The following is a 116626-nucleotide window of genomic DNA, read 5'->3' as shown; positions in this document are numbered from 1 at the left end:
TGATTGCATTAACTACTAAAATGTTATTCTGTGTCTCTGTTTTTCTGTCATATGAGAGGAGCAATACGATACGACAGGAGAGAGGAGGGGCTAACATGTGACTGACGTGCGTCACGTGACAAGGTGTGACGCGGCAGAGGATCAGATATCAGGCTAGTTCACAAAATCATCCCTTACAAAATATGTGATGTTATGACGATTTTACATAGGCATGGCAAATGATTCATTAAAAATTTAAGATAATTAGGGGTTATAGAGCAAGGGGTTACAGGCTTTGTTTTTGGGGATTGCTTTGAAGTTGACTAACTTACATTTGCATTTGATGGTTGTGGTAAGATAGCCAACACTAATTGATAAATTGGTGACATAGGATATAGGAATAAAAATTGGAATAAAAAGTTTTTTTTTTTTTTTTTGGGAGTTGTTAGTTTATATTAATAATTACAGGGGGGAAGCCATAGGCTATATAGTCTAAAATAAGATAATTCATAATAAAGGAATATAAAAGAGTAGTTACAATGGGGAGAAAAGGACAGCAAGGCTATATGAAGGTGATTACACCGATTGATATAGGGGAAAAAATAGTAATCCTTTAACTAAAGTAGTGTTAGAAAAACTAATGGCAGAAGTTAGTACACCTTTCTCACATACGGATTCAGCAAAAAGACACCCACCTTATGAGAAGGAAGTACAGCTTAGGGATGTTTATCCTCAGCTTCCGGTGATCATCCAGGAGGGTGATTGTTGCATCAGAGATGAAGACGAATAATAGATAGAGGACAAGCAGAAAGGACTGGCACAGAAGAGAAGTAAGAAGATGATGGAAGATGATATTTTGAGGACAGAACTTAGAATATAAGCTGTTGAAGAATCCTGATATGTCAACAACAAAGAACAGGATGAAGAAACTCTGAGAAAACTAATGGCAGAAGTTAGTACACCTTTCTCACATACGGATTCAGCAAAAAGACACCCACCTTATGAGAAGGAAGTACAGCTTAGGGATGTTTATCCTCAGCTTCCGGTGATCATCCAGGAGGGTGATTGTTGCATCAGAGATGAAGACGAATAATAGATAGAGGACAAGCAGAAAGGACTGGCACAGAAGAGAAGTAAGAAGATGATGGAAGATGATATTTTGAGGACAGAACTTAGAATATAAGCTGTTGAAGAATCCTGATATGTCAACAACAAAGAACAGGATGAAGAAACTCTGAGAAAACTCAATCATACAACTGGTGGAGAAGAGAAGCTTTGGTTATGAAGAATCAGAATGAACCAAATCAACAATCACTGTTACAGCTTCAACTGAACAATATCAAATGCAATTGTACCAGCCAAGGGGGGTATCAGATGTTCCATATCCACAGCCAGTTTCTGGACAGACACAGAATTGGAGAGGAAGAGGACGAGAAGGCTTAGAAGGAGGAGGAAGATTTCAGCTACACTTCCAGCAACTTTCAGAAGACTGTTATAATTGTGGACAGATTGGGTACTTTACCTGTGAGTGCAACAAGTCAGGAGGAAAAACAGAGAACATTTTTAAGGAAGATACAGGGGCAATTCAAGATCACCTGTTCTCCAGGTGAACCCTAAAGATTCTAGAGTGCCTAGAAGATCCAGAAGGGGGGTGTCAGAAGATAGCACCGATTAGAGAAGAAGACAAAATATCCAACAATTGAAGTAAAAACAACCGACCATTAGAAGTAATGGTGAATAGTGGAAAAACTTATCTGTGTTCAGCCTAAAGAGGTTAAACATCTCACTATGTAAAATTAACTAACTAGGATAGGGATTTGAGGTAGTAAAACAGTTAATTACTCTTAGGGAACCAATGGAGCTCTGCTATAAAAATCAAAGAGAAATTAAAATAGACATACTAATATTAGAATATACTGTTATTGCAGTGTTGGGAAGAGATGCATTGTTTGAATTGAATTGTACAATAAGATGTACACTAGACGACTGTCTGGTAGAGGATTTTAAGAATAGGGTTTTTGGGAATCATATTGGCTTAAAAAGATCATAACATAGGAAGGATGATAATCTATTAGACTGCCTATTAGACAATCTGTCTGGAAAAATAAAGTTACAAGGGGTGACTGTTATTCTGGGTTACATTCTTACACCAAGGGATTTCAGGCTAGGCTAAAAGGTGTTTAGTCATTTGCCAAGTCTGTGTGTAAAAAAAGTCAGAAGCAGGTGGGGACTTTCCCAATCACATATTCTAAAAATTTGGTGGTAAAGGGATTTTGTGAATAAATCAGTGGAAAAGGTTTTTAAAGGTTAGGAGGAAAAGATTAGATTAAAATAAGTTAGGAGAACTAGGTTGAAGGAACTCTAAGACAGTAAGCTAAGTTTCAAAGTTAGTAGTAAGAGAGAGAGAACAGTAGTGAAGGACATTTTAGAGTTTAGTGGGAAGATATGGTAGGAGTTTAGATCTGTTAGGAGCAGATGCATTGAGAAAGTATGTGTTGCTGAATGATAAGAGACGATTGAGGGTGATTGAGTATCTATATTTACAGTTCCAGCAGGGAGATCAAGGTAATTATAGGTGTATTTTGTGTAATCAAAAGTTTGAAAGTCAGGGATTAGAGAGAGAGGACTGAGAGTTGGGAAAAAGTGACACTAGTGGTGATAGATGGAAGTACAAGCAAAGACAACTTTTCTTTGGGGAAAAACTAGAAGTAACTAAGGACATTAACACTTCAGTCTATTATAACAACAGTGAGAAGCAAGTTAACTCTTTCAACATTGATAGTTATTAAAGCCATAAATATATTGCATTTGATTATAAGGGAACCAATAGCTCCAGCGCCAATTTTAGGGAAAAATACTTATTGGGGTTAGGATGGGGACGTTCCTCCCACATGGAGAGATAATTATGGAGAAGAAGTATACTTATCTAGTGCAAGCATTAGAATTTGTTCTGGTTAAGAATTATTGGTTAAAAGGCTATGTAGTTCATAAAGTAACGCTTATAATGGAAGAGTTGGGGTCTGTTGTGGCCTCCACAGTCATTGAGGGAGTTCAGGAGGAATAGAGACAATATAGATTCATCTGAAATAGTGAAGGAAACTATCATGGAAGTACAGGATGAGGTCTTTGATTTTAATGACAGACAAGGAGAGGTATCTGATCAGTACCGCTCGTTAGGGAAGAGAGAAACTATATGCATGTAGTTTGATTCTTCTGTTGTGAAAATTAGAGATGGGAAGGTAGGAATCTTTGGTTCCAGCGGTCAGCTCATTCTGTAAGATCAGTGAGGAATCTTGAGGGTCCATGTCTGGTGAGAATTCCACCACCAAACATGTTAGAGACGGTCGCTCGACCTCTGTCAGGTATGTGTCAATCTTGTGCTTTGTCGTGACTGTGGTGGCAACAACAATCAGTAACAGATAAAATAATGTCGTTGTCAAAACATTTGTTTAAGCCTAGGGTTAGGTGTTATTGGGTTAAGTGAATTAACTTGGGTGCATTTGTTAGATGGAAAGTAAAATCAGGTAACAAGCAAACACTGAAGCATTTGAGGTGTAACCATTGAGGGCTAAAAGTTGTTTTTGTTCTAATAAAACATATGATGTAAGGGGTATATTTATGGGAATATCAGATTGTTATGTTATATGATAACTTTGGGTATGTATGACCTTAAGGGTAGTAATGAGAAATATGTAACTTTTTATGTTCCAGGTAGTAGGAACAGCAGGACTTTGATGGTTAAAAGATTAGCTTTTGCCTGACAATGTGACTATGGGGAATTTTAGAGATATTTTGAGGCTTTGTGGTGATAAAGCATATATATATTCTTACCCTATGGATGGAAAGGATGTTGCTATATGTCAACGTTGAAGCTTCCATATGAGGTTTTTACCATTAGACGAGGGGTAGCACCGAACACAGATCAATCTGAAACTACTGTTGAAAGTAGGGTGAAAAGAGACATGGCTAAATTTAATAATCTTGAAGCCTACCATTGGAGAATAAGTCTGGGAGAGAAGTGGGGACTTGGTCTTTTTCCATGGTATGGTGTAACATTTTTAGCAGATCATATTGATAATATTACATATACGTTGCAGGGGTTTGCGAATGAAACAATAAGAGGGTTTCACCTTCTGTCAAATACTCAAAGAAGTCACAGACTGACGCTGTTGAAACATGACATGGCTCTTGATTATATTTTGGCAAAACAAGGTGGCTTATGTTTGGCTATGAATCTGACGGGGGATGATTGTTATACTTTGATCCCAGATAGTTCCGATAATATCACAAGTGTTATAGATGCGTTGAAGAATATAAGGGATGCATTTGGGAGATCTGAGAAAGCTGGATGGTCAGCGAAGTCTTGGTTGCAAGATCAGTTAGGCCCAATAGGAGCGGTGATGGTTCAGATTTTAGGCGCAGCTCTGATAGCGTTGTGTGTCATGTTTTGCTTTTGTACTTTGTTACTGACCTTTGCAAAAGCTATGATATTAAGATGGGTTGGTGTTGTGATGCCTGGAGACAACACTCAGATGCCGTTGTTGATTGTTCCTGATCTGGACGAAGATGGACGAGGGGGTTTGGATGGACTACTGATGGATAAATATCCTTTTTGATTATTTGATCATTTTTCAATTTTTTCAACATTAGTGTGATTCTTAGTATGATTTTATGAATCAAGGGGGGAAGAGGTTAATGTGATTCATATATCATTTTTATATTCTTAGTTGATATTGATGTTTAATTTGAAAATGTTGTTTTGCAAAAGATACTGTTTGGTTTTTTCCTTTTCTTCCAGAAGCATTTGGGGGAACATGGGAAGGGATAATATGACTGGAGGAGATGAAACAAGGAGGGTGTGGCCGATTCCATCATCAACAGTCCATTGGAAGAGGAGACTACAGGGAGATGAAGTGTAGTGGACTACATTCCAGTGTCTGCAATGAAATATAGACATGTGTAATACATAATTGTGTCATATTCTTAGGGATTAATTTTTGTAGAAGGATATTTGATGTTATTGAATACATGTGAGGATCTTAGATGTTTTTGTTTATTTCGTGAATGTTTAGGGACAGGGAATTTAGGCAGGGAGAGTTCCACTTTAGGGTCCAATGGGTTGACCAGCCTTACAGTGGATATTTATTGGATAGGATTTTGTTTGCAGGGGCTTACATGTGTATTTAATTGCATCATAGTTTCAAATGCATTTACATGGTTTATGAGTTTATCTGGAGTACCGAAGGTGGTTGCCTGGGGCAGAGGGACCGTGAGAGAATTTTACTGTCTTGATTGATGGATGGATATCTGAAAAGATGGCTGCCGGACAGTTTTTTTCGCTCTTACACTCCATAAAGATTTGTTCATATTTCATAGTAATGTATTCACACTTCATAAACAGTTGTTCATATTTCATAGAAAGGTATTTACACTCTAGAGAAGAATGTTTTTGGTTTAATGTTAAAGATACTCAATGAGATAAATTGTTACTTGTCATAATCCTATTCTGTTTGTTGTCGAGACTTTTAATTTGTCTCGAAGGGGGGAATATGTAGTGTATTAGGATTATGTCTTTGTTAAATGTTTTTCATGAAGAAATGGAATGTTGTTTATGTTAGGTCAAATGTAGCCGTTTGGAGGGTGACGCCCCAGGGGAGACTGGTGATTGGCCAGAAGAGGGAACATCTTTTTGCATTGTTTATAAATAGGGGCTAGACTACAGAAAGGGCAGAGCAGCCATTCTGAGGCGTCGCTCTCCGGGTGTCATGTCACCTGTCACTTATGCTGAAGCTTGTGATCTGAATAAACCTTATGATCAACGTTCAGTATGAGCAGACTCCTTTGTTCATCAGCAATAATTGCCACCACTCACTCGATACGACAATATCTCCCCTCTGGTAGGCAGCTGAAAGGGTTCCCTTTTTACATGCTTGTTTAGCTCTTTTGGATCCATACACAGTCTGAGCGAGCCGTCTTCCTTCTCAACTATTACTAGTGAGTGGACCCATTCAGTAGGCTCTTCTACTTTGTCTAGGATATCTAAGGACTCTAGCCTCAGCAGCTCTGCTTTTAGCTAGTCTCTTGGTGATAATGGTACCTTTCTAGGTGCATGGATCACTGGTCTATTTGGCTGATCTAACTCCATTTTGTACTGCACCTTGAGTTTTCCTATTCCCTGAAAAACATCAGCATATGCATCCTCAACATTAGTCATTTCACCATATGAACCCATTTCACTAGACCCAGTAAGTTACATGACTTTAACCCAATGATGGGTGTTGTTTCTCCCTTTACTATGACAAACGGAACCTTGTGAGATTCATCATCTACCTCCAGCACCAACCTGCATGTCCCTGAAGACCACTGGTTTTACCTGTAACCGTAACAATTCAGTCTCTGGAATAATGTTGACCTGTGCACCAGTGTCAAGTTTGAACACAATATCAATTCCATTAGTCTTGTAGGTAGCAGTCCAGTCCTCGTCTGGTCCTGCAAGTGCGACTGTTCACACAAAGAGGTCACCAAAAGACCCCTCACTGTACTCGTTGTCACCGCTGTTGTCCTGGTCATCGTTGATACAGTGTACTGTATTTTGTTGTCTCAGCTGCCTGCATTTGAGGGGTTCTTCATGCCACAGTTGTAACACTCTTTTCTATATGCTGGGCACTGGCAAGGTCTGTGCTCTCCTCCTCAGTCGCTACAGGAGCGCTGGTTCCCTGAAGTGCGCTGCTGTCCTTTGAAGTTAGCCGTTTAGCTGTAGCTCTTCCTTCGCTAACGTACTCCACTTTGCATACGGTGTCACTAAGAACACCGCTGTCCATTGGCCGTATGCGACTCTGAGTCACCTCTCTAGCTTGACACATTTGTATCGCTCTTTCTAGTGTCAATTCATTCTCACCAAATAACTTCTCTCAGCCCCTTGTCTCTCACCCCCATGACAATTCTCTCATATCAGAAAGTCTGCAATTTGACTGAAATTACACCACTGACATTTCAGATTCAAGTCCATAATAATTTATTCTGGGAGTTCAAAAAGACAGAAATTTGACTTATACCAGTTCATAATCTGCTTGCTCTTCATCCATTAGCTGAAAGCTGTTGTAGACATCAATGGTGTCCTAGACTGTGAGAAACAGTGTGACCTTCTGTGCGTCGTCTTTTCCAGCCGCTCCTATCGCCGTCAGATAGAGGGTGAAACGCTGCTTGAACCGCTTCCATTGCTCTTCAACGTTGCCGTTCAGTTTCAGTTCTGTTGGAGGCTTTAGCTGCTCCATGTCGTTAGCCAGCTAGCACTGCAAAACGACTAGCTACATGCACTGCACGCTCCGTTAGCTCCGGCGTGGTTATTTTTACCTCAGTCTCGTTAGCCCAGTGGCTAGTTAGCTAATGTTAGTCAAGTTAGCTAGGTAGTTGACGTGAAGCCTCTTGGCGGCGTTCAGCATTTTCGACCAAAACTCGATGATGGATGAGTCAAATCGAGTTATTTCACTCCTGGTACCATGTTGTATCTTCTTGTCTAAGAAATACTAAAGAAAACAACTGTTCTTTAAAACATAAGTACTTCTTTATTCAAGTTAACCGGAGCCGTACAAGTATCGCGCATTAAGCTGAGATCTCCCACTCTTTGTTTGAATGTTCAATGACGAGACAGAGGCATTGATGCGAGTAACCAGTCTTGTTCAGTATATTGCAATACATCCGGGTATCTCAAGTACACCGGTAAAACACTGGAGTTACAGTAATTAACATTTACCAACAGATGGCATCATTGTGCCATCTCCCACCCATAACATCTTCCATTTTATAAAATAGGACAGGAACTGTCAATTCACTAACAAAACAAACCTAGTAGTAATTTCCAACATGAACAGTTTATTTAAATTTTTTTAAATTCAGTTAACCACTTAACACATTTTGATACTCTCTTCACTTTTATCTCTGTCTGTCAACAATCCCTAATGGGAAACCTACAGATTAAGTATTTTTGGTGGCTGGGACAGACGCCCGCAGCGTGAAAAGACAGGGGGCTTGTCTGCGTGGACTGCGGGCTCCCGCACAGGCGTGTCACCTGACTGTCTAAGGGGAGTATTGATGGGCGAGGGAGTGGCCGACCTGTGATCCCCTGGCACTTCGCCTAGTGCCTCAGGCCCCATGTGACTTGCTGGGGTTCTGTTTTTTGTCATGCGACCCCTATGACCATCAGAGTTCTGAGTAGATGCTGGCTCAGCAATCCGAAGGTCAACCCTGTTAAGACGGTACAGTGATCCATTCACTTCGACCAAGTAGGAGCGTAGTGCCACTTTCTGTACACAGGATCCGAGTCTCCAGAGGCCCGTCCGGTCCCCCTGGTAGTGGCTTCATTCGCACCGTTTCACCCACCCTGAGCTCAGGTAAGTCTTTTGCTGATTTGTCGTAGATGAACTTGGAGACCTGTCTTCTGTGACGTAGCTGTCTGTCACCACACATGACTCCAGGAGAGTGCTTGCTACTGGCAGAGCTGCTTTTAAACGCCGTGCCATGAGGCGTTGGGCCGGGCTGCTAATCATGCCTTCTGTCGGGGTATTGCGCCACTGCAGGATTGCTTTCCAGGCAATTTTCGGAACTCACTTCCGGAGAATTGGGGTCCATTATCTGAAATTACCCTATCTGGCTGGCCATAGCGGGCAAACTGAGCCTTGCAGCGTTTGATCATTGTCTCTGCTGAGAGGTCGGGGAGGAGGTCAATCTCCCAGAAGTCTGAGTAATGATCAACTACCAGCAGAAAGTCTTTGCCACTGTGCTGGAAGAGATCTAGACTTACTATCTGCCAGGGGCGCATTGTTGCTCAATGGCATATTCATTGCAGATTGTGCATTTACTGACATAGTCTTTGATTTCACTCTGCATTCCTGGCCAATACAGTGTGTCACGTGCTTGTCTGTAACAGGCCTCACCTCCAATGTGACTTGAGTGCACGCGCGCCAACATCTTAGGGCGTAGAGACCGGGGAATAACGACTCCCTAACCCTTGAATATTACTCAGTTTTGAACACTGAGCTCTTCTTTGACTGGCCAATATTCTCTGGTGGCTAAAGCAGTTTCTTCCTTGCAGTCGTGCCAGCCCATCAGAATCACAGACCTCAATGCCTGGAGTTGCTCGTCCCTGTCTGTGTGCTGTCTGATTTGTATAAGGCGCTGGTCCGTAACATTGAGGTAGTCAGCCTGGTTGATGTGTTCAACATCCACTTGCTCTGTTTGTAAGCTGCACACTGCGTGTTGTTCATGCATGGAGCGTGTGTGAGTGCCTGATGCAGTAGCCCTGCTGAGCGTGTCACTCACATACATCTCTGGCCCTGGCTTATACACCACCTTGAGGTTGTAGTTTTGTAGGGCCAGTAGCATGCTCTGCAGTCGTTTCGGGGCATTCAGGAGAGGCTTGCTGAATATAGCAATAAGGGGCTTGTGATCTGTCTCTGCGGTAATATTGTCACGCCCGTACAGGTAGTGGTGGAAGCGTTGGCATGCAAACACAATGCTGAGGCACTCCTTCTCTATCTGGGCATAGTTCTGCTCTGTTGGAGTGAGTGCCCTAGAGGCGAATGCCACAGGCTGGCCCTCTTGCATGAGGCAACAGCCCAGTCCATACTGGCTTGAGTCGCTCTGAATCGTGACAGGTTTTGACACATCGTAGTATCGCAGTACAGGTGTCTGGGTGACCAGTTGTTTTATTTCCCTCACCGCTGTGTCATGTTTTGGGAGCCAATGCCAGATGGTGTCCTTGTCCATGAGCCTCCTTAGTGGTTCACACACTTCAGAGAGCCGCGGTAGGAACTTGGCCAGGTAGGTGACGAATCCGACGAAGCGCTGCACTGCCTTCACGTCAGATGGGTGGGGCATATCCAAGACAGCCTTCACTTTTTCTGGATCCGCCTTCAATCCGGTGGAGGACAAGATGTGCCCATGAAAGCGAACCTCTGGCACTTTAAACTGAATATTTTTTATGCTTAGCCTTAGCTTGACCTGTCTGCATCTGACCATCAGGGCCAGCAGCTTGGCGTCATGGTCACATTCTGCCTCCTCATCACTGTCCCCACAGCCCACTACGAGGATGTCATCTGCTATGGGTTCCACGCCACTGAGTCCCATCAACAGCTCGTGCTGTTTCCGCTGATACACCTCTGGAGCCACGGAGACACCAAACGGGAGCTTCAACCACCTCTTCCTGCCCCAGGGTGTCCAAAAGGTGGTCATGTAGCTGCTGGGCTCGTCAAGCTTGCACTGCAGGAAGGCATCTCTGGCGTCCACGAGCGTGAAGACTCTGGCCTTTGGGAGCTTGTAAAGAACATCCTCCAATGTGGGCATAATGTAATGTGAACGTCTCAGAGCCCGGTTGAGGTGTTTAGGATCAATGCATATCCGTAGCTTGTCTGGTTTCTTGACGATAACCATATTACTTATCCAGTCTGTAGGCTCGGTGACGGATATGATGTGGCCATCTGCTTCGTATTTGTCAAGCTGAGCCTTCGTAGCTGCTTTCATGGCCACTGGTACATTGCGGGGTGCACACTGGACAGGCTGGATTGCTGCTTCCAACTCAAAGTGGACTTCGCCGGGAACTGACTCGACTGGTGCGTTGAAGACATCATGGTACTTGCTTAAGAGTGTCTCCTTGCTCAGGGGCCCAGCCTGGACTTTGTCTATAATGTTAAGATCAGCTGGGATGGTGAAGTTAATAAGCCCAAGGCGCTCGCATGTAGAACCTGACAGTAATGGCTGTTGACTAGCCTCAACTATTTCAATCTCAAGAGTGTGTTTCTGGCCACGTAAAACACACTCTGTCACAAACAGGCCTAAAGAGGTCATGAACTGGCCTGAATACAGTTTCAGCTTGGTGCTACTCTGTGTGAGTTTGTCTCTGGGCGCGAGCCTCCTTTTTATCTTTAAGGCTCATAACGTTACATGTGGCCCCTGAATCTAGCTGGCATTGCTGTGGTTTATTATTAAGTAGCAGAGTGACAAACCATTTTTTTCCTTTTGCCCTTACTGCCCCTATGCACTCGCTAGCATGTACATCCTCTGTGCTGTTGTTCCCTTCATCTGTGTTTATTTCAATGGAGTGCACTTTACCCTCCTTTCTCTTGCTTTTCATGCAGGCCCTTGCGAAGTGATTGGCTGTACCACAGGATTTGCATATTTTTCCATAGGCTGGGCAGTGTTCTTTTCCTCGTCCATGAGAAATGCCACAATATCGGCATGCATTTGGGTTGTCTACTGCAGAGTTGGCTGTAGTATTAGCATTAGCTGTGGCAAAAGGGAATTTCTTTACTGGCTGCCTGAATGTAGCATTGACATTGTCCATATGTTGCCTTTCTAGCTCCATGGACCGTGTCCGTATATCCGTAAGCTCTGCTGCACGGCATGTCTCCACTGCCAAGACCAGTGTCAGGTCACGTTCTCTCAGCAAACGTCTGCGGGTGACCTCATCAGTTATGTCAAGCACTATCTTATCTCTGATCAGTTAATCTCTTAAAGCACCATAGTCACATGTAGCTGCCTTTTCCCTTAGCCTAGTGACAAAGCTGTCAATGGACTCCCCGTCCTCCTGTTTGCAACAACCGAAAACATAACGCTCGTAGATAACGTTCTTTGCTGGCTTAAAGTAAAGTTTGAGAGCATCAAGAATAGCTGTAGCGTTACCTTGCTGAGCTGCTGTTAGGTTCAGGCTGTGTTTGTATACGTGTCGGCATTCAGCTCCCATTATAGTCCTCAAAGTGGCAGCCACTACCTCATCGTCCTTTTCCCGAAGTCCCGTTGCTAGTGCATAGTCCTCCCATTCACCTCTAAACGTATCCCAGTTTGTGCTCCAATCTCCGCTGAGCTTCATAACGGCGGGAGGGGGAATGTTCGCTGCCATGTCTAAACGGTGCTAACAACACGGAAGCTAACTAGCAAACTCAATAATGCCAATAATGCCATAATTATACAATAAACCCTTTTTCCATAATGTTATCAAGCCAATTAAGAAGGAATATCATAGTAACTTGTAACGGCTTTTGAAGCAAAATTCGAGTTTCCTCAAAAAAGTAATTTTTGCAAGCTATGACATAACATAATAAAGGAATTTGAATATGTGGCAAGAGAAAAGATAATTCGCCCTAATTAAAATCGCCAGATCATTTTCCATCAATGGATGTTGATTTAACTTGTTTAACTGCTATGATTAAGCAATAAGGCACAATGGGGTATGGTATATGGCCATATACACAAACCCTGGGGTGCCTTATTACTATTATAAACTGGTTACCAATCACTGATTTAAATATTAATAATATGTATATGAACTAAATATGCTTGTCAACAACAGCCAGTGTTTATTTTTTAGAATTTGTTTTACCTATAGCCTAATCTGACTACTGTTACCATCAATCTAATGCGTTCTAACAACTTAATTTCCAATTTAATTAACTAAAAATGTCCATTAATAATTGCATAATAACACAAGTCTACAACAACAACAAACTGAAGTTATAGGCTACTTATTAAATACGTTTTTCAGCTCCAGGTAGGCTACACAAGTGGCACTAAATGAGTGATATCGTCATTTCAACATATTTATTGTATCAAATGGTAGCGTATAATGGCATATACATTAATAGGCTACTTGATGGCCAACAGAGGCAAATGTATCATTCTCCTCATTTAATGTCAGTTTCATTGAGGATTTTCCCCCATAAAAAGAACCACGCGAGGGAGTTCCATAACTTCCATTTCAAAGTTCCACTCTGGCAGCCCCCGAGACCCAAGAACTGAGCATGCATAAAGCGCTTCACTTCATACTGTTTTCTTTAAGCAGTCAACATTAGAATGCAGTTTAAACCACCTCAGAGTCGTTTTCCAATGCTTTGTCTCCATTATTTCTTGATGTGCATCAGTTGTAGCGTATGAATATGTTTAATGGGAAAAGGGTTGGAAATAGGTGTCTCCATAATGGGAATCTAAATATCCTACCTACAACTGGTAAAAAGTTCTAACAACGTGCGTAATGCTCTCGTTCCTCTCGCTCACGTGACTCAGCCAATAGCTGTTGCGCTCTCTCAATACACTCTCCTTCGGCCCTCCGCATCACTCACTGCCTGACAGTCAGCAGCAGGTCTCTCAATACACTCTCCTTCGGCCCTCCGCATCACTCACTGCCTGACAGTCAGCAGCAGGTCTCTCAACACACTCTCCTTCGGCCCTCACTTGACCTAGATTGGGGTGAGAGTGGAGGATGAGCTGAGAGAGGAGAGGAGAAGGAGAGGAAAGAAGGAGAGGAGAGCTGAATGAGCGGTGTGGTACATACCCAGTGTATTCCTGGGTCATATTATTTTGGGAGTGGGACAGAGCTTAGACAGTGTTTTTACTCATGCTTTTTTATAAAATGGACTTCTGCTTTTTTTCATCACTGTATTTCAATAAATAAATAATAATATTTCTTTACATGTTGGTTTTTTCTTACGAGAAACAGCTTGACCTGGCATCCTTTGGGGTGTTAATATGTTGAGATAAGTGGTATTGAAAAGTCTGACAGAATATATACCCTAACCTGCGATCTGTGGAAGAGGCGATATCTAGAGAGAAATTGTCAATTGTAACCCATTCGGCTGAGGTTTTCAGCCCTCTATCAAAATATTACAAGTCATATGAGCTTAAAAATTGTTAATTAACATCCTTTGGGGTCTATGATGTTGAGAAAAGTGGCATTAAAGAGTCTGACATGGAATATCCTGCCTAACCCTAACCTGTCATAAATGTATTTACTGACACAATATCCTCCCTACCCCCAATTCAGTAGTGGTCTTCAGTGAGGTGCACAGCTGCATGTTTCTGTCCTCCGAGACTGGGAAAGGCCCAGAAGACACTACATCCATCTCATTAGATCAGAACAGTATGGATCATCAGTGATTCATATTTCTGGTTTACATCCCAAAATATATTGTGTTCATTGTTTTCACAGCCCTTTATGTGATAAGAACAAGGACAGGTGTCCAGTGATGACCCGTCATTCTGTTTTGAGACCCACATATTTAGCTAAAGAAAATGAAAAAAATAAACATGTTTTTTGTTTTTTTGGGGGGGGGCTTGCTGTTTTGCATGTTATTTTGGCAATAATATGTGTCACATATCAGTTTGCAAACAATGTAAAAAAATTAAATAATAATATGTCATTGAATTAATAAAGCTGCATACAAGAGTAAGGCAGCTCCAAAATGCAGGTGTTTCAGCCTAGCTCAGTGCTTTCTGTGGTGGTGGGACAAGCCAGCAGAAAATACGGAGCGTTGCACCGTGATTGGCTCAGTGTTCTGTCACTCATGGGGAGACTAGTCACCGCCAAGTCCAAGGGTAGAACTAGAAAATTCAAGCCCCTTGGGTGCTGCCATAGAGTTACATTAGAAATGCCCATCCAAGAAGGCTCAAGGTCATTGGCCACAGATAAAACTACATCAAATCACGTTATATCTACCCTAGCTTTGATTGGACTGAACATGTCAACATCATACTTTCAAAATCTTAGCTAGCAGTCATCATCATGAATCAAGTCAACAATCTACTGGCAAATCCTTTTTAATCCTTGTCATATGAAGAGAAATAATGAAGAGAAATTATAGATAAAACCTATCGGTGCTCATCGGCCATTGGACATAAACATTACACAACAAGTTGGAAATCGCAAATTCAACAATGAGTGGTTTGGAAGGAATCAGTGGCTAACTGCAAGCATTGCAAGTCAGTCATTAGCCTGATATTCAGTGGTGGCTGTGTGGTCCCAAATCTTAGATTAAGGGTCTCTTTTCCTAGTTTAAAATGATAAACATTCAACATTGGCCATGCTGTCAATGAAGCATTATTTGTGCCAAGCTCAAAACAACTGTTAACTCAGAACTAGAAAGAAAATCAGACTCAGAGAGGGGGTTTATCATTGTGGCCCAGGTGGCACAAAATAATCAAAGGTCTGACCGCACGGAGATGCTTGGGAAAATGGTTACAACAGGGGATCAGAGTGTTTGTGTCTCAGGTGAAGAGGGTGGATCTGATCTCCATCACCTAGGACTTGACATAGATTAAGTAGATTAATCAAATCTCACATTTTTATCAATTTCTGCTCAATCTGAATGCTTTCTCAATCAGCTTTAACTGTATGTGCACTCGTAAATCAGGTTATTTCTCGAGTTGGGCTCTGGGATATAACAGCCGTTGAGTATCGAATTTTATGGTGGATTGTGGAGGAGGGGGGGTTGAGGGTGTTGGAGTATGTGAGTATGTGCATGTGTGCTTGTCTGGCATCTGTTCTGGGGGTGGGGATGTTGGGGGGGGTGGGGGTTGGGGGGGTATGGGTTGGACCACGGGAATTATTTGCTAGGATAATAATTGCTTGTCAATGAATTAAATGTAATACAATGGCAATCCGGGTTATATGTTAAAATCCTATGCGTGAACTGTGTCACACCCTGGCTCTGGGGACTCTATATGTTGAGCCAGGGTGTGTAGATTCTATGTGTTTTTGTTCTATGTTCACAGTCTAGCTTTGTATTTCTATGTTGGCCAGAGTGGTTCCCAATCAGAGGCAACGAGTGTCAGCTGTTGCTGGTTGTCTCTGATTGGGAGCCATATTTAGACAGGTTGTGTTCCCACAGGTGTTTTGGGATCTTGTTCCGTTTGGTTTGTTTCCGTGTTGGTTGTTTAACCTAGGACGTCACGTTATTCGTTTATTGTTTTGTTCGTGTTATCACTTTGGATAATAAAGTATGTTTACCTTCAACGCTGCGCCTTGGTCTATTCCGTTCAACGATCGTGACAGAAGATCCCACCATACCAGGACCAAGCAGCGTGTCCAGGAGCAGGCAGCCTGGACGTGGGAGCAGATAATGGACGGGCAGGGATCCTGGACCTGGGAGGAAATCCAGGCCGGGATGGATCGCCGTCCATGGAAGGAGACGGTAGAGGCGCGACGGAGAGAAGAGCAACGGCGTGAACAGTGTCGTCGTCGGTCGGACGAGAGGCAACCCCAAAATGTTTTTAGGGGGGGGGGCACACGGCATGGGTGACGGGGCAGCAGGAGGCAGCTACAGGGCGTATTAGGAGGTTAGGTGAGGAGGCTACCAGGTTAAGGGGGCTAGTGGTCCAGAGGGAGCAGGAGTTAGTGGTTCAGAGGGTGGAGCTACTGGAGGCGATAAGGGAGAGAGTGAGAGTAGAGGCACGACGAGAGGAACTGTGTAGGCAGCTGAGGGAGCGGAGGGTTATGACGAAACCCAGTCCAGCTCCTCACACCAAGCAAGTGGTGTGCGTCACCAGTCCGGTCCGGCCCGTTCCTGCTCCCTGCACTAAGTTGATGGTGCGCGTCGCCAGCCCGGCCCGGCCTGTTCCTGCCCCTCGCACCAAGCCTACGGTGCGCGTCGCCAGCCCGGCCCGGCCTGTTCCTGCTCCCCGCACCAAGCCAATGGTGTGCATCGCAAGCCCGGCCCGGCCTGTTCCTGCCCCTCGCACCAAGCCTACGGTGCGCGTCGCCAGCCCGGCCCGGCCTGTTCCTGCCCCTCGCACCAAGCCTACGGTGCGCGTTGCCAGCCCGGTCCGGCCTGTTCCTGCCCTTCGCACCAAGCCTACGGTGCGCATCGCCAGCCCGGCCCGGTCTGTTCCTGCCATTCGCACCAAGCCTACGGTGCGCGTCGCCAGCCCGGCCCGGCCTGTTCCTGCCACTCGCACCAAGCCAGGGGTGCGCATCGTCAGCCAGGTCCGGCCCGTTCCTGCTCCCCGCACCAAGCCTACGGTGCGCGTCGCCAGCCCGGCCCGGCCTGTTCCTGCCACTCGCACCAAGCCAGGGGTGCGAGTCGTCAGCCCAGCCCGGCCTGTTCCTGCCACTCGCACCAAGCCAGGGGTGCGCATCGTCAGCCAGGTCCGGCCCGTTCCTGCTCCCCGCACCAAGCCTACGGTGCGCGTCACCAGCCCGGCCCGGCCTGTTCCTGCTCCCCGCACCAAGCCAATGGTGCGCGTCGCCAGCCCGGCCCGGCCTGTTTCTGCTCCCCGCACCAAGCTAATGGTGCGCGTCGCCAGCCCGGCCCGGCCTGTTCCTGCCCCTCGCACCAAGCCTACGGTGCGCGTCGCCAGCCCGGCCCGGCCTGTTCCTGCCCTTCGCACCAAGCCTACGGTGCGCATCGCCAGCCCGGCCCGGTCTGTTCCTGCCACTCGCACCAAGCCAGGGGTGCGAGTCGTCAGCCCAGCCCGCCCTGTTCCTGCCACTCGCACCAAGCCAGGGGTGCGCATCGTCAGCCAGGTCCGGCCCGTTCCTGCTCCCCGCACCAAGCCTACGGTGCGCGTCGCCAGCCCGGCCCGGCCTGTTCCTGCCCCTCGCACCAAGCCAATGGTGCGCGTCGCCAGCCCGGCCCGGCCTGTTCCTGCTCCCCTCACCAAGCTAATGGTGCGCGTCGCCAGCCCGGCCCGGCCTGTTCCTGCCCCTCGCACCAAGCCTACGGTGCGCGTCGCCAGCCCGGCCCGGCCTGTTCCTGCCCCTCGCACCAAGCCTACGGTGCACGTCGCCAGCCCGGCCCGGCCTGTTCCTGCCCCTCGCACCAAGCATGAGGTGCGCATCGTCAGCCCGGTCCGGCCCATTCCTGCTCCACGCACCAAGCCAGGGGTGCGCATCGTCAGCCCGGTCCGGCCCGTTCCTGCTCCACGCACCAAGCTAGGGGTGCGCATCGTCAGCCCGGTCCGGCCCGTTCCTGCTCCACGCACCAAGCTAGGGGTGCGCATCGTCAGCCCAGTCCGGCCCGTTGCTGCTCCACGCACCAAGTCTGGGGTGCGCATTTTCAGCCCGGTCCGGCCCGTTCCTGCTGTGCGCGTCGTCAGTCCGGCACAACCCGTGCCTGGGTCACCGGTGCCTGGTCAGGTACCGGTCAGCTGCTCCACACCGGAGCTTAAGCAATCCGCTCCTACGATGTCCAGTCCAGCTCCAGCCAGCGTGGCCAGACCGGACCAGGGGCGCTACGGGGGGATTATTGGAGGGTGGTGGGCAAGCCCGGAGCCGGAACCGCCTCCGAGGAGGAATGCCCACCCAGCCCTCCCTGTTTGGTTTATTTTGAGGCGCGGTCGCAGTCCGCGCCTTTGGGGGGGGGGTACTGTCACACCCTGGCTTTGGGGACTCTATATGTTAAGCCAGGGTGTGTAGATTCTATGTGTTTTTGTTCTATGTTCACAGTCTAGCTTTGTATTTCTATGTTGGCCAGAGTGGTTCCCAATCAGAGGCAACGAGTGTCAGCTGTTGCTGGTTGTCTCTGATTGGGAGCCATATTTAGACAGGCTGTGTTCTCACAGGTGTTGTGGGATCTTGTTCCGTTTGGTTTGTTTCCGTGTTGGTTGTTTAACCTAGGACGTCACGTTATTCGTTTATTGTTTTGTTCGTGTTATCACTTTGGATAATAAAGTATGTTTGCCTTCAACGCTGCGCCTTGGTCTACTCCGTTCAACGATCGTGACAAACTGCCGACATTATTACGCATATTAATTGATAATGATGGAAAATAGGAAATGCATTTTTTTTTTTTTTATTGTTATATATATACAGTGAGGAGAACAAGTATTTGATACACTGCCAATTTTGCAGGTTTTCCTACTTACAAAGCATGTAGAGGTCTGTAATTTTTATCATAGGTACACTTCAACTGTGAGAGACGGAATCTAAAACAAAAATCCAGAAAATCACATTGTATGATTTTTAAGTAACAATTTGCATTTTATTGCATGACATAAGTATTTGATACATCAGAAAAGCAGAACTTAATATTTGGTACAGAAACCTTTGTTTGCAATTACAGAGATCATACGTTTCCTGTAGGTCTTGACCAGGTTTGCACACACTGCAGCAGGGATTTTGGCCCACTCCTCCATACAGACCTTCTCCAGATCCTTCAGGTTTCGGGGCTGTCGCTGGGCAATACGGACTTTCAGCTCCCTCCAAAGATTTTCTATTGGGTTCAGGTCTGGAGACTGGCTAGGCCACTACAGGACCTTGAGATGCTTCTTACGTAGCCACTCCTTAGTTTCCCTGGCTGTGTGTTTCGGGTCATTGTCATGCTGGAAGACCCAGCCACGACCCATCTTCAATGCTCTTACTGAGGGAAGGAGGTTGTTGGCCAAGATTTCGCGATACATGGCCCCTTCCATCCTCCCCTCAATACGGTGCAGTCGTCCTGTCCCCTTTGCAGAAAAGCATCCCCAAATAATGATTTTTCCACCTCCATGCTTCACGGTTTGGATGGTGTTCTTGGGGTTGTACTCATCCTTCTTCTTCCTCCAAACACGGCGAGTGGAGTTTAGACCAAAAAGCTATATTTTTGTCTCATCAGACCACATGACCTTCTCCCATTCCTCCTCTGGATCATCCAGATGGTCATTGGCAAACTTCAGACAGGCCTGGACATATGCTGGCTTGAGCAGGGGGACCTTGCGTGCGCTGCAGGATTTTAATCCATGACGGCGTAGTGTGTTACTAATGGTTTTCTTTGAGACTGTGGTCCCAGCTCTCTTCAGGTCATTGACCAGGTCCTGCCGTGTAGTTCAGGGCTGATCCCTCACCTTCCTCATGATCATTGATGCCCCACGAGGTGAGATCTTGCATGGAGCCCCAGACCGATGGTGATTAACCATCATCTTGAACTTCTTCCATTTTCTAATAATTGCGCCAACAGTTGTTGCCTTCTCACCAAGCTGCTTGCCTATTGTCCTGTAGCCCATCCCAGCCTTGTGCAGGTCTACAATTTTAACCCTGATGTCCTTACACAGCGCTCTGGTCTTGGCCATTGTGGAGAGGTTGGAGTCTGTTTGATTGAGTGTGTGGACAGGTGTCTTTTATACAGGTAACAAGTTCAAACAGGTGCAGTTAATACAGGTAATGAGTAGAAAACAGGAGGGCTTCTTAAAGAAAAACTAACAGGTCTGTGAGAGCCGGAATTCTTCCTGGTTGGTAGGTGATCAAATACTTATGTCATGCAATAAAATGCAAATTAATTACTTAAAAATCATACAATGTGATTTTCTGGATTTTTGTTTTAGATTCCGTCTCTCACAGTTGAAGTGTACCTATGATAAAAATGACAGACCTCTACATGCTTTGTAAGTAGGAAAACCTGCAAAATCGTCAGTATATATATCTGACACTCAATAATATATATCTGACACTCAAGAAGAAGATCTCATTATTACTGAAACAGGATACAAGTGGAAAATATAAAGATCCAGTCCATTTACAAAATTGGAGGCCCCTTACACTTCAGTGTTGTGATGCAAAAATTCTAGCAAAATGTATAGCGCATAGAATTAAAAAGGTATTGTCGGATATTATTCATTCTAATCAGACAGGTTTTTTACATGGAAGATACATTGGAGATAATATAAGGCAAGTATTGGAAACAATAGAACACTATGGAAAATATGGGAAACCAGGCCTGCTATTCATAGCAGACTTCGAAAAGGCATTTGATAAAGTTCGACTGGGGTTTATATATAAATGCCTGGAGTATTTCAATTTTGGAGAATCTCTTATAAAATGGGTCAAAATCATGTATAGTAACCCTAGGTGTAAAATAGTAAATAATGGCCATTTCTCAGAAAGTTTTAAACTGTCAAGAGGAGTGAAACAAGGTTGTCCACTATCGGCATATCTATTTATTGTGGCCATCGAGATGTTAGCTATTAAAATCAGATCCAATATTAATATCAGAGGATTAGAAATCCAGGGCTTAAAAACAAAGGTGTCATTGTACGCTGATGATTCATGTTCTCTTTTAAATCCACAACTAGAATCCCTCCACAGCCTCATAGAGGATCTAGATACATTTTCTAACCTCTCTGGATTACAACCAAATTATGACAAATGTACTATATTACGTATTTACGTATTGGATCACTAAAAAATAAAATTTTTACATTACCATGTAGTTTACCAATAAAATGGTCTGATGGTGATGTGGATATACTCGGAATACATATCCCAAAGGAAATAAATGATCTCACTTCAATACATTTTAATAGAAAGTTAGCAAAAATAGATAAAATCTTACTACCATGGAAAGGAAAATACCTGTCAATTTGTGGAAAGATTAACTCTTTAGTATTATCCCAGTTGACCTATTTGCTTATGGTCTTGCCTACGCCTGTCACGAGTTACAAAGCCAGAACCCAGAAGCAGACCAGGACAAGGTAAGTTGAAACGAAGGTGAGTGTTTATTTACAAGTTCAAGAGTGATGCTGAATAATCCAGGGAACAGAGCGGGCGGCGTTGATTAGTTGTTGGGGGTGCAGTGGTTGATCCGATCATGGCTCGGCAGCCGCCGACCACCAGGCAGAGGTTGGATGAAGGTTCCGGACGAGTGACTGCAGATGGAACAAAACGGAGGTAAGTAAACAACAAATCAACAAAGTGCAAAACAACAAAACTAACGCTAGAAGCTCTACGACTGATACTCTGGTAAACCTACTGTTCATGGCTAACGATCCGGCAGGGAATGGATGTTAGGCCAGAGCCTAAGAAGGGTGATGATCAGGACCAGGTGTGCAGATTGCTGATGGGATGCAGGTGCGGAAATCAAGAGAGCTCCCCGGAGCGTTCCAGAACCCTCGGGAAACTGGAGATCACGAGCAGAAAAACTAGTCCACAGACAGGACCCGACTCAGACTGCCGGGATCGTTACAGTACCCCCCTCCGACGAACGCCACCGGGCGGACTCCCCGGAGCGCCAGGATGGAGACGGTAGAAGTCACGGATGAGGTCAGCATCTAGGATCTGTCGCCGCGGAATCCAACTCCTCTCTTCAGGACCATACCCCTCCCAGTCCACGAGATACTGAAACCCCGGCCCCGCCGTCTGGAATCCATGATGCGTCGCACCGTGTAGGCAGGACCACCTCCGATCATCCGAGGAGGAGGAGGAGGAGGCGGAGGAGGCAACAGAGGACTGAGGAAAACAGGCTTGAGGCAGGAGACATGAAAGGTGGGATGGACTCTGAGCGTCCTCGGGAGTTTGAGTCGAACTGCCACCGGATTGATCACCTTCTCCACCACAAACGGACCAATGAACTTCGGTAACAACTTCCTAGACTCAGTCCGTAAAGGAAGATCCCGTGTGGCCAACCAGACCCTATCTCCGATGGTATAGGTGGGAGCGGGGATCCGGCGACGATTCGCCTGGAGCTGATACCGGTCCGAAACTCTAAGGAGTGCCTTTCTGGCCCGATGCCAGGTCCGGTGGCAACGACGAATATGGGCCTGAACAGAAGGCACTGAGAGCTCCTTCTCCTGAGAAGGGAACAAGGGAGGTTGGTAGCCATACAGGCACTGGAAGGGAGACATCCCAGTGGCAGATGTAGGGAGAGTATTGTGGGCATACTCAACCCAAGGCAACTGAGAGACCCAGGAGGTGGGGTTGGAAGAGGCCAGGCAGCGTAGCGTGGATTCCATCTTCTGGTTGGCTCTCTCCGCCTGCCCATTAGATTGGGGTGAAAACCAGATGTGAGACTGACTGTAGCTCCAATGGCCAAACAGAAGGACTTCCAGACAGCAGAGGTAAACTGAGGGCCACGGTCGGAAACGATATCACTGGGCAAACCGTGGACCCTGAAAACCTCCTAACCAGGATCTCGGACGTCTCCGAGGCAGAGGGAAGCTTGGCAATTGGCACAAAGTGGGCGAACTTGCTGAATCTGTCCACGATAGTCAGAACGACCGTGTTCCCCTCAGAAGCGGGCAACCCAGTGACAAAGTCCAGGGCCAGATGCGACCATGGTCGCCGGGGAATAGGAAGGGGGTGAAGTAGTCCAGAGCTGGGCCGATTGGTACTCTTATTCTGCGCACACACTGGACAGGCAGCAACATAACCCCGAGTATCCTCGGCCATGGCAGGCCACCAAAAACGTCTGCGAAGAAGCGCCATCGTCGAGCCACGCCAGGGTGACAAGCCATCTTGCTGGCGTGGGACCATTTGAGGACCGCAGGACGAACCGACTCAGGCACAAACAACCGACCGGGTGGACCGTTACGGGACCGGGCTGCGTCCGAAGGGCCGCCATCACCTCCTCCTCAATCTTCCACCTAACAGCTCCCACGACGCAGTTCCGGGGGAGAATTGTCTCGGTCTTGGACCCACTCTCCTCCGTCTTGGAGAACATCCGAGACAAGGCGTCCGCCTTGCCGTTCTTAGATCCAGGTCGGAACGTCAGGGAAAAAATTGAATCGTCCGAAAAACAACGACCACCTGGCCTGACGGGAGTTGAGACGCTCTAGCCGATTGCACGTAAGCAAGATTCTTGTGGTCAGTCCAGACAATAAACGGTTGCTCCGCCCCTCCAACCAGTGGCGCCACTCCTCCAAGGCAAGTTTCACCGCGAGAAGCTCCCGGTTACCCACATCGTAATTCCTCTCCGCAGGCGAAAGGCGACAGAGTAGTAGGCGCAGGGATGGAGTTTACTGTCCGTGGAGCATCGCTGCGACAGGATGGCGCCAACTCCCACATCAGACGCGTCCACTTCAACGACGAACTGACGGGCCGTGTCCGGTTGAGAGAGAATCGGTGCGTTGGTGAATCGCCTCTTCAAATCCAGAAACGCTCGATCCGCCTCCGGATTCCACTTGAAGCTCCTGATACTGGAAGTCAAGGCAGTTAACGGAGCGGCCACACGGCTGTAATCCCGGATGAATCTGCGGTAGAAATTCGCAAACCCCAAAAATCTCTGGAGCTGCAATCTCGTACCGGGCTGGGCCCATTCCAGAACCGCTCTAACCTTCTCCTGGTCCATCCTAATCTCTCCCCTGGAGATGATGTACCCGAGAAAGGATGTCGTGTGGGCGTGAAACTCGCACTTCTCGGCCTTCACGAACAGGCGATTCTCCAACAATCGCTGCAGAACCTGCCGGACATGCTGGACGTGGTCGGAAGGTTCCTTCGAGAAGATCAGAATGTCATCCAGATAAACAAACACAAAGAGACCGATCATATCTCTCAGGACGTCGTTCACCATACTCTGGAATACCGCTGGAGCATTGGTCAGTCCAAACGGCATCACCTGATACTCGAAGTGACCCATCGGTGTATTGAAACCCGTCAACCACTCGTCTCCCTCTCTGATCCGGACCATGTGATACGCATTGCGTAGGTCTAGCTTGGTGAACACCGTAGCACCCTGTAAGGAGTCGAAGGCAGAACTCATCAAGGGCAGGGGGATACTTGTTCTTGACCGTGATGTCATTCAACCCCCGATAATCAATACACGGTCGAAGAGAGCCATCCTTCTTACCCACAAAGAAGAATCCTGCCCCCCAGGGGTGATGACGAGGGACGAACGAGACCAGCAGCTAGGGACTCCTTGATGTAGGTCTCCAAAGCCTCACGTTCAGGGCGGGAGATACTGTATAACCTTCCCTTGGGGTAGACAGCTCCAGGGAACAGGTTGATGGCACAATCATATGGTCGGGTGGGGAGGGAGTGACAGAGCCTTCTGCTTACTGAACACTTCCCCAAATCGTGATATGTCTCGGGAACCAGGGACAAATCTGGGGGTTTAGCCTCAATCACCTGACTGGGAACCGAATGGGGACAGGCAGTCTTGAGACAGTTAGCATGACAATCAAGGCTCCAACTCGTTACCTTGCCCGTCACCCAATCGAACGTGGGATTGTGTTCCTTCAGCCAGGGGTATCCAAGGACCAGAGGAACATGGGAAGACGGCAGAATGAAGAATGAAATCATCTCCGAATGATTCCCCGACAACAGCATCTTAACCGGTTCAGTCCTCATCGTGATACGTGCCAGCCTACCGCCGTTCAGAGTGGTCGCTTCAATGGCTTCCGGCAATTGCTCCTTGGAAAGCCCCAGCTGTTCCACCAACTCGGCATCAAGAAAGCTTCCACCGGCACCTGAATCGATAAAAGCGTTAATCGCTAAGCTCTGATTCCTGTTCACAAGGGTAGCCGGGAAACGGGGTCTGACAGAGGTATTGAGAGGTCGAAACTGGCTCGCTAAAAGTCCTCCCAACTTTGCGAGCCGCGCAGTTTGACGACCGCCGGGAACAGGTGGCGAGGTAATGTCCCGAACCACCACAGTAGAGGCAACAGTTAGTCCTACGTCTGAGTTGGCGTTCCTCCTTGGTTAACCCGTGCCGCCCTACTTGCATTGGTTCCGAATCGGAGACAGGACCTCTCCACTAATCCTGTGTGGTGGACGATGATCGACGTATTCTGGTCCAATCCCCGACCCGACTGGAACCTGAGAAGCTGATCGATTGGACGGACCCCATTGCTTCTCCCTCCTTCGCTCTCGGACTCGATTATCCACCCGAATAGACAAGGCTACCAAGCTGTCCAGGTCACTAGGCTCCGGATAGGAGATCAACTCATCCTTGAGCTGCTCCGACAGACCCTGGTAGAAGGCCGCTTGCAGAGACTCCTCATTCCACCCACTCTCCACAGCCAACGTCTTGAACTCGATCACGAAGTCGGCCACGCTGCGAGTTCCTTGGTGAAGCGAAAACAGGCGCTAGCTGCGTCCCTCCCTCGGACGGAATGGTCGAAAAGCTTCCTCAGCTCGGCCGTGAACCCCCGGGTATGAAGCCATGCAGGGGTCTTGTCGTTCCCAAACGGCTGAAGCCCACTCCAGCGCTCGACCACGCAGCAACTCAATCACAAAGGCTATCCTAGCCTTGTCTGTGGCATAAGAGTAGGGCTGTAGATCGAACACTAACCCACACTGCATAAGGAAAGAACGGCATCTTCCCAGCTCCCCCTCATATTTATCCGGCGTCGGAACCTTGGGCTCACGGAAGGACACCGCTCCAGACGCGGCAGGCGAGATGGGTGAAACCGGTAGTGGATCCTCCACCGGAAACTCGCGCTGGTTCTGGACCTCCGTCAGACCGGTAGAAAGGTTCCGAACTGCCAACGCGATCTCCTGTAGCTCCGTGCTATGATGGCCCAACATCTTCTCCTGATGGGTAATGGCATGGCGAACAGAGTCCAGGTCCGCTGGGTTCATTACTGGCCGGATCGTTCTGTCACGAGTTACAAAGCCAGAACCCAGAAGCAGACCAGGACAAGGTAAGTTGAAACGAAGGTGAGTGTTTATTTACAAGTTCAAGAGTGATGCTGAATAATCCAGGGAACAGAGCGGGCGGCGTTGATTAGTTGTTGGGGGTGCAGTGGTTGATCCGATCATGGCTCGGCAGCCGCCGACCACCAGGCAGAGGTTGGATGAAGGTTCCGGACGAGTGACTGCAGATGGAACAAAACGGAGGTAAGTAAACAACAAATCAACAAAGTGCAAAACAACAAAACTAACGCTAGAAGCTCTACGACTGATACTCTGGTAAACCTACTGTTCATGGCTAACGATCCGGCAGGGAATGGATGTTAGGCCAGAGCCTAAGAAGGGTGATGATCAGGACCAGGTGTGCAGATTGCTGATGGGATGCAGGTGCGGAAATCAAGAGAGCTCCCCGGAGCGTTCCAGAACCCTCGGGAAACTGGAGATCACGAGCAGAAAAACTAGTCCACAGACAGGACCCGACTCAGACTGCCGGGATCGTTACAACGCCTAGCGAACAGTTTTTTAAATTATATGAGAAAAAAATATTCAATTTTATTTGGAACGGCAAGCCAGACAAAATTAAAAGGGCATATTTATATAATGAATATGAATTCGGAGGACAGAAATTATTACATATTAAAGCATTAGACCTATCACTAAAAGCTTCAGTCATACAAAAGTTATACTTAAATCCTAATTGGTTCTCAAGTAAATTAGTAAGATTGTCTCACCCAATGTTCAAGAAAGGCCTTTTTCCCTTTATTCAGATTACAACAACTCATTTGCAGTTATATGAAAAGGAAATCATCTCCCAAATATCACTATTTCTAAAACAAGCCATAGAAAGTTGGTTGCAATTTCAATTTAATCCTCCAGAAACGACAGAACAAATAATGCAACAAATATTGTGGTTAAATTCAAATATACTAATTGACAAAAAACCTTTATTTTTTGACAGAATGTTTAAAAAAGGTATAATCGTCGTAAATGATATCATCGGTAGGACTGGTGGAGTTATGTCGCACATGCAGCTAACAAAAACATATGGAAATGTCTGCTCTACCCAAAATTACAACCAAATAATTGCAGCCTTACCGCAAAAGTGGAAGAGGAAAGTGGAAGGGGGAGAAAGTAAGGAACTTGTCTGTCGGCCTTGCATTAAAGAACATAATTGGTTAAGGAAAACTGTGATAAATAAAAAAGTATATCAGTTTCACTTAAGGACCAAAGGATTGACAGCCGTCCCATATAGATTGCAAAATAGTTGGGAAGAGATTTTTGACGTACCGATCCCATGGCATAGTGTTTATGAACTGACACGCAAAACGACACCGGATTCAAAAATTAGAATCTTTCAATTTAAATTATTATATAAAATTATTGCTACCAATGGAATGTTATTTATATGGGGGATACAATCTTCCCAGCTCTGCAGATTTTGCTGTGAAGAGACAGAATCATTAGATCATTTGTTTTGGTTCTGTCTATTTGTAGCTTGTTCTTGGACACAGGTCCAGGAATGGCTAAAGGATTGCAATATTTACCTGGAGCGAACCTTGCAGATAGCATTCGTGTGATCTGAAAAGTCATAGTCAATCGATCAATAATATAATAATACTTTTAGCAAAAATGTTTATTTTTAATTCACAATCTGTAGAAGCAATGAGAATAGAAAGGTTCAGAACTTTTGTAAAACATCACAGTACGGTTGAAATATATATGGCAAATAGAAATCCTATATGGATGGTGTTAAGAGATAGATGGGAGGTATTGAATAGAGTTGAAGGATGGGACTAATAACAAATAACAACAAATAATAACAAAGATAGCTAATAATGTAAGCATACTGTGTCCATAATAAGTATATAGGTTGTATGTTGGGAGCTTTTGGGAAAGAGCACAGTTAGAAAGATATGGCAAAAATGTATGCACGCATGACTGTAAGTCGCTTTGGATAAAAGCGTCTGCTAAATGGCATATTTATTTATTTTAGAAGCAAACCGGATGGACATCATGAAAATGATCGGAGAGGTTGAGAGTAGAAGAAGTTCAGGAGCAAATATATATATATATATATATATAATAGAATTATTGTAAAATGAACTGTGTCCATAAGGTGTAGATAGTAAGTATAGGCCGGAAGTAGAGGCCTGGGCATTGTTGTTCACTAATTTACTCCAAGTAGGGAAAGGATGGCGGGGTTGAAAAGTAATAAAGGGGAGTATATATATATAAAAAACATGGGGGATTGGAAGTGATGCAGACAATTACATTGATAGAAGATACAATCTATCTGCAATATTAAGCTGATCCACCCCCCCCAAAATAAATAAATCGGACTTTAGTGAGTTCAAGTCAACTGGGAACTCGGGAAAAACGAGCTACGACTGGGAAAATACGTTTTGAACTTTCATCAAACTCGGAATTGTAAATCGGGAACTCTGGCATCTTTCTAGAGCTACGACCTGAAAATCACTGACGTCATCATGATTCAACCTTTTTTTTCTTTGAGTTCCCAGTTGTCTTGAAAGCACCATAAATCCAGAGAATGCCAGACTTTGATGACAAAGTTTGAGAGACAACATTTGCCCACGAAGGACCGCCACGCCACCTTCCTGTTCTAGTGAGCACAGCACAACAAGGTGAGTCCAAACATGTCTTGTATGCTGCTGCATAAATGATTTAATATGCCAGGGAGATGTATGTTGTGTAGTAAGCTGTTAGTAGCCCATGTGCCTCACCCTAATAATTTGGTATAGTTTCACCTCTTAATTTCGCCTACTGTTCTGACTTGGTGGTGCACATGTAGCCTATAACCTGTTTTAGAGAAATGTCATCATCGAATATTGTAAGAGCTTTCATTGTCTGCTTATATGCCCCCTTTATTTATCCTACGCTTCTGACTTGGTGTACAGGGAGAACACTGTAAGAACGGCCCATGTTCTGAATTCTGTCGCTGTACTTTTCAAAAGTGCTGAACAAATAGTTATATTGACTACCTCCGTCCTAGATCGCTCATTAATGTCTTAATCGAAATTACGGATTGCCTCTTATCCACTTGTCGTCCCCTTATGCCATAGTTTGTACATCTCAATTGTCAGTAGAAACCACATTTGTTTAAGCAAGTCAGCCATATCAGCTATATCTTTTTTAAAAGGCAGTAAATTAGGCTGAATGAACTGTTTCGCTGCCAGACAAGGCTCCACTGATAGCCAGGTGTAGCAGTGGTAAGGTATTGAGACTGCTGTTGGGACTGCTGTTGGGACAGCTGTTGGGACTGCTGTTGGGACTCTGCTGTTGGGACTGCTGTTGGGACAGCTTTATGTAGGCTCTATCAGTTTGTGGGCACCTTTTGTCAGCGTTATAGTGCAATTAATGTATTGTTTAGTGTTGTGTTGTGTAGTGGCTTTGCTGGCATGCATCCCACTTTTGTATTTATTTGCCCCACCAAGATTTACATGCTAAAATCGCCACTGCAGGTGTCACATGATGGATTAAACATGTTTGGAGAATTTGACATAGTGGTTCCCAACTTGACTTCTTTGACACATGCTATACATCATGAGAAAAATGCAGTTTAAAGACATTCACCTTTGGATAAAAGTGTCCTACATCAGTCTACAAGGTTTTCATTGTAATCCATTAGGGAGTCACATGATGACTGTGACCCTATGAATAAACCTGCTATTCAACATGTTTGGCTTGCAGTATGTTTGGCTTAGAGTCTTGCATAGGCAGTTATCTGGCTGCTGTGGTGATGGTAGTAATACTGGAGGATGTCCTGGGTAAACCCCAGGATGTAGACCACAGTTATCTAGCTGCTGTGGTGATGGTAGTAATACTGGAGGATGTCCTGGGTAAACCCCAGGATGTAGACCACAGTTATCTAGCTGCTGTGGTGATGGTAGTAATACTGGAGGATGTCCTGGGTAAACCCCCAGGATGTAGACCACAGTTATCTAGCTGCTGTGGTGATGGTAGTAAAACTGGAGGATGTCCTGGGTAAACCCCAGGATGTAGACCACAGTTATCTAGCTGCTGTGGTGATGGTAGTAATACTGGAGGATGTCCTGGGTAAACCCTAAGATGTAGACCACAGTTATCTGGCTGCTGTGGTGATGGTAGTAATACTGGAGGATGTCCTGGGTAAACCCCAGGATGTAGACCACAGTTATCTAGCTGCTGTGGTGATGGTAGTAATACTGGAGGATGTCCTGGGTAAACCCCAGGATGTCGACCACAGGATATAGAGTTAGTATTTTTTTAGGCCTTATCTATTGAGATTCACCAATGTCCCCCTTTCTGAGAATATGAAGACACCAACAAAAGGTTGGTTGAACCTCACAAAGCAGTCGGTCTATAAAGGAACAATATGTTACTCTCATGATATTTTGACTATCAGGGAGGGATTCAACAGTCTTAGTCAAGGATTTCATAAAATGTGTTTTTATTTAATCAGGTACTTTTTCATATAGTACATTAACTGTTCACACACAGACACACAGACACTTGTTAATATGGTTTATGATGTCAATCAGTTTATAACATGGTTTATGGGGACACACCTTTCCCATGGTCCTATCAATGAAATGTAATGTTTTATGTAGAAGACACATCTGACTTCAGATTGGTTCATAGGATCATACTGAAGTAACATGTCTGTAAACACATGAGTTGATAGAATTCTCCTCACTCCTACTCTTGAGGGCGGCTGGATGGAGGGCAACTTCAACCTGAAAACAAACACATATCGTCCACATACCCTCTCAGGTTGTACAATGCATTTAACACAACAGTTGTTTGGAACAAAATATTGACACAACCGTTGTGTCAAATGCTTTGTATATCAGTGGTACAACCTGAGTCTGTATGGGGCCATTAAGGGGAAAATGACACTGAGTTTACAAGCTGGAAATTCAATCAAATTGAGATGTATAAAGTCACACGATACAGCAGCTATGCATCAGCACACTGAACCCTCAACCTCTGACCCCTGATTGAGAGAAGAACCCAACAGTCTGCCTCCAGTTTGACCATCATCTCCTCCAGTCTGACAACAGGAACTTCCTACCACAACCAATCATCACAACCTCTGAAAGAAAAACACGCCCCTCACACAAACTCAGACCCGTCAGAGCAAGAACTGAACGATGTCAAAGATCATCCATCCCCTACATGACTCAATTACTGAACGATGTCAAAGATCATGATGACTTTCAGCTAATTATCTTCAGTTTGGTGCCTAGTGAATATGACTCATGTCTCTATGGAAACATCAATGTAAATTCACCTTAGGTTTTTACTCCTCACTTTCCCTTTCAGGTCTATAGGGTTTTGCTTCCCCCTGCTGGAGACTGGAGCACAAGGCAGTCCCTGGCTTTCTTTGGGCAGCTGGAGGATGAGGCCCTCCTCACCTGTTGTGACGGGTCCAACAAATATCCCTTGGTGAAGGCAGGGTCCTATCTCATCCAACGCTTCAATGACTCTTATGGGAGGCAGTGAGCATTTCCCATGTTAAGCTATGGAATTAATTGTACAGCATTGGATTGGTGTTGGCATGGGGTAGAGGGAGTTTACATATACCAGTCATTTCCTTTTAAATCCATGAAGGGAAGTGGACAAGTTCAAACTTAGAAAGGAGATAATAGTTCCACACCCCATGTGTCCTGATAACTACAGGAATGGAACCATATTGAGGTTGTCTGCTTTCTATAGTCTCCCGAGTGGCGCAGTGGTCTAAGGCACTGCATCACAGTGATAGCTATGCCACTAGAGATCTTGGTTCAAATCCAGGCTCTGTCGTAGCCGTCAGCGACTGGGCGGCGCACAATTGGTCCAGGATAGGGGAGGGAATGGCCGGCAGGGATGTAGCTCAGTTGGTAGAGCATGGTGTTTGCAATGCTAGGGTTGTGGTTTCGATTCCCATGGAGGCCAGTATGAAAAATATATATAATAATAATATGCCATTTAGCGGAAGCTTTTATCCAAAGCGACTTTAAGTCATGTATACAGTGGGGGAAAAAAGTATTTAGTCAGCCACCAATTGTGCAAGTTCTCCCACTTAAAAAGATGAGAGAGGCCTGTAACTTTCATCATAGGTACACGTCAACTATGACAGACAAATTGAGAAAAAAAATTCCAGAAAATCACATTGTAGGATTTTTAATGAATTTATTTGCAAATTATGGTGGAAAATAAGTATTTGGTCACCTACAAACAAGCAAGATTTCTGGCTCTCACAGACCTGTAACTTCTTCTTTAAGAGGCTCCTCTGTCCTCCACTCGTTACCTGTATTAATGGCACCTGTTTGAACTTGTTATCAGTATAAAAGACACCTGTCCACAACCTCAAACAGTCACACTCCAAACTGCACTATGGCCAAGACCAAAGAGCTGTCAAAGGACACCAGAAACAAAATTGTAGACCTGCACCAGGCTGGGAAGACTGAATCTGCAATAGGTAAGCAGCTTGGTTTGAAGAAATCAACTGTGGGAGCAATTATTAGGAAATGGAAGACATACAAGACCACTGATAATCTCCCTCGATTTGGGGCTCCACGCAAGATCTCACCCCGTGGGGTCAAAATGATCACAAGAATGGTGAGCAAAAATCCCAGAACCACACGGGGGGACCTACTGAATGACCTGCAGAGAGCTGGGACCAAAGTAACAAAGCCTACCATCAGTAACACACTACGCCGCCAGGGACTCAAATCCTGCAGTGCCAGACGTGTCCCCCTGCTTAAGCCAGTACATGTCCAGGCCCGTCTGAAGTTTGCTAGAGTGCATTTGGATGATCCAGAAGAGGATTGGGAGAATGTCATATGGTCAGATGAAACCAAAATATAACTTTTTGGTAAAAACTCAACTCGTCGTGTTTGGAGGACAAAGAATGCTGAGTTGCATCCAAAGAACACCATACCTACTGTGAAGCATGGGGGTGGAAACATCATGCTTTGGGGCTGTTTTTCTGCAAAGGGACAAGTCGACTGATCCGTGTAAAGGAAAGAATGAATGGGGCCATGTATCGTGAGATTTTGAGTGAAAACCTCCTTCCATCAGCAAGGGCATTGAAGATGAAACGTGGCTGGGTCTTTCAGCATGACAATGATCCCAAACACACCGCCCGGGCAACGAAGGAGTGGCTTCGTAAGAAGCATTTCAAGGTCCTGGAGTGGCCTAGCCAGTCTCCAGATCTCAACCCCATAGAAAATCTTTGGAGGGAGTTGAAAGTCTGTGTTGCCCAGCGACAGCCCCAAAACATCACTGCTCTAGAGGAGATCTGCATGGAGGAATGGGCCAAAATACCAGCAACAGTGTGTGAAAACCTTGTGAAGACTTACAGAAAACGTTTGACCTGTGTCATTGCCAACAAAGGGTATATAACAAAGTATTGAGAAACTTTTGTTATTGACCAAATACTTATTTTCCACCATAATTTGCAAATAAATTCATTAAAAATCCTACAATGTGATTTTCTGGATTTTTTTTTCTCATTTTGTCTGTCATAGTTGACGTGTACCTATGATGAAAATTACAGGCCTCTCTCATCTTTTTAAGTGGGAGAACTTGCACAATTGGTGGCTGACTAAATACTTTTTTCCCCCACTGTATATATATATATGCACTAACGGTAAGTTGCTCTGGATAAGAGCGTCTGCTAAATGACGTAAATGTGTATGGTTTGAGAGAGAGAGAAAACATCAGGTAAAGTTCTGGGGGATGTCAGCCATGAAGTTGTCTAAACACAACTGGAATATAATTTGTTTCTGATTCATTGTTAATGGATTTTCCATTAGGAACACAGGGGGAAAACCTAACACAACAACACACATAACACACAACCAATAAAAACACAAAGGGGGAAGAAACCACTAAAGTCATTACCATATTGTCATTTTCTAATGACAGGGAGAAAATATGTAAAATCTAGAAGACTACTTTAGATCTGGTCAGAAGAAGCCTAGTGCACTACGTAGGGAACAGGGAGAGATTTGGGACAGAGACAGTAACTCCTGTATGGAAATCTTCATTCTAATGCCAGTGAGCAAATCTCCAATCTCCACCCTATTCCCTATGTAGTGCACTACTTTAGATCTGGTCAGAAGTAGCCTAGTGCACTACGTAGGGAACAGGGTGTCATTTGGGCCAGAGTCAGTAACTCCCCTGGGTATGAATTCTCTCTATCTTATCTGTCTTCTATATGATGTTCTCCTCTCCTCCTCTCTTCTCTCCTCTATTCACTCTATTCTATCATCCACACCACATGCCAGCTTCAACACAATCCATTTACAAGTTAAAGACACACCTTGGAATAAATAGCAAAGGAAAACTACTACTAGATGGATTTTTTATTTCCCATCACCATGAATCATTTTTAATAACTGAACAGTAGCAGACCTAACTTCATCTGTTCCTGACTCTGGGTAGTGGATTAAAAAGACCATCAATCTCCAATGATATTAAAGTACAATTCTGAACATTGCTGATTTACTGAGTGACAAGTCAAGATATCTGCTGTTTTTATTGTTTGGTTAATAGCACCACCTGCTGGACAGGTTTAATGTTGCTTGACTGAGCAGTATGGGAGAATAAAAGATGCCAAATTTAGGGCCGGTTTCCCGGACATCTCCATTAAACATGCTTTTAGTCTAGGACTAGGCTTCATCTGTTTCCGGGGAAACCGGCCCATATAGTTCAATTAGCAAGTAAGTAACACTACCTGTTCCATGATACTGAGGAAAATGACATTGAGACAGAGAACCAATTGAGAAAACATTTCAATGGGTCTGAATGACAACCAACATACATTAACAGCATACATCATGATTAATGTGAATATATAAGATTAAAACATTGCACTTAAAAAAAATATGAATGCATTGAATTGTAATTCATAACATCTTCTGAAGATCAAATCAATCAAATCAGTGTACATAAAAACAGAGCAGAATGAATCATCACATCTGGGGACCATCACCACCAGCATGACTAGTATCTATGTGGACCCTACTACAGTTTAACCAGCTCAGCTATAGACTACACCAGCATGACTAGTATCTATGTGGACCCTACTACAGTTTAACCAGCTCAGCTATAGACTACACCAGCATGACTAGTATCTATGTGGACCCTACTACAGTTTAACCAGCTCAGCTATAGACTACACCAGCATGACTAGTATCTATGTGGACCCTACTACAGTTTAACCAGCTCAGCAATAGACTACACCAGCATGACTAGTATCTATGTGGACCCTACTACAGTTTAACCAGCTCAGCAATAGACTACACCAGCATGACTAGTATCTATGTGGACCCTACTACAGTTTAACCAGCTCAGCTATAGACTACACCAGCATGACTAGTATCTATGTGGACCCTACTACAGTTTAACCAGCTCAGCTATAGACTACACCAGCATGACTAGTATCTATGTGGACCCTACTACAGTTTAACCAGCTCAGCTATAGACTACACCAGCATGACTAGTATCTATGTGGACCCTACTACAGTTTAACCAGCTCAGCTATAGACTACACCAGCATGACTAGTATCTATGTGGACCCTACTACAGTTTACCCAGCTCAGCTATAGACTACACCAGCATGACTAGTATCTATGTGGACCCTACTACAGTTTAACCAGCTCAGCTATAGACTACACCAGCATGACTAGTATCTATGTGGACCCTACTACAGTTTAACCAGCTCAGCAGTACCAGAGAGATTAAAACCAGGATAGAGGGGCTGAGTGAATGTGGTCTGGACTCTGTGGAGGAGGGTCATTGTGTCAGAGACACTGTAGAAGGACAGAGTACCTGCCTTGTGATCCAGGTCCACTCCTACTCTGGAGGACTGAGGGCCTGATACTTCAGTCTCAACATTATTGTGTCTGAACCAATAACCACCACTATAGCACTCTAAACTCCAGGACTTGTTATTGTATCCAAATGCACCATCTGTCTCTGTTCTGCTGATGTCTTTATATGAGACTGCTGTATAAACCCACTCCCCACTCCACTCCACCTCCCAGTAACAGCGTCCAGACAGACCCTCTCTACACAGAACCTGGAACCAGTTGGTGAATCTGTCTGGATGATCAGGATATGGTTGGTCTTGGTCTGTATAGGTCACCTTTCTGTTCCTTTTAGACAGAGAGAGGAGTGTGTGTACTGTGTTTGGGTCCAGTGTGAGCTGACAGGAATCTGGGAGAAGAGCAGAGCAGAGACCAATGAGGGGAGTTAGAACAATAAGTTAAGTCAGATACTGTATCTACCCTGTCTTTGATTAGAGCACAGCAGAGATCAAATCAGAGAAATATGAGGAGTCAGATAGATACCCAGTCTTTGATTAGATCTACTATTGCTATATATTTCTAGAGGGATTGTTAGGAGTGTCAGTAAAAAGAGACTGTTAGTTACTTCAGAATAAAGAGACTCACATTGTAAGAACTGTTCTCTGGTCTTGGGCTCTGGAGGCAGTACAACATCCACTATATTCACTACAGACACACAAACACATTCACAGAGAGAGGGAATGTTATCATCATACCATATTCCACATGTATATGACTAGTAGGGAACTTTCAATGGTCTAAAGTTGATGTTCTTATTATTTTCAAAACACCTGTAGTGGAGATCTTGGTCCATTCTCCTTTAAGGACGTCTTCTAGTTTCTCTCTCAGTTCAGACACAGTCTTACTCACATCTCCAAAGTACTGAAGAGGACGGACAACAATGCTGGGTAAGTCTGAAGATACACTGGTACCGGAGAAAGACTGATAACTCTGGGGGGAGAGAGAGAGAGAGAGAGAGAACAGAACCAAATGATTGAGAGTTTCACATTGAGTTTTAATTTCATATCACATGTATCAAGGCAGTTGAGTTACCTGGAGGAAATGGATGTGATCCTCTGTGTGTGAGAGCTGCTCCAGCTCAGTGCTTCTCTTCTTCAGCTCAGCTATCTCCTGCTCCAGTTGCTCCAGGAGTCCTTCAGCTTGACTCACTTGAGCCTTCTCTTGGGCTCTGATCAGCTCCTTCACCTCAGAGCGCCTTCTCTCAATGGAGCGGATCAGCTCAGTAAAGATCTTATCACTGTCCTCCACTGCTGCCTGTGCAGAGCTCTGTTAAGAGAGAGAGAGAGAGAGAGAGAGAGAGAAAGAAAGAGAGAGTCTGTCATTGCAGAATACGGACACCCCTCCCCAACTCCCAGGTCAACCCGAGCCAACCAGCTATTGGTGTCCAGGGCTCCATGTAATACCCTCCACTGGAGGACCCCTGACCTTTCCAGCACTGGGAGCTTATAGAGCCCCTCCACCTATACCCTGCCATGCTCTCAGCCCCCACAACCCCCTGCCACTGATGCCCCTTCACTCCCACTAAGCTCAGAGTGTTAAAAGTCAGTAAGTCCTCCGGACTCTCCTGCCAGTCCCCAGTCTCTGCTGTCACTTGCAGTGGTGGAAACGGTGGTGGCCCCTCCTCAGGCTGCTCCAGCCCTAAGTACTGCAGCATAGAAATCAGAGACCCCTGCTGTATTGAGTCTCTCCGGCCGCATGATGAAGATCTGCTGATCCAGCCCCAAACCACCAGCCCTCCTCAACAGAGCACATGCTGGTTCCCTCCAGCCCACCTCCGTACGGTACAGTATCCTCTGTGCTGCTGAGTCAGAACGCTGCCACCCTGACCAGAAAATGTTTACTAACTTGCGCTGCAGGTCCACAAGCAGACCACCGGGGGAGTTGAGAATGGCCAATTTAAGCCATAGAGAGGATGCCACCAAGTTGTTGATGATCAGCACCGTCCCTCTGTATGCCACTTGGGAGATGAGCCACCTCCACTTCGTCAGCCTCGACACCACCGCTTGTGACACTCCTTCCCAGTTCTTCCTATCCCAACCCTCCGAGCCCAGATACACCCCAAGCATCTTGAGCCACTCACAGCCCCACTGCAACCCCCCTGGAAGCTGCAGAGGTGCCCTGTCCCTCCTTACCCGCCCAGCAGGCTCCCTCATCTCCCCACAACAGAAGTTACCCACCCATCAGTCTCCCTCATCTCCCCCACAACAGAAGTTACCCACCCATCAGGCTCCCTCATCTCCCCACAACAGAAGTTACCCACCCATCAGGCTCCCTCATCTCCCCACAACAGTAGTTACCCACCCATCAGGCTCCCTCATCTCCCCACAACAGAAGTTACCCACCCATCAGGTTCCCTCATCTCCCCCACAACAGAAGTTACCCTCCCATCAGGCTCCCTCATCTCCCCACAACAGAAGTTACCCACCCATCAGGCTCCCTCATCTCCCCACAACAGAAGTTACCCACCCATCAGTCTCCCTCATCTCCCCACAACAGAAGTTACCCACCCATCAGGCTCCCTCATCTCCCCACAACAGAAGTTACCCACCCATCAGGCTCCCTTTTCTCCCCCACAACAGAAGTTACCCACCCATCAGGCTCCCTCCTCTCCCCCACAACAGAAGTTACTCCCCCTTCTGCTGTCCCCACCTCTCCCAAAAGCCTTGGAAGCTTGAGCAAAAAGTGACATCTTGGAAGAGCTTTACATGAAATTTCCAATAGGACACCTGCCTGGGCCCTGTTGAAACAGAGAACTGAGCCCTGTACTAGGTGCAGACACATTTTGGAAAGCAAAGACAAGGTCATTGATTTTGGCTCTAACCACTAACAACCTACCCTTACACACCTCTTTTGCTACCCCTGCACTAAGATTTGTGCCATGGCTCAGCACCTGCGCCCCCTTTCCACCAGACCCCCAATACACTTCATTAATCACATCACTGTGTATCTCTTGCTAAAAAATCACGTTTAAATGTTTTTGTTTGACATATTCCCCCAGTCTCTGCTGCCGTTCATGTTAAGGAAGTCTAATGATAAGGAAGTCTAACCGTGAAATCTCCATAAGAGGTGGGAGGGAAATCACCACAATCAAAATCCAGTAGAGAAGCCCATAAAGCCGCCATGCCAGAAAAAAACATCAATTTAAGCAGATTCTGAAGACATGCCCTTAAGAACCCATGACCCATTTTCTCAGCCTATACCGCTTCCTGGGTGAGAGGACACTAAACCCCTCATTCTTCATCAGGTGTTGTACTGACCTTACAAACCTTCCAGGATCAATAAAATAAGACTCCAGCAGAACCTTATTTTTCCCCTTTAGTCTCCATCAGGAACCTAGAAAGTTCTCTCAGCGTATATACTGGGCCCTCAGCCTGACTGTCTGTCAGCTCTGGATCCAATGAGCCGTCTGAAAACGAGACCGCCTTGTCCGCTCCCGCAGACTCACCTCCCCCCTCTTCCTCTTCCTCCATTGGCACGGTACCGTCCTCCTCCTCCCCAGTCTCTGCCGCCCTGCACTTCCCCCCTGATCAGAGCCTCTTCCCCAATGACAGGCAATATTTCCTGGGATGAGCCCACCAAGCCTTCGCCCACCGGAGTCTCTGTTACTACAGAAACCTGCCTCAGCTCATGTAGCCCAGCTGCAACCCTCCCCACCACCGCTTTCTCCACGGCCTGCGCACCACCACTTGGCCATGCACTACTACCGTGTAGCTCAGTTGGTAGAGCATGGCGCTTGCAACACCAGGGTTGTGGGTTCGTTTCCCATGGGGGGACAGTATGAAAATGTATGCACTCACTAACTGTAAGTCGCTCTGGATAAGAGCATCTGCTAAATGACTAAAATGTAAAAAATGTACTCTCCTCCCTCCTGGTACCCCTGCCATTTTTTTTGCAATTCTGAGTAATCACTATTTTAGTACGGATTAGTAAGGAAAAACACTTTATTCAGTACTACTGCAGTTGCTTAATAATTCCAATAGATGGCAGCATAAGACCATGAATGACATTTCAGAAGATTAGTTTAGTTCTCTCCCTGGATACACCACCACTCCCCCTCACAGGAAAACTCCTCCTGCCTGAGCTTTTTACTGTCCCTTTCCACACTGCTAACGCAAGAGGAAGGACTGAAAACACATTACTGTGAAGTAATATAATGATGAGTCATGTTTATTATTACCTGTTTTTATTGTCATGTTTTAAAATTATACTTCATTACTATAATGATTATCAATACACCTTTCTCCGGAACGCACCCGAAGCGACAGCTTTTCTTCTCCACTCGGTTGAGGTCAGTCATAATAACATTAATACCTCCAATATCAGGTCACTCCTATTATATTTACCAGATGATAAACTATTCAATACAGACAGAGAATCTGACCATACTATAATTCTACCAGGTTGTACGTCCTCCACCCACTGGAGGGCAACTATTATCGCCAACAGTTCAACTGAGTATACTGACAGTTCATCTATTCGTCTTCTACATATCTGCACATCAAATTCAGGAACGTAAACGCCTGCTCCTGTGAGCCCACTATCTGGGTCCTTGGATCCATCTGTGAAAAGCAGTAAAAAAGCATAAAAACTTCTACCAATGTAATTGTCAACCAGTTTCACTATATCACTGACTTCTGACCAATCTTTCCTTTTCTCTACCAAGGTTAGATCAACAACAGGGTCTGGGAGTAACCATGGAGGAACATCCCCTATCACCACAGAAGGGCCAACCTCCAACTCCCTCAAACCACTCTCATCAGCAAGCTTTCCAACTGTCCAACCAAAACCACTGCCTTGTCTACTAGGATATTCCCAACAGTCATCTAGAACAGTAGCAGTGGGATGCTCAACCTCACAGCCTTTCAACCCAATAAGATAATGACCATTTTTTTACGCTGTATATCCAAAGGCATCTCTCCTGCCTCCACCAGTAAGGCACATACAGATGTTGATTTAAATGCACCAATACATATCCTTAAAGCTATATACTGGATTCTGTCCAGCTTCTGAAGCCAAGTCTTTACCTCTGCTCCATAAACTGTACACCAGTAATCAATTGTCGTCCTGATCAGAGCTCTATAAATATCCATCAACAATTGTCTGTCAGCACCCTATTCATAACCAGAGACCCACACAACCAACTACCATGAAAGTTAATGAATGAGAGAGACATGAACATCGTTACAATACAGTGCATAGACATAATGTAACGGTTTTTCTTTTTTGGTGTTTAACGGCGTTTGGCATCCAATATGTTGCATTACCGCCCCCAACTGGACTATAATATAAATCCATTATACTTTGTGACACAAAATGGGAAAAGGGGAAATTATAATAATAAAAAAAAAAAAACCTTCCAACTAACCCTACACTCGTTAAATACCCACTACCCCATTCCACTACTTTGACCCTATCTGCTCCTGCACCATGCCAACGGCCTGGTAGGACTGGACACCACCACTCAACACACCCTGGAACTCTTCTGAAGTCTAATCTTGTATGCCCAAATACTTCTCTGCAGCTGCCGCCACAACATCTATTTTCTGTGATTTACATTCAATTTCATTCAATTTCTGCTGTACAGTTGATAACCATTGCTATGAACGGCAAGAAGCTAACTTTACTGAAGCATATATCACTCGTTGGCCTATCCCTCTGTGCTGGCACAGATCTACAACCTGAAAGAGCGCAGTGGATTCGGCACAATGACTCTAACAGGATAACTGATATATCCTACCATGACTTTGTTGGGTAAAGACTCAAAACTCAAAAGGACTGACAGTGACTCCTCTGTTTCACCACGCTCACCACTGGGTCTGCGTCCCACCAAACGGCGGGTATCACAAACACCAGGAATCTTCATCTTCAATTGCTCCACCTCCACACTTAACATTACCCCAGAAATCACTCCTTTCAATGGTGCCCTGTTCCTAAGAGCAAGAAACAGATCTTGACCCAAGTTGCGTGACACGGAGCGCCCACTCCCTCTGGTCAGAAGAAACACAAACAAATATCACAAGTCCACTACAGGTTACCTTCACTGATTCAACTGCACCCAACTCCTTTCCCACCCACCCTGAAACCACAAATGGATCTGCCAATAGGTATGGATCCACTTTCTCCTACAATGTAACTCCTACTGCACCAGATTCTTCTTTATCATGTCCATTGATGCCAGGCTCTGGTTCTGAGCTCTTCACCACACCTTCTACCTCACTTAACTCTCCCTCATTCATTTCCATTTCACCTCCAGAACTCAGTCTGGCGAATGGCTCACTCTGTTTGCACTTGAATTATAACATTTGAAATGTCTCTATTCCTTTGAACATTTTGTGAGTGCAATGTTTACTGTTAATTTCTGATTGTTTATTTCACTTTTGTTTATTATCTATTTCACTTGCTTTGGCAATGTAAACATGTGTTTCCCATGCCAATAAAGCCATTTGAATTGATTTGAATTGAGAGAGAGAGAGAGAGAGAGGGCTCCATGTTAATGTATAGGGGACATAAGTCAGTCATGGTTGCTCATGGTTATGTGATGAAGTAGCCCCGCCTTCGACTTCAAAATCAGTGTCGGCCCTCAGCCCAATAGGGAATGTCCTCTTGGTGTAACGGTCAAGATGTTGGTTTCTCCTGCGGTAGACCTGGTTCATATCCCGTCGGTTACATTAAGCAGTATATTCTCTGAACAGAGTCCAGACAGCATGTTCCCAACAGTGGGGTCAGAGGGATTGGAGAGGGCCCTCTCTCTCTCTCTCTCTCTCTCTCTCTCTCTCTCTCTCTCTCTCTCTCTCTCTCTCTCTCTCTCTCTCTCTCTCTCTCACTGGAAGTGAGAAGTGAAATGGTGTGTCTCCTCTGGTCAACAATACTCACCTTGAGACACTCCACAGCCTGTTGGAGCTCCTTCAGCTCCTTCTCTCTCTCCTGGAATCTCTGCTGGACGTTCTGCTGACTCATCCCCAGCTGCCTCTGTGGAGAATCACTCTTCAATGAGCTATCAAGCTTTATATTTCCAGTAGATCAATAGTATAGTAATGTGACATAGGGCCCATAGAGAGGAAGGTCTAAAATCTTAAGGAAGTTCCTTTACCATATTACATTTTCTATGTTGCTATGTTAATGATTATAGTTTTTATGGTAGGGGTACATGTATCAACGGGTCGAGACTGAACTTTGAACTCCTAAAAGGGCATTCGGAATGATAATAGTGTTTGACTTCAGAAAATGGTGATACATTGGGAGCAAACCCAATATACTCAAGGTTTGTGTTCATATTTGTTCTGCCGTGGATTGATTTCATTTGAATGATCTCATATTCAAACATCCTTAGTTCCTACTGTATCTTTAATTCTTTGTTTATCAGACAGTCACCAACAAGTAGTTCTGGTCTTACCTGTTTCTCAGTCCTCTCTGCTGCAGCTGACACTGTTTCATAGCCTTTATGTTCATCCATCACACACAGCAGACAGATACACTGCTGATCGGTACGACAGTAAACCTCCAGCAGTTTGTCATGATGAGAGCAGATCTTCTCCTGTAGTTGTGCGGTGGCTTTGACCAGCTTGTGCTTCTTGAAAGCAGGAGATTCATAGTGAGGTTGGAGGTGTGTCTCACAGTAAGAGGCCAGACACACCAGACAGGACATGAGGGCTTTCTGCTTTCTGGTCCCAGTGCAGAAATCACACGCCACATCTCCAGGTCCAGCATAGCACAGAGCAGGAGGGGGAGCAGCCTGGAGTCCTGTCTTCTTCAGTTTCTCCACCATCTCAGCCAGCACGATGTTTCTCTTCAGAACAGGCCTTGGGGTAAAGGTCTGTCTGCACTGGGGACAGCTGTAGAAACCTTTCAGATGATCCTGATCCCAGCTTTCTTTAATACAGCCCATACAGTAGCTGTGTCCACAGGCAGTAGTCACCGGATCCTTCAGTTGATCCAGACAGATGGAGCAACAGAACAGTTCCTGATTAGCTGCCATTTTGGTGCTCTCTCCCGTAGGTTAAGCAATGGCAGTGTCAAAGATTACTTTCTGTTTCATGGAACTCTACACCAGAGGACAGGGAGTGGCTTCCTACTTGACTGTGTACTCTGTATGTAGAGGGGGTGTGTTTTCTTTGATAAGGAAGTGTGACAGAGTGTTGGGTAGTAGGCAGAGATGGTTAGTATTTATGTTACTTGAAATTCTTATTTTAATTACTTCTGAGTATTTTGTCATTTGAATTACACTGGGCTGAACTACACTCCAATGCATTTTTTATTTTTTATCTTTTATTTTCAAAATACTAAATAGTTTTCTATACCATTTTTTAAATAGCGGTTCACATGTTGTGGCCCCCCTTTCACCCTGCATTGGTATCAGAAGTCTGATAGCACTATGGTGTGATAAGAACGTCTGCTAAATTAACTAAATATAAATGTATATGTGAAAATGTTGATAAATACTTTGTTGAGGGAAAATGTACTTGATACGATTGTAATATATTGTTGTCTCACCTAGCTATCTTAAGATGTACTAATTGAAAGTCGCTCTGGATAAGAGCATCTGTTAAATGACAAAAATGTAAATGTAAAAATGTATCATTGCAAAGCATGCTGAGTATTATTCTAATGAGCTCCGCCCCGAAACAAGGCCAATAATAATACCCAGGGCCGGCTACTTGGAAATGTATTTTTGTATTTAAAATTAAATACGTTACATTTAATTAACTACATTAATATAAGTATTTAGTAGTTTATTTTGATACATTGGTCTTTATGGTATTTTGTATCTGTATTTTGTAATTGTATTTTGTAGTTTTATCCCTTCCCTGGTAGTAGAATACTCTGTCTGCAGGGTGTTTTCAGGGCATGACCAGGACACTGGCGCCAAAGGACCGGTTTAAACAGGAAAATATCCTGGAGTTTCTATAAAAAATTAATGTTTCACAATTCACTTTCAAAAGGCATTGAAAAGTCAAAATAAAATACCTAGCTCTCCTCAGAGCATAATCACTGGGCAATCACTTAAAAACTCAATTTAAACATAAAAATGGTATCCATTCATTCATTGATTTTTAGAACATTTTCAGGTCGTTGTTTAATTTCAGTGGAAAGTGAAAATACATTATTTTCAGATGTTGGGGGTAAAACAAGTAAATATATCATGCTTATTTATGCTCCATAAAGTTGTCCTAGAATCTGTTGTTACCCTGACCTCTCCCACAGATTCCATCAGGTTACGACATTCAGACCATGACCTCTAACCTGCACCTGAACAGCTTCCTCCTGCCCATCGGTGCCATGAACGTCATCAGCATCCTACCTTTGCTGCTGCTGGCCCCTCTCATGGAGTGTGTCACCTCCTGCTACCTGTTCATGGAGAAAACACCCTTCTCCCCCGCCAGAGTCATCAGTAAGCACATACACACACACACACACACACAAACACACACACACACACACACACACACACACACACACACACACATACACAGAGAGACAGACTGTGAGTGACAGAGAGCCAACGTGTATTTCTGACACACCTATTGCTGCTACACTGTTCGTACACAGAGACAAACTGGGTTGGAGATTTACAATGTCAATGGACACCATATGTAGTTGGGATGAAGTTAGAATGTGGAGTGTTGGAACCAACTGCCAACATGGATGATAGTATTCTGAACTCTGGAAGCTAGGGTTAGGATGCCCCCTACTGGTGTATTAGAGACAGACAAGAGATGTTTGAACCAAATGAATGCTTCTTTCTCTTCCCAGCCTTCCTCTCTTCTCTGTTCCAGGCTCTGTGATTTCCTTCCACCTGACACCCAGTCATATCAGAGGCATCTCCCTGCACTTCCTCCCCCTGTCCTACAGAGGGAGCTGTTTCCTGGGAGCCCTCATCATCCAGCTGGTCTACCCACTCTCTGGAGGTAAAGGCTTCACTAACAGATGCATCATCGTAACCATAGAAACTGAAGAGGAACATACATTCATGTTGGAATGGTTGATGGGGGTCTGTCTGCATTATGGTGATTCAGTCCTATGGCCACTGATAGTACTGTTCTCCTGTCCAACTACAGGTAACTTCTACCCAAACACACTGCATGAAGGGAATCTGGAGCATTTCTTCTTCTTCTTAGCCATGTTGATGACCATAAACACTCTGGTGTTCTGGTGGATATCTTCCAGGTACAGTATGAGAACCTCTCATGTATCAATATAGTCACTGTAGATGAGACAGAGGACATGAGGAGGAGAGGAAGCCGTTAGAGTTCTTTCAGTCTTGGACTTCAACATTTTCAGTCAAACAAATTTGAGAATTTCCTTGACCCCTTGAGGTGACCTGAACAAAGTTTCAATATAGTCTGTGCAGATGATACAGATGACAATATTGAGACAGGTGACAGTATTGAGACAGGTGACAATATTGAGACAGCTGACAGTACTGAGACAGCTGACAGTATTGAGACAGCTGACAGTACTGAGACAGGTGACAGTATTGAGACAGTATTGAGACAGGTGACAGTATTGAGACCGCTGACAGTATTGAGACAGCTGACAGTATTGAGACAGGTGACAGTATTGAGACAGGTGACAGTATTGAGACAGTATTGAAACAGGTGACAGTATTGAGACAGGCGACAGTATTGAGACAGGTGACAGTATTGAGACAGGTGACAGTACTGAGACAGGTGACAGTATTGAGACAAGCTGACAGTATTGAGACAAGCTGACAGTATTGAGACAGGTGACAGTATTGAGACAGTATTGAGACAGGTGACAGTATTGAGACAGGCGACAGTATTGAGACAGGTGACAGTATTGAGACAGGAGACAGTGTGGAGACAGATTACAGTATTGAGACAGGTGACAGTATTGAGACAGGTGACAGTATTGAGACAGGTGACAGTATTGAGACAGCTGACAGTACTGAGACAGCTGACAATATTGAGACAGTTGACAGTATTGAGACAGGTGACAGTATTGAGACAGTATTGAGACAGGTGACAGTATTGAGACAGCTGACAGTATTGAGACAGGTGACAGTATTGAGACAGGTGACAGTATTGAGACAGCTGACAGTATTGAGACAAGTGACAGTATTGAGACAGGTGACAGTATTGAGACAGTATTGAGACAGGTGACAGTATTGAGACAGGCGACAGTATTGAGACAGGTGACAGTATTGAGACAGGTGACAGTACTGAGACAGGTGACAGTATTGAGACAAGCTGACAGTATTGAGACAAGCTGACAGTATTGAGACAGGTGACAGTATTGAGACAGTATTGAGACAGGTGACAGTATTGAGACAGGCGACAGTATTGAGACAGGTGACAGCATTGAGACAGGAGACAGTGTGGAGACAGATTACAGTATTGAGACAGGTGACAGTACTGAGACAGGTGACAGTACTGAGACAGGTGACAATACTGAGACAGTTGACAGTACTGAGACAGGTGCCAATATTGAGACAGGTGACAGTACTGAGACAGGTGACAGTTTTGAGACAGGTGACAGTATTGAGAGAGGTGACAGCATTGAGACAGATCCACCCTAGCAGTCTCTCCTCCCCTGTGTCCCAGGTACCTAGACCTGAGTGTGGTGCAGAGTAGAGGAGTAGGAAGCAGCCTTCTGGCAGAGAAACTCCTGCAGTACAAGACCTGCCTGTGATTCTACGACACCATGGAACGCTCCTCCACAACAGTCTCCATAGAAACAGTGTTGTGACCTCTACACTACCTTTGTCCCCTGTAGCGCTGGACTTCCACTTGGTTTATTTATGTATGTACTGTGTTTTCTTTTCATTGACAGTCAGTTTTAGACAGTTTAGATGGTCATAGACTTCAACCTTTGTGTTCCTTCCTGCTCCAATATAATGTGTGGGTGTATTATGTGTCATCTATTTCTCTAAATGGATATACTGGTACATAGATGACTGGAAATAGCTGATTCATTGGGTCAATCAATTCAATAATAGAGCAATTCCAATGTCAGGATGATGAGTTTTATTTTGAAAGATCACATTGATTCAGAATACAGAATTGTTTGTATTCATACATGGACATGGGTGATTTAAATATTCTCATCTGATCATAAATGGATCAACAATGATCCCAGTTTCTGATTTGACTGGTTTGCCAGTACTACAGTTTACATCAAGAGAAAAAGAGACACATTTACAGAGGATTGCAACAGCCAAGAGGTGATCAGGTAGACAGTAAAAGTCTGAAGCCTGAGTGTCAGTCTGTATGTGCTATCATGCCATCTGTTAAGCAAGACCACTAGCAGATCTGGGACCAGGCTACAAAGAATGTGCTATGTCTATTTTTTTTAAAAATAATAACGTTAAAAAAGGGGAATTGAACCAGATCATAGGCCTACTGGAAGACTGTTAATAACCCAGAAGCTCTCCATCAATATGTCTGAAATGGTTGAAATCATCTGTACCTACTGGTAATTATTGAGATATAGTAGCAGACTCCAGACAGGCCCTCTCTACACAGCACCTGTCTCCAGTAGTCAGGATAGGGCTGAGCTTTATCAGTGGCTGTCACCTTCCAGTTGACCTCAGGCAGGCTGAGTTCTGGATGAGCTGTATTCAGATCCAATGTCAGCTGGAGGACGTCTGACTGATGAACAACAAAACCCAATAAGGAAAAGAAAGAACATGTATGTTGTCTTTGAGAGGGTGTTTGAATATCACTTACAGAGGGACAACTCTTCTTTGGTCTTCAGCTAAGGAGACATTTTGAATTCTGTCACTATTAAAAAATGCAACTTCATATCACATGTAACAAGGCAGTTTAGTTACCTGGAGGAAATGGATGTGATCCTCTGTGTGTGAGAGCTGCTCCAGCTCAGTGCTTCTCTTCCTCAGCTCAGCTATCTCCTGCTCCAGTTGCTCCAGGAGTCCTTTAACCCGTCTCACTGCAGTCTTCTCCTGGCCTCTAATCAACCTTTTCACCTCAGTGAGTATTCTCTCAATGGACCCGATCAGTTCAGTAAAGATTGTCTCATACTTACTAACTTCTGCCTGTACAGAGCACTGATAACTCACAGAGAGAGAGGAGGGGGGTCAATTTCCACTGTTACTGGATTCCAGACAACCTGTTCCCCAGTGTTGTCTTGGTACTATTTTCACAAGTGTGTGGTAAAATTTCACAACTCTTAGAACAAAACTCATCACAGATCGTCAAAAACGTACTTTTTTCTTCAAAACTTGAAGCACATTTTCAATTGACTAAGTACAAAACACAAAACCACACAGAAACATTTTCACCAAACCTAATCAGTGTTTCATCTAGAAATACCTTTCGTATAAAGTAAATGCCTTTCACAATGCAATGCTCACAATACTTTTCATATGATTCTCTTCTCATTTGTATCACTTAATCTAACTGCGCTTAATGGTTAATCACTTAACCGTTTGGTAAAACTATAGATTTTAAACTGGTTTGTCTACTATATAAGGATTTTGAGAACTACAGAAATAAAATGTGTTTGAAAAGTATAAACATCATGATAACATGTATGATACATGATAACCATACATAATGACTGCTCATTATTGCTAATTGATTCCACATAGTGGGAACCACAATTGGTCACCATATAAAAGGATGTTTATGAACATTTCTTTCAACATGGAGCAGGATAGACAGCAAGGGAGAGGAATAAATCAAAGAGCTCATGGACAAGGGGCCAATCAGAGAGGAGGGATGGGCCCCATTAAAGAGGTCAGAGAGGTGGACATCAGAGAGAGGGAGGCAGACGGCAGGGAACTGTTGTGTCTAATGAAGTCAGGGCCATCGTCGTTGACCATGTGGTAAACAGAGGCCTTACCATGGCAGAGGCTGCCAGATTAGTTCACCCCAATCTGAAAAGATCAACTGTCAATAAGATCATGAGAACATTTTCTCCAAGAAAACCGGTAAGTCTGAAGGATATGCACTATGCTTTACCATTACATTTACAATAAATTACATGTTGTAATGCATGTAAATTCACATAACTTGTTCCAGTATTCTTCCAGTATGATCTACTGACAGTATACTCTTGTTCTACCCTCAGAATTGACAGAAGACCCCATGGTGGTGGCCGTGTGCTGACCGACCAGCAGGAGTGGGCAGTGGTGGAAATGGTGATAGCCAGGAATGACATACGTCTGTCTGAAATAAAGCAGGCCATTGAGGAGAATGATGACACCTTTGCCAATGTGGCATCCATCAGCCTACCAACAATCACCCGCCTTTTGAAGAGGCACCAGGTATCTATGAAACACATTTACCTGGAGCCTTCTGAGAGAAACAACTGTGGGTCGAGTATGTTCAGGTACAGCACTATATACTGTATTACTGTTACTATTAATGAACATGCTACTTCACAATATCATAATGGAACTATACTGTAAAAAGAACTAACCAAAATATATTTTTAGAGGGTGATGGTGCTTGATGCTGCTGTGAACCATCACTAGTATATCTTTGTTGATGAAGCGGGCTTCAACCTGGCCAAAACTTGGCGCCGTGGGCGGAACCTCATCTGCCAACGGGCGTCCGTCCAAGTGCCTGGACAACGTGGGGGAAACATTTCCAAGAGCAGCAGCTATCTCTGAAGATGGTGTGGTAGGACGTAGACCATTACTTGGATCCTACCACGCTGCACACCTCATTGTGTTTCTCAATGAAATTGAGCAGGCCTGTCAAGGTGAAGGGGTCACCTATGTCATTGTGTGGGACAATGTCAGGTTCCACCATTCAGAGGTGGTTCAGGCATGGTTTCAGGTCCCTCCCTGATTCGTGACCCTATACCAGCCCCGGTACTCTCCTTCCTCAACCTTATTAAATTATTTTTTTCATCATGGAGGTGGAAGGTGTACGATCGCCATCCCCATGAGCGTGCCACCCTCCTTCTGGCCATGGATGAGGCATGTGATGACATCAATGCAGACCAATGTCAAGCTTTGATTCAACATGCCGAAAGGTTTCTCCAGTGGTGCCTGAACAATGAGGACATTTACTGATGTGGATGAGAATTTATGGCCAAATGCTCTAGATAGGCTTGATGCTAATTAATGCGTGCTAAACATTATTTTATTTTCATTCATTTAATGTCTTACATCTAATTACAGACAGTACTGTATGTTGCAATTATATCAGAAAAAAAAAAAAAATTCCCCATGAATGATTGTAGAGGATGTCATCATTGCTCACACCTTTGATTACACATTGGATAGATATCATGGAAATGATAGATTGTCAATTTTGTTGGGTAATGTAAGTGTATAGCCTAATGTAAACTGTAATGTACAGTACTGTTGCATATTACTTTCAGCACTTCTAAGGGTTATTTGAAACAATTATCTTGCAGTGATTTCTATTGGATTAACTGGTAGTTAATGATATATTTTCAATTGAGTAGTTTTAAGTTGTTTTGGTGATTAAACCAATGCTCTCATTACATTTATATTTTGAATCAATGGTTGGTGGTGAGAGATGTTTCCAATCCAAATGAATGCACAATGACAGGTTTTGAATGAAAGACTGGCTGCCTTACAAGCGTGACCAGCTTGGAGTTTTATACTAAGAGTTGTGAAAATGTACCACCTGCTTGTGAAAATAGTACCAAAGTGATTAAAACAAAACCGTAATAGGATTTTTTGGGCGGGGATGAATTGTTAATTGATTTTCAATAAGGAACACTGAGGGAAAACACAACAGAAGAAAAAGGGGGGACGCAACCTCTACAGTGAGGGAAAAAAGTATTTGATCCCCTCTCAAATCAGAAGGATTTCTGGCTCCCAGGTGTCTTATACAGGTAACGAGCTGAGATTAGGAGCACACCCTTGAAGGGAGTGCTCCTAATCTCAGTTTGTTACCTGTATAAAAGACACCTGTCCACAGAAGCAAACAATCAATCAGATTCCAAACTCTCCACCATGGCCAAGACCAAAGAGCTCTCCAAGGATGTCAGGGACAAGATTGTAGACCTACACAAGGCTGGAATGGGCTACAAGACCATCGCCAAGCAGCTTGGTGAGAAGGTGACAACAGTTGGTGCCAATTTTCGCAAATGGAAGAAACACAAAAGAACTGTCAATCTCCCTCGGCCTAGGGCTCCATGCAAGATCTCACCTCGTGGAGTTGCAATGATCATGAGAACGGTGAGGAATCAGCCCAGAACTACACGAGAGGATCTTGTCAATGATCTCAATGCAGCTGGGACCATAGTCACCAAGAAAACTATTGGTAACACACTACGCCACGAAGGATTGAAATCCTGCAGCGCCTGCAAGGTCCCCCTGCTCAAGAAAGCACATATACATGCCCGTCTGAAGTTTGCCAATGAACATCTGAATGATTCAGAGGAGAACTGGGTGAAAGTGTTGTGGTCATATGAGACCAAAATGGAGCTCTTTGGCATCAACTCAACTTGCCGTGTTTGGAGGAGGAGGAATGCTGCCTATGACCCCAAGAACACCATCCCCACCGTCAAACATGGAGGTGGAAACATTATGCTTTGGGGGTGTTTTTCTGCTAAGGGGACAGGACAACTTCACCGCATCAAAGGGACGATGGACGGGGCCATGTACCATCAAATCTTGGGTGAGAACCTTCTTCCCTCAGCCAGGGCATTGAAAATGGGTCGTGGATGGGTATTCCAGCATGACAATGACCCAAAACACAAGGCCAAGGCAACAAAGGAGTGGCTCAAGAAGAACCACATTAAGGTCCTGGAGTGGCCTACCCAGTCTCCAGACCTTAATCCCATAGAAAATCTGTGGAGGGAGCTGAAGGTTCGAGTTGCCAAACATCAGCCTCGAAACCTTAATGACTTGGAGAAGATCTGCAAAGAGGAGTGGGACAAAATCCCTCCTGAGATGTGTGCAAACCTAGTGGCCAACTACAAGAAACGTCTGACCTCTGTGATTGCCAACAAGGGTTTTGCCACAAGTACTAAGTCATGTTTTGCAGAGGGGTCAAATACTTATTTCCCTCATTAAAATGCAAATCAATTTATAACATTTTTGAAATAAGGTTTTCTGGATTTTTTTGTCTCTCACTGTTCAAATAAACCTACCATTAAAATTAGACTGATCATTTCTTTGTCAGTTTGCAAACGTACAAAATCAGCAGGGGATCAAATATTTTCCCCCCTCACTGTAACATTACAGTATGATATACTAATGAGGCAACCACTAACATTACAGAATGATATTCTAATGAGGCAACCCCTAACATTACAGTATGATATTCTAATGAGGTAACCAATAATACTACAGTATGATATTCTAATATAACGATATTCTAATGAGGCAACCACTAACATTACAGTATGATATTCTAATGAGGCAACCCCTAACATTACAGTATGATATTCTAATGATGTAACCACTAACATTACAGTATGATATTCTAATGATGTAACCACTAACATTATAGTGTGATATTCTAATGAGGCAACCACTAACATTACATTATGATATTCTAATGAGGCAACCACTAACATTACAGTGTGATTTTCTAATATTCTAACGAGGCAACCACTAACATTACAGTATAATATTCTAACGAGGCAACCACTAACATTACAGTATGATATTCTAATGAGGCAACCAATAATACTACAGTATGATATTCTAATATTTTAACGAGGCAACCACTAACATTACAATGATATTCTAACGAGGCAACCACTAACATTACAGTATGATTTTCTAATATTCTAACGAGGCAACCACTAACATTACATTATGATATTCTAATGAGGCAACCACAAACATTACAGTATGATAGTCTAATATTCTAATGCCAGTGAGCAAATCTCCAATCTCCACCCTATTCCCTATGTAGTGCACTACTTTTGATCTGGTCAGAAGTAGCCTAGTGCACTACGTAGGGAACAGGGTGTCATTTGGGCCAGAGTCAGTAACTCCCCTGGGTATGAATTCTCTCTCTATCTTATCTGTCTTCTATATTATGTTCTCCTCTCCTCTCTCCACTTCCAGATATCTGCTGTTTTTATTGTTTGGTTAATAGCACCACCTGCTGGACAGGTTTAATGTTGCTTGACTGAGCAGTATGGGAGAATAAAAGATGCCAAACTTAGGGTCGGTTTCCCGGACATCTCCATTAAACATGCTTTTTAGTCTAGGACTAGGCTTCATCTGTGTCCGGGAAACCGGCCCATATAGTTCAATTAGCAAGTAAGTAACACTACCTGTTCCATGATACTGAGGAAAATTACATTGAGACAGAGAACCAATTGAGAAAACATTTCAATGGTTCTGAATGACAACCAACATACATTAACAGCATACATCATGATTAATGTAAATGTAGCCAATTAAAACATTGCATTTGATAAAAATACATTGTTAAGTTTTAATTAAACTCTGAAGATTAAATCAGTCAGACAACAATAATTTTACAGAAAAACAGAGCATTATATCTGGGGACCATCACCACCAGCATGACTAGTATCTATGTGGACCCTACTACAGTTTAACCAGCTCAGCTATAGACTACACCAGCATGACTAGTATCTGTGTAGACCCTACTACAGTTTAACCAGCTCAGCTATAGACTACACCAGCATGACTAGTATCTATGTGGACCCTACTACAGTTTAACCAGCTCAGCTATAGACTACACCAGCATGACTAGTATCTATGTGGACCCTACTACAGTTTAACCAGCTCAGCTATACACTACACCAGCATGACTAGTATCTATGTGGACCCTACTACAGTTTAACCAGCTCAGCAGTACCATTGATAGAAACCCAGGATAGAGGGGCTGAGTGAATGTGGTCTGGACTCTGTGGAGGAGGGTCATTGTGTCAGAGACACTGTAGAAGGACAGAGTACCTGCCTTGTGATCCAGGTACACTCCTACTCTGGAGGACTGAGGGCCTGATACTTTAGTCCCAACATTATTGTGTATGAAACAATAACCACCTCTATAGTACTCTAAACTCCAGGACTTGTCATTGTGTCCAAATCCACTACCTGTCTCTGTTCTGCTGATGTCTTTATATGAGACTGCTGTATCAACCCACTTCCCACTCCACTCCACCTCCCAGTAACAGCGTCCAGACAGACCCTCTCTACACAGAACCTGGTAGTCGTTTGTAAATCTGTCTGGATGAACAGGATATGGTTGGACTTGGCCTGTACGTTTCACCTTTCTGTTCCTTTTAGACAGAGAGAGGCGTGTGTGTGCTGTGTTTGGGTCCAGTGTGAGCTGACAGGAATCTGGGAGAAGAGCAGAGCAGAGACCAATGAGGGGAGTTAGAACAATAAGTGAAGTCAGATACTGTATCTACCCTGTCTTTGATTAGAGCACAGCAGAGATCAAATCAGAGAAATATGAGGAGTCAGATAGATACCCAGTCTTTGATTAGATCTACTATTGCTATATATTTCTAGAGGGATTGTTAGGAGTGTCAGTAAAAATAGACTGTTAGTCACTTCAGAATAAAGAGACTCACATTGTAAGAACTGTTCTCTGGTCTTGGGCTCTGGAGGCAGTAGAACATCCACTATATTCACTACAGACACACAATCACATTCACAGAGAGAGGGAATGTTATCATCATACCATATTCCACATGTATATGACTAGTAGGGAACTTTCAATGGTCTAAAGTTGATGTTCTTATTATTTTCAACACACCTGTAGTGGAGATCTTGGTCCATTCTCCTTTAAGGACGTCTTCTAGTTTCTCTCTCAGTTCAGACACAGTCTTACTCACATCTCCAAAGTACTGAAGAGGACGGACAACGATGCTGGGTAAGTCTGAAGATACACTGGTACTGGAGAAGGACTGATAACTCTGGAGAGAGAGAGCGAGCGAGTGAGAGAGAGCGAGAGAACAGAACCAAATGATTGAGAGTTTCACATTGAGTTTTAGTTTCATATCACATGTATCAAGGCAGTTTAGTTAGTCCTCTGTGTGTGAGAGCTGCTCCAGCTCAGTGCTTCTCTTCCTCAGCTCAGCTATCTCCTGCTCCAGTTGCTCCAGGAGTCCTTCAGCTTGACTCACTTGAGCCTTCTCTTGGGCTCTGATCAGCTCCTTCACCTCAGAGCTCCTTCTCTCAATGGAGCGGATCAGCTCGGTAAAGATCTTATCACTGCCATCCACTGCTGCCTGTGCAGAGCGCGAGAGAGAGAGAGAGAGAGAGACAGAGACAGAGACAGAGACAGAGACAGAGACAGAGACAGAGAGAGAGAGAGAGAGAGAGAGAGAGAGAGAGAGAGAGAGAGAGAGAGAGAGAGAGAGAGAGAGAGAGTTGCCCTAGAGCACACAAAAAACTATACATACCTCGGCCTAAACATCAGCGCCACAGGTAACTTCCACAATGGTGAAAAACCACAGTGTGCCATCACAGCTGCAACATTTGTGACCTGTTGCCACAAGAAAAGGGCAAACAGTGAAGAACAAACACCATTGTAAATACAACCCATATTTATGTTTATTTATTTTCCCATTTGTACTTTAACTATTTGCACATTGTTACAACACGGTATATATACATAATATGACATTTGAAATGTCTTTATTCTTTTGAAACTTCTGAGTGTAATGTTTACTGTTAATATTTATTGTTTATTTCACTTTTGTTTACTATCTACTTCACTTGCTTTGGCAATGTTAACACATGTTTCCCATGCCAATAAAGCCCTTAAATTGAATTGAAATTGAATTGAATTGAATTGAATGAGAGAGAGAGAGAGAGAGAGAGAGAGAGAGAGAGAGAGAGAGAGAGAGAGACATGTCTTCCTTTAATGAGCCATCCTCATTACACTAACACCCCCCCTCCTAAAAACACATTGCACCACAACCTCTACACAATCACATTATCCAGTACCCAACACCACAGTACAATACACCATCCAGCACCACATTCCAACTGTCCATCCAACCCCTCCTCTCCAGCCGTACAGACAGCCCCCCTGAGCCCCCATACCTCCTGAAACATCTCCACACTGTTGATCATTTGGCCACAAAATTCTCCCGACAACCAAAACAACACATTGAACAGATATTCATGGTCCACCCTATCAAAGGCTTTCTCCTGATTATGAACAGATTGTCTGTGTTTGAGCGTCCTGGTACACAGTGCGTTTGGTCCTTGTGTACAATAGAGTCCAGGTGGGACTTCAGTCTGTTAACGAGGACCTTGGTAAAGACCTTATAGTCCAAACAGAGCAATGCCACAGGCCTCCAGTTCTTTAAGTCGCTCAAATCTACTTGTTTGGGCAGGAGAGTCAAAGCCTCCCGTCTACAGCTTAGCGACAGCTCCCCCACCCCGACGCACTCACACAACACACGTCCTGTAAAATAATTCCCCAGAACTTTTTATACAAATCCACAGGCAGACCATCTGAGAGACAGCAGCTGAGAGTTTGTGAAAGGCCAGGGAAATGTCTATTTGATTTATCTGTGACAGAGAGAGTTTGGAAAGGTCTGTGAGCAGAACCTGAGAAAACCCAGGATAATAATAATAATAAGCCATTTAGCAGACGCTTTTATCCAAAGCGACTTACAGTCATGTGCATAAATTTTTACATATGGGTGGTCCCGGGGATCGAACCCACTACCCTGGCGTTACATGCGCCGTGCTCTACCAGCTGAGCTACAGAGGACCAGGTGCAGACACATTTATGAAAGCAAAGACAAGGTCATTATTTGGGCTCTAAACACTAACAACCTACCCTTACACACCTCTTTTGCTACCCCTGCACTAAGATTTCTGCCATGGCATTTAAATGTTTTTGTTTGACATATTCCCCCAGTCTCTGCCGCCGTTCATGTTAAGGAAGTCTAACCGTGAAATCTCCATAAGAGGTGGGAGGGAAATCACCACAATCAGAAACCAGTAGAGAAGCCCATAAAGCCGCCATGCCAGAAAAAAACATCCATTTAAGCAGATTCTGAAGACATGCCCTTAAGAACCCATGACCCATTTTCTCAGCCTATACCGCTTCCTGGGTGAGAGGACACTAAACCCCTCATTCTTCATCACGTGTTGTACTGACCTTACAAACCTTCCAGGATCAATCAAATAAGACTCCAGCAGAACCTTCTTTTTCCCCTTTAGTCTCCATCAGGAACCTAGAAAGTTCTCTCACCGTATATACTGGGCCCTCAGCCTGACTGGCTGTCAGCTCTGGATCCAATGAGCCGTCTGAAAACGAGACGCCTTGTCCTCCGCTCCCGCAGACTCATCTCCCCCCTCTTCCTCCTCCCTCATTGGCACGGTACCGTCCTCCTCCTCCCCAGTCTCTGCCCCCCTGCACTTCCCCCCTGATCAGTGCCTCTTCCCCAATGACAGGCAATATTTCCTGGGATGAGCCCACCAAGTCTTTGCCCACAGGAGTCTCTGTTACTACAGAAACCGCTCATGTAGCCCAGCTGCTACTACTACCGTGTAGCTCAGTTGGTAGAGCATGGCGCTTGCAACGCCAGGGTTGTGGGTTCGTTTCCCATGGGGGGACAGTATGAAAATGTATGCACTCACTAACTGTAAGTCGCTCTGGATAAGAGCATCTGCTAAATGACTGGTACCCCCGCCATTTATTTTGCAATTCTGAGTAATCACTACTTTAGTAAGGATTAGTAAGGAAAAACTATTTGTTCAGTACTACTGCAGTTGCTTAATAATTCCAATAGATGGCAGCATAAGACCATGAATGACATTTCAGAAGATTAGTTTACTTCACTCTCTGGATACACCACCACTCCACCTCACAGGAAAACTCCTGCCTGAGCTTTTTACTGTCCTTTTCCACACTGCTAACGCAAGAGGAAGGACTGAAAACACATTACTGTGAAGTAATATAATGATGATTCATGTTTATTATTACCTGTTTTGATGGTCATGTTTTGAAATTATACTTCATTACTATAATGATTATCAATACGCCTGAACATTAATTCAGTCACCTCTGGTCGACAAAAACGTATTTTCCTAGTACATTAATTGTCAAATTCATCAACCAGCATCGAGCACTCTGCCTTCTCACGCAAGCGAGGGGCATGTTGAGGTAAATATGCTAACAGCGACGGTTGCATTTTGTAATTTATTGGTGGGCTGGAAGATGCAGTGTTTTTTCTTTTCTATTCAGAGGCTATTTACTCCCAATATGAGATAATTTTATATAGAAGGTTTTTATAATGCATGTTTACTAGGGTTGAGGTTAGCGCATCTGAGTAGGGATTATTTGGCCGGGGTTCAATACCTGTCCTACCTATCAATCATATTGCTGCTTGTAGCCTATAACTGATGATCCCCACACTAGAAACACCGAAATCTATCTGTACTAACAAACCCTGTGTTCCACCCCTCCCCTGTGTAACCTTGAAGTTTGTTAAGAAACAAACACTTGTCTATGAAAACAGACATGTTTAACGGATTCCGCTTGGCACCCAGCCGAGAGCACACGAAAACCACTTGCAAATTTACCAAAACTAACCAACTACTTGCGGTCTGTTCGTAAGCAATAAACGGAGGCAGATTAGCCACCACAACTCTTATCGAAAGAGGCGACATCTGCACCAACACACCCCTCACAAAAATCCCACTCACAACAAGACAAACCTTTTTCATTAACACGACCACCGCCTTGTTCATTCTGGATGCAGAGTGCAGATGTTCTGCTCCAACCTGTTCGCCGACCATGAGCAAAACTTCCTCCACACCTTTTTCCGGAACGCACCCGAAGCGACAGCGTTTCTTCTCCACTCGGTTGAGGCCATCACGCCGCCCTAACAAACTACCCCTACTCCCCCCTAAACTCTAAACGATAAACAGTGGAAACCAATAAACAAACCCTCCACCATGAGAAAATACATTCATAAAATACGCAAGAACCAAAAGAAAAAAGAATAGTAGCCCTCCTCACGAACCACAAAACTCTCACACAACCAACTTCTTCTTCTATGATATAATGGCGGTCCACAACCCAACGTTAAAGGTGCATACCACCATCTACTGTGCTGGAGTGTGTGGTCAATCACGGTTTCCAACATTTCTAAATCCTCCTACCTAACTCAGTACTTCTGAGAAAATAAAGAAGAGCCCTACTAACTTCTAATAGACCCTCCCCCATCCCCCAAATCCCTTACAACCCCCCCAACCCCGTCCAACCTCAATGACCCTACACTTCAATCTTTCCCTCTCTTCAACATACTTACAACAATATAACATCACATGCTCCACCGTTTCATCGACCATACCCTCCACACACAAATCATTCACATGCTTGCCAACCAGATGTAATGACGAGTTCAATGTACAATGTCCTAAGCGCAATCAAGTAAACACCACATCTTCCTTCCTAACCTGACATTTGAATCTTGGTCCACCGACCTTTCTTTGGAGGACATATAAATGCCGGCCCTTGTGCTCAGAGTACCATCTCTTCTGCCACACATCTATCAAAATGGCTCTGATCTTACATTTGGCCTCATCTCTACCCAGTGGAACATTAATATCAATTATATCTCGTTTCAAAGCTCTTTTAGCTAACTGGTCTACAATTTCATTCCTTTCCACACAATAGTAGGTCACTCCTATTAGATTTACCAGATGATAAACTATTCAATACAGACAGAGAATCTGAGAATACTATAATTCTAACAGGTTGTACGTCCTCCACCCACTGGAGGGCAACTATTATCACCAACAGTTCAACTGAGTATACTGACAGTTCATCTGTTTGTCTTCTACATATCTGCACATCAAATTCAGGAACGTAAACGCCTGCTCCTGTGAGCCCACTATCTGGGTCCTTGGATCCATCTGTGAAAAGGGGTAAAAAAGCATAAAAACTTCTACCAATGTAATTGTCAACCAGTTTCCCTATATCACTGACTTCTGACCAATCTTTCCTTTTCTCTACCAAGGTTAGATCAACAACAGGGTCTGGGAGTAACCATGGAGGAACATCCCCTATCACCACAGAAGGGCCAACCTCCAACTCCCTCAAACCACTCTCATCAGCAAGCTTTCCAACTGTCCAACCAAAACCACTGCCTTGTCTACTAGTATATTCCCAACAGTCATCTAGAACAGTAGCAGTGGGATGCTCAACCTCACAGCCTTTCAACCCAATAAGATAATGACCATTTTCTACGCTGTATATCCAAAGGCATCTCACCTGCCTCCACTAGTAAGGCACATACAGATGTTGATTTAAATGCACCAATACATATCCTTAAAGCTATATACTGGATTCTGTCTTTGCCGCTGTTCCATAAACTATACACCCGAAATCAATTGTCGTCCTGATCAGAGCTCTATAAATATCCATCAACGATTGTCTGTCAGCACCCCATTCATAACCAGAGACCCACACAACCAACTACCGCAAAAGTGATGGAATGAGAGAGACAGAGACATCGTTACAACACTGTACATAGCCAAAATATAATGGTTCTTCTTCTTTTGAGTTTAACGGCGGTTGGCATCCAATATTTTGCATTACCGCCCCCAACTGGACTATAATATCAATCCATTATACTTTGTGACACAAAATGGGAAAAGGGGAAATTATAATAATACAGAAAAACACCCTTCCAACGAACCCTACACTCAAAATACCCACTACCCCATTCCACTACTTTGACCCTATCTGCTCCTGCACCATGCCAACGGCCTGGGAGGACAGGAAACCACAACTCAACACGCCCTGTAACTCTTCTGAAGTCTAATCTTGTATGCCCAAATACTTCTCTGCAGCTGCCACCACAACATCTATTTTCTGTGATTTACGTTCCATTTCTGCGGTACAGTTAATAAACATTGCTATGAATGCTAAGAAGCTATCTTTACTAAAGCATATATCACTCGTTGGCCTATCCCTCTGTGCTGGCACAGATCTACTACTCACAGGGATCCTCTCAGGATCTCTCACCCTTGACCCATCCTCCTCTACTTTCTTCACTGCCTCAGCATACGACACCTTCTGCCCTACTCTGACTCTAGCCACCTCAACCTGCCTCTCGCACCGGACACTTCCGATATCCAGCAACATGGGCATCCCATCAGTTGACACACACAACTTTATCCACCGAAACTACACAATCCTCTATCCCATGCCCTCCTGCACACTTCCCACATCTTGGAATCTCCCTCCTACAAACTGCTGCAACATGATCAAAAACATTGCACCTGAATCAGTGCAGTGGATTCGCCACAAAAGCTCTAACAGGATAACTGATATATCCTACCATGACTGTTGGGTAAAGACTCAAAACTCAAAAGGACTGACAGTGACTCCTCTGTTTCACCACGCTCACCACCGGGTCTGTGTTGCACCAAACGGCGGGAATCACAAACACCAGCAGTCTTCAACCTTAATTGCTCCACCTCCACACTTAACGCTACCCCAGAAATCACTCCTTTCAATGGTGCCCTGTTCCTAAGAGCAAAGCAAGAAACAGATTTTGACCCAAGTTGCGTGACACGGAGCGCCCACTCCCTCTGGTCAGAAGAAACACAAACAAATATCACAAGTCCACTACAGGTTACCTTCACTGATTCAACTGCACCCAACTCCTTTCCCACAAACCCTGAAACCACAAATGGATCTGCCAAAAGGTATGGATCCACTTTCTCCAAAAATGTAACTGCTACTGCACCAGATTCTTCTTTATCATGTCCATTAATGCCAGGCTCTGGTTCTGAGCTCTTCACCACACCTTCTACCTCACTTAACTCTCCCTCATTCATTTCCATTTCACCTCCAGAACTCGGTCTGGCGCACGACTCACTCTGTTTTCACTTGAATTATAACATTTGAAATGTCTCTATTACTTTGAAACGTTTATGAGTGTAACGTTTACTGTTAATTTCTGATCATTGATTTCACTTTTGTTTATTATTTATTTAACCTGCTTTGGTAATGTAACATATGTTTCCCATGTCAATAAAGCCCATTTAATTGAATTGAGAGAGAGTGAGAGAGAGAGAGAGCTCCCTGTTAATGTACAGCGGACATGAGTCACTCATGGTTACTCATGGTTATGTGATGAGGTAGCCCCACTTGTGACTTTAAAATCAGTGTCGGCCCAGTAGGGAATCTCCTCTTGGTGTAACATAATAATATATAATATGCCATTTAGCAGACGCTTTTATCCAAAGCGACTTACAGTCATGTGTGCACACATTTTTACGTATGGGTGGTCCCGGGGATCGAACCCCCAAGATGTTGGTTTCTCCCGCAGTAGACCCGGGTTCATATCCCGTCAGTTACATTAAGCCGTGTGTTCTCTGAAAGGGGTCCTGTTTCCAACAGTGGGGTCAGTGGGACTAGAGGCCTCTCTCTCTCTCTGACTGGAGGAGAGAAGTGAAATGGTGTGTCTCCTCTGGTCAACAATACTCACCTTGAGAGACTCCACAGCCTGTTGGAGCTCCTTCAGCTCCTTCTCTCTCTCCTGGAATCTCTGCTGGACCTTCTGCTGTCTCATCCCCAGCTGCCTCTGTGGATAATCACTCTTCAATGAGCTACCAAGCTTTATTTGTCCAGTAGATCAATAGTATAGTAATGGGACATAGGGCCCATATAAGTTAGGGATTAAAATGTTGAGGAACTGTCTGTGTGGAATTATTTTATTATGTTGCTATGTGAATGATTATAGTTTTTATGGTAGGCGTACATGTATCAAGGGGTTGAGGCTGAACTTTGAACTCCTAAAAGGGCATTCAGAATGATAATAGTGTTTGACTTTAGAAAATGGTGAAACATTTGGAGCAAACTCAATATACTCAAGGTTTGTGTTCATATTTGTTCTGCTGAGGATCGATTTCATTTGAATGATCTCATATTCAAACAGACTTAGTTCCTACTGTATGTTTAATTCTTTGTTTATCAGACAGTCATCAACAAGTTGTTCTGGTCTTACCTGTTTCTCAGTCCTCTCTGCTGCAGCTGACACTGTATCATGGCCTTTATGTTCATCCATTGTACACAGATAACAGATACACTGCTGATCGGTACGACAGAAAACCTCCAGCAGTTTGTCATGATCAGAGCAGATCTTCTCCTGTAGTTGTGCAGTGGCTTTGACCAGCTTGTGCTTCTTGAAAGCAGGAAATTCATAGTGAGGTTGGAGGTGAGTCTCACAGTAAGAGGCCAGACACACCAGACAGGACATGAGGGCTTTCTGCTTTCTGGTCCCAGTGCAGAAATCACACGCCACATCTCCAGGTCCAGCATAGCACAGAGCAGGAGGGGGAGCAGCCTGGAGTCCAGTCTTCTTCATTTTTTCCACCACTTCAGCCAACACAGTGCTTCTGTTCAGAACAGGCCTTGGGGTAAAGGTCTGTCTGCACTGGGGACAGCTGTAGACACCTTTCAGATCATCCTGATCTCAGCTTTCTTTAATACAGCCCATACAGTAGCTGTGTCCACAGGCAGTAGTCACCGGATCCTTCAGTAGATCCAGACAGATGGAGCAACAGAACAGTTCCTGATTCTCTGCCATTTTGGTGCTCTCTCCCATAGGTTAAGCAATGGCAGTGTCAAAGATGACTTTCTGTTCAATGTCAAAGATGACTTTGTGTTTCATGGAACTCTACACCAGAGGACAGGGAGGGGCTTCCTACTTGACTGTGTACTCTGTATGTAGAGGGGGTGTGGTTTCTTTGATAAGGAAGTGTGACAGAGTGTTGGGTAGTAGCCAGAGATGTTCAGTATTTCTCTTACATCTATTTGAAATACATATTTTAATGACTTCTGAGTATTTTGTCATTTGAATCACACTGGGCTGAACTAAACTTTTCAAAATACAAAATACTTTTCTATACAATTTTTTTATTTATTGTGATTCACATTTTGCATTAATTGAAAGTCGCTCTGGATAAGAGCGTCTGCTAAATGATTACAATGTAAATGTACATGTAAAAATGAATCATTGCAATCACTTAAAAACTCAATTTAAAGATTTACTTCAGGATTTAGGCAGTGAAGCCCTTTATCTACTTCCCCAGAGTCAGATGAGCTCATGGACACCATTTTAATGTCTCTGCATCCTGTATGAAGGAAGTTTGTAGTAGTTTTGGGAGCCAATACCAACTAGCGTTAGCGCAATGACTGGAAGTCTATGGCATGCTAGCAGTTACTATAGACTTCATAGCGCTAATGCTAGTTAGAAACTTCCTTCAAACTGTAGAGACAAATAAATGGTTCCATTCATTCATTGATTTTTAGAACATTTTCAGGTCATTGTTTGTTTTCAGTGCAAAGTCCAAATACATTATTTTTCTGATATTGGGGGTAAAACTGGCAAATCTATAATGTTTATTTATGCTCCATAAAGTTGTCCTAGAATCTGTTGTTACCCTGACCTCTCCCACAGATTCCATCAGGTTACTACATTCAGACCATGAACTCTAACCTGCACCTGAACAGCTTCCTCCTGCCCATCGGTGCCATGAACGTCATCAGCATCCTACCTCTGCTGTTGCTGGCCCCTCTCATGGAGTGTGTCACCTCCTGCTACCTGTCCATGGAGAAAACACCCTTCTCCCACGCCAGAGTCATCAGTAAGCACACACACACACACAAACACACACAGAGAAAGACACACACACACACACACACACACACACCCTACTGGTGTACCTGCCCCCTACTGGTGTATTAGAGACAGACAAGAGACGTTTGAACCAAATGAATGCTTCTTTCTCTTCCCAGTCTTCCTCTCTTCTCTGTTCCAGGCTCTGTGATCTCCTTCCACCTGACACCCAGTCATATCAGAGGCATCTCCCTGCACTTCCTCCCCCTGTGGATATACTGCTACATAGATGACTGGAAATAGCTGATTCATTGTGTCAATCAATTCAATAACAGAGCAATTCCAATGTCATGATTTTGACTTTTATATTGAAAGATCACATTGATTCAGTAATTGATTCAGAATACAGAATTGTTTGGATTCATACATGGACATGGGGGATTTAAATATTCTCATCTGATCATAAATGGATCAACAATGATCCCAGTTTCTGATTTGACTGGTTTGCCAGTACTACAGTTTACATCAAGAGAAAAAGAGACACATTTACAGAGGATTGCAACAGCCAAGAGGTGATCAGGTAGACAGTAAAAGTCTGAAGCCTGAGTGTCAGTCTGTATGTGCTATCATGCCATCTGTTTAGCAAGACCACTAACAGATCTGGGACCAGGCTACAAAGAATGTGATATGTCTAATTATTTTTATTTAATTTTTTTTACAATAACGTTAAAAAAGGGGAATTGAACCAGATCATAGGCCTACTGGAAGACTGTTAATAACCCAGAAGCTCTCCATTAACATGTCTGAAATGGTTGAAATCATCTGTACCTACTGGTAATTATTGAGATATGATTTTGTACCAATCCCAAACCCAGGATAGAGGGGCTGAGTGAATGTGGTCTGGAGTCTGTGGAGGAGGGTCATTGTGTCAGAGACGCTGTAGAAGGACAGAGTTCCTGTCCTGTGGTCCTGGTTCACTCCTACTCTGGAGGACCAGGGGACAGATATTTCAGTTTTATTAGCATTGTGACAAAACCTACAATGGGGGGGATAGCACTCCAAAGTCCAGGACTGACTGTTACCTAGAAATGTAGACTCTGGGACCTTTCCTTTCCTGATGATCCCTTTATATGACACTACTATTTCAACCCATCCACCGCTCCACTCTACCTCCCAGTAGCAGACTCCAGACAGGCCCTCTCTACACAGCACCTGTCTCCAGTAGTCAGGATAGGGCTGAGCTTTATCAGTGGCTGTCACCTTCCAGTTTCCATCAGACAGCCTGAGTTCTGGATGAGCTGTATTCAGATCCAATGTCAGCTGGAGGACGTCTGACTGATGAACAACAAAACCCAATAAGGAAAAGAAAGAACATGTATGTTGTCTTTGAGAGGGTGTTTGAATATCACTTACAGAGGGACAACTCTTCTTTTTTTTTTTTTTTTTTTATTTCACCTTTATTTAACCAGGTAAACCAGTTGAGAACAAGTTCTCATTTACAACTGCGACCTGGCCAAGATAAAGCATAGCAGTGCGATAAAAACAACACAGAGTTACATATGGGGTAAAACAAAACAAAAATCAAAAAAATACAACAGAAATACAATTAATATACAGTGTGCAAATTTAGCAAGTTATGGAGGTAAGGCAATAAAATAGGCTATAGTGCAAAATAATTACAATTTAGTATTAACACTGGAATGATGTGCAAGAGATGATGTGCAAATAGAGATACTGGGGTACAGATGAGCAAAATAAATAACAATATAGGGATGAGGTAGTTGGGCGGGCTAATTTCAGATGGGCTGTGTACAGGTGCAGTGATCGGTAAGGTGCTCTGACAACTGATGCCTAAAGTTAGTGAGGGAGATAAGCGTCTCCAGCTTCAGAGATTTTTGCAGTTTGTTCCAGTCATTGGCAGCAGAGAACTGGAAGGAATTGCGTGCCAAAGGAGGTGTTGGCTTTGGGGATGACCAGTGAGATATACCCGCTGGAGCTGCAGACTACGGGTGGGTGTTGCTATGGTGACCAATGAGCTAAGATAAGGCGGGGATTTGCCTAGCAGTGATTTATAGATGGCCTGGAGCCAGTGGGTTTGGCGGACGAATATGTAGTGAGGACCAGCCAACAAGAGCGTACAGGTCACAGTGGTGGGTATTATATGGGGCTTTGGAGACAAAACGGATGGCACTGTGATAGACAACATCCAATTTGCTGAGTAGAGTGTTGGAGGCTATTTTGTAAATGACATCGCCGAAGTCAAGGATCGGTAGGATAGTCAGTTTTACAAGGGCATGTTTGGCAGCATGAGTGAAGGAGGCTTTGTTGCGAAATAGGAAACCGATTCTAGATTTAACTTTGGATTGGAGATTCTTAATGTGAGTCTGGAAGGAGAGTTTACAGTCTAACCAGACACCTAGATATTTGTAGTTGTCCACGTACTCTAGGTCAGACCCGTCTAGAGTAGTGATTCTAGTCGGGTGGGCGGGTGCAAGCAGCGTTCGGTTGAAGAGCATGCATTTTGTTTTACTAGTGTTTAAGAGCAGTTGGAGGCTACTGAAGGAGTGTTGTATGGAATTGAAGCTCGTTTGGAGGTTTGTTAACACAGTGTCCAATGAAGGGCCAGATGTATACAAAATGGTGTCGTCTGCGTAGAGGTGGATCTGAGAGTCACCAGCAGCAAGAGCGACGTCATTGATATACACAGAGAAAAGAGTTGGCCCAAGAATTGAACCCTGTGGCACCCCCATAGAGACTGCCATAGGTCCAGACAACAGGCCCTCCGATTTGACACATTGAACTCTATCTGAGAAGTAGTTGGTGAACCAGGCGAGGCAGTCATTAGAGAAACCAAGGCTATTTAGTCTGCCAATAAGAATGCGGTGGTTGACAGAGTCGAAAGCCTTGGCCAGGTCAATGAAAACGGCTGCACAGTACTGTCTATTATCGATCGCGGTTATAATATCATTTAGGACCTTGAGCGTGGCTGAAGTGCACCCATGACCAGCTCGAAACCGGATTGCATAGCAGAGAAGGTACGGTGGGATTCGAAATGGTTGGTGATCTGTTTGTTGACTTGGCTTTCAAAAACTTTTGAAAGGCAGGGCAGGATGGATATGGGTCTGTAACAGTTTGGATCTAGAGTGTCACCCCCTTTGAAGAGGGGGATGACCGCGGCAGCTTTCCAATCTCTGGGGATCTCAGACGTTACGAAAGAGAGGTTGAACAGGCTAGTAATAGGGGTTGCGACAATTTGGCGGCTAGTTTTAGAAAGAAAGGGTCCAGATTGTCTAGTCCAGATGATTTGTAGGGGTCCAGATTTTGCAGCTCTTTTAGAACATCAGCTGTCTGGATTTGTGTGAAGGAGAAGCGGGGGGCATGGGCAAGTTGCAGCGGAGGGTGCAGAGCTGGTGGCCGGGGTAGTGGTAGCCAGGTGGAAAGCATGGCCAGCCGTAGCAAAATGCTTGTTGAAATTCTCGATTATTGTAGATTTATCGGTGGTGATAGTGTTTCCTAGCCTCAGTGCAGTGGGCAGCTGGGAGGAAGTGCTCTTATTTTCCATGGACTTTACAGTGTCCCAAAACTTTTTGGAGTTAGTGCTACAGGATGCAAATTTCTGTTTGAAAAAGTTAGCCTTTGCTTTCCTAACTGCTTGTGTATATTGGTTCCTAACTTCCCTGAAAAGTTGCATATCACGGGGCTATTTGATGCTAATGCAGTACGCCACAGGATGTTTTTGTGCTGGTCAAGGGCAGTCAAGTCTGAGGAGAACCAGGGGCTATATCTGTTCTTAGTTCTGTATTTTTGAATGGGGCATGTCTATTTAAGATTGAGAGGAAATTACTTTTAAAGAACAACCAGGCATCCTCTACTGACGGAATGAGATCTATATCCATCCAGGATACCTGGGCCAGGTCAATTAGGAAGGCCTGCTCGCTGAAGTGTTTTTGGGAGCGTTTGACAGTGATGAGGGGTGGTCGTTTGACCGCGGACCCGTTACGGACGCAGGCAATAAGGCAGTGATCGCTGAGATCCTGGTTGAAGACAGCGGAGGTGTATTTAGAGGGTAAGTTAGTCAGGATGATATCTATGAGGGTACCCATGTTTACGGATTTAGGGTTGTACCTGGTAGGTTCGTTGATAATTTGCGTGAGGTTGAGGGCATCTAGCTTGGATTGTAGGATGGCTGGGGTATTAAGCATATCCCAATTTAGGTCACCAAGCAGTACGAACTCTGAGGATAGATGGGGGCAATCAGTTCACATATGGTGTCCAGGGCACAGCTGGGGGCTGAGGGGGTCTGTAGCAAGCGGCAACAGTGAGAGACTTATTTCTGGAAAGGTGGATTTTTAGAACTAAAAGCTCAAACTGTTTGGGCACAGACCTGGATAGTATGATGGAGCTCTGCAGGCTATCTCTACAGTAGATTGCAACTCCGCCCCCTTTGGCAGTTCTATCTAGACGGAAAATGTTATAGTTGGGGATGGACATTTCAGAATTTTTGGTGGCCTTCCTAAGCCAGGATTCAGACACTGCTAGAACATCAGGGTTGGCGGAGTGTGTTAACGCAGTGAATAACTCAAACTTAGGAAGGAGGCTTCTGATATTTATGTGCAGAAAACCAAGACTTTACGGTTACAGAAGTCAATAAATGATAGCTCCTGGGGAGTAGGAGTGATACTGGGGGCTGCAGGGCCTGGGTTAGCCTCTACATCACCAGAGGAACAGAGGAGGAGTAGAATAAGGATACGACTAAAGGCTTTAAGAACTGGTCTTCTAGTGCGTTGGGTACATAGAATAAAGGGGGCAGTTCTCCGGGCGTTGTAGAAAAGATTCAGGGCATTATGTACAGAAAAGGATATGGAAGGATATGAGTACAGTTCAGGTAATCCTAAGTGTTGGGTAACAATGAAAGAGATAGCATCATTGGAGGCATCGATTGAGCCGGTCTCGGCGTGTATGGGGGAACAAAGGAACTATATGAGACAGTTTGAGAGGGACTAGGGTTCTACATTGAAATTGTATAATAAGAACTAACCCAAACAGCAATAGGCAAGGCATAATTGACATAGGAGAGAGGCATAAAGCAGTCACGTGTTATTAGAGAGAGCTAAGACACAACTGGAAATAGCGATAACGTTTGGGCTAAGACTAAACAGAAAAAACAGGACAGAGTACCGTGTAAAGGAACAGTCCAGCAGGCATCAGCTGTGCAGCTGAGTGATCATAAGGTCCAGTGAACAGCAATATGTGAGTCCGAGAGCAGTTCAAATTGGTGCTTCAGCACAGCTAGCAGGGAGCTAGCAGGCTAGCTCAAGGCTAACTGGTGCTTGCTATATGGCAATGGTATCAGCCAGCAACAGGTTGCAGCTAGCTAGCTGGTTGTGATGATCCGGCGCTAGGGTCCAGTGATTCCGGCAGAAAGTCCAATAAGCTATGGGTCGATAGCACGCTGGGTCGATAGCACGCTGTGCAGACTGGCCGACGAATTGTCCAGGCTAGCTAGAGCTGGCTGGTGGATAGTGTAGGCCACGGACAAAGATGAAGACGCTAACAGTGACTAATAACACGTAGCCATTTAGTTGCAGCTAGCTAGCTGGTTGTGATGATCCGGCGCTAGGGTCCAGTGATTCCGGCAGAAAGTCCAATAAGCTATGGGTCGATAGCACGCTGGGTCGATAGCACGCTGTGCAGACTGGCCGAAGAATTGTCCAGGCTAGCTAGAGCTGGCTGGTGGATAGTGTAGGCCACGGACAGTGGTGGAGACGCTAACGGTAACTAATAGCAGGTAGCCAATTCAGATTGCGGCTACACACGTTTCAGCTTACGGTTCTTGATGAAAGTTATAAAGAAATAATAGAATCCTTTCCACGTTGGGTGAGGCGGGTTGCAGGAGAGTATATTTAGTTAAAGAGTGAAAGTAAAAAATTTAGAAATATAGACAAAAAAAACAAGAAACGGGATATTTACACAGGACGAAAAATAAAAGCGACCGTACTGCTACGCCATCTTGGATACTTTCTTTGGTCTTCAGCTAAGGAGACATTTCGAATTCTGTCACTATTGAAAAATGCAACTTCATATCACATGTATCAAGGCAGTTGAGTTACCTGGAGGAAATGGATGTGATCCTCTGTGTGTGAGAGCTGCTCCAGCTCAGTGCTTCTCTTCCTCAGCTCAGCTATCTCCTGCTCCAGTTGCTCCAGGAGTCCTTTAACCCGTCTCACTGCAGTCTTCTCCTGGCCTCTAATCAACCTTTTCACCTCAGTGAGTATTCTCTCCATGGACCCGATCAGTTCAGTAAAGATTGTCTCATACTTACTAACTTCTGCCTGTACAGAGCACTGATAACTCACAGAGAGAGAGGAGGGGGTCAATTTCCACTGTTACTGGATTCCAGACAACCTGTTCCCCAGTGTTGTCTTGGTACTATTTTCACAAGTGTGTGGTAAAATTTCACAACTCTTAGAACAAAACTCATCACAGATCGTCAAAAACGTACTTTTTTCTTCAAAACTTGAAGCACATTTTCAATTGACTAAGTACAAAACACAAAACCACACAGAAACATTTTCACCAAACCTAATCAGTGTTTCATCTAGAAATACCTTTCGTATAAAGTAAATGCCTTTCACAATGCAATGCTCACAATACTTTTCATATGATTCTCTTCTCATTTGTTTAAATACATTTGACTATCACTTAATCTAACTGCGCTTAATGGTTAATCACTTAACCGTTTGGTAAAACTATAGATTTTAAACTGGTTTGTCTACTATATAAGGATTTTGAGAACTACAGAAATAAAATGTGTTTGAAAAGTATAAACATCATGATAACATGTATGATACATGATAACCATACATAATGACTGCTCATTATTGCTAATTGATTCCACATAGTGGGAACCACAATTGGTCACCATATAAAAGGATGTTTATGAACATTTCTTTCAACATGGAGCAGGATAGACAGCAAGGGAGAGGAATAAATCAAAGAGCTCATGGACAAGGGGCCAATCAGAGAGGAGGGATGGGCCCCATTAAAGAGGTCAGAGAGGTGGACATCAGAGAGAGGGAGGCAGACGGCAGGGAACTGTTGTGTCTAATGAAGTCAGGGCCATCGTCGTTGACCATGTGGTAAACAGAGGCCTTACCATGGCAGAGGCTGCCAGATTAGTTCACCCCAATCTGAAAAGATCAACTGTCAATAAGATCATGAGAACATTTTCTCCAAGAAAACCGGTAAGTCTGAAGGATATGCACTATGCTTTACCATTACATTTACAATAAATTACATGTTGTAATGCATGTAAATTCACATAACTTGTTCCAGTATTCTTCCAGTATGATCTACTGACAGTATACTCTTGTTCTACCCTCAGAATTGACAGAAGACCCCATGGTGGTGGCCGTGTGCTGACCGACCAGCAGGAGTGGGCAGTGGTGGAAATGGTGATAGCCAGGAATGACATACGTCTGTCTGAAATAAAGCAGGCCATTGAGGAGAATGATGACACCTTTGCCAATGTGGCATCCATCAGCCTACCAACAATCACCCGCCTTTTGAAGAGGCACCAGGTATCTATGAAACACATTTACCTGGTGCCTTCTGAGAGAAACAACTGGGGGCCGAGTATGTTCAGGTACAGCACTATATAAATACACTGTATTACTGTTGCTATTAATGCACATGCTACTTCACAATATCATAATGGAACTATACTGTAAAAAGAACTAACCAAAATATATTTTTTAGAGGGTGATGGTGCTTGATGCTGCTGTGAACCATCACTAGTATATCTTTGTTGATGAAGCGTGCTTCAACCTGGGCCAAAACTTGGCGCCGTGGGCGGAACCTCATCTGCCAACGGGCGTCCGTCCAAGTGCCTGGACAACGTGGGGGAAACATTTCCAAGAGCAGCAGCTATCTCTGAAGATGGTGTGGTAGGACGTAGACCATTACTTGGATCCTACCACGCTGCACACCTCATTGTGTTTCTCAATGAAATTGAGCAGGCCTGTCAAGGTGAAGGGGTCACCTATGTCATTGTGTGGGACAATGTCAGGTTCCACCATTCAGAGGTGGTTCAGGCATGGTTTCAGTTCCCTCCCTGATTCGTGACCCTATACCAGCCCCCTTACTCTCCTTCCTCAACCTTATTCAATTATTTTTTTCATCATGGAGGTGGAAGGTGTACGATCGCCATCCCCATGAGCGTGCCACCCTCCTTCTGGCCATGGATGAGGCATGTGATGACATCAATGCAGACCAATGTCAAGCTTTGATTCAACATGCCGAAAGGTTTCTCCAGCGGTGCATGAACAATGAGGACATTTACTGATGTGGATGAGAATTTATGGCCAAATGCTCAAGATAGGCTTGATGCTAATTAATGCGTGCTAAACATTATTTTATTTTCATTCATGTAATGTTTCATTTAATGTCTTACATCTAAATTACAGACAGTACTGTATGTTGCAATTATATCAGAAAAATAAAAACATTTCCCCATGAATGATTGTAGAGGATGTCATCATTGATCACACCTTTGATTACACATTGGATAGATATCATGGAAATGATAGATTGTCCATTTTGTTGGGTAATGTAAGTGTATTGCCTAATGTGAAGTGTAATCTACAGTACTGTAGCATATTACTTTCAGCACTTCTAAGGGTTATTTGAAACACTTATCTTGCAGTGATTTCTATTGGTAGTTAATGATATATTTTCAATTGAGTAGTTTTAAGTTGTTTTGGTGATTAAACCAATGCTCTCATTACATTTATATTTTGAATCAATGGTTGTGTGGTGAGAGATGTTTACAATCCAAATGAATGCACAATGACAGGTTTTGAATGAAAGACTGGCTGCGTTACAAGCGAGACCAGCTTGGAGTTTTATACTAAGAGTTGTGAAAATGTACCACCTGCTTGTGAAAATAGTACCAAAGTGATTAAAACAAAACCGTAATATAATTTTTTTGGGGGGGATGAATTGTTAATTGATTTTCAATAAGGAACACTGAGGGGAAACACAACAGAAGAAAAGTGGGGGACGCAACCACTACAGTGAGGGAAAAAAGTATTTGATCCCCTCTCAAATCAGAAGGATTTCTGGCTCCCAGGTGTCTTTTATACAGGTAACGAGCTGAGATTAGGAGCACACTCTTAAAGGGAGTGCTCCTAATCTCATCTTGTTACCTGTATAAAATACACCTGTCCACAGAAGCAAACAACCAATCAGATTCCAAACTCTCCACCATGGCCAAGACCAAAGAGCTCTCCAAGGATGTCAGGGACAAGATTGTAGACCTACACAAGGCTGGAATGGGCTACAAGACCATCGCCAAGCAGCTTGGTGAGAAGGTGACAACAGTTGGTGCGAATTTTTGCAAATGGAAGAAACACAAAAGAACTGTCAATCTCCCTCGGCCTAGGGCTCCATGCAAGATCTCACCTCGTGGAGTTGCAATGATCATGAGAACGGTGAGGAATCAGCCCAGAACTACACGGGAGGATCTTGTCAATGATCTCAAGGCAGCTGGGACCATAGTCACCAAGAAAACTATTGGTAACACACTACGCCGTGAAGGATTGAAATCCTGCAGCGCCTGCATGGTCCCCCTGCTCAAGAAAGCACATATACATGCCCGTCTGAAGTTTGCCAATGAACATCTGAATGATTCAGAGGAGAACTGGGTGAAAGTGTTGTGGTCATATAAGACCAAAATGGAGCTCTTTGGCATCAACTCAACTCGCCGTGTTTGGAGGAGGAGGAATGCTGCCTATGACCCCAAGAACACCATCCCCACCGTCAAACATGGAGGTGGAAACATTATGCTTTGTGGGTGTTTTTCTGCTAAGGGGACAGGACAACTTCACCGCATCAAAGGGACGATGGACGGGGCCATGTACCGTCAAATCTTGGGTGAGAACCTCCTTCCCTCAGCCAGGGCATTGAAAATGGGTCGTGGATGGGTATTCCAGCATGACAATGACCCAAAACACATGGCCAAGGCAACAAAGGAGTGACTCAAGAAGAACCACATTAAGGTCCTGGAGTGGCCTAGCCAGTCTCCAGACCTTAATCCCACAGAAAATCTGTGGAGGGAGCTGAAGGTTCGAGTTGCCAAACGTCAGCCTCGAAACCTTAATGACTTGGAGAAGATCTGCAAAGAGGAGTGGGACAAAATCCCTCCTGAGATGTGTGCAAACCTGGTGGCCAACTACAAGAAACATCTGACCTCTGTGATTGCCAACAAGGGTTTTGCCACCAAGTACTAAGTCATGTTTTGCAGAGGGGTCAAATACTTATTTCCCTCATTAATATGCAAATCAATTTATAACAATTTATAATTTTTTTGTTGTTATTCTGTCTCTCACTGTTCAAATAAACCTACCATTAAAATTATAGACTGATCATTTCATTGTCAGTTTGCAAACGTACAAAATCAGCAGGGGATCAAATACTTTTTCCCCTCACTGTAACATTACAGTATAATATTCTAACGAGGCAACCACTAACATTACAGTATGATATTCTAATGAGGCAACCACTAACATTACAGTATGATATTCTAATGAGGCAACCACTAACATTACAGTATGATATTCTAATGAGGCAACCACTAACATTACAGTATGATATTCTAATGAGGCAACCACTAACATTACAGTATGATATTCTAATGAGGCAACCAATAATACTACAGTATGATATTCTAATATTTTAACGAGGCAACCACTAACATTACAATGATATTCTAACGAGGCAACCACTAACATTACAGTATGATTTTCTAATATTCTAACGAGGCAACCACTAACATAACGATATTCTAATGAGGCAACCATTAACATTACAGTATGATATTCTAATGATGCAACCACTAACATTCCAGTATGATTTTCTAATATTCTAATGAGGCAACCACTAACATTACAGTATGATATTCTAATGAGGCAACCACTAACATTACAGTATGATATTCTAATGAGGCAACCACTAACATTACATTATAATATTCTAATGAGGCAACCACTAACATTACAGTATGATATTCTAATATTCTAATGCCAGTGAGCAAATCTCCAATCTCCACCCTATTCCCTATGTAGTGCACTACTTTAGATCTGGTCAGAAGTAGCCTAGTGCACTACGTAGGGAACAGGGTGTCATTTGGGCCAGAGTCAGTAACTCCCCTGGGTATGAATTCTCTCTCTATCTTATCTGTCTTCTATATTATGTTCTCCTCTCCTCCTCTCTTCTCTCCTCTATTCACTCTATTCTATCATCCACACCACATGCCAGCTTCAACACAATCCATTTACAAGTTAAAGACACACCTTGGAATAAATAGCAAAGGAAAAGTACTACTAGATGTATTTTTTATTTCCCATCACCATGAATCATATTTAATAACTGAACAGTAGCAGACCTAACTTCATCTGTTCCTGACTCTGGATAGTGGATTAAAAAGACCATCAATCTCCAATGATATTAAAGTACAATTCTGAACATTACGGATATACTGAGTGGCAAGTCAAGATATCTGCTGTTTTTATTGTTGGGTTAATAGCACCACCTGCTGGACAGGTTTAATGTTGCTTGACTGAGCAGTATGGGAGAATAAAAGATGCCAAATTTAGGGTCGGTTTCCCGGACATCTCCATTAAACATGCTTTTTAGTCTAGGACTAGGCTTCATCTGTCTGGGAAACCGGCCCATATAGTTTAAGTAGAAAGTAAGTTATTCCAGCTTGTAGTGGGCTGACTAGTCCTTGGGAATTGTCCTTTTGTTCCTGGACCATTTTCCATGCAGCTCCAGGTGACAGAGAACACATCAATTAGGGCCGAGACTACAAGCTGTTCAATGATACTGAGGGAAATTACATAGAGACAGAACCAATTGAGAAAACATATCAATGGTTCTGAATGCCAAACGATATACATCAGAAACATACATCATGATTAATGTGAATGTACAAGATCAAAACATTGCACAAATATGAATGCATTGAATTGTAATTCATAACATCTTCTGAAGATCAAATCAGTCAAATAATTGTACATAAAACAGAGCAGAATGAATCATCACATCTGGGGACCATCACCACCAGCATGACTAGTATCTATGTGGACCCTACTACAGTTTAACCAGCTCAGCTATAGACTACACCAGCATGACTAGTATCTATGTGGACCCTACTACAGTTTAACCAGCTCAGCTATAGACTACACCAGCATGACTAGTATCTATGTGGACCCTTCTACAGTTTAACCAGCTCAGCTATAGAATACACCAGCACATGACTAGTATCTATGTGGACCCTACTACAGTTTAACCAGCTCAGCTATAGACTACACCAGCATGACTAGTATCTATGTGGACCCTACTACAGTTTAACCAGCTCAGCTATAGACTACACCAGCATGACTAGTATCTATGTGGACCCTACTACAGTTTAACCAGCTTAGCAGTCCCAGAGAAAAAACGATCTAAACGAAACCCAGGATAGAGGGGCTGAGTGAATGTGGTCTGGACTCTGTGGAGGAGGGTCATTGTGTCAGAGACACTGTAGAAGGACAGAGTACCTGCCTTGTGATCCAGGTACACTCCTACTCTGGAGGACTGAGGGCCTGATACTTTAGTCTTAACATTATTGTGTCTGAAACAATAACCACCACTATAACACTCTAAACTCCAGGACTTGTCATTGAGTCCAAATCTATTACTGATGCTGCTGATGTCTTTATATGAGACTGCTGTAACAACCCAATCCCCACTCCACTCCACCTCCCAGTAACAGCGTCCAGACAGACCCTCTCTACACAGAACCTGGTAGTTTGTGAATCTGTCTGGATGAACAGGATATGGTTGGACTTGGTCTGTACGTTTCACCTTTCTGTTCCTTTTAGACAGAGAGAGGTCTGTGCCTGCTGTGTTTGGGTCCAGTGTGAGCTGACAGGAATCTGGGAGAAGAGCAGAGCAGAGACCAATGAGGGGAGTTAGAACAATAAGTTAAGTCAGATACTGTATCTACCCTGTCTTTGATTAGAGCACAACAGAGATCAAATCAGAGAAATATGAGGAGTCAGATAGATACCCAGTCTTTGATTAGATCTACTATTGCTATATATTTCTAGAGGGATTGTTAGGAGTGTCAGCAAAAAGAGACTGTTAGTTACTTCAGAATAAAGATACTCACATTGTAAGAACTGTTCTCTGGTCTTGGGCTCTGGAGGCAGTACAACATCCACTATATTCACTACAGACACACAAACACATTCACAGAGAGAGGGAATGTTATCATCATACCATATTCCACATGTATATGACTAGTAGGGAACTTTCAATGGTCTAAAGTTGATGTTCTTATTATTTTCAACACACCTGTAGTGGAGATCTTGGTCCATTCTCCTTTAAGGACGTCTTCTAGTTTCTCTCTCAGTTCAGACACAGTCTTACTCACATCTCCAAAGTACTGAAGAGGACGGACAACGATGCTGGGTAAGTCTGAAGATACACTGGTACTGTAGAGAGACTGATAACTCTGGAGAGAGAGAGAGAGAGAGAGAGAGAGAGAGAGAGAGAGAGAGAGAGAGAGAGAGAGTGAGAGGGAGCAGAACCAAATGATTGAGAGTTTTCATTTCATATCACATGTATCAAGGCAGTTTATTTACCTGGAGGAAATGGATGTGATCCTCTGTGTGTGAGAGCTGCTCCAGCTCAGTGCTTCTCTTCCTCAGCTCAGCTATATCCTGCTCCAGTTGCTCCAGGAGTCCTTCAGCTTGACTCACTTGAGCCTTCTCTTGGGCTCTGATCAGCTCCTTCACCTCAGAGCGCCTTCTCTCAATGGAGCGGATCAGCTCGGTAAAGATCTTATCACTGTCCTTCACTGCTGCCTGTGCAGAGCGCTGTTAAGAGAGAGAGAGAGAGAGAGAGAGAGAGAGAGACTGACTTGTCTTACTTTAATGAGCCATCCTCATTACACTAACACCCCCACCCCTAAAAACACATTGCGTGCCACCACAACCTCTACACAATCACATTATCCAGTACCCAACACCACAGTACAATACACCATCCAGCACCACATTCCAACCGTCCATCCAACCCCTCCTCTCCAGCCGTACAGACAGCCCCCCTGAGCCCCCATACCTCCTGAAACATCTCCACACTGTTGATCATTTTGTACAACTCAACCTCAACCCTAAGGCGTCAACAGTAATGGCATTACCCTGGCAACACAGAAAAAACATGATGAACAGTCTGTCATTGCAGAAAACGGACACCCCTCCCCAACTCCCAGGTCAACCCGAGCCAACCTGCTATTGGTGTCCAGGTCTCCATGTAATACCCTACACTGGAGGACCCCTGACCTTTCCAGCACTGGGAGCTTATAGAGCACCATCCACCTATACCCTGCCATGCTCTCAGCCCCCACAACCCCCTGCCACTGATGCCCCTTCACTCCCGCTAAGCTCCTGATGTGTCTAACCTTGACACTGAGGGTGTACAGCACCTTACCCCCCACCTCCTCAAACTCCCCCAGGCTCAGAGTGTTAAAAGTCAGTAAGTCCTCCGGACTCTCCTGCCAGTCCCCAGTCTCTGCTGTCACTTGCAGTGGTGGAAACGGTGGTGGCCCCTCCTCAGGTCCACAAGCAGACCACCGGGGGCGTTGAGAATGGCCAATTTAAGCCATAGAGAGGATGCCACCAAGTTGTTGATGATCAGCACCGTCACTCTGTATGCCACTTGGGAGATGAGCCACCTCCACTTCGTCAGCCTCGACACCACAGCTTGTGACACTCCTTCCCAGTTCATCCTATCCCAACCCTCCGAGCCCAGATATACCCCAAGCATCTTGAGCCACTCACAGCCCCACTGCAACCCCCCTGGAAGCTGCGGAGGTGCCCTGTCCCTCCATGCCCCACATAACAGAGCCTCACTCTTGCCCCAGTTTACCTAAGCAGAAGACGCCCCCTCGTACACCCTCAAACTATTCTCCAGGGCCTGTAGGTTCTGCTCATCCCTAACCAACACAGACGTTATCAGCGTATGCTGACACTGCTATGCCTGTCCCCAACCCTATGCCTGGCTCCCACACTCCCTGTAGCCTCCTGCGTAGCAGGCCCAGAAAGGGCTCAATAACAAGAGTGTATAGCTGCCCTGACAGAGGGCATCCCTGGTGAATGCCCCTCCCTACCCAGACTGGCCTACTGAGCCCTCCCCACACCTTGACCATACATGAAGCCCCAGCGTACAGCATTTGAACACAGGCCACAAAATTCTCCCCACAACCAAAACAACACATTGAACAGATATTCATGGTCCACCCTATCAAAGGCTTTCTCCTGATTATGAACAGATTGTCTGTGATTGAGCGTCCTGGTACACAGTATGTTTGGTCCTTGTGTACAATAGAGTCCAGGTGGGACTTGAGTCTGTTAACGAGGATCTTGGTAAAGACCTTATAGTCCAAACAGAGCAATGCCACAGGCCTCCAGTTCTTTAAGTCGCTCAAATCTACTTTTTTGGGCAGGAGAGTCAAAGCCTCCCGTCTACAGCTTAGCGACAGCTCCCCCACCCCGACACACTCACACAACACACGTCCTGTAAAATAATTCCCCAGAACTTTTTATAAAAATCCACAGGCAGACCGTCTGAGAGACAGCAGCTGAGAGTTTGTGAAAGGCCAGGGAAATGTCTATTTGATTTATCTGTGACAGAGAGAGTTTGGAAAGGTCTGTGAGCAGAACCTGAGAAAACCCAGGATAATAATAATAATAATAATATGCCATTTAGCAGACGCTTTTAAACAAAGCGACTTACAGTCATGTGCATACATTTTTACATATGGGTGGTCCCGGGGATCGAACCCACTACCCTGGCATTACAAGTGGCATGCTCTACCAATTGAGCTACAGAGGACCACAGAGTTCTGCCCTCTATAAATCAGAGTACAACTCCACAGCCTCATCTCCTCACAACATAAGTTACCCACCCATCAGGCTCCCTCATCTCCCCACAACAGAAGTTACCCACCAATCAGGCTCCCTCATCTCCCCCACAACAGAAGTTACCCACCCATTAGGCTCCCTCATCTCCCCACAACAGAAGTTAACCGCCCATTAGACAAAAGTAAAAAAAATGGATTTTTTTGGTTTCCCCACTCTGTTTTTCCAACCCCTCTGGTGAAACAGAGAACTGAGCCCTGTACTATAATATAATATAATGTGCCATTTTGCAGACGCTTTTATCCAAAGTGACTTAAAGTCATGCGTGCATATATATATATATATATATATATATATATATATATATATATATATATTGTGTATGGGTGGTCCCGGGGATAGAACCCACTACCCTGGCGTTACAAGTGCAGTGCTCTACCAGCTGAGCTACAGAGGACCAGGTGCAGACACATTTATGAAAGCAAAGACAAGGTCATTATTTGGGCTCTAAACACTAACAACATACACTTACACACCTCTTTTGCTACCCCTGCACTAAGATTTCTGCCATGGCATTTAAATGTTTTTGGTTTACATATTCCCCCAGTCTTTGCCGCCGTTCATGTTAAGGAAGTCTAACCGTGAAATCTCCATAAGAGGTGGGAGGGAAATCACCACAATCAGAAACCAGTAGAGAAGCCCATAAAGCCGCCATGCCAGAAAAAAAACATATATTTAAGCAGATTCTGAAGACATGCCCTTAAGAACCCATGACCCATTTTCTCAGCCTATACCGCTTCCTGGGTGAGAGGACACTAAACCCCTCATTCTTCATCACGTGTTGTACTGACCTTACAAACCTTCCAGGATCAATCAAATAAGACTCCAGCAGAACCTTCTTTTTCCCCTTTAGTCTCCATCAGGAACCTAGAAAGTTCTCTCACCGTATATACTGGGCCCTCAGCCTGACTGGCTGTCAGCTCTGGATCCAATGAGCCGTCTGGAAAACGAGACGCCTTGTCCTCCGCTCCCGCAGACTCACCTCCCCCTCTTCCTCCTCCTCCATTGGCACGGTACCGTCCTCCTCCTCCCCAGTCTCTGCCCCCCTGCACTTCCCCCCTGATCAGAGCCTCTTCCCCAATGACAGGCAATATTTCCTGGGATGAGCCCACCAAGCCTTCGCCCACCGGAGTCTCTGTTACTACAGAAACCTGCCTCAGCTCATGTAGCCCAGCTGCAACCCTCCCCACCACCGCTTTCTCCACGGCCTGCGCACCACCACTTGGCCATGCACTACTACCGTGTAGCTCAGTTGGTAGAGCATGGCGCTTGCAACACCAGGGTTGTGGGTTCGTTTCCCATGGGGGGACAGTATGAAAATGTATGCACTCACTAACTGTAAGTCGCTCTGGATAAGAGCATCTGCTAAATGACTAAAATGTAAAAAATTTACTCTCATCCCTACTGGTACCCCTGCCATTTATTTGCAATTCTGAGTAATCACTATTTTAGTACGGATTAGTAAGGAAAAACACTTTATTCAGTACTACTGCAGTTGCTTAATAATTCCAATAGATGGCAGCATAAGACCATGAATGACATTTCAGAAGATTAGTTTAGTTCTCTCCCTGGATACACCACCACTCCCCCTCACAGGAAAACTCCTGCCTGAGCTTTTTACTGTCCCTTTCCACACTGCTAACGCAAGAGGAAGGACTGAAAACACATTACTGTGAAGTAATATAATGATGAGTCATGTTTATTATTACCTGTTTTTATGGTCATGTTTTGAAATTATACTTCATTACTATAATGATTATCAATACGCCTGAACATTAATTCAGTCACCTCTGGTCGACAAAAACGTATTTTCCTAGTACATTAATTGTCAAATTCATCAACCAGCATCGAGCACTCTGCCTTCTCACGCAAGCGAGGGGCATGTTGAGGTAAATATGCTAACCGCGACGGTTGCATTATGTAATTTATTGGTGGGCTGGAAGATGCAGTGTTTTTTTCTTTTCTATTCAGAGGCTATTTACTCCCAATATGAGATAATTTTATATAGAAGGTTTTTATAATGCATGTTTACTAGGGTTGAGGTTAGCGCATCTGAGTAGGGATTATTTGGGTTCAATACCTGTCCTACCTATCAATCATATTGCTGCTTGTAGCCTATAACTGATGATCCCCACACTAGAAACACCGAAAACTATCTGTGCTAGCAAACCCTGTGTTCCACCCCTCCCCTGTGTAACCTTGAAGTTTGTTAAGAAACAAACACTTGTCTATGAAAACAGACATGTTTAACGGATTCCGCTTGGCACCCAGCCGAGAGCACACGAAAACCACTTGCAAATTTACCAAAACTAACCAACTACTTGCGGTCTGTTCGTAAGCAATAAACGGAGGCAGATTAGCCACCACAACTCTTATCGAAAGAGGCGACATCTGCACCAACACACCCCTCACAAAAATCCCACTCACAACAAGACAAACCTTTTTCATTAACACAACCACCGCCTTGTTCATTCTGGATGCAGAGTGCAGATGTTCTGCTCCAACCTGTTAGCCGACCATGAGCAAAACTTCCTCCACACCTTTCTCCGGAACGCACCCGAAGCGACAGCGTTTCTTCTCCACTCGGTTGAGGCCATCACAACGCCCTAACAAACTACCCCTACTCCCCCCTCAACTCTAAACGATAAACAGTGGAAACCAATAAACAAACCCTCCACCATCAGAAAATAAATTCAGAAAATATGCAAGAACCAAAAGAAAAAAGAAAAGTAGCCCTCCTCACGAACCACAAATCTCTCACACAACCAACTTCTTCTTCTATGATGTAATGGCGGTCCACAAACCAACGTTAAAGGTGCATGCCGCCACCTACTGTGCTGGAGTGTGTGGTCAATCACGGTTTCCAACATTTCTAAATCCTCCTACCTAACTCAGTACTTCTGAGAAAATAAAGAAGAGCCCTACTAACTTCTAATAGACCCTCCCCCATCCCCAAAATCCCTTCCAACCCCCCCCAACCCCGTCCAACCTCAATGACCCTACACATCTTTCCCTCTCTTCAACATACTTACAACAATATAACAACACATGCTCCACCGTTTCATCGACCGTACCTTCCAGACAAAAATCATTCCCATGCTTGCCAACCAGATGTAATGACGAGATCAATGTACAATGTCCTAAGTGCAATTGAGTAAACACCACCTCTTCCTTCCTAATCTGACCTTTGAATCTTGGTCCATCGACCTTTCTGTAAAACTGTCAACTATTCATATAAATGCCGGCCCTTGTGCTCAGAGTACCATCTCTTCTGCCACACATCTATCAAAATGGCTCTGATCTTACATTTGGCCTCACCTCTACCCAGTGGAACATTAATATAAATTATATCTTGTTTCAAAGCTCTTTTAGCTAACTGGTCTACAATTTCATTCCTTTCCACACCCGAATGTGCTGGGACCCAGCAGAATCTCACTACTACACCATTTCTCTCAATTCTCCATAATAACATTAATACCTCCAATAGCAGGTCACTCCTATTAGATTTACCAGATGATAAACTATTCAATACAGACAGAGAATCTGAACATACTATAATTCTAACAGGTTGTACGTCCTCCACCCACTGGAGGGCAACTATTATCACCAACAGTTCAACTGAGTATACTGACAATTCATCTGTTAGTCTTCTACATATCTGCACATCAAATTCAGGAACGTAAACGCCTGCTCCTGTGAGCCCACTATCTGTGTCCTTGGATCCGTCTGTGAAAAGCATTAAAAAAGCATAAACACTTCTACCAATGTAATTGTCAACCAGTTTCACTATATCAGTGACTTCTGACCAATCTTTCCTTTTCTCTACCAACGTTAGATCAACAACAGGGTCTGGGAGTAACCATGGAGGAACATCCCCTATCACCACAGAAGGGCCAACCTCCAACTCCCTCAAACCACTCTCATCAGCAAGCTTTCCAACTGTCCAACCAAAACCACAGCCTTGTCTACTAGGATATTCCCAACAGTCATCTAGAACAGTAGCAGTGGGATGCTCAACCTCACAGCCTTTCAACCCAATAAGATAATGACCATTTTTTACGCTGTATATCCAAAGGCATCTCTCCTGCCTCCACTAGTAAGGCACATACAGATGTTGATTTAAATGCACCAATACATATCCTTAAAGCTTTATACTGGATTCTGTCCAGCTTCTGAAGCCAAGTCTTTACCTCTGTTCCATAAACTGTACACCACTAATCAATTGTCGTCCTGATCAGAGCTCTATAAATATCCATCAACAATTGTCTGTCAGCACCCCATTCATAACCAGAGACCCACACAACCAACTAACGCGAAAGTTAATGAATGAGAGAGACAGAGACATCGTTACAACACTGTACATAGCCATAATATAACGGTTCTTCTTCTTTGGAGTTTAACGGCGGTTGGCATCCAATATGTTGCATTACCACCCCAACTGGACTATAATATAAATCTATTTTACTTTGTGATACAAAATGGGAAAAGGGGAAAGGAACATTTAATTAAAAACCTTCCAACTAACCCTACACTCATTAAATACCCACTACCCCATTCCACTACTTTGACCCTATCTGCTCCTGCACCATGCCAACGGCCTGGGAGGACGGGACACCACCACTCAACACACCCTGTAACTCTTCTGAAGTCTAATCTTGTATGCCCAAATACTTCTCTGCAGCTGCCATCACAATATCCATTTTCTGTGATTGACAATCCATTTCTGCGGTATAGTTGATAACCATTGCTATGAACTCTAAGAAGCTAACTTTACTAAAGCATATATCACTCGTTGGCCTATCCCTCTGTGCTGGCACAGATCTACTACTCACAGGGATCCTCTCAGGATCTCTCACCCTTGACCCATCCTCCTCTACTTCCTTCACTGTCTCAGCATAAGACACCTTCTGCACTACTCTGACTCTAGCCACCTCAACCTGCCTCTCTCGCACCGGACACTTCCAATCCCCAGCAACATGGGCATCCCATTGTTGACCGAAACTACACAATTCTCTATCCCATGCCCTCCTGCACACTTCCCACATCTTGGATCTCCCTCCTACAAACTGCTGACCATAAACGTTGCACCTGAAACAAAGCAGTGGATTCGCCACAAAAGCTCTAACAGGATAACTGATATATCCTACCATGACTTTGTTGGGTAAAGACTCAAAACTCAAAAGGACTGACAGTGACTCCTCTGTTTCACCACGCTCACCACCGGGTCTGCGTTGCACCAAACGGCGGGCATCACAAACACCAGGAAGCTTAAACTTGAATTGCTCCACCTCCACACTTAACGCTACCCCAGAAAGCACTCCTTTCAATGGTGCCCTGTTCCTAAGAGCAAATTAAGAAACAGATCTTGACCCAAGTTGCGTAACACGGAGCGCCCACTCCCTCTGGTCAGAAGAAACACAAACAAATATCACAAGTCCACTACAGGTTACCTTCACTGATTCAACTGCACCCAACTCTTTCCCCACCCAACATGAAACCACAAATGGATCTGCCAATAGGTATGGATCCACTTTCTACAACAATGTAACTACTACTGCACCAGATTCTTCTTTATCATGTCCATTGATGCCAGGCTCTGGTTCTGAGCTCTTCACCACACCTTCTAACCAGTGGCGGCTGGCCGATAGAGGGCGCTAGGGCGCCGCCCCCTTAAATAAAATTATTTTAAAAAATAAAATAAAAAATAAATAAAAATAATAATAATAATAATAAAAACATCAGTATGTCAATATTTGTGTGTTTGAAATATGGAATGCACACAGTAATATGTGTAAGATATGATAGAAAATCATATTCGCAACCTTTCCTCTGCCTGTCAAACGCCTCGTCAGCTCTGGGCGATACAGAAAGTGCCCCGAGGAGGCGGGTCTACGTAGCAGTTAAGCCAATTGCTAATTTAAGATATGAATGTATGACATAAAATGTAGCCAATCAGCGATCTTAAATCGAATCCAAGGAGGGCGATTATTTTATCGCCCCAAGCTCGCTCCTGATAAAATAAGGACCGGGCTCCAGTGGCACCATTTTTACTAGACGACAATGCTCAATGCTCAAGATCCTCCAAGACCCAACCCTAACTCGGTGAAATCTCTCCTCCAAGATCCGTTTGAGAGGAGAACTTTGTCAGAGAAAGTTCGGGTGAAAGAGCTGGGCCCAGATCAACCTGACCTCTCAATCAGACAGCAGGCTAGCGAGAAAGGGAAGCAGTATATGCGCGGCTTCTCCCGTAGCTGGTACACCAGGAAGGCTTGGCTAGCTGGGTGCACTGATGCTAATGCTTTATTTTGCTTTCCGTGCTTGCTTTTTAAAACGACGGGGTCAGATTCAGCATGGACAGGTACCGGAGTGAGGGATATGAAGCACCTGTCAGAGAAGGTAAAGAAACATGAGAACACCAGGGCACACATGGACAACTCTGTAAAGCTAGCTGTATTAGGAAGGGTGAACATTGCTACGCAGCTGGATGACGGCCACAGGATTGCGGTGAGGAAACACAATGAGGAGGTGGATAAAAACAGGCACATTCTATCCAAAATTATCGATTGTGTGAAGTTCTGTGGGGCTTTTGAGTTGGCCTTGCGTGGGCACGAGGAGACTGACTCCTCGGACAACCCCGGCATTTTCCGGGGCTTAGTGGATTTTGTTGCCTCCCTCGACAGTGTGCTGGAGGAGCACCTGAAGACAGCTACCGTTTTTAAGGGCACGTCAAAGACGATACAGAACGAGCTGTTGGACTGTATGCTGTCAGTGCTTAAGGATTACATCCTGGAGGAAGTAAAGAGTGCTGATTTTATCGCCATTCAAGCTGACGAGACGACTGACGTTTCCACCCACTGCCAGTTGGTGCTTGTGATACGCTACATCGATGATAAAAGTAACGTCCAAGAGCGTTTTTTCGAGTTCATTTTGATCGAGAACGCAACCGCCGACACCATCGCTACAGCGCTGCTGGAGAGGCTCAGCACCATACTCTCACATGGACAAAAGGCCAAACTTATTGCCCAGGCTTACGACGGAGCAAGTGTGATGAGGGGAGCCACCGGCGGAGTGCAGCGTAAAATAGTGGATGTGTACGAAAATGCGCACTACGTCCACTGCTATGCACATCAGTTGAACCTCATCATGCAGCAGGCTACTTCACGCATCCCCAGGATCGGCACTTTCTTTTCCGACCTTGCAGGATTTTCTGCTTTCTTCTCCAGGTCTCCCAAGCGAACCACCGTGCTTGACGAAGTGGTTGCGCATAGACTCCCCAGAGCCTCTACAACACGGTGGAACTTCCACAGTCGCGCTGTAAACACTGTGTACGAGTACAGGGATGACCTCCTAACGTGTTTCCAGACCATCAGAGACTCTGGGAACTTTGATGCCCCGACTGTCAGAGAGGCGGGGGGCTTTGTGAGGATGCTCGAAGACGAGGCTTTCTGTTTTTTCCTGGCACTGTTCCACAAGATCATGCCAAATGTGGACATGCTTTTCAGCCAGCTGCAGAAGAGGAACATCGACCCTGTCTTCATTAAAGCACTTGTCCAGAGGTTCACAGACAGCATGCTAACAATCAGGTAAATAACTATATTTACTATTGGCTGATAAAGATGTTGTTAGAAAGATGAATAGTTCACTTACAACAGTTTAAAAGCCTAAATGTGTCTGGTCATCAAAGTGAGTGATTATCATAGAGCCGTCACAATTATATTTGTTTTAGTATTTTAAAAGGAAAGAGAAGACACAATCAGACGTTGATAATAATGCAGGAAAGTACTACACAGTTTGTAATAATTATTCAGGTGTCCACCAGGTCAATTTCTAGAAGAGGCCTAGTTGTTATTGAAGATTAACTTTATTGCTAAGTGCACAGCAGAACAAAATGATGTTGCATCCCTCTCACAAATGTAATAGAAAAAGGCTTTAAAACGTAATAACATCAGTTAATTATGTACATCACAGGTTAAAAGCAGTTACTAGACATAGTTTGTGTGTATATACACACTATCTGTCTGTCTGTCTGTCTGTCTGTCTATATATATATATAAAAGTCACTGGTTGTGTGTTGAGGGGGAATTACAGTGAGTTAAGAAGTCTGATTGCAAGTTATCAAATTAAACTTTATTTTTTGGACCCAGGGCCTCAATTCCCTCTTTGTGTGGGGACAGCGCATCTGACGAGCAGCAACAGCCCATCAAGCGACGGAGGATGCTGGGACCAGGAGAACAACAGAGGTTGGCTATAGAGGTAAGTTGTGATGTAATTGTCAGTGTTTCCCCCTAGAACTTTTTTTCAGGCCTGGTAGTATGTAGCCAAAACCCTGAACAATCAGCACCTTGGTAATCATATACTTGAGTTGGACATAGGCATGTGTCAGTCAGGATCACTTGCATCAAAATAGCTTAATTGCAAATTAAAGCTGATGATGTATCTTTTACAGGTATGTGATACCATCCTGAGTCATGCCAAAGAGAGGTTCTCCTTCACCCAGCACCTCATCAGCGCAACACTATTGCACGGAGAGTTGTTCCCACAACACAGTGTGAAGTTCCCCGATACAGCGCTTGAAACAACCGTGGAGGCGTACCCCCATGTTGAACAAGGCCAAGCTCAAAACCGAACTGTCCCTCATCTATGAGAACAGTGAGTTCAAGGCTTGTAGTGGTGCAGTGCCCCTGTACCAGTTCTTCATGGAGAACAACCTTCAGAGCACTTTCACAGAGACTGCCAGCCTCCTCAAGATCCTCATCACCACACCCATGACAACTGCTGAGTCAGAAAGGTGCTTCTCTACACTGAAAAGGATCAAGACCTTCCTGAGAAACAGCATGACACAGGATCGCCTGAACGCTCTGGCCATGCTCTCCATGGAGAAGAAACTTGTCAGGGACATTCCTGACTTTAATCAAAGGGTCATTGAGAGGTTTGCCACTCAGAAGGACAGACGGGCAAAATTCCTGTACAAATAAGATGACAGACACACACACACAGAGCAGCTCTGGCCGCATGTTTCTTTGTATATAGTTGACCTTAGCATAAAAAATCCAGTTATATATGGTACTCTAGAAAGTCTTAATAGTGTCTTTGCTAATATTACTGTATATATGTTGTTTTGTATCAATTAATTGTTGCAGTTCTGGAGCACATTAACAATTAGTCACATTTAGTATGATCATAAAATACTGTATGCTATTCTTCCAGTCAAAGGTTTGAGTTCATCCACTTGATATCCATTTCTATATTATACATCCTTTTATACAGTGTAAGATTTCCTATAAACTTTATAATAATTTCATGTTATTGTCCACTTTCCACTCTGTTCTGACAGCATGCCTGTTGCGTTGCCTGTTTACTACCAATGGTGAAAAGTTCACTTTAAATGCAAATGAAAGGCTTGGGTTTGTGTAATATGTTTTTGTGTAAGAATGCCTCAACTTTTTAATATTGGCATTAAATAATTACTGAATGTTTCACTGAGCACTGCTGTCCTGCAGTTTGTGTTAAAATATTTCGCGATGGTTACAGGAAAAAAAAAGTATGGCACAGCCCCACCGAGAATATTTTTCACCAGCCGCCACTGCTTCTAACTCACTTAACTGTCCCTCATTCATTTCCATTTCACCTCCAGAACTCAGTCTGGCGAATGGCTCACTCTGTTTGCACTTGAGTTATAACATTTGATTTTGATTTTGATTTATTTTTATGTCTCTATTCCTTTTAAACTTTTGTGAGTGTAACGTTTACTGTTAATTTCTGATTTGTTTATTATTTATATCACTTGCTTTGGTAATGTAACATATGTTTCCAATGCCAATAAAGCCCATTTAATTGAATCGAGAGAGAGAGCTCCCTGTTAATGTATAGCAGACATGAGTCGCTCATGGTTACTCATGGTTATGTGAAGAGGTTGAGCCGCTTGCGACTTTAAATCAGTCAGAACAATAGGGAATGTCCTTTTGGTCAAGATGATGGTTTCTCCCGCAGTAGACCCGGGTTCATAACCAGTCAGTTACATTAAGCAGTCTATTCTCTGACAGGGGTCCAGACAGCCTGTTCCCAACAGTGGGATTGGATAGGGGCCCCTCTCCCTCTCTCTCTGACTGGAGGAGAGATGTGAAATGGTGTGTATCCTCTGGTCAACAATACTCACCTTGAGAGACTCCACAGCCTGTTGGATCTCCTTCAGCTCCTTCTCTCTCTGCTGGACCTTCTGCTGACTCATCCCCAGCTGCCTCTGTGGAGAATCACTCTTCAATGAGCTATCAAGCTTTATTTGTCCAGTAGATCAATAGTATAGTAATGTGACATAGGGCACATAGAGAGGAAGGTCTAAAATCTTGAGGAAGTCCCTTTACCATAAGATATTTTCTATGTTGCTATGTGAATGATTATAGTTTTTATGGTGGACGTACATGTATCAAGGGGTTGAGACTTAACGTTGAACTCATTCGGATTTGGAATGATAATAGTGTTTGACTTCAGAAAATGGTTATACATTTGGATCAAACTCAATATACTCAAGGTTTGTGTTCATATTTGTTCTGCTGAGGATCAATTTCATTTGATTTCTCTCATATTCAAACAGACTTAGTTCCTACTGTATCTTTAATTATTTGTTTATCAGACAGTCACCAACAAGTTGTTCTGGTCTTACCTGTTTCTCAGTCCTCTCTGCTGCAGCTGACACTGTATCATGGCCTTTATGTTCATCCATCACACACAGCAGACAGATACACTGTTGATCGGTACGACAGTAAACCTCCAGCAGTTTGTCATGATGAGAGCAGACCTTCTCCTGTAGTTGTGTGGTGGCTTTGACCAGCTGGTGCTTCTTGAAAGCAGGAAATTCATAGTGAGGTTGGAGGTGAGTCTCACAGTAAGAGGCCAGACACACCAGACAGGACATGAGGGCTTTCTGCCTTCTGATCCCAGTGCAGAAATCACACGCCACATCTCCAGGTCCAGCATAGCACAGAGCAGGAGGGGGAGCAGCCTGGAGTCCTGTCTTCTTCAGTTTCTCCACCAACTCAGCCAACATGTTATTTTTCCTCAGATTAGGCCTTGGAGTGAAGGTCTGTCTGCACTGGGGACAGCTATAGACCCCTTTCAGAACATCCTGATCCCAGCAGCCCTCAATACAGCTCCTACAGTAATTTTGTCCACAGGGGATGGTGACTGGCTCCTTCAGTAGATCCAGACAGACAGAACAACAGAACTGGTCCTGGTCCAGCAGAACTCCCTGCTGAGCCATTTGGATGGTTGTTCACTCTCACACAGACAGACGACACAGTGACTCAGATCAGTTTCGTTTCCACAGAAGTGAGTTTTTGGGAGGGGGAGGACTTTCTGGATCTGCCAGATAGGTGAGGTTAGAGGGAGGGAGGGAGGGAGGGAGAGAGAGAGAACTGTGTTCAACGTGGAGAGGGAGACAAATATTTTAGTTTCTAGGTTAGGGCCCTTCATTTGGAATAAATCTAAGAAATATGAGTTGTTAGAATATATAAATGGTAACAGTTCCTATGAACTACATATTATAACTATTATAATAAGCTTCATAATGCCTTATAATACACTTATGTGTTATAACACTGATTATAAGTGTCTATAATAATTCATTAATGGTTGTAATGGGGGGGTTTGATATTGATACAATATACTGTAGTTTAAATGAATACTGTATGTATTGACTGATCATTGAGAATGAGGTGATACTTTACATTACAGTGTGGGTATTACTGTTAGGCCTAGGGTCAGGGTTAGAGTTACTACATTCAGCAGTAACCCTAACCCTAGCCATATCTAGGACTAAAAAGAGAAGACGTTTTACAATCAGAGTTCTTTGTATCTCTTCTTAGTCAGACAGAAACCCCCCACATCTTATAGGTGGACGGGGTTATGAACATATCCAATGAATTGTTTCTGCAACCAGATGAAATGAAACTGCCTTTCAGCAGGAAAAGCTTCTCTAATAATCCTAACCATTGCTGGGTGTCTTCAGAGACTGAGGTATAGAGACACACTGTCAAGTCAAATCATCTGGCTGTGCTTTCATGTCAAAACATGTATTATTTTCTATTCATAAAATTATATTGTATTATATTATTTGATAACATATTCTATCCATAGGCTCCACTCTGTATAGTGTTAATGATGACTGTTTGTTCTGTACATTGATTGAATGGTTAGGACTATCTCACTGTATTCACTGTTTACACGCATTTGTGCGTGCCTGGCTGCCTGCCTGCGTGTGTTGGTGTGTGTCTGCTTACCTGCCTGCCTGCCTGCCTGTGTGTTCGTGCATGCATGCGTGTGTGTGAGTTTGTGTGTGTCTGAGTGTGTATCTGGACTATGAGAGGTCGTCGGGAGAGGTCGTGTTTTTCTCTAGCTGGAGGTAAGCAGGAGGTAAGCTTCTCATATGGTGTTGAGTAAAGAGAGCTGTTTCCAATGTTAATGTAGTCCTAGCCAACGTTGAATTTTTTGCTGCGTTATGCGTTATGAAAGGAACTAGACACGGACTTGAATTATCTGTTTAGTGTGCTAACACACTCTTGGCAGTTTGTTGTAACCAAGTATTGATGCTAAATTGTGTGTTAATGGATGCTAGCTTGCAAGTTAGCTACGGCGTCATAGCTAGGCTTCGTGGGTTGTTGTGGGTAGTTACTGTGTCTTGGCAGTGTCCTCGGCCGTGCCGGCTGTAGCACGAAGCTAGCTAGCTAGCCGTTCTTCAAACAAAGTCAACACAGTGTCCATTGCTAGCTCCCCAACACGACCAGCTAGCTGTATGGTAGTAGCTAACTACAATATACTTGTCCTAGCTAGCCAACGTCTAATCATTGCTGCGTCATGAAAGGAACTTGACACAGACACGAATGATCTGTTTAGTGTGTTATCACATTATTGGTGGTTTGTTGTGACCAAGTGTTGGTGCTAAACGGTGTGTTATTGTTATTGGATGCTAGCTTGCTAGTTGGCTATGGTGTCATAGTTGGCTAGCTGAATAAAGTGGGTTGAGTCTATTCCTTTAAACATTGAACCGCTGTGGTTCACAACAATTCTGATTTCTAAAGGCGGAAGTTGGGAGAGTTTTTGTTCGGGTGGTTCAGTGAAACAATTTTAGTTTCTGAGGTAGAAGTTTTTGGTGAGGGAGGCCCTGCTCTCTCCGCTCCCAGATGCTTAGCCCATTTCATTCCGATCTCCTCTGCATTTTTGTAGCCATTTGCTACAGCCTGTCAACTATGCCTCTGCCTATCCCTGTTCTCTCCTCTCTGCACAGGCTACACAAACGCACCACACCGCGTGGCTGCTGCCTCTCTAACCTGGTGGTCCCTGCACGCACCACCCACGTGGAGTTCCAGGTCGCAGGCAGCCTCTGGAACTGCCGTTCTGCTGCCAACAAAGCTGACTTCATCCCAGCCTATGCCAACCTCCAGTCCCTCGATTTCCTGGCGCTGACGGAAACATGGATCACCACTGAAAACACTGCTACTCCTACTGCTCTCTCCTCGTCTGACCATGTGTTCTCGCATACCCCGAGAGCATCTGGTCAGAGGGGTGGTGGTACAGGAATCCTCATCTCTCCCAAGTGGACATTCTCAATTTTTCCCCTAACCCATCTGTCTATCTCCTCATTTGAATTCCATGCTGTCACAGTCACTAGCCCATTTAAGCTTAATATCCTTGTCATCTATCGCCCTCCAGGTTCCCTTGGAGAGTTCATCAATGAGCTTGACGCCTTGATAAGTTCCTTCCCTGAGGATGGCTCACCCCTCACAGTTTTGGGGGATTTCAACCTCCCTATGTCCACATTTGACTCATTTCTCTCTGCCTCCTTCTTTCCACTCCTCTCCTCTTTTGACCTCACCCTCTCACCGTCCCCCCTACTCACAAGGCAGGCAATACGCTTGACCTCATCTTCACTAGATGCTGCTCCTCTACTAATCTCACTGCAACTCCCCTCCATGTCTCCGACCACTACTTTGTTTCCTTTTCTCTCTCACTCTCCTCCCACACTACTCACTCTGCCCCTACACAGATGGTAATGCGCCGCCGCAACCTTCGCTCTCTCTCTCCCACTACTCTCTCCTCTTCCATCCTATCATCTCTTCCCTCTGCTCAATCCTTCTCCCTCTAATCTCCTGATTCTGCCTCCTCAACCCTCCTCTCCTCCCTTTCTGCATCCTTTGACTCTCTGTGTCCCCTATCCTCCCGGCCGGCTCGGTCCTCCCCTCCAGCTCCGTGGCTCGATGACTCATTGCGAGCTCACAGAACAGAGCTCCGGGCAGCGGAGCGGAAATGGAAGAAAACTAAACTCCCTGCCGACCTGGCATCTTTTCACTCCCTCCTCTCTACATTTTCTTTATCTGTTTCTGCTGCTAAGGCCACCTTCTACCACTCTAAATTCCAAGCATCTGCCTCTAACCCTAGGAAGCTCTTTGCCACATTCCCCCCTCCTCCTCTCTCTGTGGATGACTTCGTCAACCACTTTGAAAAGAAGGTTGACGACATCCGATCCTCGTTTGTTAAGTCTAATGACACTGCTGGTCCTGCTCACACTGCCCTACCCTATGCTTTGACTTCTTTCTCCCCTCTCTCTCCAGATAAAATCCTGCGACTTGTGACTGCAGGCCGCCCAACAACCTGCCCGCTTGACCCCATCCCCTCCTCCCTTCTCCAGACCATCTCCGGTGACCTTCTCCCCTACCTCACCTCGCTGATCAACTCATCCTTGACCGCTGGCCATGTCCCTTCCGTCTTCAAGAGAGCGAGAGTTGCTCCCCTTCTCAAAAAACCAACACTCGACCCCACTGATGTCAACAACTACAGACCAGTATCCTTTCTTTTCTTTCCAAAACTATTGAGCGTGCCGTCTTTAGCCAACTCTCTTGCTATCTCTCTCAGAATGACCTTCTTGATCCAAACCAGTCAGGTTTCAGGACTGGTCATTCAACTGAGACTGCTCTTCTCTATGTCATGGAGGCTCTCCGCACTGCTAAAGCTAACTCTCTCTCCTCTGCTCTTGTCCTTCTAGACCTGTCTGCTGCCTTTGATACTGTGAACCATCAGATCCTCCTCTCCACCCTCTCCGAGCTGGGCATCTCCGGCGCGGCTCACTCCTGGATTGCGTCCTACCTGACCGGTCGCTCCTACCAAGTGGCGTGGCGGGAAGCTGTCTCCGCACCACGTGCTCTCACCACTGGTGTCCCCCAGGGCTCGGTTCTAGGCCCTCTCCTTTTCTCCCTATACACCAAGTCACTTGGCTCTGTCATATCCTCACATGGCCTTTCCTATCATTGCTACGCTGATGATACACAACTAATCTTCTCCTTTCCCCCTTCTGATAACCAGGTGGCGAATCGCATCTCTGCATGTCTGGCAGACATATCAGTATGGATGACGGATCACCACCTCAAGCTTAACCCTGGCAAGACGGAGCTGCTCTTCCTCCCGGGGAAGGACTGCCCGTTCCATGATCTCGCCATCACGGTTGACAACTCCGCTGTGTCCTCCTCCCAGAGTGCAAAGAGCCTAGGCGTGACCCTGGACAACACCCTGTCGTTCTCCGCCAACATCAAGGCGGTGACCCGCTCCTGCAGGTTCATGCTCTACAACATTCGGAGAGTGCGACCCTGCCTTACACAGGAAGCGGCGCAGGTCCTGGTCCAGGCACTTGTCATCTCCCGTCTGGACTACTGCAACTCGCTGTTGGCTGGCCTCCCTGCCTGTGCCATTAAACCCCTACAACTCATCCAGAATGCCGCAGCCCGTCTGGTGTTCAACCTTCCCAAGTTCTCTCACGTCACCCCCCTCCTCCGCACACTCCACTGGCTTCCAGTTGAAGCTCGCATCCGCTACAAGACCATGGTGCTTGCCTATGGAGCAGTGAGGGGAACGGCACCTCTGTACCTTCAGGCTCTGATCAGTCCCTACACCCAAACGAGGGCATTGCGTTCATCCACCTCTGGCCTGCTGGCTCCCCTTCCTCTGCGGAAGCATAGCTCCCCGCTCAGCCCAGTCAAAACTGTTCGCTGCTCTGGCACCCCAATGGTGGAACAAGCTCCCTCACGACGCCAGGACAGCGGAGTCACTCACCACCTTCCGGAGACATTTGAAACCCCACCTCTTTAAGGAATACCTGGGATAGGATAAAGTATTCCTTCTAACCCCCCCAAATTGTAAAGTGGTTATCCCACTGGCTATAGGGTGAACGCACCAATTTGTGAGTCGCTCTGGCTAAGAGCGTCTGCTAAATGACGTTAATGTGCCCTTGAGCAAGGCACTTAACCCTAATTGCTCCTGTAAGTCGCTCTGGATAAGAGCGTCTGCTAAATGACTAAAATGTAAAATGTAAAATGTTTAAATCCCAAGAGACCAGGAGACCTAAAGGAAGCCTTCAACACTGTATCCCTTCATCCAGTCATAGTAAACAACCTCTGTCTGTCTATCTGTCTGTATGTCTGTCTGTCTGTAAACACAGCCAACTTTTCTGCGGTGGTTGTTGTTGCTATCAGTGCTGCACAGCTATTTTCAGGTCTCTCCAGAGATGGTCGATCGGGTTCAACTCCAGGATCTGGCTGGACCACTCAAGGACATTCAGAGACTTGTCCCGAAGCCACTCCTGCGTCTTGGCTGTGTGTTTAGGGTTGTTGTCTTGTTGGAAGTTGAACCTTCGCCCCAGTCTGAAATCCTGAGCGCTCTGAAGCAGGTTTTCATCAAGGATCTCTCTGTACTTTGCTCTGTTCATTTTTCCCTCGATCCTGGCTATTCTCCCAGTCCGTGCCTCTGAAAAACATCCCCACAGCCTGATGCTGCCACCACCATGCTTCACCATAGGGATGGTGCCATGTTTTCTACAGACGTGACGCTTGGCATTCAGGCCAAAGAGTTCAATCTTGGTTTCATCAGACCAGAGAATCTTCTTTCTCATGGTCTGAGAGTACTTTAGGATCCTTTTGGCAAACTCCAAGCGGGCTGTCATGTGTCTTTTACTGAGGAGTGGCTTCCGTCTGGCCACTCTACCATAAAGGCCTAATTGGTGGAGTGCTGCAGAGGTGGTTGTCCTTCTGGAAGTTTCTCCCATCTCCTCAGAGGAACTCTGGAGCTCTGTCAGAGTTACCATCGGGTTCTTGGTCACTTCCCTGACCAAGGCCCTTCTCCCCCGATGCTCAGTTTGGCCAGGCGGCCAGCTCTAGGAAGAGTCTTGGTGGTTACAAACTTCTTCCATTTAAGAATGATGGAGGCCATTGTGATCTTGGGGACCTTCAATGTTGCAGAAATGTTTTGGGACCCTTCCCCAGATCTGTGCCTCAACACAATCCTGTCTCAGAGCTCTACGGACAATTCCTTCACCCTCATGGCTTGGTTTTTGCTCTGACATGCACTGTCAACTGTGGGACCTTATATAGACAGCTGTGTGCCTTTACAAATCATGTCCAATCAATTGAATTTACCACAGGTGGACTCCAATCAAGTTGTAGAAACATCTCAGGATGATCAATGGAAACAGGATGCACCTGAGCTCAATTTTGAGTCTCATAGCAAAGGGTCTGAATACTTATGTAAATAAGGTATTTCTGTCTTGTATTTTCAATAAGTGTGTAAAAATAAAAACCTGTTTTCGCTTTGTCATTATGTGGTATTGTGGGTAGAGTGATGAGGAAAATGTTTTATTTAATCAATTTTAGAATAAGGCTGTAACGTAATAAAATGTTGAAAAAGTCAAAGGGTCTGAATACTTTCCGAATGCACTGTATGGCAGCTAGAAATCAAAACTGGATGGTCTTCAGAGATAGATAGGAGGGGCTGAGGGTAGCTGAAGGCAGGGACTAAAAACAAACAAAAGATAACTAATGTAAAATGTAGTGTCTGTGAAATGTATGTAGTATGTACATTTATAAGATGGAAGTGGAAGCCTAAGTATTGTTGTCCATTAGTTTAGGAGGGGTGGTAGTGTTAGGGGAAAATAATAAAGAAGGAAAATATATTTAAAATAATATTTACAAAACATATTGTGACGTCACAAGAGGCTACACAGCTTTCAGCGGGATTGCTCAAGTAGTGCAAGGAGACAAGGTTCAAACAAAACAAGGATTTTATTATAGGTCTTGGGAAATTAACGAAAATATAACAAAATTCTGTTCTCTTGTGGCTCTTTAAGGGTTAACAGTTCAGGGATGTCTCTTCCACATCCAAAATCATAATTCTCACTCGCTCAGATAACTTTTCCCCAGCCTTACTGTAGTCCACGTTGCAGCTAGTGGCCAACCCAGCAAAAAGTCCTTCCAAATGTCTCTCACGTATTTCCACAGGTGCATATATCCAAAGGTGAGTATTTCCCAAAGGTAAGTATCTCCAAATCCTTATATTCCTCATGGAAGTGGACGTGCAGCACTCTTGTCCTCCAGAGAGCCCAGGTTGGAGACTGTGTCTCTTCCCTTCCCAAACCTTCAGCTCATCAGCTCCTCATTTGTTTCAGCTGCGTGGGAAGATTGGCCATAGAGGGGTGGAGTTCCCGACCATACCAGCAGATGGAGCCATAGCTGTCTGGGTTTGCAGCCACCTCAGGGGGATGTAACGTCCCTCCAGGACACAGCCTCTCGTGACATCACACATCCCCCTCCTCGGGACCGACGTCCTCGTCGGGTAAAGGCAGCGAAGAAGGCATCACGCCGGGAGAGGGCGTCCGCATTGCCGTGGTGCTTGCCAGACTGCTCTCTCTTCAACTCCTCCAACTCTAGGACCAGGGACTCAGCCTCCTGTTGTCTCTCCTTGAGTTTCTTACTGAACGCATCAGCCTTGGTTTTAGCAGAGTTTAGCTTCTGTTGAGCAGCTTTCAGTTCCTTCTCTCTCTCTGCCTCCGCATTCTTCATCTTGTTCTCCAACACCTTGTACTTCTCCTCTGCCTTCTTCTGGACCTCCTTACTACTGCGCAGGGTCTCCTCACACTCCTCGATGGTCCTGCGCAGCCTCTCCAGCTCCTCCTGTTGCTTAGGGAAGGAGCTCTGTTGGAGTTTAGCCTGGAGGATATCTAACTCTTCTGTCTTCATGTCTAACTGTTGCTTTAACAAACGATACCTCTCAGCGGTCCCCTTCAGACCAGACAGTTCTTTGTCCAGATTCTGTAGCTCCGTCTCTGTGTCGGTCTGGGCACCTGCCATCCCTATCAGAGCCCGGGCAGGAGTGAGTAACTCGGAGGATTGCACCGGAGCCTTCCCAGGATGAGTCTTGCCTCTCCGTTTCCGAGGTACTCGGGTTATCCTCTCCTGAGACTCTCTCCAGAGTGGGTAAAAGGCTGGGCAGTCTCGTCCCAATTAGGACAGGGACGGGGAGGGAATCAACCACCCCCGCCGTCGTCTGTATGGTTCCCCGTGTGCTGGCCATTGTAAGTTCAGTAATGGGGTATTCTCTGGTGTCCCCATGGACACAGGAAACTGGGAGGACTTTCCCCGGGGTCAGACACGTTGGGCCCACCAAATCCTTACGCACCAGGGTGGCCCGGCTACCAGAATCCAGTAAGGCCTCCACATCATGGTGATTCACAGTTACCGGGCAGGTGGGGGGGTCGATCTGGGCCGCCATCTACGACTCCCAAGAGCGAGGCAAAACGGTGTGTGGGTGCTGAGCTGGAGGACTCCGCAGTGGGCATAGGTTCATCGGCTGGTTTCCCACACTGCCAGGAGATATGTCCCATCTCCCCACACCGGTAACACTGTCGAGTTTCCCCCTCCTGGTGTACTCTTCTTGGACCCGCCTGGTTTCTGGCTCCCCCTGGAGCCGGGATAAGTCCTGACGTGGCTGGGTTCGAGACCTTGGGGTCCTTTGGACGGGTTCTTCCCATTTGTGGTGGGGCCGCACTCCTGGGGTCTTTTTCGGGAAGCATTCAGCATCTCCGCTGTGGCCTGGTACTTTTCCACAGCTTCCACGGTCAGATCAGCCGTGGTCAAGGCCTGTTGACTGATGAACCGTTTTGCCTCATAAGGCAGGGGCGCGTAGGTAACGATCCACCACAACGGCCTCCACCACCGCCGCTGCTGTATTCCTCTGCGGATCCAGCCATTTCCTGCGATTCGGACAAGTTCATGCATCTGCGCCCGAGGAGGTTGGTCTGGTTGGAAGGTCCAGCTGTGAAAGCGCTGGGCCATACCAAACTTTGTGAGTCCATATCTGCTGAGGATCTCAGACTTCAGGGCATCATAGTCAGTAACCTGGTCAGGGCCCAGGTCCCGGACAGCATTCAGCGATTCCCCGGTTAGAAAGGGGGCTAACAGACCAACCCACTGTTGCTTGGGCCAGGCTTCCCCTAGTGGCCGTGGCCTCAAATGCATGCAGGTATGCCTCAATGTCATCGGTAGCTCCCATCTTAGATATAAAGTCACTTGCCTTTATTGGGCGGGTATTTTGGACCACCCTCTGTCTCTGCAACTGCAATTCCTCTGCCTTCAGAAGGTTGGCTTTCTTTTGCTCCTCCAAGAGAGCCACGTTTGCTTGCATCTGGGCTTGCTGGCCAGCAACAAGGGCTTTCAATATGTCCTCCATTTCAGTCGGGCGGGAGCCTACGGCCAACTTGGAAAACTGGGTGATCAAACCTTCGGTATCCTCCTCTGACATGCACTATTTACGCTTGAGCGTGCCCGTATTCTCCACCATCTGTGACGTCACGAGAGGCTACACAGCTTTCAGCGGGATTGCTCAAGTAGTGCAAGGAGACAAGGTTCAAACAAAACAAGGATTTTATTATAGGTCTTGGGAAATTAACGAAAATATAACAACATTCTGTTCTCTTGTGGCTCTTTAAGGGTTAACAGTTCAGGGATGTCTCTTCCACATCCAAAATCATAATTCTCACTCGCTCAGATAACTTTTCCCCAGCCTTACTGTAGTCCACGTTGCAGCTAGTGGCCAACCCAGCAAAAAGTCCTTCCAAATGTCTCTCACGTATTTCCACAGGTGCATATATCCAAAGGTGAGTATTTCCCAAAGGTAAGTATCTCCAAATCCTTATATTCCTCATGGAAGTGGACGTGCAGCACTCTTGTCCTCCAGAGAGCCCAGGTTGGAGACTGTGTCTCTTCCCTTCCCAAACCTTCAGCTCATCAGCTCCTCATTTGTTTCAGCTGCGTGGGAAGATTGGCCATAGAGGGGTGGAGTTCCCGACCATACCAGCAGATGGAGCCATAGCTGTCTGGGTTTGCAGCCACCTCAGGGGGATGTAACGTCCCTCCAGGACACAGCCTCTCGTGACATCACAATATATATGGGGGATTGGAAATGATGCAGACAATTACACAGATAGAAGCCACAATATATCTGCAATATTAAAGCTGATCTACCCCCCCACACACACACACACAAAACAACAACAGTACAATAATAATAATAATATCTGATTAAAAAACATATTTTCTGGATATCCTGTCAATTTCCTCCTTGTAGATGTTTGGTAGTTGCTCTTTCAGTTCATTGACACATTTCTTCACATGCTTCAATGTGATAATGATGCTGGGTATGGCTTCAGATCCAGGAGGAACACAGAGAGACTGGAGACTGTGATATTGAGAAAGACAAAGGTTATTTGATTTCAAGCACATTTCACTGGGAAAGAGGTCGGGCGGCAGGTAGCTTAGTGGTTAAGAGCGTTGTACCAGTAACCGAAAGGTCGCTGGTTCTAATCCCCAAGCCGACTAGGTGAAAAATCTGTCGATGTGCCCTTGAGCAAGGCACTTAACCCTAATTGCTCCTGTAAGTCGCTCTGGATAAGAGCGTCTGCTAAATGACCAATTAATTTTTATTTTAGGTCTAGAGATAGTCATTGAACAGTTTTATAGTGTGGACACTATATAAACAATTCCTACTGAATAGGTTGTGTACTTAACTGCAGTATAGTATTATTACCTTACATTGGAGCATGGTTATTATGGCATTGATGTTGACCGTGACCTTTACCCTCCTGTGATGTCATCATCCTAGAGTTGGCACGGCATTAACGGGACACTACCTCATGTTGAATTGAAAGGCGTGTGGATAATCCTTGTAAAGTTACTACAATCAACATCAATGATCAGCTAATAGCTCACCCTCTTGTCAAATGTTTCCTAGAGATGTATTTTGTTTGTTATCAATTTCCAGATATGAATTATGAATGTATTTTTCTTAAGGGGGGTTGCCCTATTTTCATTTTGAGCACATGCTTCTGAAAGGTCTGTGCACGACCCTGGATACACTGCTGATAGGTGCAGCAGAAAACCTCCAGCAGTTTGTCATGATGAGAACAGATATTCTCCTGTAGTTGTGCAGTGGCTTTGACCAGCTGGTGTTTCTTGAAACCAGGAAATTCATAGTAAGAGGCCAGACACACCAGACAGGACATGAGGGCTTTCTGCTTTCTGGTCCCAGTGCAGAAATCACACGCCACATCTCCAGGTCCAGCATAGCACAGAGCAGGAGGGGGAGCAGCCTGGAGTCCTGTCTTCTTCAGTTTCTCCACCAACTCAGCCAATATGTTATTTTTCCTCAGATTAGGCCTTGGAGTGAAGGTCTGTCTGCACTGAGGATGTTGTAGTGTATTAAGATTATGTCTTTGTTAAATGTTTTTCATGAAGAAATGGAATGTTGTTTATGTTAGTATCAAGAGGGAATGTTTTAGGTGTAACGCCACATATAACAGACAGGAAGTGTGTTGTAGCCAGGGGAGACTGGTGATTGGCCAGAAGAGGGAGCATCATTGTTATAAATAGGGGGGAAAACTAAGGAGAGGGCAGAACGAGCAGCCATTCTGAGGCGTCGCTCTCCGGGTGTCAGGTCACCTGTTACTCATGCTGAAGCTTGTGGTCTGAATAAACCTTATGATCAACGTTCAGTATGAGCAGACTCCTTTTGTTCATCAGCAATAATTGCCACCACTCACTCGATACGACAAATGGCGAGCTTGCCAGGAATGGTCTGCGCCTCTCCTTTGTTCCAGTCAGCCGCCAGGCTAACTCGCTTTGAAGCATGGCCAAACAAGGGTGAGTTTTTCTTACCGCTTCGGAGCTTGTTAGATTGGATACGACTTGTGTACACTGGAGAGATGCACCATACGACCGTGCCTCTGGTGGCGTTGTTGCTGTTGACTAGAGTCTGCTAAAATGTTATTCCATTGGTAACGGTTGGCAATGGGAAATTTCGAGCATTAAAATAGATTCCATTGGTAACGGTTGGCAATGGGAAATTTCGAGCATTAAAATAGATTCCATTGGTAACGATAGGCAATGGGAAATTTCATTAAAATAGATTCCATTGGTAACGGTTGGCAATGGGAAATTTAGAGCATTGAACGGTAGGATTTAAGTATTAAAAGTGTACAATAAAGGCAGATATACGTATACATATTTAGGGCACCGTGAATCTGGAAAGACCCCCAGCGGGGGCGACTCGCAGGAGTGGGCTACAAATCCTGGACGACGTATTAGACTTTGTCAGGTTGGTTCTGGGAACCATGAGCTGGACGATGATATTGTATGTTATGCTCATCTTATAGTTGACGAATTATTCGTTTTGGGGTAACCGCTCATATAATTATCCAGAACTCAAGGCAGCATAAAGTTAGGCGGAGATATGGATAATGATGGATAATGATTTGGCCACGGTGCAGGTTACTTAGGGCTGGGTAGGCCGCAGTTAGCTAAAGGCTAAGGCTAATGTTAGTGCTAAATGGGAGTGTGTTTCATGCTACATGGTACATGGCGGCTAAGGCTAATGCTAATTGTGTGGTGTGCTACATGCTAATGTATCCTTAGAGACGCCATTGCGATGGATTAAAGTCTCTTAAATTTGTCTCTGTGTGTTTAAGTCAAGTTATATGTTTTGTGAGCGCTGTTAAATGTTGTTTGACTAGGAGGGGGAAAACGGAGGTAAAGCGGGACTGTTATTCTGTCTGTTTGGGGAGGGAGTAGAGAATCTCCCTTCCACGGTGAATAAGTATTTTTGAATGGATGTGCGCATGTGCATGATTTTGCGACACTACACTACAGAAAGGGGGAGTTTATGGCACGAGATTAGGACACGTTTTGTTTTACGGCACTAAACTACAACACGAAGGTATAGTAAAACTACAAAACACTGCATTATGGGTAAAGGTCATAGGTCCCATCTGGGAGCTGCAGGGGGAGACAGAGAAACACACAGACAAAGAGATATTTGGACACGAGTATTCTAGTTGTTACATCGGCGATGGTTAAAGATGAAACTTGTTTTGTGACCTATTGAATTTATAAATTAGATATATGGTAACGGATTATAATAAATTGAATTAAATAATTAAATGACGGATTAAAATAAAATAAAAATGTTTTTGAGCGATCTATTTAGTTCTGAGTTTAGTCTTAGAGTGAATAATGTAGAACGAACGAATATTGAATGGTTGGAAATACTCAGTGATTGCATTAACTACTAAAAGCTGTTTCTGTGTCTTTGTTCCATTGTCATGAGAGACAGGAGAGAGGAGGGGCTAACGTGTGACTGACGTGCGTCACGTGACAAGGTGTGACGTGGCAGAGGCAGACGATCGGATCAGATATCAGGCTAGTTCACAAAATATGTGATGGTATGACAATTTCACATAGGCTTGGCAAACTGATTCATTAAAAATTGCATTTTGGAGGCTATGTGCATCATTTGGGTTAATTACAGATGTGTTGGGAATCAAGGACTGACATTATTCTGTAAATTTAAGATAATTAGGTGCTGATAGAGCAAGGGATTATGGGAATTGGAGTAATGGTAGGGTTACAGGCTTTGTTTTTGGGATTGCTTTAGAGTTGACTAACTTACATTTACTTGCATTTGATGGGTTGTGGTAAGATAGCCAACACTAATTGATAAATTGGTGATATAGGAATACAAATTGGTTTTAATTATTCATGATTTTTAATTGATTTATTTAAAAAATAATTACAGGGGGTAAGCCATAGGCTATATAGGCTAAAATAAAATAGTTCACAATAAAGGAATATAAAAGGGTTGATATAGGGGAAAAATAGTAATCCTTTAACTAAAGTAGTGTTAGGAGAAACTAATGGCAGAAGTTAGTACACCTTTCTCACATACGGATTCAGCGGTAAGACACCCACCTTATGAGAAGGAAGGAGAGTTTAGGTATGTTTATTCTCAGCTTCCAGTGATCATCCAGGAGGGTGATTATTACATCAGAGATGAAGATGACCGAATAATAGATAGAGGACAAGCAGAAACGACGATGAAGAAGAAAATGAGATGTCGGGAAGAGAAGAGTGAGGTTAAAGAGGACGAGGATGATGAAGATGAGAGTGATTGAGAGAGGTCATGGGTGGATATGACTCTGTGATCAGAAGGAAGTTGGCAAGAGAGGAAAGAAGAAGGATACTAGAGATTTGATCTCTGATGAAAGTTGAAGGAAGAAGGATACACGAGATTTGATCTCTGATGAAAGCAAAGATGAAGAAAGCGATGAAGATTTGGAGATTAAAGGTGCTTTATGTTCAAGAGGATTGTATCCTACAATGACTACCAAAGAAGAAATAGAGATATAGACCGATGCTTATCATGCCTGGATAAAGCAAATAGTTTAGAAGAAGTAACACAGCTGAAGATACAAGGAGAAAACCTGCTGAGAAAAGGATCCCAAGAATTGGAGAAGAAGGAGAAGAGAAGTTTTGGTTATGAAGAATCAGAATGAACCAAATCAACAATCACTGTTACAGCTTCAACTGAACAATATCAAATGCAATTGTACCAGCCAAGGGGGGTACCAGATGTTCCATATCCACAGTCAGTTTCTGGACAGACACAGAATTGGAGAGGAAGAGGACGAGAAGAAATAGGAGGAGGAAGATTTCAGCTACACTTCCAGCAACTTTCAGAAGACTGTTATAATTGTGGACAGATTGGGTACTTTACCTGTGATGGAAATGCGTCAGGAGAAAACAACAGAGGAAGATATAGGGGCAATTCAAGATCACCTGTTCTCCAGGTGAACTCTAAAGATTCTAGAGTGCCTAGAAGATCCGGAAGGGGCGTGTCAGCGGATAGCATCGATTAGAGAAGAAGAAGAAAATAGCTAACAATTGAAGTAAAACAACCGACTATGAGAAATGATGGTGAATAGTGGAAAAACTTATCTGTGTTCAGCCTAAAGAGGTTAAACATCTCACTAATTGATAACTAATTAGGATAGGGATTTGAGGTAGTAAAACAGTTAATTACTCTTAGGGAACCAATTGATCTCTGCTATAGAACTCAAAGAGAAATCAAAATAGACATACTAATATTAGAAGATACTGTTATTGCAGTGTTGGGAAGAGATGCATTGTTTAAATTGAATTGTACAATAGGATGTACACTAAAAGGTTTTTCTGGTAGAAGATTAAAAAAAAAAAAGTAGGTTTTTGGGAATCATATTGGCTTAAAAAGATAATATCATAGGAAGGATGATAATCTATTGTTCTGTCTATTAGACAATCTGTCTGAAAAATAAAGTTAAAAGGGGTGACTATTATTCTGGGTTACATTCTTACACTAAGAGATTTCAGGCTAGGCTAAAAGGTGTTTAGTCGTTTGCCAAGTCTGTGTGTAAAGAAGTCAAAGGCAGGTGGGGAACTTTCCCAATCACATATTCTAACATTTGGTGGTAAAGGGATTTTGTGAATAAATCCGGGGAAAGGTTTTTAAAGATTAGGAGGAAAAGATTAGATTAAAATAAATTAGGAGGACTAGGTTGAAGGAACTCTAAGACAGTAAGCTAAGTTTCAAAGTTAGTAGTAAGAGAGAGAACAATGGTGAATGACACTTTAGAGTAGGGAGATCAAGGTAATTGTAGGTGTATTTTTTATAATCAAAAGTTTGAAAATCAGGGATTAGAGAAAGGACTGAGATTTGGGGAAAAAGTGACACTAGTGGTGATAGATGGAAGTACAAGCGAATACAACCAATACAGCACCAATTTTAGGGAAAAATACTTATTAGGGTTAGGATGGGGACGTTCCTCCCATATGGAGAGTTAATTATGGAGGATAAGTATTGTTATCAGGACCAGGAGTAGAAGGAGGTATAGTTTGGAAGAGGGTTAGGAGTGACTGTTCACTTATTTGGCGTAATGTTACAGAGAAAGGTCAGGGAGAATATATGTGTACTTATCTAGTGCAAGCATTAGAATTTGTTCCGGTTAAGAATTATTGGTTAAAGGGCTATGTAATTCGTAACGTGATGCCTATAATGGAAGATTTGAAATCTGTTGAAGCTTCCGCAGTCACCGAAGGAGTTCAGGAAGAATATGTTACAGTAGTCACTCCAACAGTGAATAATACACATAGGATATCGGTAGCTTTGCCACTAGAAATAATTAAGGTTAATACATCAACTACTTTAATGGTAACTTTGGAAGGGATTAATGATACGATGGCAATAAGCAAATGTAGGAAGTATGACACCGACAACAACTGTTCTGAAATTAAAGGGGGTTAGCAAGAAGGACTCAGGGGTTATGTTACGGTTGGAGAGTGCTATCAATGATAGTACGAATAGGGTTAAAATAGGAGAGCAGATAATGGTAGAGACAATATAGATTCATCTGAAATAGTGATACTATCATGGAGATACAGGATGAGGTCTTTGATTTTAATGACAGACAAGGAGAGGTATCTGATCAGTACCGCTCGTTAGGGAAGAGAGAAACTAAAGGGAGTGGTTTGATTCTTCTGTTGTGAAAATTAGAGATAGATGGGCAGGTTCCAGCAGCTCATTTTGTAATATCAGTGAGGAATCTTGAGGGTCCATGTCTGGTGAGAATTTCAGTCAAACATGTTAGAGACGGTCGTTCGACCTCTATCAGGTATGTGTCAATCTTGTGCGTTGTCATGACTGTTGTGTCAGCAGCGGCAGTCAGTAGCAGATAGAATAATGTCGTTGTCAGGGCATTTGTTTAAGCCTAGGGTTAGGTGTTATTGGGTTAAGTGAATTAACTTGTGTGGATTTGTTGGATGGTAAATCAGGTAACAGCGTAACTGAAGCGTTTGAGGTGTAACCATTGAGGGCTAAAAGTTGTTTGTTCTAATGGAACATGTGAGGTAAGGGGTATGTTTATGGGAAGATCAGATTGTGATGATTATATGATGACTTTGGATAAGCATGAACATAAGGTTAGAGATGACAAATATAATGTAATTTTTATGGACCAGTTAGTAGGAACAGCAGGACTTTGATGGTTAAAGGATTAGTTTTGCCTGACAATGTGACTATGGGGAATTTTAGAGATATTTAGAGGGTTTGGGGTGATAAAGTATATATATTCTTACATTATGGATGGACAGGATTTTGTTACATGTCAACGTTGAAGCTTCCATATGAGGTTTCTACCATTATAAGAGGGATAGCACCGGACACAGCTAAATCTAGGGTTAAAAGGTGACAGCGCGACATGTCATAGTCTTCAAGCCTATCATTGAAGGATTGGGAGATCTGAGAAGACTTGGTTGCAAAATCAGATTTTAGTTTCAGCTTTGATAACACTGTGTGATGTTTGTAATTTGTTACTGACCTTTGAGAAAGCTATGATATTAAGATAGGTTGGAGAGTGCCTGGAGACAACACTCAGATGCCGGTGTTGACTGTTCCTGATCTGGATAAAGATGGACCAGTGGAACTGAATGGATAAATATCATTTTTCATTATTTGATCATTTTCCAAATTTTTTTCTTCAATATTGGGGTGATGTTGGTATGATTTATGAATCAAAGGGGGGAATGGTTAATGTGATTCATGCATCATTTATATATCATTGTTATATTCTTAGTTGAGATTGATGTTTAATTTGAAAGTGTTTGTTTTGCAAAAGATACTGTTTGGTCGTTTCTTTTCTTTTCTTCCAGAAGCATTTGGGGGAACATGTGACTCAAACAAGGACAATATGAAGGGACAATATGAAACGACAATGACTGGAGGAGATGAAACAAGGAGGGTGTGGCCGATTCCATCATCAACAGTCCATTGGAAGAGGAGACTACGGGGAGATGAAGTGTAGTGGACTACATTCCAGTGTCTGCAATGAAATATAGACATGTGTAATACATAATTTGTGTCATATTCTTAGGGATTAATTTTTGTAGAATGATATTTGATGTTTTTGAATACATGTGAGGATCTTAGATGTTTTTGTTTATTTCGTGAATGATTAGGGACAGGGAATTAGGCAGGGAGAGTTCCACTGTAAGGTCCAATGGGTTGACCAGCCTTGCAATGGATGTTTTTGGATAGGATTTTGTTTGCAGGGGCTTACATGTGTATTTAATTGCATCATACTTTCAAATGCATTTACATGGGTTATGAGTTTATCTGGAGTACCGAAGGTGGTTGCCTGGGGCAGAGGGACCGTGAGAGAATTTTACTGTCTTGATTGATGGATGGAAGGTTGCCGGACAGTTTTTCGCTCTTACACTCCATAGAGATTTGTTCATATTTCATAGTAATGTATTCACACTTCATAAAGATAGTAATGTATTCACACTTCATAAACAGTTATTCATATTTCATAGAAAGGTATTTACACTCTAGAGGAGAATGTTTTTGGTTTAATGTTAAAGATACTCAATAAGATAAATTGTTACTAGTCATAATCCTATACTGTTTGTTTTCGAGACTTTTAGTTTGTCTCGAAGGGGGGAATATGTAGTGTATTAAGATTATGTCTTTGTTAAATGTTTTTCATGAAGAAATGGAATGTTGTTTATGTTAGTATCAAGAGGGAATGTTTTAGGTGTAACGCCACATATAACAGACAGGAAGTGTGTTGTAGCCAGGGAGACTGGTGATTGGCCAGAAGAGGGAGCATCATTGTTATAAATAGGGGGGAAAACTAAGGAGAGGGCAGAACGAGCAGCCATTCTGAGGCGTCGCTCTCCGGGTGTCAGGTCACCTGTTACTCATGCTGAAGCTTGTGGTCTGAATAAACCTTATGATCAACGTTCAGTATGAGCAGACTCCTTTTGTTCATCAGCAATAATTGCCACCACTCACTCGATACGACAATGTCACACCCCACATCTAAAGGTCCAGCATGACAGTGAGCAGGAGAAGCAGCTTGGAGTCCTGTCTTCTTCAGTTTCTCCACCACTTAGGCGAGCACAGCACTCCTGTTCAGAATAGGTCTTGGGGTGAAGGTATGTCTGCACTGCACTCAATCTGGTTTATTTAGTACCCCAGCGCAGGTTAAGTAGTGGAAAGAACATGTTGGGTTATTTTGACCCAGACAGTTTGGTTGCGTGAATAACCCAATATGTTGGGTTGTTAGTATTAACAGAACACGGGTTAATTTAACCATCAGTTGGGTATTTTTATCTCTCATGCTTGGTTGACCTAGCAACTGGGTCTGTTCTAATGTCATGCTTGGTTGACCTAGCAACTGGGTCTGTTTTAATGTCATGCTTGGTTGACCTAGCAACTGGGTCTGTTCTAATGTCATGCTTGGTTGACCTAGCAACTGGGTCTATTTTAATGTCATGCGTGGTTGACCTAGCAACTGGGTCTGTTTTAATGTCATGCTTGGTTGACCTAGCAACTGGGTCTGTTTTAATGTCATGCTTGGTTGACCTAGCAACTGGGTCTGTTTTAATGTCATCCTTATTGTAGGTTACTTTAAGGAGGCGTGGCTTATTATGGGCGTGGCTTTCAGCTAGATCTTATTGGCCACCCATGAGAGTAAATGTCATTCCAGTTTATCATATCAAATTTACATACCGTAAACTCAATGTTTCCTTATTAAATTATTCTATAATATGTAGAGTATTTATTACATATTATAATAAGGTATACCACTGTACTATAGCCCAACAATGAGACATACGTGGACTTTTAGGAAACTCTATAATTATAATTGACGCTACAAAAATTTCAATGTTCAACCTTAACATGTGCTAACTACACAACAGACCAGATGAACAGGAATTATATTTACTCTCATGGGTGGCTAAAAATAACTATCTGAAAGCCATACCCCTAATAAACTATGCCTACAGTCTTCTGATCTGACCTGCTGGGTCATATCTCAATAACCAAGCAACAATAACCCAACACCCAGCATCCATAACCCAGCAGTTTTTAAAGAAAAAAACCCAACTAAGTGACCCAACGCCTGCAACCCAACATTTGGGTCAACCAAACAACCCAGCATGTTTTAGAGTGTGGGGACAGGTGTAGACACCTTTCAGATCATCCTGATCCCAGCTTTCTTTAATACAGCCCATACAGTCGCTGTGTCCACAGGCAGTAGTCACCGGATCCAGACAGACGGAGCAACAGAACAGCAGGAACTTGAAAGGAACTTGACACGGACATGAATGATCTGTTTTGTGTGTTAACACACTCTTGGTATGCTAGCTAGCTAGCGGGTAGCTACTGGTAACGTTTATTGGTAATTATCTGTTTAGTGCAACGGTGGAGAGTTGTTTCCAATGTTAATGTGCTAGCTAACCAACGCTTAATTTTTTGCTGCGTTACGAAAGAAACTAGACACGGACATGAATTATCTGTTTAGTGTGTTAACACACTCTTGTTGGTTTGTTGTAACCAAGTATTGGTGCTAAACTCTGTGTTATTGGATGCTAGCATGCTAGTTAGCTATGGCATCATAGCTAGGCATCGTGGGCTGTTGTGGTTAGTTACTGTGGGTTGGCATTGTTGTTCGGCGGTGCCGGGGGTAGCACGAAGCTAGCTAGCTAGCCGTTCTTCAAACAAGGTCAACACAGTGGCCATTGCTAGCTAGCCAACAGACACGGACACGAATTATCTGCTTAGTGTGTTAACACACTATTGGTGGTTTGTTGTGACCAAGTGTTGGCGCTAAACTGTGTGTTTTTGGATGCAAGTGTTGGTGCTAAACTGTGTGTTTTTGGATGCTAGCATGCTAGTTAGCTATGGTGTCAAAGTTAGCTAGCTGAATAAAGTGGGTTGAGTCTATTCCTTTAAACATTGAACCACTGTGGTTCACAACAATTCTGATTTCTAAAGGTGGAAGTTGGTAGAGTTTTTGTTCGGGTGGTTCAGTGAAACAATTATAGTTGTTAGAAGTAGAAGTTCTTGGTGAGGGAGGCCCTGCTCTCTACTGTCCCAGATGTTTAGTTCATTTCATTCCGATCTCCTCTGCATTATTGTAGCCATTTGCTACAGCCTGTCAACTATGCCACTGCCTATCCCTGTTCTCTCCTCTCTGCACAGGCTACACAAACGCCCCACACCGCGTGGCTGCTGCCTCTCTAACCTGGTGGTCCCTGCACGCACCCCACACCTGGAGTTCCAGGTCTCAGGCAGCCTCTGGAACTGCCGTTCTGCTGCCAACAAAGCTGACTTCATCCCAGCCTATGCTAATCTCCAGTCCCTCGACTTCCTGGCGCTGACGGAAACATGGATTACCACTGAAAACACTGCTACTCCTACTGCTCTCTCCTCGTCTGACCATGTGTTCTCGCATACCCCGAGAGCATCTGGTCAGAGGGGTGGTGGCACAGGAATCCTCATCTCTCCCAAGTGGACATTCTCAATTTTTCCCCTAACCCATCTGTCTATCTCCTCATTTGAATTCCATGCTGTCACAGTCACTAGCCCATTTAAGCTTAATATCCTTGTCATCTATCGCCCTCCAGGTTCCCTTGGAGAGTTCATCAATGAGCTTGACGCCTTGATAAGTTCCTTTCCTGAGGATGGCTCACCCCTCACAGTTTTGGGGGATTTCAACCTCCCTATGTCCACATTTGACTCATTTCTCTCTGCCTCCTTCTTTCCACTTCTCTCCTCTTTTGACCTCACCCTCTCACCGTCCCCCCTACTCACAAGGCAGGCAATACGCTTGACCTCATCTTTACTAGATGCTGCTCTTCTACTAATCTCACTGCAACTCCCCTCCATGTCTCCGACCACTACTTTGTTTCCTTTTCTCTCTCGCTCTCCTCCCACACTACTCACTCTGCCCCTACACAGATGGTAATGCGCCGCCCGCAACCTTCGCTCTCTCTCTCCCACTACTCTCTCCTCTTCCATCCTATCATCTCTTCCCTCTGCTCAATCCTTCTCCCTCCAATCTCCTGATTCTGCCTCCTCAACCCTCCTCTCCTCCCTTTCTGCATCCTTTGACTCTCTGTGTCCCCTATCCTCCCGGCCGGCTCGGTCCTCCCCTCCAGCTCCGTGGCTTGACGACTCATTGCGAGCTCACAGAACAGAGCTCCGGGCAGCGGAGCGGAAATGGAAGAAAACTAAACTCCCTGCCGACCTGGCATCTTTTCACTCCCTCCTTTCTACATTTTCTTCATCTGTTTCTGCTGCTAAGGCCACTTTCTACCACTCTAAATTCCAAGCATCTGCCTCTAACCCTAGGAAGCTCTTTGCCACATTTTCCTCCCTCCTGAATCCTCCCCCCCCGCCCCCCCTCCTCTCTCTCTGTGGATGACTTCGTCAACCACTTTGAAAAAGAAGGTTGACGACATTCGATCCTCGTTTGTTAAGTCTAATGACACTGCTGGTCCTACTCACACTGCCCTACCCTATGCTTTGACTTCTTTCTCCCCTCTCTCTCCAGATAAAATCCTGCGACTTGTGACTGCAGGCCGCCCAACAACCTGCCCGCTTGACCCCATCCCCTACTCTCTTCTCCAGACCATCTCCGGTGACCTTCTCCCCTACCTCACCTCGCTGATCAACTCATCCTTGACCGCTGGCCATGTCCCTTCCGTCTTCAAGAGAGCGAGAGTTGCTCCCCTTCTCAAGAAACCAACACTCGATCCCACTGATGTCAACAACTACAGACCAGTATCCCTTCTTTCTTTTCTTTCCAAAACTATTGAGCGTGCCGTCTTTAGCCAACTCTCTTGCTATCTCTCTCAGAATGACCTTCTTGATCCAAACCATTCAGGTTTCAGGACTGGTCATTCAACTGAGACTGCTCTTCTCTGTGTCACGGAGGCTCTCCGCACTGCTAAAGCTAACTCTCTCTCCTCTGCTCTTGTCCTTCTAGACCTGTCTGCTGCCTTTGATACTGTGAACCATCAGATCCTCCTCTCCACCCTCTCCGAGCTGGGCATCTCCGGCGCGGCTCACTCCTGGATTGCGTCCTACCTGACCGGTCGCTCCTACCAAGTGGCGTGGCGAGAAGCTGTCTCCGCACCACGTGCTCTCACCACTGGTGTCCCCCAGGGCTCAGTTCTAGGCCCTCTCCTTTTCTCCCTATACACCAAGTCACTTGGCTCTGTCATATCCTCACATGGCCTCTCCTATCATTGCTACGCTGACGATACACAACTAATCTTCTCCTTTCCCCCTTCTGATAACCAGGTGGCGAATCGCATCTCTGCATGTCTGGCAGACATATCAGTATGGATGACGGATCACCACCTCAAGCTGAACCCCTGGCAAGACGGAGCTGCTCTTCCTCCCGGGAAGGACTGCCCGTTCCATGATCTCGCCATCACGGTTGACAACTCCGCTGTGTCCTCCTCCCAGAGTGCGAAGAGCCTAGGCGTGACCCTGGACAACACCCTGTCGTTCTCCGCCAACATCAAGGCGGTGACCCGCTCCTGCAGGTTCATGCTCTACAACATTCGGAGAGTACGACCCTGCCTTACACAGGAAGCGGCACAGGTCCTAATCCAGGCACTTGTCATCTCCCGTCTGGACTACTGCAACTCGCTGTTGGCTGGCCTCCCTGCCTGTGCCATTAAACCCCTACAACTCATCCAGAATGCCGCAGCCCGTCTGGTGTTCAACCTTCCCAAGTTCTCTCACGTCACCCCCCTCCTCCGCACACTCCACTGGCTTCCAGTTGAAGCTCGCATCCGCTACAAGACCATGGTGCTTGCCTATGGAGCAGTGAGGGGAACGGCACCTCTGTACCTTCGGGCTCTGATCAGTCCCTACACCCAAACGATGGCATTGCGTTCATCCACCTCTGGCCTGCTGGCTCCCTTCCTCTGCGGAAGCATAGTTCCCGCTCAGCCCAGTCAAAACTGTTCGCTGCTCTGGCACCCCAATGGTGGAACAAGCTCCCTCACGACGCCAGGACAGCGGAGTCACTCACCACCTTCCGGAGACATTTGAAACCCCACCTCTTTAAGGAATACCTGGGATAGGATAAAGTAATCCTTCTACCCCCCCAAAAAAAATTTGTAAAGTGGTTATCCCACTGGCTA

At 44.6% G+C, this 116626-nt stretch overlaps 3 protein-coding genes, 1 long non-coding RNA gene and 1 pseudogene across 4 annotated transcripts; all 5 read right to left on the bottom strand.

The window, feature by feature from the left end:
- Window positions 1-35753: 35753 nt before the first annotated feature.
- LOC121556698 (tripartite motif-containing protein 16-like) lies at window positions 35754-43912 on the bottom strand. The gene is made up of 6 exons (XM_045212755.1): window positions 43310-43912; window positions 42790-42885; window positions 36949-37182; window positions 36687-36846; window positions 36502-36561; window positions 35754-36265 (listed from the first exon to the last, which is right to left on the bottom strand). The coding sequence occupies exons 1-6, from the start codon at window positions 43889-43891 to the stop codon at window positions 35754-35756; spliced, it is 1644 nt and encodes a 547-aa protein (XP_045068690.1). The 5' UTR covers window positions 43892-43912.
- A 4321-nt stretch (window positions 43913-48233) lies between these two features.
- LOC123483230 lies at window positions 48234-66297 on the bottom strand. Its single transcript, XR_006658136.1, has 2 exons — window positions 66250-66297; window positions 48234-48342 (listed from the first exon to the last, which is right to left on the bottom strand). It is a non-coding gene; the product is annotated as an uncharacterized LOC123483230 (long non-coding RNA).
- Window positions 48433-64431, bottom strand: LOC121559283 (annotated as a pseudogene).
- A 168-nt stretch (window positions 66298-66465) lies between the features above and the next one.
- On the bottom strand, window positions 66466-71705 carry LOC123483235 (neoverrucotoxin subunit beta-like; the record flags this gene model as incomplete). Its single annotated transcript, XM_045212760.1, has 2 exons — window positions 71532-71705; window positions 66466-66756 (listed from the first exon to the last, which is right to left on the bottom strand). Coding segments are annotated over exons 1-2 (465 nt in total), but the record flags the coding sequence as incomplete, so codon positions are not given.
- Window positions 71706-77827: 6122 nt separating this feature from the next.
- On the bottom strand, window positions 77828-92766 carry LOC123483229 (tripartite motif-containing protein 16-like). The gene is made up of 6 exons (XM_045212754.1): window positions 92107-92766; window positions 91603-91686; window positions 79110-79343; window positions 78820-78979; window positions 78635-78694; window positions 77828-78398 (listed from the first exon to the last, which is right to left on the bottom strand). Exons 1-6 carry the CDS (start codon window positions 92701-92703, stop codon window positions 77884-77886), a joined length of 1650 nt encoding a protein of 549 aa, XP_045068689.1. The 5' UTR covers window positions 92704-92766; the 3' UTR covers window positions 77828-77883.
- Between the last annotated feature and the right edge of the window lie 23860 nt (window positions 92767-116626).

The sequence above is a fragment of the Coregonus clupeaformis genome, unplaced genomic scaffold (assembly GCF_020615455.1).
Source record: "Coregonus clupeaformis isolate EN_2021a unplaced genomic scaffold, ASM2061545v1 scaf0048, whole genome shotgun sequence".
Lineage (NCBI taxonomy): Eukaryota > Metazoa > Chordata > Actinopteri > Salmoniformes > Salmonidae > Coregonus > Coregonus clupeaformis.
Note: the sequence above shows the minus strand (reverse complement) of the source record. Positions and strands in the feature narration are given on the sequence as shown.

What these genes read in the sequence shown, in the direction of transcription:
- LOC123483229 (XM_045212754.1), bottom strand. Translation starts at nt 92,703, where the DNA reads ATGGCTCAGCAGGGAGTTCTGCTGGACCAGGACCAGTTCTGTTGTTCT. An exon ending in ATCACATCCATTTCCTCCAG is followed by an intron (nt 78,980 to 79,109) that starts GTAAATAAACTG and finishes CTCTCTCTCCAG; the next exon opens with AGTTATCAGTCTCTCTACAG. An exon ending in GACCAAGATCTCCACTACAG is followed by an intron (nt 78,695 to 78,819) that starts GTGTGTTGAAAA and finishes GTGTGTCTGTAG; the next exon opens with TGAATATAGTGGATGTTGTA.
- LOC121556698 (XM_045212755.1), bottom strand. Translation starts at nt 43,891, where the DNA reads ATGGCAGCTAATCAGGAACTGTTCTGTTGCTCCATCTGTCTGGATCAA. An exon ending in CAGAGAGGACTGAGAAACAG is followed by an intron (nt 42,886 to 43,309) that starts GTAAGACCAGAA and finishes GATTCTCCACAG; the next exon opens with AGGCAGCTGGGGATGAGTCA. An exon ending in GACCAAGATCTCCACTACAG is followed by an intron (nt 36,562 to 36,686) that starts GTGTTTTGAAAA and finishes GTGTGTCTGTAG; the next exon opens with TGAATATAGTGGATGTTGTA.